We start from the raw sequence: 144179 nt of genomic DNA on the forward strand, positions 1-144179 counted from the left end.
ATAGTTAATTATTTACTATATATATTTAAAATAATCTATTTGGTGATAATTTATATTACATTTAATTTTTGGTGAAATTATAATTAAATTTGAAATTGATCGATTTGCTTTTTTCCTCTTATTTTTTCACTCCTTCCAGTACTATTAATTTAAATTGTGTATTGAGGCATCTTATTCCTATCATTGTCCTTGTCTTGGCGAAGAGATAAAGAACACCCTTGTTTCCAAAAGAATCTTCCAAAATTTGACAAAACCGATCGATTACTTTTGGATGACGATCTAATAGAGGTAAATGGAACTCCTTGAACTTCTGGTTAAAAACTTCAAAATCTTTAAAAAAAATAATCTGATGACACCATCAGTCCTCGTTTAGACAAATTATATAACCATGGTATCAGTTGATGATAGTTCAAATTAATGTCGCATGTCTTCTTCCCCAAATCCAGATTTAAAAGTTTCATCTTGTGGGCAATGAAACCCGATACATACATGCGCCCAAGAAAGTTGAGATCCCGTTTTTGGAACTGATCTAGTTGATGTGTAATTGCCAAATCCACATTAAGATATTGAGCACTTAGCCTCAGCTGCAGTAAATGTTTCATAAATAGTCCTTACAATTTTGAAGTGTTTCTTTTCCTTCACTTCAATTATCTCGAGTTTCTTTGTGAAAATGTTTACCTTTACATTTTTTTACATACCGGGTTCACGGAAAGTTCTCTTAAATTAACTTCATATAATATAATAATATGTAAGGTTGCGAGATATTATGTTTAAACTCTAGTTTCGTCAAAACTAGACAAGATAGCAGTTTTGTTAACAACAATGGAAGCCAAATAAGAGGCTATAATGAAGGAGTACATGAAGGAGAAATCTAGAACAGCCATCTTGAGGAACCTTAAGATCCTGGAGGTCAACCCCATTGAGAGGTACAAAGAGACTCAATTAATCAAGGGCAGACTAAGATCAGGCAGACCAAGGTCAAAAGGACACCCGGAGTAATCAAGGCAATGATTACAAGAAATCCCAGGAGGAAACTCACCAAGATGGCCGAGGATTTCAATATGCAACAAAAATTAGAGAACTTATCTGAGATGACCTTGGGATCCCTACAAAATCCCTACAAATTGAAGAAGCAGCAGCAACTATCAAGCAATGTGTTTTCCCTAAAAGACTTGAGAGAATCAATGTCATTCTTCAGAAGCTAAGGATTGGCGCGTCTCCCAAAATTGTGTTCAGTGATGAGAAGATTTTCACTGTGGAACAGGCTTCTGAACCCCAAAAGGATCAGATTCTGGCCAAAAAAGGTGAGCTGGGTGACCATGGAGTTAACAGGGTACAGAAGCCACAGTATGTGATGGTTTAGGCGGCCGTGGCTAATACAGGGAAGCTCCCTTGGTATCTGTGCCGGCTGGCGTGAATATCAACACCAAGGAGTACATCAGAACCATCCTGGAGGAAGGTCTTGTTCTCAAGGCCCAACAACGTTTCCTGAATGAGCCATATACCTTCCAACAGGATAGTGGCCCCTTCCACACATCCAGAGAGACGCAGCGGTAGTGCGAGGCCAATTTGAGTGGCTTCTTGGAAAATACAGATTGGCCCCCTCCAGTCCCGACCACAACACTATAGATCACTCAATGTGGTTCATTCTTGAGAGAAGAGCCTGTGTGACCCCAAGCAAGAATTTGGACCACTTGAAGACCAAACTGGTGGTTGCTTGGGACATGGTACGTGCAGCATGCATTTTTTTTTGCAAAAAGGTCAGAATAAAACATGGTCTTAGGAACATAACTCATAATTCTGATCAATTTTTATTTTACAACTAAAATGAAAGTGACTAAATAACTAAATAAAAGTTGTTCAGAATTATGAGTTAAGTACCTATTTCATACTGATCATACAAAAAATCCTGGTGTTTGGAGGGCTAATTACTTGATTTTTAGTATAAAACATGATCAATTCCGCCAGTCTCAATGTTTTTTAAGGTATGGGTTGTCGATTCGAAAATGAAGTAAAAAATTTAAAAAAAAAAACACAAATTATTGTTCTAATCGAGAAAGGGAGAAACGTATATTGAATTCGAATTAAAAAAAAAGAAGGGAAATCGGGAAGATGATTAGCGAGTTAGTAGGGTTTAAGGAAGAACATTTTTTAATTATAATGTCCAAAGGGATGGAAGAATTTCAAATGTTGTCTATCGACAAGTTTACTAAATTTTTGAGTTATTTCAAGAAATAATAAAATAATTAAAAATTAAATATATAATACGGGTACGTCATAGTAGATCTATAACAAAAACAAAATAATAAATAAAAATGTTCATTTTTTCCGAAGGTCCATCTTCATTTGATTGGCTTTACTTTACTTTTAATTGGATGTATTTCTATAACAGAATGATATCCTTCAAAACCATAACATTATAGGCAGCGACGTTTTAAAATAAACTTCATTAAATAGTACCATATTTCTCGCTCCCGCCCTTTCCTCGCACTCGCTGGTATGCCCTGTTAAGATTAGAGCTAGGTACTATTGATTAAAGTTATAAAATATCCCGTGATTCTGCTATTGAAATGAGAATCTTCTATATTTTAAGTAGCACTAGAACAGTTAATATAAAAAGTAGTCGGAATTGTCAAATTCAAGAATACATGATTTATATAGTGAAACTCATAAAAAAACTTTCATATTTATTTATTAATTATAGATATATTCACTTTGAGATCTCTTCAAGTCTCCAATATGATATGATATACAATGAGCCATCAAAAACTAATAACCAATACTTTAGCCGTAGCACTAGATTACTAGTAAATTGATAAGTTAAGGTATTCTAAAGTATATATTTGTGACTCTAAGTTAAAAAATTATTGGTAAAAAAAAATAAAATAACGATTAACTATTACAAAAATATTTATAAGAAATTTTAATAGAAGTTATACAGAGAAAATCAAACAAATTAATGATGACAAATGATACGATATAGAAGTTATAACTATTAAATATTACCAATGAATTCAACAAATTATTATTAGCGACAAATCTAAATTATATATATACAAAATATAATAAGACATTTTTGCTCATAAATAAATATACTTATTATTAATAGAAATAAAATCTGTCTTCATCATATCATACTTCAAATACACCCCAAAGACTTATCTTAAATAAATTGTACATCTACATGTTCGAATCCATGGAGTATACCCAAGTGTTTAATCGAAGTAACGGATGTTAGACAAATACCATACACACCATTTCAAGCTAAGATTCACTTTGAGAACATTCAGGCAGTTGTTCTTCGTTGTTCGTAAATCTAGATTCAACTTAACTTACAACTGTAAAAATCGGGGCTTGTATTTTGAATGAGACGAAAACACGAAAACTCTTCCGATATAATATCCATGAGATAGAATCAAAGCCAGATAGAGGAAATTGAAGAAAGATACTACTAACTTGATCATCCATGTCAAGAGAGCAGATTCGACACCTTCCTTGCAAAGGATATTGCAAGATTCCAACATTGAAGAATTAGTATTTTATTTATTTGAATTTGTACGAAGCTCGGTATTATATGGTGATATTCATTATTATTATATTAATAAGTATGAATGCCTTTTTCATCGTTAAATTGAAATAATTAGCATAATATATTAGAAGTATTACAACTGTAAGCAAAATTAGAATGTGTAAATTAAAAAAAAAAAAATACAACTAAAAAAACAATTATAAATTTTAATGGACGTAATAAGCAGAGAATAAGACAAATTTAAAATGACAAATGATACGATTTAAAAATTATTATTGTAAAATAAAACAAATGGATTCAACTAATTATTTGTGGGATTATACATATACAAACTGAAATGAGACATTTTTATATATAAATAAATATATTTATTAGCAGAATAGAATATACAAAGCGTTAGAATAAATAAACAAATCCTGAGCGCGCTCCCGCTCAGCTACTAATTTTGTGAGCGTGCTGCCGACCGTCTTTTAAAGTAATAAGTGCAAGCTCACTCACACTCAATGAAAAATAGTGGCGCTTATTTGAACTTGACAACAATTTAGTTATATTACAAAAAATTTCAAATTCAATTTTTTTTTCATTTTAAACCTATTTTATCTAATAGATAATGGTAAAAAATACATTTTGATACCAAAATGATGTATCTAACTTCAATATTAAGGAAGTTATGACCAATTTTTTTATTGAAATTTCACGGCATTTTTTATAGTGTTTATGCTATAATCTACACCAAAATCTGTGATCCAATAAAATATGATATTTCAATAAAACATTTCTTAAACATCATGAAAATTTCATTCAATTGTCATGAATTACAGAGTAGGGTATTGTGAAAGGATGATATTTTTAAATTGAATTGTATATCCCACGCTCTCCAAACAATTAATGGTAGTTATTGAAAAAAAAGGAGAGGTTAAAAATTAAATCAAAGTACTTTCATATTGCGCAGTAATAAAGACTGAAGTTGCTAATATAGTATTAAATTGATGTACAGCGCACAGACAATTTTTTAGAAACTTTACGAAATACTAGAATTACGAATTTTTTAATAGTCCATTATAACTTTTATTTGATCAATTACATCTTATCCCTTGATTTTGAAGGCTATCTTGAGATGACTTATTTTCTAGCTAATGTTCGGATGTTGATGGAAAATACGCCTAAAAACCATAAGAGAAAACACTTACATGAATTAGATTTGATTCTGATATCAGTTTTGTAAAATATTTTTTAACCTTAAAATGATAATACACAAATTGAATTATTATCTACTATTCAGACGAATGTATGTATAAATAAGAAAGGTAAATTCCTACTTGATTAGATGTAAGGGTAATTCTGCAAAATATTCAAATGACTATTAAGAACAAATATTGAATAAATAGAATGAACATTATCACAAGCAAAACATATAATATTAAGTGCTAATGGGACAATTATATATTGTAGAATATTCAAGAATGCCGTACGATTTATGACAACCATACATTATTTAGGCTATACCTTATAATAATTAATTAAAATAGGTGTGTCAAGAAATGTTTATTTGTCTTTTGGTGTGCATTGGGACAAAAAGTTTGGCAATTATTGTATTAGGGGACATGTAATTACGAGGTATCTTGCAATTTCCTCCAATTAAGCCTGATAATTAGTTTGAAATTTAACACAGGGTTCTCAAGTTTCTTTAAGATAGGCTTGTGTGAAAATTTGAGAACTTATTTCAATTTACAACATACAAATATTTGGGAATAGTATTTTAGTTGGGAAATTTCGTTTTACAAAAAGAAAGATTTATCTTACAATGTAATTTCAACACACGAAGAAGTTGGCGAAGGACACGAGCGGCACTCAAAAGAACGCCGTTAACTAATGCTTCCAGAATATGCATTAGTAATAGAGACAAGACTATCGAAATAAGAAAAGCACGTTATCTTTAAGAGTCTAAAATCATCTTTCACTTGTTTTCCAATGACATAAGAGGCATACAAATTATAAAGAAATCAAGGGCCCAGGTTATATAATTATCCATATAGATTATACATCGCAGACTCCACCTTATAAATGGAATTGGGAATGAGATAAGTTATTTATGCGTTATATACATCAAAGAAACTGAAGGATTCTTATCAATGAAAGAGTTTTCTTTGAGTAAAAAACGAAGCAGAGTTAACTTTAAAAAAAAAGAATTCATAATTTCAATGAAGGAGCAGTGGATGGAAGAGGATAAATCTTACGGGTCCTCACTTGGGCTTTCAGTCAATTATTGTCTTTTAATGGAACTCATTAGTTCTTATAGCTGTATACAATTATTCTGTAGAAGATCTGGAGGAATTTATGTATTTTTGAGCATAGAGGCAATGATTCACGAGCTCAGAAGTCACTATCACAGACTTTGATGGGAAGAATCATCTCCACAATGAACATCCTTCCATTAAAGAAGATGAGATCTACCAAGTGAGGCATACAGAGATGAGATCTCTTGATTGAACAGAATATGAAGAGAGGATCAGAAGGCGTGTGGCTAGGATATCCAAATGGAAAAATAAAACTCATAAGAAAAATGGATAGATACAGATCCAATTAATTGCAATCTAGGCGAAGGGAGAACTTTTAAGGGATTCGACGAATAAAATTAATTATATTATAATATTCAAAATTGGACTAAAGTAAGCGGTAAGCTATAGTCTTTATTAGAGGGAGATGTTCAACAACAATTATTAATAAATAATGAATAAAAAATAAGAAAGGGGACACACAACAATCGTCTTCCTTTTCTAATCTCAAAACGGCAAATTATTTGACCAAACACGCCTTAGTTACTATATATTTTTCTAATTTTTTCCCAACATTTCCATCTTTGTTCTTGACATTTCATTAGATTAACTTCTGCTACGAGAGGAAGGAAATAAACCAAATCCCTTTTCTTATCTTAGATAGGAATTAATCCAATGTCGATCCTTAATTCTACTCTAAACCCAATTTGGAATTACTATTGTACTTATTCTTCATCTTTCATGCACTTGTGATTATTTTATACCTGGATGCTTGCCCTTTAGCTTTGGAAAATAAAAAATCATCTCTAAAGGTTTGCAATTACAAAAAATCTCAGAATAGAAGAAAATAGAAAAAAAAGTATATGAATAAACAGTATAATTTATAAAACAATACATAAAGATCACGAATGAATAACAATGATAAAAACATATATTTTGATGATATGCAACAGGAAATTTATGAGCTCAATTCTTCTGGAAATGGAGAAAGAATGTTTTTAGTCAATACATTACTTATATCATTTCCTCTAAGTGCTAAATAGATATGTTTGGCATTAATTTCATTCCTTGGATTTTCATCATGTTCCAAGAACTCCTTGGCCTTATTAAGAACTTCATGCGTAAAATACTCTAAAACAGAGGAAAGATAGACAGATGACACAAAATGAACTTTAATTCCATTCCCATAAAATTTTTTAAGAGCATTGTGTATGGACTTGTATTGAAAATTTGGTATCAGAGTTAAATCATAAATTTTTTCTGTTGATTCGTCACCTAAATAATATAAAATTCCTATTTAATTAAAAAAATTGAGGCATTAAGAAAGAAACTCACATATATTTAGGACATTAATCTGATATGTAACTTTTTTTTTGGAAGGTTTGGTTAGGAACAAGATGGGATCCTTCTTCTCTCTGAGTTTGGGAGCTGCATTAAATATTATCTTCCAAATATTACCTTAAGTTTTAGAGAAAAGTGTTCTATCATATATAAATACATTTACTTATGAAAATTAAAAATTGAGCTATGTAGTGAGGAGATAAATCAAAATGAGTTTTTTAAGATGTTTGCTTTAAGGTAGTGCATAGAATTAAGTATATAATGTTGAATTTATAAAACTACAGACCCCACATTTTCAAGATTTCTGCTACCATTTTGAGAATGAAAACCTGAGGATAATATAATCTAGTCATTTTGATTTTAATCAAACTGTATTAATAATAACTATACTTACTAGAGGAATACTCTTTACTGAAGATCTAAATAGCTCCATTGTAATAGGACTCATGTAAGATCCTTTGAGGTATATTGAATGTTCGTTGAGTATTCAAAAATACTTCCAATTCAAACTCTTTACCTTCAATCAGAGTTGATTCTAATTGACTTTGTCAAAATGACTAACAAAAAGATTAAAATAGAATAAAGAAATTATTATTTTTTTCTTTAACTCTTAAGGTTCCTCACTAAAAACATAATCTCTCAACAGCTCCTGAGTATCCATAAAACTCTCATCACTCTTGCTCGTATTCATTGTTGAATCTTTCTTCACTCGATGTTTTTCTTCATCACAAATGGAAGATAAATAACTGTGTACATTTAAGGATTTACTTGAAATAAAATGACGGCCGGAATTTTTATGAGATATTTTTGTCGATATCCTGGGTCTCTTTAATGAGAGAATGTCTACTTTCCAAACCTTCGGATTTTATTTTCGGCAACTATTTACGAGAGTAGGAGAAGTCACGTTCCATGATGAATGGTTTAGGGATACTAGTCATAAATCAGCTAATAATTTAATGCCATTGAGTCATTAAATTTAACTACTTCTTCCTCACTTGCTTGCTCGTGTTGTTTCTTTAATCGGGATATTCGTGTAAGGGAATTTAAAAATATATTACAATAGTACGTATAACTAGGATGTACCCGTACTAAATATTTTATTTAGAATTATTTCATTAATGCTCTAAATCACTCCAGAATTTAGTAAGACTTGTCAATCGACAACATATCAATCTCCACCCCTTCCGTCATTATAATTAGAAATATGTTCCTCCTTCAACCATAATGAAGATCCATTCTAAAACTAACTCGCTAATCCTCTTCCTAAGTCCCTTTTTTAATTCGTATTCAATATACGTTCTCCCTTTTTATATTAGTACAATAATTCCTTTTTTGGATTTTTAATTTTTTTTTTATGCATTTTTGAATAAACAACCGATAGCTAAGTCTTGCGACTCGACTAAGGCTCCAAAGCTAGTATATTATGCAATCAAGAAAAGCCTTAGCACTATAGACACCATATTATAGTTATGGACTTGAAATGAGCTTGAATGAAATCTGAGGAGTCCATGAAAACATTCAAGGACTGAACATGACTTGAGATTCGACATGGACTTGTAGTTTAAGTACTTTTTCTCTACTCTAATTAATGGCATGTCGTATGCTGCAGGAGTAGAAACGACACTCTGAAATCTTTGGAAGCCATGGGTTAATCATATCAGTATAAATATTTAGAAACCTACTAGAGTTCAAGTGTGGCCTCATTACATTTTGAATAAGGACTGTGTCCAAATTCAAAAATTATTGTATTTTATATATAATCGTATTTATAATATTGTATCAAATGAATGCCAAGGTAACAAAATATTATTCCATACTATAAATTAAGATTAATTTATTTTTAGATGTGTGTAGTTTTAATGAAATTGTTTATGTTGATTATTTTAGGGATTGAGAATTTCAATTTAATTTGTAGAGTATGATTCGAATGAGGTTCTTGGGTTTGAATTCATAATATTTAGAGATCCTGGTTCCAAATCTGCAGGTATTTGAAAATTTGCGACTCCAAGTCATCTTATATAGACATAACTAAATCTTTGAATCTTCCTACTCCTCCTCTGCTGCTGTTGCGCAGTTTTTTCAGGTAGTAACATTTTTGTAGAGCACTCTACTATTAAAAATTAGAAGTGAGGGGAAGATTGCATTAAACAATTGATTCGTCTGGGATTGCTGCAAATCTTGTGAAAGTTGTTCGAGCAGATTCCAATCAACATCGATGGGAATTCAATCTGTACAATGAAGACATTGCAGAACTAATTTGATAAAGCGTATTAATACTTTGGTAATATTTGGAAATACCTATTGCCTATAAGCATTATACTGAAGCATTGGATTGAACACTTCAAGATATTACGCAGGATAGTATTTCCTTTGGAGGTAAATCAATTATATTTGGTGCTGACAAATACTTCCAGATGTACAAAGAGGCAAAGATTGAACAGGATTTAATTTACATAACATTAGTATCTAAATATATACAAATTATAATATATAATAAACTTTTAATTTTTTATTTAAAAAAAGTAATCATCAACGTAAAAATCACAAAAAAAAAAATTAATCATAAATTTGGTCTATCAATATATTGAGATTATTTTTAAAGAGAAATTCGTGGATTGTTTATTGTTATTGACAATTTGATTTACAAAACTTTATCAATTTGAATCTTGGCATTTCAATTTTAAAGTGGTTCACGTGTGAGTGTAAATTTGTTTTGGTCATCTTCAAATCAGGCGTATCTGTGGGAGTATCGCCGTACACTATACCAGTTCAGGAATAATTATGAGGAACTTAAACCCTTTTTTTTATCAAACATAAGAGGCCACAACATAAAACTTTAAAGTTGGGTTTGGCTTTTTTTCTGGGCTTTACTGATAAATATATTCGGATATGGTTGAATAAATTATTCTTCTGGAATAAATTAGGTACTTTTACATTAGGTTTAAATAAACTAGCATAATTTATGAATAATATTATTCATTTTAATTTTTAAATTATTTGACAGACAAAAAAAATGTATAGTCCATATATTCGGGTTGTTGGAATCGTTGTATAAGAGCAAATTTGATTGGTTAAAAGAGATTTTATAAAAAAAAGGAAAAGAAAAAAAAAAGACGTAGGTACCCTTGCGCCTTTTAAACAACTTCTCCTCAGTATTGTACTTAACTTCAACAATGTAACTTCCTCTTACTGCACCCTCATGTACATAATGCCGAAGAAAACATTCCTTTTTTCATGAGTCTCTAATTAGGGAGGTACTGATGTGTGGAATTATGATTTGGAGAATAAAAGTATGTTTTGCCATTTTTGAGGTTTCTCGTATCCTTCTCAATATTTATGGTAATTAATCTGCCACTATGAAACCTCCCATCACATCAAAAACTTAAAAGTCTGTAAGAAACACAAGATTTAAGAAAATGAAGGAGAATTAAAAGCCACATCATTCAATTTGGAAGTAAGTTTATAGAAGAATATACCGGAAAAAATACTCCAGGTCGATGGGTCGTTAACAACATCGTTAGGGAAGTATGTTAAGTAATTTTGAATAGAATAACGAAGAGGGCTGAAGAAAAGGATATTTTTGTTGTACTAGATGAGACAAGAGATCATCAAAGGAGGTCAATGACGGAAATTTTAATGGTCCCTTTGCATGGAGATTTCTGTGGGAGACCTTACCTCATTGACTTGATTGATATTTTCATCACTGATGCCTCCTAGTATTGTCTCAAAACAGGAGAAGATCTTGCAACACATTTTCCGCAATTGAACCACATTTCATAGGGTTGTAGATATGGTTCAACAAAAGTTTCCTCTAACTAACAAACTTATTTCCAAGTTAATAAGATGTTTCTGAATTCTGGAAGATTAGAGTGCGTATTTATTGCTTCATACGAAGTTATCTTCCCTCCGTAACCGATTATAACTGGATAGGGAACTTGGTTAAAAGCAGTGGAGTACTATTACCATCATTTGACAGCAACCAGAAGAGCACAAGAAGTAATTAATAATGATTATATACGAGAAGAAATCGTATTTATACTAGACATTTTTCGTGAAATACCTTTGGCAATAACTACGCTTGAGGAAAGATTACCTTTTCTTAGCAGCCTGACCATTGTAGAAAATCTGTCTCAAGATTTGAAGGAAGAGCCGTTCAAGACCAAGTTAAAAGAAGTGCTTCAAAAGAACCCTGGCTACACAAAACTAAAGGAACTGTCCAACAAGTGAAAACTTTGTATACAAAAACCCTCTAATTGTCAACTGTGATACTGAGAGAGTCTTTAGCATGATGAAAGGAAAAGGAGGTCCAAACTAAGTACTAAGAAATTGAGGGAATTATTGATCAGTAAATGGAATGAATGTTTTGCAAACATTTAATAGGGTATGTGCGTTGTTTACTTATATTCGTTTGTAAACACATCACCAGTGAGTAGCGCCACGTTTCGAAATAACAATAAACCTCTTTCTATAAGAATTATGATTATCTGGCCAAAGAATACTAGATACTAGGTAGAGAAAGAACTTGAGACGAATTTGAGTCTCCTATTGACCAAAGTCCTTTAATTTTATTATTTATTAGAAATAGATTATTACATGAGACTTTATGAAAGTGATTTTATTAAGTAATCATTAAATAAAAAGTATTCTTGATTCAATGTGGTTCTTCCAACAATGAGTTGGACAACCCAAGAAGTTACTTTCAATAATCTACTCTTTTCTACAAATAAAAACGTATGAAGTCCTTCTCAGTTCTCACTAGTAGTCCTTGAATTACAATTTGGATTTAAATCCATTACAATTAATCCATTTATTAGTCAATGTTACTGTTACATGGTTAAGCAACAAGAAAATGGTTGTTTTTTTCTTCGGAAAGAGTTTCTAGATGAGTATGAACTGCCTCTCCTCATTTCGATGCTAATATCAAATAAGTTCAATCCTCGGAATCCGTCTCTTTAGTAAGCAAGGACTGACTCAACAAGATAAGGAAGAGCAATCATTCTTTTGGATCAGGCTCTTTCAAGATAATACGAAGAATTCATGAATTACTCATTCTCAAGAAGTTGATGAAAGGGGACAACATTTCTTCTCATGAAAGTCAAGATAATTTTTGGGAATGATTGCTTTCTTGCTCATTTAAATAAAGACAACAACATTTAACAGAATTTATCTTTATATAATTTACATAAATATTTATCGAAGCCCTCTGATCTCTTATGCAATGGAAAGAAATAACTATGTTTTAATATTTTGTTGTAAATTTTCTAGCATTTTTTAATTGGATACTCAGGACAGATACTTATGACTTCGAGTTTTCTTAGACTTGAGGTAATAACTTATCTTGGACTCTATACTACAATAACTCTCCCTAAATTATGTGCTACGAGAACATATCTTTGACCTAGTACCATGAGGACTCCAATTGGACTTGATTTTATTATAACTCATCCTATACTCAGCTACATGATTATTCGTCCTAGTCGATGAAAGTTGCCTACCCCTGCTGTAGATTATATTTACTTACTCAAATAAATAAATAAATATTTTTGCTTCAGATTCGAAATACACTTTTTATTAGAGCAAATTATTTTTTATTGTGTTTAAACATTAACAAACAATACAAATTATTAGAAAGCATTGAAGATATTCTGATAAAAAGGCTTCCCGCTTACTCACTCTTAAGTTTTTTTTAAAGTCTTGATTTATTATATTGATATCCATTTCTTTTCTGTTCTCATGAATTTTATAATTTACCTCAGAGAAGTATTTTTTTAAATACAGCTGAAAGTTTTACATGCTATACTTAGAACATATTTTTTAAAAGTATGATTCTCTTCATAGTCTACTTCGGCAATGCCTGAAGCATAAGGATCATGTTAAGGAATACTTAATTTGATTAAATATTGCCTGGTTATTTCTAAATTTGAAAAAGTTTGACAAACATAACAGCAAGTTAGTAAGGGTAAGTCCATCAAAAATGGTTCATATCGATCTCATCCAGTAATTTTTGAGACATCATATACAGTTCAGTTGATGTTTGTTCAACTGCTAAAAACATATCATTGGTGAGACTTGTTAATTTGTCTCTGAGTCTTTCCCATTCATCAAGCCAACATGATTTCTTTCTCCATAATGTATAAATACAGCGATCTTTGACTAATGAAACAAACTAAGACCTTCTTTGCAGAGCTCTCTGTATAAAGCTGTTAAAATCTTTTCCACAATATAGACAAAGCATACATCCATATGGTTTACCTCCTCTGTGAATAATCTTTTTGAAGGAGGGATAATTGTGAAATGAGGACTGAGGTTTTGGAGACGCTTAATAACTAATTCTATTTCATTTTCAAAATTGGTTTCAGTTGAATTTTCAGAAACAAAATTGGAAGTAGACAAGGAATTCAAATAGTCCAATATGTTCAATAAAATGTCACACTCATTAATATGATTATCGTAAATGATGTTTTTCAGTAGTTGAAATGAATGTTCCTTGTTCCTGTACCTAAAAAATTGAAACATACATGATCATTAATGCATGTACATTTTAACAGACTAAAATACTAACCACATTCTAATTGATAAGTATAAATTAACTTTGGCACAAAATCCGATGTAAAATCCATGTGAATCCAAAAATTTAAGATTATGAAATATCAATGCCTGATCAATGGGGTCAAAGCGCTCATAAACTCCATTGGGTTCTGTCCAGTTTTAAATTTAGTTTTGATATCGAAGAAATAGTATCGGCTATTTCGAATACATGAATTTTGTTCATAATATTTTATTTTAAGATCCGAGTCGAAGAGAGAGATGCTATTCTCCTCACTATTTTGGCTGCCTTGAAAAAATAGGAGCGCATTTTTGGAAACTTGGTTGGTATAGCATCCTTATTTAATATTTGTATAGGGATATCCTAACTCCAATATTTCTTCATATCCTCATATTTAATTTTATAGTAGGAAGATAAAATATACAGGTCATATTGATATAGCATAATATTTTGAAGGCTCCTAATTGTTATAATATTTTTTATACTTTGTAGAAATATGGAAACGTCTTTTGGCGGGAGGAGGATCCTTCTTCTCAGACTTAGTTAGCCTGTAGCCACTAAGGCATCCAGGCACGGCACAAAGTTTCGCCATTACTTGGTGTTAGAGGACCTTCGACTGCTCTACTTCCCTTTTCTCGTTTGGGCGGAACGTTGATTAATTAATAATAAGTGGACTGTAATATTTTCTATCAGAGAACTATATTCTATTGTTATACACGGGAGTCTCAATACACACTGATAAATACTCGCTAATGCAATAGGAGTGAAGAGAATACCTTTCAATGTTCCTCCAATCACAATCCAGTGTTGTCTTACATATATATATATATACAAATAAACCTTACTCTACAAAACACTCACTCGTTTATGAGTGAACACTTGGATAAACTTATACTTAAACAGTGTAGTCAAATTTTCTCCGTGAAGTGATAATGAATCCTACTTGGTAGACTTGTTTTGAATGGTTGCGAGAGTCTTCCCTTTCTAATATAAGAATTCATTGGTATCAGTTCTAATAATAAATAATAACTTTATTTCAACTTACAAATACCGCAATATTCATATTACAATTTGTAAAGATGAAATATTATTAAAATAGCTAAAAAATACACTGTATTCAGACAACAGTTGACGTAATATTAAAAGATACTAGCGGCTTTTAGCAATCCAGTCTGATATTAGCCCAAGCGACAATGAGTTACACCCCTGGTGGATAATGTATATTTTTTAGTTTGCTCGTGCCCTATTGTCAACACGTAAATATTAACAATATGTTTTAAATAATTTGTTACTTTATTGCCTCATTTCTATTCTTTAGATTTCTTGCCAAAGTTGTCTATTCATCCTTTATGGTGACTAAGAAGTAATGAGTACCTGTAATGATAGGTTTGATGTTCTCTAATTAACTAACAATATGAAACAATCCCTCTTCCTTCATGTGTAAATAAATAAATTATTTAAGTTAAAGTTATATTCTAAACGATACTCCTGTAATTGGGTTGGAATCGATATTTACTTTGAACTCTTTATCTAGCGACAGATGCAATTGCACCACTGTCATATGTAGATATTATATTTTAGATGTAATTTCTATGGGCATTCATCGCACCGATGGGTAATTTATTCAGTACAAATTTTTGAATAGAGTAGATGATCGAAATAGAGTTTTCTTTTAGACACCTGCACAATTTTTCTTGGCTCTTGTCCCACAATCTCCTTCGGCTTTGAATTATTTTTCTTCCATATATATTGACTCCACTTGACTTTGCATTTGCGTTAGCACCCTTTGATACTAAATCATTTAGACAATTTAGATTATTCTTTGCCGTTTCTACTATTCTCCATTAATATAGGTATGCTTCACAAATTTTATTTGCAGCCTAAAACAATCTTAATTGTGCTTGTCTATACTTCCTTACCCCGATCAATTTCATTCCCATATTGGACGTTATCCTTGAATGTTCTTTCAAATAGGAGTTGTACATGTATGTCAGGTGTCAAACGATGATTAGATATGCTTTTTAAGCACTACCGACTGTGCGATGTAATGATGGGTTGATGTTCTCTAATTATATTTGGTCTTACGAGTACGAATTCGAACTTATAAATGGAATTGATATTTGTGATATTCTATTTTGTAGTGATTTGTTCGTTACAGGTATTGAAGACACAAAATGACTCTTATCAAGGTAAAAGTTTACTTAAAGTTGGAGTTGATTTTAGGATAATTGAACATAAGAGTGTCAATGAAAGATTTTTGTGTGGATAATATATTTTTCGTACAATATATCATCTTATATACTTTTACAGAAAATAATATATATTTATAAATAGTTATTTATACGGAAATGATATATTAATATATAAAATACGTCCCTTAGGATGATCTCTATTACAGGGGCTCATACACTACCATTGCGTCATTGTATCAACTTTTTTCCCATGAAGTATAAGTATTTCGACCAAATTTAAGACTATTTCTCCCTTAGACTTAGATTGTCGTGACAGATTTTTCTTTATCTAAATGGTTTTACATCCCCATGTAAGGAATGAACATCGCCAGCCTCATGCAAAAAATAATTTCTCACATGCAATTTACGATTTGTTATATCCACCATGTCAATTGATATTTATAACTTAATTTTTAGATTATGACAATTAATACTATTTGTATCATACAATAAATTATAACTAATATTAAGGCATTTTCTAGATAATAATTTTTTGATTGAATAGTACCAAGTTACAGCTATATTTTGGTAAAGGAAAGCTTCTATGTGTAGTAAATTTTAAGATAAGCTATAATGTTAAAAAATCATAATTGAGATATCTTACGAGCAGTGTTTGGCGTAACGCGTTACAAAAGGAATGCATTTCCGTAATATATTATATTTAGGCTGTAAAGAAGGTAATATAATGTGCTACTAACTATATTACAGTAATGTTATTATAGCTACTGAGTCCGGTAATGCTTTACAATCCGAGCTCTCTCACAGGTGGAGTTTTCGAAAAAACAACACAGGCGCAACAGCCGTAAATAAAGAGGAGAAGAAGCCGGTTTTAAATCAAGATTTCAAGATGTCAACAACGACGGATAATTCAACATTTTCTAAGTGGGTATACTCGCACTATTTCCAATTTATTCGAGAAATAGACTAGAACCTCACAGCAAGGAATACTTAAACTACTGGAAAGAAAAGAAAAATATCATACTCACACTAGGAAGGTGGCTTTATCTTTTCCTGTACAGACAAAAATGAGAAATGACTAAGGTTGTGCTCTGTTTTCAGCAGTAATATCGGTTCCGGTTTCGGTTCTTTCATTTCAACGGTATCGGTTCCGTTCTCGGTTCTTTTTTATCCTGGCTCAGTTTGGTAACAGGTACTTAAAACAAGAGGCGTCGCTAGAAAAATGAGGTATTAGATACAAACAGGGCCGCAGCTACCTCATACACAGCGTGCGTTGTGTCCCAAGTTCCAACAGGGGCCCCGAAAACTAAGGTTGCTTGGCCAGGGGTCGGCAACATTTTGGAGAGTTGGAGCCAAACAGCTATCGCTGCATCGAGTTATGTCGGAAAACCCTTTTATTTTATTTATAATAATTAATTTTCTGGGTTTTAAGAGAAAACAAGGATTCAATGGGAATGTAGGAAAAAAACTAATTATTTATTGAGACACTTGTTTCTACTTATTTTGGGATATTTTTTCTATATAAGGTGAAATAACAAACATTGAGTTTTTTATAACATTGTATGCAAAACAGGGATATTGCAGATGAAGAAAAATCAAGAGAAACTACGTGTTTTATGATTCCTTGGAGTAGATATTTTTTTAATAGAGCTCGGATGGGATTTATAGCAACGAGGGACGTATATTGTCTTCGTGGAGATGAGGCATTGGAAGGTTTATCAAAACACTTACAAAGTCGTAGATAACTTTCTCACTCTATCACACAATTTCGAAGACCATATTAAGAATGTCCGTAGAATCCTACAAAGATGTAGAGAAAACAAAATAACATTAACTCCATCTAAATTCGTATTTGCACTGCCTAAATTAAAATATTGTGGTTACATTTTATCCAAGAAGAGTTTTGAAGCGGATCCAAGTAAATAGAATGCTATTAAACAACGTAACAGGTTTGGCGTCTCTTTTTCGGATGGGAGGTTCGAGCAAGGAGAATGGTCTCCAGAAGAAATAAAATTACGCATCAATATGTCTAAGGCATAATTTTTGCTTAAATTATTCACAAATTTGGCAGTACCATCTTTGAAGAATACAATTGTATACCTACGGAAATGAAATCAAGAGAGATGAAGGGACCATTTCAGTATCGCTATTGCAAGGTGGGTAGTATCATTGCAGTTCATAATATCATTTATATTATTAAGACCTAAATTCCTTCGTATTGCCTTAGAAAAGTGAATTTTGACCTGCGTTTTTCCTTGAGGTGATCCACTCCCTCCCATTGTCTTCACATTCGTTACCAAATTTTCAAATGGAATTTGATAAGTTGTTTACAAGAAGATCTACTGGCTACATTTAAAGATTTTTTTCTAGAGAAAGTTGACTTTAAATGTGCTCTTATACCTGGAGTTTGCGATACATGTGACCGTATAATGTTATAATTTAAATTCGAATTACTAATAAATACATTAAATAGCCATGAACAAGATATCCAAGTTAATAAAGACTAAAGGAACACACCATTAATAGCAAACCACTTAAGAAATAAATTAAAATTGACAATTGTTGATATATTGTTACAATTATTTTATATTATCATTGGAGACTAATTAGTTTTACATCTTGTTTATAGTAGGTGGATTTTTCATGAGACGATACTCTTCGATAGCGATACATGTGTGAGCTGAGTATTTTTTCATAAATGAATCTAAAACTGAAATTCCTCACCAAAATAAGAATAACTAAACAATAGTTAATAGATATTTATTAATACTAGAGTAGAATATATATTTTACTTTCTACATTTGTAATTAGTATTGGATCGATCTAAAAAAAACTTCAAAGACTGCAGTCCTATTAATCTTGTCCTTATAAAATGTGTTCCTCTTAGGATCGAGTCTTATCGGTAGTTTATGGAAACTAAAACAGTTGAAATGACGTAGTTACTTGTAAATACGTCATTTGAGTCGCTGAAGTTACATCATAATGAATGTCTTTCAAAGAGACAAGATACCTAAAGTTTAAACTAGGAAGTGTGTGAATATCGGAGAAGTAATTCTTGTCTATATTCCTCCTTAAAACGGAGTAGAATTTCTGTTTACTTCCATTCCAAGTCTATCAGAGCTTCTCACAACTAATCTAAAGGAAACGACCTGACAGCTAAGCCCCTCTTCTCCCAAACAATCTTCAAATTGTCAAGTTTACGTTAATTTTCGGTTTCCTATTTTTTAACATACCGGCGGGACATATAATATTCATCAATGATTAATATTCACTAATTACTCAGTTTTTTTTATTAATAATAATAATTGCTAAATATTTCATCAAAATCTGGATTTTATAAAAAAAAAAGTTAATAAATATACCTTGAGTAAAATCAGACCAATTCAAGACGGGGGAGCATTTAGTTGGGCCTCAGATTTTGTATCACCAGAGTTTTGGAATTTTTAGAAATATCCGTATTTCCTTTGGTATTTTGTCGGATGCAATCGGAAAAAAGGAGGGAATGGAAAAAATAATTTTTTTTTTTGATTTTTGTAGGCTGTGAATGCTTAGTACACTAAGTACTCTCAATTAAAGGAATGCATAAATGCATTTGTTATGACTTATGTACTTCTTAAAAAGATTGAAACCCGAAATTTGCCTCCCTGGTAATATTACAATAGGTAAAAAATCTAAATTAACTTTTATTCATTACCAAGGCTTGTCAAGTTTGTCTTCCATAAAAATCGCATTTAGTTTAAAAACATACTTTTCTATTTTTTAAATGATCCTTTGATTGATGAGATGGAGATGCATATAAGTAAACATAATAATATTACAATTACTCCATCTGAACCAGGAATCTTCTTTGAAGTCCATATACATCAAGTATATGGACTTCTCTAGAACGGCCGAGGCACAAACCTACACACATTAAGTTCAACGGAATAATTTCTCCTGAGCTCGTTGTCCATTGAGATAAGTCGCTCCATTTTATTTTTACAGATTACCAAAAAGAATTTTTCACATCAACATCTCCTTCAATTAATCATAAATTGTAAAAGGATAATTCCAAGCGATATTAATAAAAAAAAGGACATTTTTCATAGCACTATCTACGATTTTTTTCAAATTTGGTACATATTTTAGTATTAGTTAAAAACTCATAAAGTCAGGAGGTCAATATTTTGACCTCCAAAGAGTAAAACATCTCCATTTTTAATTCCACAAATTTATATATGTTAATTTATAATATATCATAAACATATACCATAAGTTTTCTGAGATGCATTCGAATCTACTTAAATACTACATACTAAAAGCCAAAAAATATATATTGCAAAAACGTGACTATACTATTGAGTATAAATATTCAGAAATTTGCTCAACCGAAGCACACACTATCATCTGTAATATTTAAGTGGATTCAATTGTATCTTTAAAAACTTACTGTATATGTTTATGATATATTACAAATTAACGTATAAACATTTTAGGAAATTGAAAATGGACGTATTTAAATACGAGTACTAATAATTATTATATTTTCCTTGAAATTTAGTTCAGGCATGCACAAAATGAATGCATCTTAGTAAGTTTATCTAATTTTTTATTTTGAATCCATTAACTATATAAAAATATGTTTCCAAATCAAAAATATTTTTTCTAAACTCTGAATGCTACTGATACTGGCGACAGGTTAATGAATTATCAGTTCCTATCGTGGTCCCAGGTGTCTTTCTATAATTTTTTAAAATTTAATTTTGTTATTTCAGTGATAAATAGATAAACTATATCCCCGAATTGTTTCTAACTGTCCTAAATAATTATCCCTTGTAATGGGTTAAATAGACAAAGTTGAGCTCTTTCGTATTTTTATGCACTTTATTATTTAAAATTTAGTTCATATGGATTGACAGCTTACATATATGTACAATGTTCAGATAAAGAATGTTAATTGATGTCATGTATTGCATCATAATTGAAAGAGACGCCATCTCTCAAACTTGATATTTTTACATTATAAAATACAAAAAATTCCAATAAATCTTGATGAAACTTCATAAAATGAGTTTAATAATTTTTAAAAACCCTAACATTTGTATTGCATTCTGCTTTCTGCCACTGATGAACACTGGTATTTGAACTAAATCAAAGTATCATTTACAAAACCCTTAAAAATGACTAAGGTTTATAAAAGAAATGTCCTTTTTTATTTATTTCTCGCCATCCTCCCTTGTCAAAGCTGATTGTGGCTGACCCAATGAAGCGTCATGACAGCTAAGCTGCTCACCTCAACAGATTCATCAAATTTTCAGGGATACCATTTTGATTTTTGGTTTTTTTAAAATTTACATGCCCAAAATAAATATGATTTTCATCACTAATCATCTGCTAATTCGGAAACTATACAGGGAAAACTAAAATGAATATGGAACGATATCTTCTTTTGGTGCGTACTTATTTTGATGGAATTGCATTTAATATATTATTCAATAAGCTCATAAACAGTAAATAAACCCCTGCAATAAATATGAATTCATGGCAGTTGACAATTTTAAGTCAATCAGCAATGAAAAGGAAAAAATATCCTATTCTTTCACTGAGTGTCCACCATTGAGATTCAATACAGAGAGTGCTCCCGCTTAGCAAAGGCAAGATCAATTTTTTGAAGCTGAAAGTTAGTTTACCAAGGCAATGGAAAATTTAGTTATGTATTCTAAAATCACTCCAGATCTTGTAGGAAACCATATTATATCTAATTCTATAAAAACTGAAGAAAAATATTATGAAATGTAAAATCTGATGAGGATCGAACATAAAATATTGGTAGTGTCCTATGTGCTGTTGACATACCAAATTATTACAACTATGTATATTGTGAATGTATTAAGTCAAATATCACGGCGTCAACTTCTTTCACATCCTTACTGAATATGTTTTTTTATCTCTATGATCTCCACTCTTTTTCCTTAAGTCCTTTAGTTATGTCTAAGGGTGATAATTTTGGTAAGAATAGAAAAGCGTGCGAGGAGAAAAGAAGAATTACTTATGGCATCATTGATTAAATAATATATATCTTTTTCTATCAATCATGAACGTTATCATTCCCGCCTTTATTATTCAATATTAATATAATAATATTAGATGGGGATAGTCGATAGAGAACTGAATAAAATCCCCAAAATGACGTCGCCTTCTGTCTGGATTTATGAAAATGGAGGCCCAGGAATTTGGAAAATACTTACCGGATGAGAAACAGATGGTTTGTCGGATTTGTCGATATAAATGTGCCTTTAGTCCCCTGTCTAGAATTACACGCCACTCATTATCCTCATCTCATATCAAGAGTATGGATATTCATCTATAAAATCAATTTAACGATGAATACATCAAGTCAGACTTTAACTTTGATCTCACAACGATGCTTATTGCATGTAATATAACCTTATCCATTGCTAATCATCTACGTTCAAAAAATTTATGGAGAAATACAAGGGTAAACATATCCCTTCCCGAGGAACCATCATTAAATTAATGGAGGATGTTGGTACTGATGTCATTTATAGAAATACATATAAAAATGTTTAGAGTCATCCACACCAAATGACGATCAAGTTATCAGTAAAAAGTATTTACTAATATCGAAATGGAACTCTGAATTTTGTACTATCTCACAGTAAGTATTCAATTTTTTTTTAAATCTAACCATAAAATATGATTCTATTTTAGCTAAACATATCAAGTATTATGATACACAACTCAGTAAAGGGCAAAAACAATTGCTTAAATGGTCACAACAACGGGGGTAGTAGCTTTGGATGGTTTGCAACTAGTTTGTATGAGACTACTTACTTCGCTTTAAGACTTGTGTAGGATAATTAGGTTTTCCAATATTACATAGTCAATAAATATTACTTTTTTATCACATAAGGCTTAGCTATGGTTGATGGGCTCCAAGAAATGGTGTTCAGAAAACTCATAAAAGGCAAAAACAACTGTTTAAATGGTCACAACAACGAGGGTAGTTACATTGGGTGTTGCATTATAATTAACAATTGTGTATATCCTTCATGATAATAGTATGTAGATGCATATAAGTATACTTAAATAACGGGGGAAAATCTTTTTTTGATGCTCTTAATAGGGAGTAATATAGCCGGACATTACTACATAATTAGCTTTTGCTCTAAATCTTTACGATGAATTTATTTCTAACATTTTTTTATTAATATATTTATTGTCTAATTTTATGATTTTGACATTTACTTAATTATTAATAATTAGTTAGATCTCATCGGTAGAGATATATCTATCCTGTGCACAATTGTATATAGCAACTTCCACATGAAGAATAGGGGTGATTATCTTTTGATTAAACTCCACGTCTCACTGGTGTTTTGCAACCTAAAGTTAGTACATATTTAACTGAATTCCGATGTTAGAACAAGAAAAAATTATCCGGATCAATCTATTATTTCAATATTCTGTATTTATAATTTATTATTATTAATAGTTATATGATTTTAATTGTTTAATTTTGTATATTTAACTTAAATGTTTAATGGTTTATTTTTTAGTATGTAGATTATATTTAATTAAAGCCTTCTTTTTTAAACTTTGAGCTTCAAATATATTTCAAATACTCTACTTTGTCGTTTCATTAGCTATTATTCTGAGAATAAGGTTCATAATGAATTACAATTTCATGGAGTGTGACGTTTTCAAATCTACTGTAACGGATAAAAAACGTCGAAGTCAATTATACGTAGTATATATTCATTAAACATTTTGCTAATAAATACATTCGTTATACCTTCAAAAATCATAATAAAGCAGGCAGATGATAATCACATCAGTATTTTAAACAATGATACCATATGTCTTTTTTTCCCCCTTCTCCTTGCACGCGTTTTTCTCTACAATATTATCAACTATAGTTATGTCTAGAATTGAGGAGTTTGATAAAATTCGAAAAAATCAACAACGGTTGTTGCGTGTGCTCTTTTTTTATTATTATTATTCACTATTTCATCGGGCGTTGCGGTCTTAACTTTCCCTCTGCACTAAGCATTATTGCGATATAAAATCTTTAATAAAAAATTGTTTTTAATAGGCATAAAAAATATTTTTTCTATAAGAACAATCTGTTTCTTACTAATGTATTCTAAATATTGAAGGTTTCCTCTTTATAGGACTAATTCATTTTATCCACAAAAATTCATATAGCATACAGCTGATATTAACACGGATATTAATTCAGTAGTACTAAATGTTTCTCTCTTTTTTTTTTACAAAAATGTCAACTCTAACTATCCCAAGTACCCCCACTATCGTTACTTTTCTACACGCATCTATTTATTATCTTTTTGATGTGTGATTTGGTTTGATTCATCTCTCCTTAGAGTATGTTGATCATGAATTGTCTAAGCCCAATTTTTAATCCAATTAATAAATAAATTCCCATACAATTAATTTAATTCTTATGGGGATATAAACTTGTATTTATTACGTCTTATGGCTCACAATTTATATAATATGTCTTCATATCCATTTTTGAAACACATGAGTATACTTTGGCTTGTTACATAATATTGATAGGTATTGCAACATCCTTTTATAATTGAACATTCTCACATCATACTTTTTTGAAATATCTTAAAATATCTCAAAAGATGCATAAAAAGATATCAAAAATCTTGGGAAAAGATGAGATCAAAACAATTGACAATTATTTATTTATGTGGAACGGATGAGATAATACGAAACAATTTCAATATTACCATGGAACGACGCAGCTCAATATTTCTTGTGACTCGATGTGCGTAGGTTCGATACTCGGTCGTTTCTGAAAATATACAATATGTATATGGACATCAAAGATTACTCCTAGGTCAGACGGAGTAATTATAATGCTTTAACTTTTCCTTATACTTAATTAGTGCAACCCCATTTGACTAATTTAAGGGACATTAAAAAAAATATTGGCACATCAACAAAAGAAATGAAAATAATATCATTACACTATAATTGAAGAATTATCTAATTTTCATGTTGGCTACTGATTTTTTTTTTTTTTTTGTCTCAAAAGTGTCTCAAATCTATAAAAGGGTGTCAAATACTACAAAAATGCAAATCAAAAATTCAAGATTTGATACGGAAAAACTAAGTAAAGGTTCGAGATTATCGCGTCAAATACTTATAGAGTTAAATATGGAATTCAAAAATTATTTTTGTTGACTTGAGCTATCATGTGTTTGAATTATGCTAAACAATATGTATGTAAATTATAAATTATTTATCACAACTAGTGTTGTGTCAGGCCTTAGTTGGGATTGAAGACTGCAGTCTAGTTCAGTCCTAAAACTTATAGAGTTTGGTCCTTGATGACGTCACTCAAATTTGTTTCTCCTTTTTTTAATCGGTTCTAGTACTGACCGTCCAAAGGAGGACCGGTTCCATAGACTAATAGAACAGGTCCTAAAACTGGACTAGACCGAATAAATAAAGACTGACACGACTCAATGTATTATAAATATTTTTACACTCATATCAAGATGACAAAGAAACTAGGAATCAATAAATATATTTATGAATGTTAATAATTTATCAAACTCTCTTATTTTCTTAATTTTTATATTCTTCAACGAGTGAATAATAGATATAAGGATAGTGATAAGCCCTCACTGGGCTAGCTGGGACCATTGAGTGTAAAAAAGATCGGACCGATATAAAAAAAAAGACAGAAAGGGGAGGGGGAATACTGATCAGGCAATCAGTCAATATAGGAATAGAATCATAGCCAGGTAGTGTTGGGTCAGTCCTTATTTAGAATTGATGATTGCAGTCCCGTCCAGTTCAGTCTTAAAACTTATAAAGTTTGGTCCTTGATGACTAGACTGGGCTAGACCGAATAAATAAGGACTAACACAACCCTAATCACAATTACATAGATCGGGTGAAAACGATAGATCAATTGCGTTTATAATAGATTTATATAGCTTTTCTCATGAAAAACTAAAACAAACGACTATTATATCGTAGCTCTTGTGAAATGTATACATGATTTAAATGCCTTTAATTTCATAGAGCAGACAATATGGTAGAAGAAGAAGCTATTAAGGCAAATAAGTAACAACAAGAAATTACCATAAAACTTTCTTTTTAGTTAACCGACGTCTCCGTTACACCATGTTGTTTTCATAATGTGGTCATTGAATGGGAAGAGTAATACAGTTAATAAGGATGTACTACTTTATGTGAATTCTAATTACAATGCAGAATGATCCGAGAGAGATAAAATTAGCTAATAAGCAGTTTACTTATTTTGGGTTTGACTATTATTACTACGAAGAAGATACCTTTTTACCTGTTTTATTATTATTAAGTTAAAATAATAGAAGACGAAAGAGAGAGAAAGAGCGAGAAAAAAAAGAGAAATTTACATTTTCTTAAAGCCTTGAAAGTTGATATTCTTACTTTGTCATCTCAAGTACAAGGACAATGAGGTCATGCGATACGACTCACTCAAAATATGAAACTCCATGGATAAACATAGATCAAGCTTCCAACCACTTGAATCATACGGAAACTCGTGACTGGATTGGTCAGTCTTTTCTCCTTTAACATATTATTCCGTAGGAACGAAACACTGCTTCCTTCAAATAAAAACAAACGCAATTTTTTGTTTTCAATTTTTTTGGGCAATACAATTTATTATAATATTCTCTGAACTAATTTGATTTTTTGATTTTGTCATTCTTTGTCAAAGACTCAGTCTCTTTCTTCTTGAGCATATCCGGGCCTTGATGTGAATGGCAGAGGTAGGAAATGGAGAGGAGTGTGTTATAGTAGCAGTCATTTAATTGAACACCAAGTGCTGTCGTGTGGCGATAAACGTTTTTAGCTATGATCACAGATGTTAGGGAGTTAAAAGCAAATATCGTAAGATACTGAATGATGGGCACATCCTCGAGGAATGTGGTGCGTAATTTGATGAGCACTATCAATAATGTGAGAATATGAAGAGATCCACTGACTTGAAAGTAGAGAACGAGGGATATGGGCGATGGTAGCAGACAAAATGGGATGGGATATAGAAGGAGAAAGATGGATAGACCCTTCGGTGGAAGGGAAAACGTCCTAATCAGGGCAAGTCCGTCAATGTAACTTGTATGGAAGGAATGGAGAATAAATGAAATATAGTCATCCCAGAACTGTATTCGAGTATAGGATTGATCCTTTCGAGTTCCCAAGAAAATACTGTGGAGTGGAAGAATTAGAAAAAGTCCAAAATGTAGTTTGTATATTCCATTGGGAGTGGGACGCACACGACTCTGTCTAAAGGCCTTAAAAGCAGCTAAGAGACTGAATGGAGTTAGAATACATGCAAATAAGTATTCTAGATTAAGATTGCGAGAAAATGAAAATAGGAGATTCATTCCTGAGCGATTTAAATAACTAGATATACAAATATATGTACATACTTCCACCACAAAAAAACTTTGAATTTAAAATGAAAAAAAAAAGTTTTAATATTATTTTTTACTTCATGTTGCGTCTACCTACCTGGATTACATAGTTAGTTACTTATATATACTACAATATCATATGCGTATACCCATGTTAGTGCGGGCGAAAAAATTTCTTTCCTTGGATATTACATACTTGTACATATTTATCTTGATAAAATTATTTTCATTAAAAAAAGGATATTAAAATATCTTCAATTTTCGATATTTTGTAATTATCTCGACAATTATTATTGCATAGTGAATATTATCAATTGGAAAATACGTATATTTTGTGAAGAAGTAAACCTTCCTCAGATTAAAATGAAATTCCTGAACATATTTTCATATTATACATAATAATCCAATATAAAATAAGATATACCATCTGCAAAATTAATATCTATATTTAAAAAAAGATGCATAAATGCTTAAGCTCACTTTTTCTCTATTTATAGCCAAAAAACTACATAGAGGCAATACTATTTAACTTTTTTAACCTATAAAGTGTAGATATACTTACCTGGAGTCCCAATTTATTTAATATTACTACACAGGTCGGCTTTTTTTACTACTTAAACAGAAAAGTATTAGAACAGCCCCCCCCCCCCTCCCCAACAATACACATTTAATGTACCTATATATATAGATATATAGGAACCGTATCTACCCATTACCTGACATTGGTTATTTATGCATTTACAAAAAAAAAAAAGGATAAAAGATGTTGACCGTCTGGTTTTTAGAGCATTAAATTATTCAATTAACCACTGTTCTTCAAGACTACTCAGATTCTAAAGAAATATTTATTTAATAATATAAACTTTTAAAATTATGCAATACAATATGAATTTAAAAAATATTCATTGCTCGTAAGCGTTTGTCACTACCAATGGCGCCATAGGACTAATTAGTCTCCCCCACTTTACCTATAAAAACAAGTTAATTATTACAATTTTACCCGGGCTTATAAAAAATTTTAACTCTACAACTTTTCAAAAAAGTTTTTTTGTCAAATTTGCCATTTATAAAAATACAAAAACATTCTGTCAAAATTGTCAAAGAAGCCCAAAACTCCCCTCTCAATGAACAATCTTAGTCGCACCCCCGGCCCCCCCTCTAATCCATAAAAACGCCCTTGATGAAAACACCAATATATAATTTGCATCCACCCCACTTGCAAATACATTCCGGCCCCGCTGATCACTACGGTGTCGATTTTGGAAATTTTTCTCCAAAATCACATATATGAATTATTACTTCCACATTAATAAATAAGAAAATATGTACAATTATTGACACATATATGCTAACAGAAATCACTACTCGTGGGGAAAATAGTTTCCATGTTAGCGTGTAAATATGTATATGTTCAAATATGTGTGTAGATACCTTCTACTACACTTGATATGTTTTAATTTTTATATTTATGTACATAGTTTGAGGCAGTTATATTCACGGTTGTAAAATAGAAAAGAAATTACAGAGTTTGATAATATGTATGTATGTACGTGTATGTATATTTTTACCAATTCTGGATTCATGCAAACCAACATGAGTAAAATGTACTTTTTGTTGGTCAAATAACTGTGCCAGAGACCGGCGACCCCCAATGACACTGGAGGTGGTTTATATTGTTGTGCAAAGCCACACATATGCACCATACGTGCGTGCGTTAATGTTCTTGCAGACAGCAAGCCAAGAGGGCCCGCTCACTCGACCGATACACAAAGTGAGATCAGAGTTCGTAGGCGATCAGTGACTGACTGCTTCTTAACTGTTGAAACAGTGAAACACTCAGAGTCTCTCAGTTCACAGATGCTCAGAGACAAGTCCAGCAGCTTCTTGAACAGAGTAGAAGCTGCTGAAATTCCTGAATATATTTTGATATTATACATAATAATCCAATATAAAATATGATATACCATTTACATAACTAATACCTTTATTTTAAAAAAGATGCATAAATGTTTAAGCACCCTTTTTCTCTATTTATAGCAAATCTTACATAGAGGCAATAGTATTTAATTTTATAATATGTAGATATACTTACCTGGAGTCCCAATTTATTTAATGTTACTACACAGGTCGGTTTTATTACTACTTTGTACAGGGCTGTACCGAGTCCGACCTGCTCTCATGTTTAGTTTTAATATTTCGTCAACTTAAATATATCTTTTTATCATATTAGGCTGTAGCTATATAATATTATTCATTTCAAAAGAGAGTGCTTCTTATTTTATACATATATATTATACAGCTTTGCCCAAGATAGACGCACTTGAGGACGGGGATGCTTGTCTGCTCTCGACCTCCGCTAGTTTTCAAGTGCAGGTAGTATCTCCTTCTCCGCTAACCTGTCCTGTTCTTGTGGCCTCCTCGATCTGGTTGGTATTAACAGTAGTGACTGTCAATAACTTTGAGCGGTTTTCCAAAACAGGTTTGTTTGTCCATCTACCTTGTGACTTGTGCTGCTGTTAATTGAACTGTCGCTAACCTTTGTCGTAAGAAAAAAAAAATGGAAATGTTTTTTTTTGTGTTGAAAAAAAGGGAAAGAAAAAAAAGAAGAAAAAACTGATGGGAAATGTGTAAGCTATTTTATTTAGTGACTCTTATTTTGAAGAAGGGCGTTACTGGAAGGATTTGCTTTACTAAACTAATTTTATGTATCCTGTGTCTCTTTAGGCTGAGGCCTTATTCAATACAACAACTAAACGCTTGGCTACAATTGTGTTATAATTTTATTTGTTTTTTGGAATGCATTGAAATGCTGTGTTTTGCGATCCCCACTTATGGAACCCCTGACACATGGAATTAAAAATGGTCCAACAGATCATTCAGAAATTGTGAAATAAACGTTTAAAACAACCAAGCATGTTCCTATGATATTTTTTGGGGCCCCCGAGGTCATAAAGTGCCTATTTTTGACCAAAATAAAAGCTCATTTTTCTTCTCTCTTTCTATATCTCTCTACTTCTCTCTGTCTCTTCTCCCTTTTGTTCTCCCTCTGTATCTTTCTACTTACCCCTCTCTTTCTCTTTTCTTTTACCTTTATTCATTGTTTCTTTTCTCCTCTATTCTCCTTATTCTCTGCAACACGGGCAGCCTAAGGCTGTATATATATATATAAAATAAAAACGCCCCTGTATGCTTGTATAATTTAAAAAAATATATACCAACTAATCGCAATTATAATATTAAAATGACCTATTAGATTAAGGTAAATGAATTTAAAATCTAAGTTCCACTATAAATACCTACATATTTTGTAGGTGCAAGCCATAGAGAAAGGTTGAGTGACAAAATGAAGAAAAACATATTTCACGATTAGTTGTGGCTGTTTTATCCTTATGCTATGTTGAATAAGAATTTGAATATATAACACATTGTTCGTGATACCCGATGCATTCCTACATCCATAGTCTGGTATGTCTCTCTCTATTAAAATGATATAATATTGGATTACCTCTCTTGAGGAGGATACTTCTCCAGAAGAGGATTTTGTACAAGTTTCAACCCATAAATGAAACAAAGAACAAAGAGTCTAATAAATAGTAAGTTGTCAAATTTATTAATAAAAGTACCTATTTGTAAAGAAATGGTACACATGATATATTATAGTAGTTGGGTTAATTTTGTAGTCAAAACTGGATTAGCCTCCTTTCTCCTATTGGGACTATTTGCTATACTAGGGTGTGATTTATCCTATCAATTTTCAAAAACTCACAGGCCCTCAAATTGTAAACACTAAGAGGAAGAAGTTGGTATTTCTCTTTTAAAACTCAATTTACTTCGTCGCTGGCGAATAAATATTGGAAATATATGCTTCAATAAAATCAAAAGACCAATGACATAAAATATCCCATGTTTATTATTGCGTACAAATCCATTTCTATTAAAATTTATATAATAGTAAACAGTGTTAAAAATTATTGAATACTAAGGGGTGTCAATAGATTTTTGCCATAACTTGATAAAGGTATATTCAACAAAAGAAAACGCTTCCTTCTCATTGTAAACAACCATCTTTTCAATATTTATGAAGTTTTATTAGATTTCTTTAAACCATGACTATGGTCACATCTTTATTACACAGAAATCCAATTATCTATGCTAGTTTATACTACAAAAACTCCATTCCTTTATGTCTACTGCCCAAGGGTTTCGCAAACCAAATTCTTGTTCAATTTGATGCAGTAATTTACTTCATTCTAATTCTTCCAGCATTACTGAAGTTACCAACCTTTCAATACAGCTAAATAAATTTTAGAAATATTAAATTAAATTGATATAACTATTTGGCTAATCTGTTTCATTAATTGCATTATCACTTTCCTTTTCTCCTTTTAGAACAGAAATACTTTTTTTTAGAGCATTTGCAATAATGACAATAAGATTATCCACTTTTTTCATAATGGAGCTTTCTAGGTAGTTAAATGTTCAAAAAAAAAAAATCTTTTAATAGCTCACATGTATCTTCAAGGAAACTATTTTGTAGCAAGCATCATTTTCTCGTGATATATATATTGCCTTGAAGTTGGATTTTTCACATTTCATTATGTTTTGGGTCATAATTATCGTTTCAATTCTTGTTTTTGTCGCGATATCAGCCCCTTACATAAACTGACAAGACGTGCTGGGCGTTAAACAGACCATATAGGGGTTATGTGTAGAGTTTGATTTTAAAAATAATTTCTTGATGTAGGATAAACAAAAAAAGGTGAATGGCTAAGCTAAGGCAGGTATTTTCAACCTTTTTTTTTTTAGTGATGTACCACTTGTACAATGTTTATTTAACAGAAAAACCCTCTTATCAGCACAAAGAAAGAATGAATGGTTTTTGGAGTTTATTTTGAAAAGAAATCCGAAAATCAAAAATTAAAGTTTCGGACAAAAATTTCAAAATCCACGGATATTTACAAAAAAAAAAATGAAAAATCCGAAGCTATTTAGAAAAAATTAATTTTTTTGAATTTTTTTTTTTTTTTTAAATCCTTAGATATTCACAAAAAAATTTTTTTTTTTTTGGAAAACAATTTTAAAAACATTTATTCTCAAAAAAATAAGTTTTTTTTTAGAAAAAAAATCAACATTCTCAGCTTTTACAAAAAATTTCAAAAATCCTTAGCTATTTACAAGAAATTATTTTTTTGGAAAAAAAAATTCAAAAATACTAATTTATTCTCAAAAAATTAAGTTTGTTTTGGAAAAAAATCAAAATGATCAGTACGCACAAAAAATTTAATTTTTGGAAAAAGTTTCAATTATAAAAAATTTCAAAGTCCAAATCTTTTTACAAAAATTTTAATTAAATTATATATGTTAATTTTTGAAAAAAAAAAATCATATAATAAATTTTCTTGTAAAAAATAATCATCCTTAATTTTTTTTGGTCTGGAGGGGCCGGCTACAGGCCCTGAGTTATGTTCCACTTTCAAAATCTTAAGTACCCCTTGGAGTGCCTCCAAGTACCCCAAGGGGTATGCGTACCCCCATCTAAAGTGTATATAGGAGGGAATTGGAATGATTGAAGTACAACCTCATCAACATAAGTAATTTTGCTGAAACTTTCTCCTTTTCAAAAAATAAATAAATCAAGAAGTCTCATGATTTATGACCCCTTAATTCATATTATTACCCTCGAAGTGTTTATCAATTTGATCTCTCGGTACATATATATTTACTGCACATAGATTCAATATTGTCCAAAAATTGTATAAAGATAAGTAGACTTGACTTTGTAATTATCTTACATGAAGAATGGAAAAAAATAATATAATAATGATTATGGCGTAACCGTCAATTCCAGAATAAAGAAGAAAAAAATCATATTATATTGAAGAAGGCATTTCCTTTAAATATTTCAACTCACATATTAAGAAATAAAGGTAAAAATATTGATTTTTATTAAACTTTGTTATTTTTTATTCGCCTCTGAACCACTCTCAGAAAATTATCCTACTCCTGAACACCCGTTTCATTGAATCAGTTGGATTGATGTTAATCCAACTATCATCACCAAAGCTGTTAAGGATTAGAAATTAAATGCAAAAGTGACGATATTTGGTATTATGGATCTTCGTTATCTTTGTTTAGATCCTTAAAAGGGCCCACAGCCTCTTTAAAACTACGCAGAATACATTCCTGTAATAATTTACATCGTAAAGGTGCTGTTTTTTTCTTTTTTTTTTACACGGGAGCTAGTGGTGCAATTGGTGAGTTATCTTCAAGTTTGTTATCCAACAGCGTCACGTTCAGCCAAGTGCACTGACTTCAAAGGTAGAACTTGGCTTGTAGCTCACTTTATTTAGAAGGTTATCAAATAATTAGTTTATATAAATCAAAAACACTCAAAGTTTAGATAATGTACTCTTGACATCATTAGAAACTTTCAACTTTTTAAAGGAAGGTAATTTTGCGTTCTTACTTGTGATTAAATTATTATGAAGAAAAAAAAGGTATCAAAATCGCAGTAATTGACACAAATACAGATCTTTAATGTGTGTTTTTGTAAAATAATCATATGGTTTGGTAAATTTTGGTTATTTTATGCTTTTATATTATTTTTTTCTAAAAAGAGAAAATTTTATTTTTTGTGTAAGCTAAAAACCGATTTCAAACACACCCAAGTAGTTTTTATACAGAGTGAATCGATTAGAAATATAAAACCATATTTGAGTATTACTCAAACTAAACAAAAACTCTACTTCGGGTAATTCTACGACAAAACGTCTACAAAGTTAACACCGTGTCTCAGAAAAGCTTTAATTTGTTTGTTTTTTAAGTTTCATTTTTTTGAATAAATTTGTATTAGTTAATTTATGTACTTTCATACGAATTTTGAAGATTATTAGATAAAAATGGAACAAGTTATTGATGATGAACTCTCAGCGTAGTTAAAATTCGGTATCATTTTTTGAGGAAAATTGATTTGATTTTGTTACTCTGGACTCTCATATTTCTGGAACTACTAATGAACCAATTTATTTCAAACTTTTAGTATTTTCATATCTTAATAGAAAATTGTTTCTATATCCTGTAAAAAGATTCTGCAACATGTGCTAAATATTTTTTTTAAATTCGAAAGTTACATCAACTCGTCTGATATCGAATTTTTGTGAAAAATTCGAATTTACTTGAATTTGAAATTTCATAACTCAAAACGTTTGAATTATAATAAGTCAAATTTTTAATATCACTCATAAGGATAGTAAAAAATAACAGCAGCTCCTTTCTAAATAAAAAGAGTTAACAAAAGGCCACCCTGCCTTGCTCCTCGTGTCAAGGGGAGAGTAGGAAATAAGATTGACAATGGTCAAAATAATTCAAATAAAATAGGAAAATTATTCAGAAAATAGTTTCATTTACTAATAAATGTAATATGAAGGTTTCGTTATTGTCGAGAAATATGTGTGTCTTTTTCAAATAGTTTGTTAGGAAATTACAAAAAAAGGCCAGAAATAGTCCAATAAATGATTCAAAACGTGTTTTTATTTTTGCAAAAGCAAAAATAAAAAGAAATTCTCGAATTAATGTGGCAAAAATCCTTTACACCCCTCAGAAAATCTTTCACAGAGTCAGTTCTACTCAGTATTCTCAAATGCAACTTTTTGGATCTAATGCAGTGGACATTTCTTTACAAAATACTAAATTTTAGGCAAAATCTATTATTTTGTTAAATATAGTAAACTTTCCTCATTGAGCGACGTATCAATCTCATTTATTTATATATTAAGGGGGAAATATCCTTGAGGTAAAATTGATTTAAGGGCAGAATTACCTGGGGCCGTAGAGTTACTCTCCTCCCAAACACTATTTTAAAAGTCAATGTCACCATGTCAGTTTTGTGTTGTTGTTGTTTTTTGCATACCTGCAATGCTTAAAACATAAAGCACAACTAATAACCAAACCTTCGAGCACCATTAAATATTGCAAGAGAAAAAAATACGTTAGAAGTAATTGCACTAAATTACATATTTTTAAATTTACATTTGTATATAATTATAATGTGGTTCCTATCAAAATTGTTCATTACATAAACTGTTAATGTTGATATGAAATTATTGAATACTTATTTCTTAATTCAATCCTTAAATTACACCAGATTTTTTAAGTGGTGCTATTAATTATTTATTATCTGTGTGTCCCTAAAGCATTTATTACTTATATATTGTATATATATATTCCTTTCTGACAAGAAGGTAAACGTTTTACTCGATGGAAATGGAAGGATCGTTTTCCATTTTTAAATGAAATATATATTTTTATAGATACAAATATGTACATACATATCGATTAAATTAGTCAATTATTTGTAGGTATTGGACAAGAAGGAAATAATGATTCACCCCCTCAAAGAAATTACAAAATACACTATACACTTTTTTTCCTCTTTTTTTATTTATAGCTTTCACTATTTTTACTCTTTCCTTCTTTAAATATTAATTGATTTAATAATAATACTTAATGATAATGGTGGGGAATGATATACTCTATTCAACCACAATATGGCTACCAACATTTTGACATACACAGTCCTTCAGACGATTATAAAAAATAAAATACAAGTTAATTAGTACGAAACGAATGCACATTTAGACCATTTCTATTAAACTGTTTCTTCCCAATGACCTTCTTTCTTTTAATAACTTTCCATTTACCATTCATGCCACTGTACCGTAGATAAAATACTTTTCAAAGGGTATACCTTGATTATGTACAATTCGTTCTTATTTCAATGTTATTCAATATTCCTTCTTCAAAAATCCGAATTAATTATTATGCCTCAAACACTTTTTGTATAGAATTGAACACTTTTATATAATAGTTTTGGGCACATTGAATGGCAATTGATGAATTGATCTTCTGAAAGTAGTCAAAAGATCTTCTTTTAAACTTCGTACAAGAAAATAATGTATATTCTAGTATCAACAAAAGCATGGAGGCACATGTTGCATCGAAAGTGTTAAAAATAACTGATGAAAATGATTTATTGAATATTAAATTTAAATGAAAACAAAAACAGTCATGAAGGCTACTCTTTGTTGTCTTTATATGTATGTATATATGGACACAAAACGAAAGGTTTGAAGAGAGCGGAGGGAAAGCCAGTTGGTAAACCTTTTCTTTTACCAACGAGTGAATTAATATAAAAATATCATTAGTTCTCTACAGTTTAGGTTAAGGAACAACATTAGATCCATGCTCTAAAAATGGAATGGAGTGTAGCATAAAGTTTGAATGAGAGATTGTGAGTCATTTTATATAATGAAGAATTTGGAAATACTGGGATTACTTATTGCTGTTTTCATAAGGATCATGGGATCTGTGAGTCCATTACAAATCACTAAGCACTAAAAAGGGATATTTATTAACATAAATATCTTATTAATTATAATTTTATAATTACCCCAATTATTGATTTTTAACCATCACTAAATTTCTGTGTTTCATTTGGTATGAAACTTTAATCTCACTCAATAATTAATTTATTGATCAGTAGAATGGCTACATGTATATACCGTCTATTCTCAGAGTATGAATAAGTAATTAAACTATTTCTATAGACAAATTCTTTAAATCAGTTATTTAATTGTAAGTACATAACATTATGTTTGCTTATGTTTGTAACAATACACATATTTATTGCTTATAAACAACTTTTATTATGAATAAACTGCAAAACAAGTTATTTGGGTTCGTATCAAGGCCAGTATTTGACAAATAATGACCTGAATAAATCAAGAGCACATGATCCAGACGCGTATGTAGGTAATAGTTCAATCGAAGGATATATGAAAGGCTAATATCACAATACTTTTTCAATTCAAGTGAAAATTTTGGAAAGATTAGCCAAAGGATCATTAGGTTGTTATAGATACAATATTTATCACGTAGTTACGTTGTTAGTATTTTGGAACCTTTTTTCTATCAAGAAAAGAACCAAGGTCATAAATCAGTTTGTGGTTAGCCAATTCTTCCAAACGATGAAACTTCATATTATTCAATAATTTTTGATAATTTTTTACAGCTTATCAAGGGATAATTCCATTCCGCCAATCAAGGTTCAGAATACTGATAATGGGAAATAATCAAAAAAATTGACCGTTGTTGGTAAAATATATTGTAACTTTTTATATAGGTAAGAGAGATAACGTCGAGTTATATTAATAAAACACGGCTACTTATAATGTACTTTTTTACTAAACAAACAAACGCCTACATCACGTCATTGGAATGTAGAATTAAGTATTGTCTGACATGTTGATTAAGCATTAATACCTTAGCTATCTAGATTACGACTGTTGGTATGATATTTCCTCCATAATACCTACGCTACAAAATGACACAAATCAAGAGTGCATTTAATATCACTAAGAAACAAAAGTATGTGAGTGTAATGATGAAGGTATGTTTCAAAGTTTTCTTTCTCTTTTCTTGTTGAGTAAATAATATAAATAACTTTTCCTAAATTTTATTTCGAATAACAAAATAAAAAGTTGGAAAAGTATGTTTAGAAAAAAATAAAAGCTAATAAGCTTTTTTTTTGTAATTGAGATCGGATTTTCCTAAGAATGAGGAAAAGAGAAGAAATTCTTTGAATATTTCCTATAAAGTATTGTCATAAAAAATGTGAAAGCCTGTTTTATTCAATCACTATCGCAACCTCACAATCACAAACAAGCATTACCTTATGTGCAGTTGAATTGAATTCATGTAAATCCTTATTTGCATTCGAGTATTGTAGATTTAGTCAGTAATAGACTCCATTTTCTAGTATATACTTTCTTTTTTCTTTAAAAATGATATCAAACATATTCAACGATATATTTTAGAACGTAATAATTTTTATAATCACATGAATTTATGTACATTTTTTAAACGAAAATATAAAATGTAATCTAGGTCAATTTGTGGGAGAAAGGCATAGAGAGAGTTTACTTACAATATTCCTGAATATTTAAACTATGATTCAATAAGGAAGGTGTAAAGGGAGGGAAAAAACCACTTTTCAATGCACAGTAAATATTATATAAAACTTTGTTAACATGGGCACAGTGAATGGAAGCCTTATTTCATTTTTATTTATGCATGATTGTATTTATTACCTATTAGCTCCAGAACTGGGGTCAATGTCCCCCCCCCCTCCCCTTTCAACTAAATACTTCATATTTAATTATAAATTAAACATATTGACAAATTCTAAATGGTCCCTCTCTCCCAACCTCTAATAAAGTTCCAGCCAGATATGTCTATCTTTGGCATTTCGGTCTGGAAATCCTAAGCTGGTCTATGATTCATAAAATAAATTTTAAACCATATTATACGTGATTTTGTCAATTCAAATTACTATTAAAATCAATAGAAATTCAAATTATTTATTAAACTCATCCGAAATTATGCAGTGGCGTATAAAACATCAGCTACCCTTATGTATATATGTATGTATATTTAATAGAATTTGTTTCTGTGTGTCCTTTATGGGTGTTCACACCGTTGGACCTATGAGGCTGAAATTTTGCATGGGGGCCTCTTTTGAACCTGGTAAGGCTAAGTCGAGGATCCCAATTTTCGGGGGAGGGGCTTTTTCTTTACCCAAAACACATTTTTTTTTTTTTGAGTTCAAGGAGAATAGATAAGAGATTAAAATTGAAATCAAAAAGTTACTGGCATCTCAAAAACAAACTATCGAACTAAAGACATTTTCTCAATTTATTCAAAATCAAAAAGTTAAAGGGCAACAACAGAAATTGAGGAAAATTCAATAGTTTTTTTTTTCAGGTGCAAAAAAAAACAAAAAAGAACGAACTTTGAATATAAATTTATATTTGTAGATCAAATAAATTTTGTATAAATTTGTCTAAAGATTTGTTTGCATATAAATTTGAACCATAAAAATTATTTTTTACATAAATATCTATCATTTTTTGAACATTTTTTTTTTTTCATTTAGTTTCATCTAACATCAATTTTGGACATAAAGTTACAAACTCAAACATTACTCAAACATTTATTACATAATTTATGCAATATTTGCAAAAATGAACCAGTGATCGAGAGTTATTTTTTCGACTACATTATTCACCATCACTTTTATTTTTATTTTGTGATTTAAAAAAAAATCTTGGTAATTTATGTTCCTCTTTAGAATTCCACCAACTGCTATTAACTACTTTTTAAGCAAAATTAGAGCAAAATAGTTTTTGCAATTTGTTTTGTGAATTTCGATAAAATAATTTTTTGACAAAAATAAAAGATGGACTTCTCATCTAGACAGATTTTTTCATGTAGGTATGTTATTTGAAGCTAACAACATATTGATTTTTCAATTCGTAATAATAGATTTAATATAATACATGTACATGCGCTATTTTATAATGCTTGCTCGCACCGAAGGGGTCAAACATTAAGAAGAAATAACTTTGGATATGTGATTTTTCGCTCCCCCCTTAGTCCGAGCAACACGGGGTAACCCTTTCTTAGTATTATATAGATATCAGGCCCTTTTCATAACAATAAATAATAATAATGGACATATAAAAAAAGTTATGTTAAAGAAAAAGTAAATCCAGTTTTATATTCAGTCAGTTTAAGCCTCAATATTTTCAAAATAAACTTTAAAGATCACGAGCTATTCTTATCCACGTTACATCTGAAACACAGGCAAATACGAAAAAAAAAGTAACTTGTAGTACCTTTGAAGATTATAACTTTTTATTCTTATTACCAAGTGGTTTGAACTACCTACTTGAAAATGCAATGTACAATTTAAATAATAAAATTCTTATCATTGGTTTGTCTTCTATTTTTTAAAGGCACGCTCAGGCCTATTCATAGGCACAATCATTGTCAATGCAGCACACTCAAATAAAACACATTACTGATATTTCTGGTATCAACAACAAAAAGAAACAAGATATTTTGGCTAAGTGAATATTTAATTGATACTTAATCGAGAGGTTTGTGTCATCCATTTCGCTACTGAACTTCCTCGTTGTCCTTTTGTATTTTTCTGTCAATATTGTACTTCAAATATTTAGAATGTGTAGAGTGAATCCCTCGGGATTTTCTGTATAAATATATATTGATTTCCCAAAGAGAGGACAATATTTTTAACTTCTTCAATGGTAAAATAAATTTTCAATTTTTTAGTTTTGTTAATCACAATAAAAATAAGAAACTTTTTTTTTTCTTTATGAACAGCATCTAATACCCCAATAGTAAAAAATAATGCCTGGGGTTAAGAATACCCTGGACTTAATTTTAAAGATTATAACTTATATTTGAAAGCAATTTGAATTATCATGGTTGAAATATATGATATATGGAACATATTTTGCTCTTCTACACATTTAATTATGGTATATTATGTAGTATAAACGAGAGATTAAAACAAAATTCCTTTCCCAATTCTTAAAAGAGATATGAAAAAGAGCCCTTCGCGTTGAGGGTCGATCACTCCATAAATCATGTTAAAAATATACATAAAATAATTTATCTTAGTTAAGCAAAGTTTTTCTATATGTGTGAATTTTTTAAAGCATTTAGGACTCCGTAGATACTTGGTCTAAGAAAAAATGCAAGCGAGTGTTCACGTTACATTAGAAAAGAAAAGAAAAGAAAAGAAAAGGTATGTTTATACAGTTAACGCTATGTAAAAATGAATGGAATGTTGCTGGTATGGCTGTACTGCTCTATAAAATATGAGTTTATGACTTTTTTTAACTACCAGTGTGTGTAGCTAAAGTTCATACTAAAAAAAGAAAAGGGAAGTGCATCATATAAAATAATGAATGGGACTTTAGACGAGGTTTAGCATCGAGTGTGTGTATACGAGTGATTTATATAATAACTGGATACACAACCTATTGAATAAAAAGGAGAAAGAGAGCTACTCGTTTTTCAGGTGTTGACTATTTTTGAAATATTAATATTACTTACATTTTTTACTACATAGATATGACATAAAATATTAGCTGAAGGTCGAGTCTCCTTTTATTCTCCTATTGATTATCCAGCTATTAATTATAAAGGTCAGTGGTGTAAACTAGTCACCTAATATGACACTATGCAACAAAATGAAGGTCTTGGAACGCCTGCAGACTAAAACCCACTTTTATTAATGTTATTTAAACCGTAGAATACGAATGTAACCATTAAAACTTTCAATACATGAAGGTTTGGCCTTTAAAGCCTTTTTTTAAATAAAGTTTTTAGGGTATAACTAAGATTCAATGCCATATTTCGACATGGAAAAACGATATATATGAAAATCAAAGTAAATAATAAATTGATAAACACATTTCAGTATTTAAAAAATGAATTATTTATTACGCATTCTTGATTATATTTAACAAAAGTGTATATAACAACCAAAAAATCGAGTAAAATGAAGGACCTTACTTAGATGCTAATATCTTTTTTATTTTTTCTTCAAATGCTTTATATCATAGTTGAACTTATAGAATAGACTTAAAATTTCAATTTTTTTTAAATTCCTTTAAAAAAGGTCGATTTTGATTCATTTATGGTCAATTAAGTTTATCATATTTATTACAAAATTTAAATATAATAAGCTGGTAAGGTTGCGTGAATATATATTACAATACATTCCCAACGAAAAATTTAATTACATACGAGTCTATATAATTACATAATTTATATGTATGGGAATTAAAACAAGTTAATAGATGCATCATATTCAGATTAATTGATTAGTATTTACTTACTATGAATAATCAATTATAAGTGAAGCCCCTTACATATAAATTATGTAATTATATAGACTCATCATCGACGCCTAATAACTCCGGGCAATGCCAAGAACTTCCACTAGTATACATATATTAATATAATATAGTTTATATTTAAAAAAAAAAATGATTGGTCCCACAAGCAAAGATTGATATCAAATCTATTGATATTTGTATGATGCATTATGAATCATTATGCACTTGATTTACTTAAGTAAAGAAATAATGCCACACTTGCACAAATAAATTAACTAAATCTGGCCAACAATTTCAGACGAACTTTGTGTTGTGGAATTTCTACTTTTTTAGCGGAAGTAACAAATTTACTTATAACTTTCACATTGAAGGGAAAACAAATATTGGAAAGTGCATAAAATATTCACTCTACAATTATCTTTACAATATATCTACCATTCTAACCTTGAGTTCCATAAAATGATGAAACATCTTCTAAAAATGCCTAAAAAGGAATAGGTACTTTTCTTTAAATTCTTATAATTTATAATTTTTCTCGATGGAGATTGTATCTGTTTGAATATCTCTATTTTTTTAAAAGTTGATAAATGTATTTATTCAATGCATATAAATAAATATCTGTTTACTTTACAGAGTGAAGAAATCAATAATAGTAATAATAATGATAATAATCCAAGACTACAAGAAGGTAAGTAAGCTTATTTGATTTATAAATAAATGATTTGGAAGCTTAATTCCTTTAAACATGAAATTTCTCATTTATGATCTTTTGTATTTGCTTGACAGAAGCATTTAGTTCCTTCATTTGAGATTGAAGATTCTTAAGTGTTTCAAGAGTCAGTTTCTGATCCCCCTTTTCCATTTCCTTCTCCTTGACGTCCATATCCTTCAGCAATTGTCTCAGTTTTATTCCAATATTGGTTGGAACAGATATTCCAGCTGACTCAGATGTATTCTTATCTTCACCCTCCTCTCCCGAGGATATTGTTCTCAATAGTTGTAGAGTATAGCAAGGAACAACGGACTCATCTGTTATGTGCTGATCTAATTGATAAATAGAACGTCCATTGAATAGCTCGCAGTCAATGAGTCGAAAGGGCCGACGTAATGGATGTGCTCGTAGAAGGGATTCGAGATATCCTCCAAGAAGTACTTCCTTTACAAGGCGTAGTGCATCTCCCTTCTGACGTAGATCCTGTATATTACTAATTGCTAGTCCAATTAGAACATTCATGAGAGTCAAGCACATCTCAAATACAAAAATCTGTGAAACAAACAAAAATCATTGGATTCGAGCAAATACTTAATAAACAAAGTGAAATGCACATACTGTATACATGATTGTAATCCATAAATGGAATTTGAAATTTTCTTTGAAGGTGGTCGAGGATTTAAAAGCTGCTTCGAATCCAATTTCACCTGTGAACATGGCAAGGACTTTTGCAGTCGCGGATCCTAGATCATTAAAGGAAGAAAAAATATTGTCCCCGAGAGAAATATGAAAAGCCAAAATCCATCCAATATAGAGCCAAACATAGCTGATAAATATCCGACAAAGACCTAACTGTATTTTTTTGACCATTTCTACAAATATGGCAATATCTGGATCCCGAGCAATCACTTGAACCATCATTTTAGATACAATCAAAACTAAAAAATAAGTAAAGAGATCAGTTTTCTTGAGGTGTATTTATAGAAAAGAAATACTTTATTCTTGATCAAAATAGTCTTAAATTGTACTCGTATACTTTTGTGACCTTCCTAATGTCTTTATACATAATTACCTGATATAGTACTCAAAACTTTCCTTGTCTCCATATGTAACATCATGGATTCTGGCAATTGTTCCAAACAAGCAATCACAAACACAATGATATGAGACCAAAGCTCAGGCTGAGTCCAATAAATTTTGTTGTAAAAAAAGGATATTCCACCTCGATCCGCCACTAACTTAGCAAATTCAACCAAGGATATACAAGTGGAAAGGATAATGAGTGGAATGCAGAACCAACGGGCTATGCAGGGGAGTCCGCCAGATTTGTCGCTCACAATATTTGTGGTATTGATGAATGCATCTATATAAATTCAGATTGAGAGGTAATGAATGCCCCCCACCTTTATTGAACATATACATATGTATAAGATAACTCACAGTCAGGGCTTTCCTCTGTGTTCAATAAACTCTTCTCGTAATTATTATCTTTTGTTTCACCACATTTATCATCAATGTACTGGGCCACTTGTCCATAACTGAGTAGCGTATATGAGAATGTCACAATAGTAAATGTAAAGTAAAGAAGTATGACTAGCCCATAGATGAATCGAGCTCTCAACCAATTTAAATGAAGGAACAATTCACAGACGGGATGTGTAAGGAGTTCGAATCGCTTATAGTGAATAATGATTTTGAGTATACTCAGTTCAGATCCACCCTCTGGATTATAGAATGGGAAAAAATCCACGTAGATTTTGTTCCTAAAAAATAATACACATTGAATAAAATAAACTTATTTTTGCAAAATCTCTTCCTCTCTCGAATTAATGATATGAAGGTTGTATCAAATTTAAGAGTTTCCTACATTATACATACATAATATTTTGTAACCTCTCATGCAAACAAGTCATTAATTACAAAAGGAGGTCAAAAATGAAATAAAGCAAATACTTAAGCACTGCCTTGAGGTTAGGGCTATGCATTTCTATTTTTATGGAAATTCTTGACATTTGTCCGATTTTTGGAATAAGAAAACTGACTCTTCATTTGAGTCGATTCAATGATTTTTTGAGTTGACAACACAACCAATAAAAGGCGGCTCTATCTTACTAATGGGACATCGTCATTGATGTTTACATCCTTTTTGCTGCTTTACAAGTAAATTTTAATTTATCCTCTTACTTTCTCATTTTTATCTATAAATAGAAATCCGAAACGAGTGTCGGAACTTTTTTTCAAATTTTCCGATTTTCCCATTTAAAATATCAAATAAAATAAAATAAAATATGAAGGACTTTTCATGTGAAAACAGTGTCTATAGATATTTTGACGGATAAAAAAATTAACGCATGTTTTTTGTCATTATTAATGCATGCAAATTAATGATTAAATCTAAGCCTACAACTATTTTTGTGCAATCATAGTCATGCATACAAACTTCCAGCTCTCGCAGAGCTCAAATCTTTTGGGATAAGTTGGAATATAAAAGATGTAACGAGGGATCATAAACAACTTAGTCCATTCATCCATCAAATATTTCAAAACAAATAAAATAATCTTGGGAAACTATCATTAGCATAATTTGTTTCAAAAGACACCATTAACTTTTTTTAAATGTTTGGGTATAACGAAAATTTCCTTCAATTTGACCCTGAAACTTGGAATTCAAGAGATGCCCACAAGGTGGCTTGTTCAATCATTAACAACTTAACGTGTGTTAATGATTCGGCTGAAAGAGAGGGTATTCTTATAAAATAATTCAACTCATCAATTACTAACGAAGAAGAGCAGAAACAGTATTATACAAGTAGTCCAGGAGAAAGACATTTCCTAATTTTATAAAATTAAAGGACATTAAATAGAGAAGACTGCTAGAAATTGTTTCAATATTAACAACACTCCTTTTCATTTTAATAATATTTAATTTTGTCCATTTTTTGTTTCATTTTTCAAAAAAAGATTATTTAAGAGAATAGATTTTTGAATGTTTTAAAGAAAATCGATGACTTACTGTAATAAAGAAACTAATAAAAGAACCTTTAATGAAAGATCCAAATCCCTCTGATAATATTGTGTATTTTTTACCATAAAGATTTGGCAATATTGCTGTTTGATTAAAAAAAATTTCATACCCTCCTATTCCGCTTAAAATCAAAGAATAAAGTAAAAATAATACTTTTTAAAGATAATTTACTTATATAAAAATACATTTAATCATATCTGCTTGTGGTTGGAAGATATCAAAAGAAGAAGACAAATTATTCGAAAAAAAAGTAATTTTCAAAACTTTAAGGGTCTTGGGTTCCCTTTAAAACTTTTTCAAAAGGTTTTAAAGTTTGTCAGTCATCGTTTTTTACTCAAATGCATATTTACAGCCTATGAGAGCTCGACATTTCAACAAAAAAAAAAGAAGAAGTTAGAAATAGACCTGTCTAATAATGTATGTATAATATTAATGAAAACGATGCCTTATAGAGAAAGTATTAATATTTGGTACGTTTTTCAAGTACCGATAAGTGAAAACAACAAGGGGATTGATTCTAAGTCTAAACTAAGAACCAATACAATTCCAATACATTCTCTATAAATGATTACATTGATTAATTATATACATGTAAGTAAATATACATTTATTAAATTAGCAGATGCTTAGTATAAACAGAGCACATATGCTGCATTTTACTCAGTCATCGACCCTCTGAATCCTTTTTACAAAAAAAAATTAACATTACGGTATATTCTTACAAATGATTGCGTGAAGATTGGTTTGGTTAATTCGAATAATAATATTTTGAAAAAATAACTGTACCTGTATGTAAAGAGACATCCATCGAGTAAATGACGAAAGGACGTGGGGGTATTGAAGAGGATTTTAGCATACGTGGAATTTTCATTATTCTCAATAGACTTGGCTAAATCATTTCCCAACTCAAAAAAAACAACTTGCTTGATGTCTGACACGGACAAAAACTCTGGAAATGAAAGCTGACTAATTATTGTGCAGATACATATTCATACATGGGAATTAAAAATGGTATAGATCAATCAATCACCCTTTTATAACCACATACATACATCGGTACTTAGAAAATAAAACTTTCAAAAAAAAAAAAAAAAAGGAGAGAACACTTTTATTGTTATCTCTTGCACTTTCTTTAAACGTTAGTCAATTTAAAAATACAATATTAATCGTCATACATATTATGTACAATGTTATGATAACATTAAATTTGATATGAATTAAAGTCACGCCTCAAACGATTATGATGTGTAACTAATTGCAATGTTTTGCGATAAAGGAATACTAAAAGTATGACAAAGAAACTTGAAACAAAATTGAATTGCAAAAACAATTATGAAATAAAAAATTCTCCTCTTTTTCTGATTTTTTCCAAGAGATTTTATCTCTACAAAAATTATTACATTTAAATAATATTTCATAGGAAAAGAGTCTTTTACTTAATTTAAAATAAGGTATATAGCCTACACTTTACCGTATGATCCTATATATTTATAGCCTAGACTTCTACATTGTTCTCAAGGCCATTGAAAGTAAGGTTGGTATTTTTTAAATTCATGCCAATTCTCTAAAATTTTAATTTCCTTTAATCCTTGATCATCAAATTTATTTTATTGTATATAAATTTTCCTAAAATAATTTTTGTAATACATTTTGTGGGGAGGGGAAAGGGTTACGACATGGACTGTCCAATATTTGTATGATGTCATGACGCTACCGGTTCCAATACCTATTTAATATAGTTATGTTATAAATGCATTAGGTTCCCAGTACCACTATAGTACAGATATACCAAACAACAGTACTATAAATTCTATATAAAATAAAAACTACTGGAATTACTTAGCTCATAAATTAAAATTGAGATAGGTGTTTCAAATTTCGACGTTAGGAAATCATTCTTATAGAATGTGTATGCATGAATATTATTTTTTTTTTTACCTCTGACTCTTGCTTATGGTCGAAGCTCATTGGTTTATGCATACATACTTCCATGTTTCGCAATATTGCACAACATTAGTAGTAATAGACTATCCAAGTAACAAATTGGAAGGTAATGAATTTAAAACCAGTTTGATTACACTTTGAGTGACATTAAGCATTGTTTTTCTAAATATCATATATTTGGTTCTTCTTATCTGTCATGTGCCAATTAAACAGCTACAAGGACAATATCCTTGCTGCTATTAGTAAAAGCATATAAAAATATATAATTACTTAAATTAAACTGGTCTTATTAATTCATAATTAATTTATCTAATGGTCAATGATTAGAACATTTACTTTGGTAATTTATTTCTATGACGATGAAATTTAAATAAAAGTAGGTATATTTCACAAATATGTTACTGCATTTTTTGAGCGTTGTTTGATATTCTTATTATTTCAATACCATCAAAGACAAAATAATATAAAAAGGCGATACTCCCCATAAAACAAGTGAAAAACGAAAGCTGTACTGTTATAAGAGTAAGAAAATAATCAATATAAACTCAAACTTGACAACATTTATATATGAATTATATAAGAAATTATTAAAATGAAAATATAATGATTTAATAGTTTAACTTAATGAATATATTTTAAAGCCCTTTAAACTTTTTATTAGCTCCAAAACTAGAAATTTCATGATTAGTACGAACTTTTAATGTGTTTTCTCATTTGTATGTCTAGATATATTTTTGAACATATTGTAATTTTTTTTTACATTGGTAGTTTTTAAGCTATTTAACCGAACGTTACGCAGTATCAAAAATAAATCATGTTTTAACTATGTAAGTATGTAAATTTTTATAATATTATTTGGCTGAATCCTTTCTAGGTTTTTAATGTCTTGATTTATAATGCTAAATTTAGCCAAATGATTATTTTCTGTAATTTTAATCCTTAATGGATGTGTCCTTCTAAATGTCACAATGCTTGAATCGGGAAAAGGAAACTAAGTTTCGAAATATTTTTTTTATAATTGGAAAAAATTGAAATTATATGGCATTTTGTATGATAAAAAGTAACTTAGGTAGGTAAGTATCACTTGGCTAAAAATATAAGCAGGACTAAGGGTTGAAATATGCCAATAGTCAAATTAAATATTTTTCTTTTGTCTCAAAAAGACACTATAAAACCGCGAAATTTATTATCAAGCAATACAAAAAACAGCGTAGCAAGGTTATGAAGTAATCATTTTTCTTGGGGGATTGTGGTAACTTTTTTGAATGACTGCATTAAGACTTTTAAATGGAAATTTTGTTTCTGGGGCAACATCCTTTTCTTTTATGAAATTTCTATATGTTAACTTTTAAATCATTTTGACGATACTTTTGTTTAGTCCTCCTGTTTTCGTTTTCTATATAATTATAATTATATATACAGCATATCTTCGATTTTATTTGTTGTCTCAACTATATACTAACTTTTAATCTGATAATATTTTATCACCTGGATTTTCGTTGTGATCTATGTTGTGGTTTTTTTGTTGTTATTAAGTCATATCGCTGATGAGCTGTTTATATTAGAGGTCTGAAAAATAAAAGTAACTGTAAGCTATAATGCTTGCTTATGTTGTATATCAATGCAAATTTCTTTTTTGTTTTATTTACTTATTTGTGTACGTATGTATACGTTTAATGTAGATTAATAAAGACATTGAAAATATATATATATATATAAGTGATCATACAATGAAAGGAATCGATTAGAAAACATCCTTAATTCTATGGATGTTGAGAAGGAATTTATGAAGATGATGTTATAGAAGACGAATTATATAAGCCGAAGAACAGTATAGTATATCCCCTCATTTGTATTCAAATGAAGTGATGGGTAATTTTGCAGATTTAATTATTTCATCATAGCATCATATTTTTTAAAGCATTTATCAAGTAATTAACATTAATTTTCAATATATGATGCATAAACACATGCAACATTTTGACAAAATGCAGGGTTAAAATGTTTCTCTTGACTGAAGGTCAAGAGAAACATTTGGGTAAATAAAAAGTTATTCACATTGTCTCTCTTTTATCAATTATATCCCCAAGATGACTCAAGGTCACCCTTGTGTCATTTAATATTCTCTAGTTTCTTGCCACTATTACACAGCTGACTCAATTTTCACTAATTTAGTATATCCGAAAATATATATATATATATTCGGGAGTAGCCCCTCCATCCTACCCGTGTATACGCCCCTTTAACGGCGAAGAAAGATTGGCGTGATCGACCTGTCTTACCTTAATTTTGGTAGAATTCGATCTATATATGATATATTACTTTATCTCTGAGTTTAATATTTCGTTAGTTTACTTTGTCATGTCCTTATAGCGTATGAGTATGACTTATGATTAACTAATTATTGGGTATAATATTAAAATATAAATACGAGATGAACTATTTTATAAGTTGAGTAGTGAAGCAAAATATACTTAAAACAAAGCTATATGTATCTCAATCCATTTGATTTGACCTAAATTTAAAACACAAAAAGTGAACTTACTCCTTCTTTATATTTTTAAATGATTTTCAAAAAAACTATAATAATTAAGTTACTATTACAAATATTATATACTTTTTTTAATGATTTTGTGGGAGGAAACTTTTATTAGGCTTGTCAGAGATCCACTATTTTGGCGTTCCGTTCAAAAAAAAAAATTGTTCGGTGTTCAACGTTCAGCCATTATTTTTGTTCCGTTCTACGTTCCAATCATATGGTAGTACCATGTGCTCTGTACGACTGCAAATTGCAACTGCCACTTTGATAGTGTCAGGGAGGGCTCAAGATTTCTAGGTTGTTTTTTGTGAATATTAGCGTTCAAATGAGCTACAATTGATGAAAATCGGTTCATTCTAGTTGAGATGGAGGCCAAAAGGCAAAGTATAGCCGATTTGATTTGCACACATTTCAGCAACAAGACACAAAAAAACTGGACCGTGGACTAGTCGATAAATTACAAGAACGACCGCTACCTCGCATTCGCGGTCGATGAGGTTCTGCCGGTCAACCAGACTAAGTTCCCACCCTCTGTGATGATCCTGGGAATCGTGGGATCAGTAGGGAAGAGGATGCCCCCGTATTGGTTCCCAAAAGGCCTGTGAATATGGGCCAAGGAGTATCAGGACGTCCTCAAGGAGGTGGTCTTACCCTGAGTGAGGTCCAACTACCCAGAAAAAACTATGTCTTCCAGCATGACTTCACCCCTGGGCACAAACCCAGGACCACGCAGCAATGGCTCGAGGATATTTTTTTCTGATATCTGCAAACACGATTTGTGGCCTCCCTTCTCATCCTACATGAATCCTCTCGACTATCTGGAACCATGTCGAAAGTAGGGCCTGTGTCTTCCCCCATCAAAGGGTCGATGTGCTAAAAAACTCCACTAGGAGGCTGTGGGCGGCCATGCCCGAGGGCCAAGTCAAGGTGCTCGCAGCCTTCAGGCCCAAGCTCGAGGCTGTAGTGGTATCAGTGGACCATGTTCGATAAGAGCATTCAAAAAGTACCCCCTCAGCCCCCACCTGTACCACTGGCGCAAAATACATCTCCTAGGCGTTCGTCTTTGCTTTATCACCCCTTTAAATCATATTTAAAAAAGTAAGAAAAATATTTTTTTTTTACTTCTTAAATTTTTTGTAAGTACTATTGGAACGGAACGCTAAATCTCATTGTTAGTGTTCAACGTTCAGCGTTCGGGGGAAAAAAATCGTTCCGTTCACATGCCTGACTTTTAACAACCCTTGACAGTAGGATATTTAATAATTTTATGAAGAAACGGTTTAAAAATTTGTTTCATACTCCAGGAGGCCTGAAATATATTGAGTAATTCTACTGACAGAAAAATGTTACTCCTTATTATTAGTTTCAAACACAATACCTTTTATATTGAGGGATTCAACGGAGCTGGTGCAAGAAATTTGTGTATTCAGTGTAGGTTTCATATTAACTCGTCGAGCATTGAAAATTTCATCAATTAAATAATTGACACATTCTTCGTTTTTTGACTCACAAGCCTTTTCAAGAACGTTTCCAGTGCCTAGAAATAATATGCACAAATATTGTATTAATTATTATATTATCTGATATAAATGAAGTATTTTACTCATTTATATATATATATTATAGTGAACACTTTGGACTATTACAAATTCTTATTTCCTGGTTTATTTCTTTGAATGATTTTTTTTTAAGAATTTTTTTTGGTTGCGTAATAAATGACAAATTTTTTGAAGTAAATATATCATTTGCATTTAATTAAGATTCTAGTTTCTGTCATTAAACAAGGTGAAAATATGAATTTCATAGTCGGAGATATAAGAAAAACTATTTTTTATAATTATTTTTAATGTTGATTATATGTTTTCGTGAGTTTTATGTTATATATGAGTGAGTAAGATGACTGATGACTAAGGCTAGCACCAACATTTCATGACCAAACGTCATGTATACAGTATACCTTATACTGTATACATGACTTTATACTATATTCAATATAACTACTAAGTATATCGTAGAGGTAATAATATTTTCTACATAAATCTGGATCTTATTTAAATGGGTAACACCCCTTCCGTCTCCCTCTTATGGCACCGGCCGTGGTTATGATGTCCGTAGTGTCTGCAATGTACATATTCCTCAAAAACCAGGACTTAAGGAGATGAGTTAAAAAAAATTGCAATCTATCTTATGATTAAAATTATTGAAAATCCTGAGATTTCCGTCAAACGATTGAATGTTCTGCATTCATTATAACTTTGAACTTACATTGACGACCAACATAATCCTTCCCTGGTTCATAAGAGAGTCGATTCAAAAGACCATAACTAAAACCTTGTTCAGAGCATTTTGAAATTAATCTCTTGAGAGTCTTCAAATTCCCTTTCTTGGCTGCTAGAAGTACTAAAAATAAATAAAAAATAATAGAAATGCTTAGAAGTCTTAATTTTCGCTAGGTCATAATTGATATAACTAAATAATTAAGCTAAGCATTTACCAGGTGTTTCTCCATCAAAGTTTTTTATTCCAGGATTTGCTTTTCCCTTCTCCAAGAGTATTTCAGTCATTTCTTCCGAATTATACTCTGCTTGAGCTGCCAAATGAAGAGCTGTATTTCCATTCTTATCGCTAGCATTTACACATCCCATTTGTAAGCATTTCTTGTCCTTAACAAAGAAAAAAATTAGACATTTTGAGTAAAGTATGATAGTTTGAAGCTTTTACCTTATTTCGCTGATGTGTACATGGAACAACTGTTTCATTAATTGTATCCAAATCCTTACATTCGGATATAAGACGGAACAACTTAATTTCCGAAGGGGTCATAGCTTTTCTCTTTTCCTAACTCAACTTATCAAAACTCTAAAATTATCTAGGCATTTATGAAGAACCAACAATACATGATAAGTGATGACTCACAATCTAAAGTAAAGTCTTTTGTTTACCTACTTTCCTGAAATACTTTTCCTTAGTTTACACGAATCCTCAACATTTAGTTCTAAATCTATGGCTTATGAAATCATCCTTGAATTTATGGTTGATTTTGTGGCCCAAAAATATGATACAAAAGTAACCTATGGCTATGAGTTACCATCAAATCATGTATTTTGTAGAGAAAGCACAAAATGATTAAGATAAATATGACTTATCATAAAAATTGACTTATCAATATGTTATGTTAGTACGAGGATTATAAGCTTTTTAATGCATTATGACTCATAATGCATTAAAAAGCATATGATTTATGAGTTAGACCCTTCCCTATATTAATTTGAGAGTGAGAGAGAGATAACACATTTTCAATATGTGATTAGCCAAGTAATATACTAATTACTTATCATTTTGAAAAATGAAAATATGTTTTCTTTTTTCCAGATACTTTTACTAAAACATTTGCACGGATCCCTGGTGGATCTATGCATTTGTACCCTCGATTTAAACGATCGATACAAGAAACTGAGACTAAAGAGCTGAATCTAATATTCAAATCTCCTTTTCTGAATCGTCACCAACATTTGAAATTAGATATAATCCCTCGTGCTCAAACATCCCTCATTTCTCCTCATTTTAAATTCATTGTCAGAGATGGTAGCAAAAGCTACGCGAAAGAGAACGGAAGCTTGCATCACCCAGAATTGTGTTTGTACAGAGGAAGTGTCAGAGAATTCCCTGAGTCTTCCGTATCTTTGTCCAGCTGTGATGAAGGGAAATTGGTAAGCATTAACAAGAGTTCTAACAAGGAAAATTTAACCAAATAAGTCAATTTTCCAGAACGGAATTATTCATTTAGATGACAAGGACTTTTTGTTTGAATCTGTTGACCCTTCAAGGCTCAAGCGTGAAGCTCTACAGCACAAGATTTCATCACCTGACGATGAAATCATACAAATTCATGAGAGATCAAATAGCTTTGGAAAGTGTGGTTTAAATAAAAGAAATAAAAAACGTTTTTTTGCCCTCAACATGGACGCCTGGACCGACAATGAAAGTCCATATTCCTTTCAGTCACGAGTCAAAAGACAGGCTTCTAAAAGAAAAGCTATAGAACTAGCTGTTTTTGTAGATGATGTACTTTATAGCAACGTTCAAAATAATTTAGATAGTAATAAAGACAATCATGATGAATTTTTTTTGACCAAAATTCAAAACATTGTTTTTACATACCTCAACTCTGTGAGTGGAATATTGATGGTCTTCTCTATACATATTAACATTTCCATTTAGGTTCAATTACTCTATGAATCGTCACGCTTGAGCACAAAATTTGAATTAATCTTAGTTAGACTTGAAGTGGCAAGAACACCAATAAGAGGACTCATCAAGCATCGAAATATAGAAAGATATCTAGAGTCTTTTTGTGGTTGGCAAAAGTCAATTAATCCTGGAGGAATATTTATGGGTGATCTTGACACACCTGACCATTGGGATCATGGTCTAATGCTTACAGGGTTAAATCTTTATGATACTCATCCAAAATATGATAATGTGATAGGTAATATACAAATTAATTATTATTATTATACAAATAAGGATGAATAATACATTGATTCATAATTCAGGTCTAGCATGGGTATCAGGAATGTGCCATCCAGCATTCAGCTGCACTATTAATGAAGGAAACAATTTTGAATCAGTCTATGTCATAGCTCATGAAATGGGACATAGGTATGTTCCTTTTATATCTATCTACTTTTTGGTTCAAATTCTCAGTAAAATCTATTAAAAAATATTTATGGATCAATTTTATGTGAATTCATATCGAGAATTCGAGTATTTCTTAGTCGTATAATTAAACTTTTTAATCATGTTTCGTGATATAAAACTCTATTTTATAGTTTAGGTATGAATCATGACGGTGAACTTGATGAGGGTAACACTTGTAATCCAAATAAGTATCTCATGTCTCCTATTTTGGGACCTGGAAAAGTAACTTGGTCATCGTGTTCGAATGAAGAAATTGAGCAATTTTTAAATGAAAGGTAAAAAAAACCATTACATTTATGTCGATTTTATCACAATTATCTTGAACAAGAATCATCTCTTGTTTCGCCAGATATGAAAATTATACATTACATATGATAATTGAAATATCTTTAAAGAGTTTGTATTAAAATCTGCAACAAATTAATACATCATGAAAATGAAAGTATCCTTGCATCAAAAAGAATAATATTTTAAGTGTGCGTATGTCATCTTTTAGGCGATTTGTTATTAATGTTGGTTCTGGAAGACGAAGGAAAACAATTGGGTTTGTTTTGACGTATTTAATTAATTTATTCCTTGTATATATCTATGAAAAATTTTAATTGTATCATGGCCTTCAAAGCACTAATCTATTAAATTATATTGGCCCATGAATCTATTTTTACAATATTCATTTCTTTAATTTAATATTATGATAGGTTTTCCTAATAACAAATTATGAAATTAATTTGGGATATAGGAGACTGCATGTTTTACAGTTTGAGTGGGTTTTGAATTACAGTAAATTTACCACACACAAGAAATACAACGATTATAAAGTTGCGAGCTCAATGTAATTGGATAGTGTTCTAAATTAGGACAAAAGATCACTTAACTTAAACGCTATTCGAATTAAAAAAGTATAATAATTAATAGCAAAAACACAACACAATTTTTTGACTTCATGTAAAAAAGGAAATTTTATGTTTTCTATCCCGATTTAATCCTTTATTTAGACAAGCAAGCTGTTTAAATGACATACCTCCAACACAAGAGGATTACAACTATGCCAAAGCCCAAAGATACAAATATCCGGGAGAGCTTTATTCTGCACATGAACAATGTATCCAAGCTTTTGGAAAGACATTCAAGCCACATTTAAAAGAATCTAATCCCTTTGAGGTTTGAATGCTAAAATACATAATAAATATGCAAACCCCCAACTAAAATAATTAATTGTAACTTTCTCATTTAGGACATATGTCGAGAACTGTGGTGTTCGAATAGAACCCATGCATTGAGAGCCCATCCAGCTCTAGAAGGCACAAATTGTCATCTCAAACCCTTTCCGTTTGGTTCGGTAAAATCATTATATTATTTAAAAATAGTAAAATGACGTTATTGGATATCTCAGGTTTGCAAAGATGGACTCTGTCAGCCCTTTGATCCAAGTGGGCGCAAGAATAGATTTGAGAAAACCGGTAGTATTCTAAATGATGTTGATGAAAGTCTAATTGATGGCCGACCATCATGGTTTGACCCCATATTCACAGACATTTTTCATGAACTCAAGACAAGGCATTGACTCTTTTTTTGTTTGTTTATCAGTCTTAATAATTATATAGTTCCCTTTATTGTAGGTACTCCAAAATACATAAATCGAAAGAGGGAGAAGACAGTCAATAGTACAACTACGATATAACGTTGTGATATATGTACATGACAATATTAATTACATATACCTACATATTTTGAATATAATATTCTATTTTTTTAATATATATTTAAATAGATACATAATATGAATAATAATTAATACTTATTATCAAGGACACGACATTATCTTAAAGCGGGAAATAAAATGTTTGGATAGTTATTTATTTTTATCAATCATCTCTATTCATAAACATTCAGGATGTTTAGCAATATTAAACTGTTGTTTAGTGGCGCTGTTAGTAGATATTTTGAAGTAGCAACAATTTAGATATGTAAAAGTACATTTTTATTCGTTTATTTACAAAAATAACATTTTCTTATAATTGAAGCTAAAAAAAAAAAAAAAAAAAACGAGGGGGGCGAATCATTTCTTATATTATATTCATTCAAAAACATATCATCAATATAACGATCAATGATCATAGTACAAGAGAGAGAGAGAGAGAAAAAAAAAAGAGAGGGATGTGAAATATAAGAATTCAGGTAAAATATTGTTTTCCTATTAGGGAATGAAATGGTCAAGGTCTATGAATATAGAGACAAAAAACGAATACTAAAGAATACAAGACTCCAAATTGAATTAGGCAGTGATGTAAAAATAAAATTTTGTCTAAAAATTAGTTCCTACAATGTACAATCTCACAAAAAAAATGTATATATTGAATGCTTAACATGAGGAAATCCTACAGAGCCAATATTAGCTGAAAAAGAAAAACAAATTAATATTATGTACCAATACATGTATTTAAAATAAAATGTTGAAATTAAAGAGAGAGAGAAACAAAGGCCCAGTCTTATTACAAAGTAATCATAAATGGTCATACCCTATTATGTCAATATGAGTATCAGAAACTCAGACGATGACTCAAATCATATTCTCAAAAAATCAAATATTTTTCTATACAAATGCCAATTGTACAAAGAGCTTGTATTTGCTTTACAAAGAGTACGTCTTCATGACTTACTGAAGAATCAGAACATGTATTAATTATCCAAAGAACTACGCTCTTAGTCCAAACTAATTTGTAAGTAAGAGGAGATGGAGGTAATTTATAATTTTTGAAATCTTTATTAAAGAATATAGAATGACCAAATATGGCAAGGTATGTAAGGGTCTTTATATAATAATGTAAAATAATATAGAAGTACCATATTGTTTACTATCAGTGTGATTTACCCTTTGTACAAATTGGGGACCGGGTGACAAATAAGTCTGGATGATAATAACACACACACACACACATAAAAACACAAAACATCACGGATACTACTCCTAAAAAATGAAAGTAACATAAAAAGATCACAGCACTTGAATTTGCTTCTCCTCATGAAGAGTTCAGTTCATCAAATTATTAATTTTTAAATATTAAGAACTAATTTTGCGCAGAATATTATTCTATCAATTTTCTCAACCATATTGTAAAATGGGGAATCTAACAAACAGTATAATTTATGAGCTTCTAGAGTCTGAAGCATCAGCATTATTATTTCTCATAGTTTCTTCATGTCCATTTACCTCATTGGTAGATGGTGATCCATCCGCTAGGACAGTAGTTCCGTTTGCAGATTTTTTCCCTGGTGCCTCAGTCTTTTTATGGGGTTTCTTCAATTTCTCTTTTTTTATCTTGGGCTTAAACTCTGTGATCACAACTGTAAAGTCATTAACAGTAACACTATGATATGTGGCAGAACTTCTATCCACATTTCTTAGTTTGGCAGGGTTAATATTATATTTTTTCTTGGCAGGAGGAGGAGGAGGTCCTGAAGAGGAGGAAGAGGGTACAGGCTCCAACTTTTTCTTTCTGTCCTTTTTGGACTGTCCTTTACTTGTGCTGGGCTCATCTTCCGAAGGCAGCTCAATGGATGGTAGTTCTTTAGGAGAAGAGTCCTCAGTATCCTCTGTTGTCCTCAAAGGCAGGGATTGAAGGCTATCTTCATCCTCACTAGGATCAGGAGTGGACGATTTAGAGACGGATGCTGTGCTTGAGGAAGAGGGTGGGGGAGTGAGAGCCTGAGCCTGCTGAACTTGGGCTGCAACTAAATCCGCGTTGATTCGAGGCTTTCTTGTTGAGGTTCCTTTGCGTACGTCACACATGGAACACTTGAAGGCTTCTGCATTGTTTCGAAAGGTGCACACTGAGCAATCCCAGTAGTTTTCATCCCCTTTGCTGGTCCGCTTACGTCTGAAATCAAGTATTGGGAAATGAGGCATCATTGTATATATCATTGAGTTACATACCCCTTAGGAGATTTTTTATCCATTCTCCAGGATTTAAAAGCGTCTTGTATTTCTTCTTTGTGTTTTTCTCACCGTCTCCTCTAGTTTTTTATCTTTCTTCTCCTCATTCACTCACTACTAGTACTACTAGTCAATACTCACTACTCCCTTCCCTTTAAAAATGTGAAAAAAGCCGTTTCCTTAGCTCTTAGTTTTTATTATTCTCACTATATTTCGTATAGAATATTACTAATACCAGCTCACAACTCTCTCTCCTTTTTTTCTGCTATGGCCAGAAAACCGTTTAGGCTAAAAAATATATATATTATGTAGTGTATATTATGTTAAAGCAATTTGACGACCTTCATTCTTCAGTAACCCATCTATCACAAATTTGATAGTATATATTAATATAGTATACTTATATTCATTCATACCACTTCTCTTCACAAATACAGGTTGAATGAACTCATTGATTCCTATAGAGCTTAGATGCATTGTTAAAAAACCGTTGACACTCTACTAATATATATATATATATATACATGAATATAAGTAGTCAAGAAAAAATCTACAAGGAGCGAAGAATCTTCCATCAGTCAATCCATTCCAGTAGTTCTCTGCAACAATCCTTATTATATCATAATAAATACATGCAAATTTATCTTCATTTCGTATATCAATGTATTTATAAAGAAAAAGATTGACTCATATACTAAAAGAATTGTATATTTTGTCAAAAATGATTAACAAGGTATTATATGTTAAAAGAATGTATTTAAATATAAATATATTATGTACATAGATAAAGAAATGCAGGCAAATGAATTGGTAGACAGTTCATCAATAATCAATATGGAGTGCATTCTTTATATTTAAAAAATACTAATCAACTAAAAATAGAGACAAATTGTAAAAAATTTTGTTTAAAAAAAAAAAGAAAAAAGAAAAAAAGAGGAATTTTAAAAATAAGTTTTCATATTATAATAAAATTAAAATATGACCAATAATGAAGACTTTCTGTATATTTTTGGCTATATAAAATATATAAAAATAATTTTGTATAAAATTGTTGTATGTGAAAAAAAAGGTGAAAAATAATACTGAGGGAGTTTTTTCACAAGGACATATTAAGTCAAAAATAAATTATACAAAGTAAAATGATTAGTTAAAATGTGATTAGCATGAGATGTCGAACAAATGCATCGACATGAAGGTCAGTATTATTATTATTAAATATATTATCATAAAATTAAACGTTGGACTAAGATATAAGAAGCTGCAATTTATAATTGAAATAAAGATTTTTTTTAAATTATGATGAATGAGGTGAAAGAGAAGGGAGGGAGGAAGAAACTGAGCAAATATTATACATGTAACATATGTATGTAGGTATATTATTATAATCATCGTTTCTTAGACTTTTCTTCCTGATTTTTCTTAATTTGAATAGCCTGTCGTCTTTCCCGCGATGTGGGCTCATAGGGTTTCCATTTGAGTGCAGATGCATAAATTTTGCGACTTGGAGTACGGATCCTTGTCTTTCTCAAGAAATCCTCAATGAGATCCTCTTTCTTCAAAATAATATGCTTCCCTTTCCAATACTTGATCATGCCTAAGTATTGTAGAGTACTTACAATATCACTGGAGTTTATTCCCATTTCCTCAGAGAAATTTTTGATACTAATTTCCTTATCTGGATGATTACAAATATATTCTAAGAGAACGTCTTTCCAATAAGCTCTGTATGTAATTAATCCTAAGTCTGATAAGGGTTTCTCAGGAGAGCCAACCTTATTTTCAGATCGAGATAGCAAATAAGAAAATTCAATAAGGAGTCGTCCATAGCCCTGTCGTTGAAATGCAGGTAGCGTGAGGATGCAACTAACATTGTAATTCAAGTAAGTTGTCTTTTCCTTAGAAAAGTAACCCACAATATGACATCCTTCAGAATCAGCAATGGTCATCACATAAAATAAAAAAGGCTCCACATCTATGTAAAGGGTCTTATGATCTAGAAAAAATTTAGCAAGAAGACAAAGGCTCTGACAATATTGTTTATATCTTCTTCCACAAATTTCAAATACGCTCAGTTTGTCCTTCCGATAAATCTCATCTCCCGGAGGATGCTTCCAAACACATTTTGTCACATGGCGACGCAAAACAGTCTCACTCTTTAGATATTTCAGGCAAAACTCACAAATATACATTTTCGGGAGACATGCGAATTCCTCTGGGTAGGGACTTTGATACCAAACCTGAGAAAAACCCATGAACACTTATTTATTAAAATCTCGATAAAAACACATTACCTCCATTTCGAAACGTCCTAGTTGGATGTATTTGGTCATTTTAGAATCAGGAAGGCCTTTCAATGAATTTTCAATATCTTCAGCAGCAGCAGCTTGAGCTTCGTTGAAAAGCTTATAGTCCCAATCGGATGTAAGTCCTTTTAAATTGGCCTCACGGTCCTCTAATATTTCATAGTATGGATCCTTCAAGTCTTTAACGTTAATGTTCCCCCTGGTTTCTTTTAACTGAAACATGAATATTTATTTCAATGCACATTTTATCTGGAAAATTATTTACCTGTTGAGCATATTTTCTTTGTTCAGAATTGGGGGATTGGAGGGGCGATTTATTTGCTAATGATGAAAGGGCTTTTTTTCTCATAGATTGACGCTTACTGACGTCTGACTTAAATTCTCTACATTCTTTGGCAGTCATATTATGGTACACTGGACATGATTCAAGAAGAAAATGGCGCTCTAATCTCCCACCTATCATAATAATAAAGAAAAATCAATGCTATTATTATACAAAAATATATAAGTTTCTAACCTAAATGTCCAGAAGAGTCACAACCAGGAACAGGACAGTTTCGTGTCTCGATGGATGGTAAATTGTCGATATTTCGACGAACCGGAGGTAATATTGGAGCACCGCTAGAAGTAGTAGTTGGAGTACTATTTTTTGGAGGACGTCCCACTTTCCTTTTTCGAGGAGACCTACTCCCAGTGCGCTCGGAATCACTTTCTGATCCTGACTCTGGTTTTCCAGTAATATGTCTACTTCTTCTTGGTGCTTGACCCCTTGTTGTTCTTCTGGTAGTGGGTAGTATTTGTTGTAAGGGTTGAGAATCTTCATCAGAGGACGTGCGTTCCTTATTTCTTTTGTTGCTCTTTGAAGAATTCTTCTTAGCAGCCGCATTCTTTGCTTTTTCCTTTTCAGCGGTGATGATGGAAGTTTTGATGGCTGCCTGCAATTCAGAATCACTCTCTGAGCTACTACGAGAAGAACTAGATGAACTTGAGGGCGAAGAAGACTCCTCTGCACTCGAACTTTTAACAGGTTTTCTTTTTTTATAATTGCCACTTTTGGGTTTTGTGGGTGAGGAGGGCTTAGGAGGGTTAGGTTGTTTTTTGGAGGAGGATTTGGAGGTATGCTTGGGAGGAGGGGAGGCTTGCTTCTTACTCATCTTCTTTGATGATTTTGTAGGTTTAGCAGTTATCTCAGGACCACTTGAATCAGATTCACTAAAAATACTTTTTAATTTAGTTGTATTTGAAGGCGGGTTAGATGAAGGAGAGGGAGAGGGAGTGGCCTTGGATTTGGAAAAGCCTTGTTTGACTCTAGCAGCCAGATTGGGGAGGGAGAAGTCGCCAAAATCGGAGTCATTATTGTCTTCGGATATAACTGAAAAGATAAGAGAATCCAACGTGGAAATTATCTCAAGGGGGTGGCCCAGAGTACACATACTTTGTTTTTTGTGATGATTGGAAGTGGATACAGAACTTCCGGACTTAGTCTTGGCTGTCGCTGATTTCTTGGGGGCTGTTTTGGGGGTTGGAGGCCCTTTCTTGGATGTGCTCTTACTTGAGACACTCTTAATGGAACGAGGACCTTCCTCCTCTTTCTTGGGAGGGGGACTCGAGACTCCTCTTCACCCTCAGAGGACTGCTTGTTGGAAGAGGAGTCTCCTTCCTCATCGTCAGAGTCGGAGGAGTCCTCGTCGTCTTCATCATCCGAAGAGGAAGAACTTGAACTTCCTTCCGAGGAAGACGAACTCCCTGATGAAGAGGAACTTCCGGAAGAGTTTGTGGAGGAAGATCCTGCTTTGGATGTGGATCGCTGCTTCGGAGGCATTCCTATAAGACTACTCAGACTTGGGCAATCACAATGCGAAGGCGGAACGTCAATCCACAATTCTGTCAATTGACAATCGTCAATCCCCCAATACAAACAGGTAGCAGCATTCTCATTTCTCAGCCACAGAGGCAATTCGAACTAATGACGTCATCCCCATTCACTCATTCACTCACACACTCATTCAAACGGAAAACGAATACGCGGAATGAGGGCGCGTATCGCAAACTTCATGTTTTAGTCTCCATTCCATTCTCATAACTCTCAAGTACTTTTAGTGATACTCATAATTGGGAAACATTGAATGTAAAGTTCAACCCAAGCAATGAATAATTAATTAATTATTAAATCGAAGAACTAGTGTTAGAGAAGGACTAGAGACAAAGCTAATACATACGTTTTTAAGTTTCGGAAAATAATTAATTTGAAGCCCCCAAAAAAATCAAAAAAAAGAAGAAAAAATCCAGCAGACGCCCTTGCAATGTCATTGTCCATTGACTATTCACAAGTCTAATAAATGAACTAACACGGCTAGTGTCTATGCTCCACCCAACATAATAATTTAGACTTTAGAATCGTTTGGGAATTGTGATTGTTTGGACTTTAAAGCACGTTGGAAATTTTTGAGGTATATTCATAAAGTAGTTAACTTAATAAGTTTCATAACTTATGTAATAATACTTAATACCTATAACTTATAACCATTTTGAAAATAACTATACGAATACTCAATATAAGACTTAGATTATAAATAAATTTCGTTTGATAAATTATAATAATTTTTAGAGCCGAATTCATAGTCAGTACACATTTTCTGACTCCAGCAAAAATGTAAATCCATGCAAATGACCATTTGTGAAATGTCTTTCAACGCAGTTTCAACTCCTCTTCTCTCACATCCCTCCTTCTGTTGAGTATTGGAATTCAATGTCATACGGTATGACATTGACTCATACCTACTAGGGTACATAGTTATTGTGAATCAAAAATAAGTTGCATATATAGTCCCAGGTAAAGGTCCTTTGAGTCCTTCAATCCCAGGTATATCAGAGCATGAATTATATAGTATAGAAATTAATTATCAGAGGCTCTATTTTTGAAAACATAAGGAATTATCACTATTTCTTTTGGTCAAATTGTACCTTATGGTTACGGTTATTGATTTAATTAATAATTATTCAACCAAATGACGTTATATTTGGGACTATATAATGTATTTACGGGAAACGTTTGTTTCCTGAGATGAATCTAACTATTTGTTTTATTGCCTGTGTTTTTCTGTTTCTTTAAAAAGAGTTCCTAGATGAGGTTTGACCGTCAAAGAGTAGTTAAACCCTCAGAATTTGTCTCTTTAGTGACCAAGGACTGACTCACGAAGATGAGGAAGAGTTCAACTGATTTGGATCTTTCACCTAAATATGAATAAAGCCCATTCATAAATTACTTCCTATCCGTAGTGATGGACAAAGAACTTAAGGAGAGTTTGAAGAATTAATAACTGCACAATTATTGACTTCCTTTATTTATGTTGCTCTTGAACGTGAATAAAATCAACTTGAAATCTTTTTAGTCTATGGGAGGTCTCGGATCTCTTTTGGAAATATAGATGTTTTAACAATTTGTTCTAAATTTTCAAGTATTTGTTAATTAAATACTCTTGACTCATATTTCTTATCAATCTGGCTTTTTTTTTCTTTTAATATGAATCTTATATGTACAAAAAGAAACTTATCTATATGCTTCCACCTACGTCCTCCTCCGTTTTTTTTGCTGCCTCTCAAAAGTTTTTTTTTTTTTCTTCTTGGATGAACACTTATGAGAATTCAATTTTTTCAATAATAATAATTTTTTCTTCTTCTTAGATGAACACTTATGAGAATTCAATCTGTACAATAATAATCAAGGGAGATTGCATTAACCAGCTAATTCGTCTTGGATTGCTACAATTCAAAGGAACACTTATTGCTACAATTCAAATGAACACTTATGAGAATTTAATCTGTTCAATAAAGCCAAATAGTGGCAGTCTATAAGTTATATCTAATTTGACGTATTACTTTAGTAATCTTTTGAAGTACCTATGGCCCATAAGCATTCTATTGAAGCATTGGATATTACGCAAGATACTAATTTATTTGGAGGTAAAGTAATTTTAAGGTTGTTTTGTAGTTGGTCCATGTATTAAGCGATCTTCACTTTAGGCAAGTTAGGAGTAGGTTATTTAATTGGCATGGGGTTCAACAGGTTTTAATTTACAAAGACTATTATAATAAACTTTTTATTTGTGATTCAAAAAAATATTTATTATAAATTTTGTTTAACTGCATACTGAGAGGATTGTACGTAGAAATATGTTCATTGTTTACTGCTACTGATTATTTGGTATCCTTGCAATTTGTTGGGTTTTCCTTAAGTTATGCGTAGCTGTGAGAGTATCGTCGTGCACAAAATCGGTTTAGGAGTAATTCTGACGAACATAACCCTTTTTTTATCAAACCCAGGAGGTACCCAAAAAAAAAAAAAATGCATTCTTGTGTTTTTTAATAATTAATCTGGGATAAATTAGGTACTTTTTCATTCGATTCAAATAGACAAACATAAGTTATGAATAACATTATTCATTTGAATTTTTAAATTATTTGACCACCCTCCAATGTGTCCGTGGAACGGACAGGCTCATACTTGTCTTATAAATATAAAAATAAACTTGAATCTTCCTCCTCCTCCCCCGTTTTTTTTTCTGCCTTGCAACAGTTTTTATTCTTTATTCTACTATTAAAAATTAGAATGGAAGGGGAGATTGCATTATCCAGTTAATTCGTCTTGGATGAAAACTTATGAGAATTTAATCTGTTCAATAATTTTTCAGGTAGTAACATGAAGGGTAGATTACATTATTTCTTGGATTGCTGTAATTCAAATAAACACTGATTTCAGCAATTCAAATTGACACTTATAAGAATTTAATAAAGTCAAATAGTGATATTGTATATGTTGTGTCTTGACGAGGTTGAAAGACACAAACTATTCAATACCTGGAATCCAGGACGACCGAGAGAACCAAGAAGAATGCGTGGAGGAATGAGACTAGAAGGAGTTATATATAAACAATTGTATTATACACATAATTGTTACTGCACACTACTCTGATAAACACAGGAGAGTGTGCTATTAAGATAGAAGCTATAACAGTACTTTATATATACACTTATTAAATAAGAATAAGAGGAGGGGAAGAAGGAAGGAATGAAGAACCTTTGTAGTTTCTAAATACACTACTGTATAACTAATTTGACATATTACTTTGGTAATATTTTGAAGCACCTATGTCCCATAAACATTGGATATTACGCAGGATACTAAATTATTTGGAGGTATAGTAATATAAATAGTTGTTTTGTAGTTTGTGGATGTATTAACCGATCTTTCCTTTAGGCAATTTAAGAGTAGATTAGTCTATTGACATCACATCACACTCCTGATTTTCTTCCCCTGTGTGTCCGTGGAACGGGCAGATCATACTAGTCTTATATTTACAAAAATAAACTTTTTGAATCTTCCTCCTCCTCTGTTTTTTTTTCTCTGCCTAGCAACAGTTTTTATTACGCTAAAACCGACTCTGGTTTTAAACAAGAAACAAAATTGTGTTACTTGCAAGTACTTCCACTTTCACTGATTAAACATATTTAAAGTATCCTATATAGATTTTAATATATACATCTATTTAAACAAGAAACAAAATTGTGTTACTTGCAAGTACTTCCACTTTCACTGATTAAACATATTTAAACATATTTAATCTATTTGTCCAAAACGACAGAATAGATTGAGCTGATTTTTGCTATATGACGTCATTAGAACACTGCATGTACATTGGTAACTTTTTTCTGCTCCAGGTGCCTGGGGACCTTTGGGGTGTCATTAAATATATATATATATCCAGGGTGTTGAGTCCAAATTGAGTAGGAAGTTTTTGAACCACACACTCCTATATGGTTTTGGGCTAGTGATCTCAATCGAGCGGCCTCAAAAATTATTAGTAAACTACCATGTTTATTATCTAGACCACAATATGACGATGATGAATGTTTATCCCACGAGGAGTCTTGCTCGTGCTACACCAAACAAGTTGTTTTATGGACAATGTTAGTCGAGGGGAGAGAAGAAAATAGAGTGAGAGGAAGATAATCATACATGTAAATCCGGTGTGTTTTTTAGCTAGCCCGTTAATTTTTAATTGGTAGTATAAAGAACGAATTTTAATTTCCCTAGCAGTTTTCATTACTATTTAATTCCTGAGTAGTGAACATTCTTTCCTAAATGGATTCAAAAAATTTCAAACCCTTATTCAACATTCGTCTGTGCTCATAAAAGACGGAGCTTAACCCTAAAGATATGTTGCGGAGTTATAATTGTAAGTCCTTGTTGGACTCAGAGTAGAATTAGAGATCGACATTGGAGTAATACTAGCAAATGTCATTGTTTATATCCTTTTTCCATTCCTCTCTTGTCACAGCTGATTGTAACTGATAAATGAAACGTGATGAATATTATTCTTTCTCTCCTTTAAAACATTCTTCAAATTGTTAGGTTACCATATTGATTTTCGTTGTTTTTTAAACATACCCATTCCACTCTGTCCGGTTAGTCTCCCTCTCCAAAGTGCCCCACACAGCAAAGTCCGACGGGTTCAAATCCTGCAAAGATTATGGCCCCATGTCCTTGGGCCAAAAATCAGCCATGTTGTGGACGTAGAATTTTGGTATTTGGCCGATGATGTGTGAGGGTGCACCATCTTGTGCCCACACATAGTTGTCCTCTGGGTAGGTGGCCTTGAGCCATGGCAGTATAATGAATGTCATCACCTCTTAGTAGGCCTCATGTTTGATTTTCTCCCCAGCCTTAAACAAGAAGGGAGGCATCTTCTTGTCGTCGGACGCCACGACCCCCAGGGTCATTGTTTTGTATGGAACACCCCCTTGACCTCTTCTGGGGGTTTTTCAAGCCAAGGGTCGTTCCGACGATTGTAGACCTGGCCCATGGTGAAAATCTCTCGTCAGAGAACATTTTTACTCTGGATATATTTGCCTTGATCCACGCACGAACTTTTTCCCAATCAACAGTTTAACGTCGATATATTGTTGTATTAACGTAAGCCTTAAGTTGTCGGAACGTCGTGTAAACGTTAATTTTAGTTAATCTATGCTTAATACATGGTTGTGCAGGAAAGTTTTCTAACCGTTGTATTAACGTTATCTAATGGTTAAACCAACTTTCAAATGAGGTTGATCGAATGTTATCTAATAGTTGTTTGGTGGTTAAAAACAACTTTCAAATTACGTTGATCTAACGTTACCACTTAGTTGTTTTATGGTTGAGCTCAACTCTTTAATAACCCTATTGTAATGAAAACGCATTCTAATGCATAGAATATTAGGTACCACAATATTATATTTTATTAAGTTAAAAATATTAACATAATATACAAGTACATACATATAACACCAAGACTGAAATGATTATAACTTCTGTATTCATAAAAGAATAACACATATATATATATTAATATAATATAAATAAGAAATAACAAGAAGATAATCAAGTGCCGAGTGTTTAATATGGTGTTCCAAAGCCCAGTCTTGTAATAAGTTCTTGAGTGAGTTTTGCACTTCACTATCCTCAACGGTAGAGTCATTAGAGAACTCAATAGTATTTATATCTTCAATAATCTCAGGAAAAACACTTTTACTTAATGGTATTCCAATTGTCATCCTATTCTCAGGCTCAGTAACTGCCAATAACAATAAGGAATCCACATGGTTAGAGTCCGAATTCTGATGGATTCTTGTTGTTTCGGTTCAAGCTGCTCAACGTTGGGTACCATGTTTTCTTGTATCATTTACCTTCTCATTCCATTTCACACATATTCCATCTGTTGACAAACCCTCTTGCACTTCTTGCTGAGGGCTTGTCTGGCTAACCCCTGACTCATTGCTGGAAAATTCGTAAAAAATTTACTTAAAATAATAATTTAGCTTATTAATATAGTTGTAGAAAAGAAATATTTTTTGAATAAGAGTGACACTAATCATTCAAACAATAACGCGCCAAATACTGAAGGAAATAGTGTCATTCCAGATCAAATCGATCACTCGTCAGACAGCACCATCTCCGATTTTTTTGAAATTTTGCATATAGTTTAATATTGAATAGATGCTCTAAAATCTAAGATTTTAGTCTTCTTTGATCTCCATATCAGGAGTTAAAGGCTTCTATAGTTCAAGCCTCGAGGGTAGAACCCATGATAATCACCCCTCTTCTTCATGTTTTTAAACAGCTATATTTCTTGTGTTTTTAATGGTATCGATCTAATTTAAACGTGATTAGGTAGATATTTACAGATTGATTATTCTATATTTTATACTTTTGCCGAATAAAATGTTCCTTTGACCTTGAAGTGACGAGGTCAAATCTTAACTTTAAAAATTTCAAACATGATAGACTTCAATGTTTCTCAAATTTTCATGCAATGGCTGTCAACATATATTAATTAATGCTTTTTTTTTTTTTGGGCCTGCTTCAAATTTGTGTTAACGCTATAAGCGAATAATAAAGAATGGGATGTACAAAACTTGGGTACAATATTAGAAAATATAATTAATTTAGAATTGTGGAGAGACAAATTTACACTCATTTATATATTTTATTATATGTTATATAGATTTAGTCAAATACAAGATCTTAATTATCACCCTTAGCTATATGTAAGGGTGATCATTTTGGTAAGAATAGAAAAGCGTGCGAGCAGAAGAGAAGAAATGGAATCATTGATTAAATAATATACATCTTGAAATATGATTAAATAATATCAATCAAGAACGTCATCATTCCCGCCTTTATTATTCAATATTAATATAATATTAGATGGTGATAGTCGATAGAGAACTGAATAAAATGCCTAAAATAACGTCGCCTTCTGTCTGGATTTATGAAAATGGAGGTCCAGGAATTTGGGAATTACTTACCAGATGAGAAACAGATGGTTTGTCGGATTTGTCGAAATAAATGTGCCTTTGGTCTCCTATCTAGAATTACACGCCACTCATTATTCTCATATCATATCAAGAGAATTGATATTCATCTAAAAAATCAAGTTAATGATGAATACATCAAGTCAGACTTTAACTCTGATCTCACAAAGATGCTTATTGCATTTAATATAACCTTATCAATTGCTAATCATCTATGTTCAAAAAATTTATGGAGAAATACACGAGTAAACCTATCCCTTCCCGAGGAGCCATCATTAAATTAATGGAGGATGTTGGTACTGATGTCATTATAGAAATACATATAAAAATGTTTTGAGTCGTCCACACCAAATGACGATCAAGTTATCAGTAAAAAGTATAAAATATTTACTAATTTCTAAATGAAACTCTGAATTTTGTACTATCTAACAGTAAGTATTCAATTTTTTTTAAATCTAACCCTAAAATATGATTCTATTTTAGCCAAAATTATCAAGAATTATGACACACAACTCATTCAATGGCAAAAAAAAGTGCTTAAATGGCCACAACAACGGGAGTAGTAGCTTTGGATGGTTCGCAACTAGTTTGTCTGAGACTAGTTTCTTCACTTAAAGACTTGTGTATGATAATTAGGTTTTCCAATATTACATAGTCAATAAATATTACTTTTTTTATCACTTAAGGGTTTGCTATGGTTGATAGCCTCCAAGAAATGGTGTTCAGAAAACTCATAAAAGGCAAAAACAACTACTTAAATGGTCACAACAACGGGGGTAGTTACATTGGGTGTATGCATTATAATTAACAATTGTGTAATATCCTTCATGATAATAGTATGTTGTTATATAAGCATAAATAACGGGGAAAATATCTTTTTGATGCTCTTAATAGGGAGTAATATCGCCGGACATTACTACATAAATAGCTTTTGCTCTAAATCTTTAAGATGGATTTATTTCCAACATTTTTTTATTAGTATATTTATTGCGTAATTTTATGATTTTGATATTTACTTTATTATTAATAATTAGTTAGATCTCATCGGTAGAGATATATCTATCCTGTGCACAATTGTATATAGCAACTTCCACATGAAGAAGAGGGGTGATTATCTTTTTGATTAAACTCCACGTCTCGCTTGTGTTTTGCAACCTAAAGTTATAACATATTTAACTGGATTATGGTGTCATTTTAATAAATTGTTTTGGATGGAAAATTCAGAATATAATAATGTTAGAATTCAATTACTTGATGATTTCCTCATTATTTTCCAATGTAATCCTCGCTCTATAGAATGCTGTCTCTGTCAATGTGGAATGTGGGATGACGAAATTAAAATAAAAAATATATTGTCATAGATTTTGGAGGAAAATATGATTGATGAAATAACTTATAGAAGATGGACACATACAGATAGGTCACAACTGGAAACATTAGTGAAATCTAGTCAAGATTTTGTCAAAGATTTTACGAAAGGTCTTTCAAAAATATCAACCGCATGCTTTTGTAACCAAATCCTCCAGGTTTAAAAGAGCGAAGAAAGAGTTAGAAGATGGAGAAATGATAGTGCTTTGTGACTTTTCTGAGAATTTTTCTTTTGTTGTTCAGAACAAGGTGCAAAGTTTTCATTCGAGCAATTATATGGTAGCACTTCACCCTTTCGTTGGATATTTCAAGCAAAACACCACCTTAAAACAAGTTAACTTTCTAGGGATATCTGAGTTTAACACTCACTGTGAGCGTCCATTTATATATTCAAAATGTATCCAATTTGTTCAAGAAACCTTGCCATACATTAATTACATAAAATACTTTTCGGACGGATGTACAGGACAATATAAGAATAGAAAAAACTTCTTAACCCTTTGCATACCACAAAGAAGATTTCGGTATAACATCAGAATGTTTGGTGTTTTTTTTTGCAACAAGTCATGGAAAAGTACCATGTGATGATTGGGGAGGCACAGTTAAATATTAAGAATATCAATTTGCATATTCCAAATGTAGTGAATATAATCAAGAATTAGTACTCTTAAGCGATAGACAAAAAAGGGCCACCAATATACATGGAACTCAGAGGTTTCACTCATTTATCCTTTACCTACAGGTGAAACATTTTACTGCTTCTGAGGTATCGATAGTTAAACCACCTATAGGGTCATTCCACGCCAAATCGATCAAAAAAGGGATTTTTTAGGGCACCAATTTTGCATATAGTTTAATATTGAATAGATACTCAAAAATCTAAAATTTTAGTCTTCTTTGACCTCCATATCAGGTGTTAGAGGCTCTTAAAGTTCCAGCCTTGAGGCCAGAACCCATGTTTTTAAAGAGCTATACCTCTTGTTTTTTTAATGATATCGATTTATTTCGAACGTGATTGGATAGATATTTACGTATTAATTATTCTATATTTTATACTTTTACCCAATAAAGCCGAACAACCCTAGGTAATCTTTTGTTGAAAAAAACCCTGCTCCATTTTACATTCATTTCCAGATATCTCTAGTATTTTTTGAATTATGAATGATGCAGCTAAAGAATAGCTTCAAAGCGACAAATAAATAGTAAGACCGTTATGTGGTACGAGCACCCTTAGAATGTGTGTGTTCCAAATACATTTGTTCGTCTATTTGTCTGTGTGTTTTAATCAAAGAAAATAATATATTTAGCCAACAGCATGTCTGCCTGGAAAGAGGATTAACCCGTTGAAGTTATCATGCACACACACAAACATATATATATTTATAAACTAACAACCCTGGGTGGGGGTGGGTGCAGAAGTTTATTAATTACGATGATTGGAATTTATTTGGATAATTATTCGAATTAAGTATTATTTACTATGATGAAAATCTGCTAAAGAATTAACTTTGATAATTATCAAAGACGAATGAATCCTACACTATGAGTGTTTCATAAACATTTTCATTTTCGACATTTTTTGTTCTTTTCTTGGATTATTCTTGATCTCAATCAACGGAATGATTAAAAACTGATATTCCCCCCTGAATTAGTGTAGAAAAATGTCATTTTAATCATTTTTCCCCCATCTTTCACCCAAGCAGATACTCATATGATAATAGGGCAAAATTTTAAATTTGAATAGGTACGATTTATCTTTGAATTGGCTGCTCAAATCGAAAAATGGATGCACAAAAAAAGAGTACATTCCCATAGTTTTTAGTAAATGCGCAATTGAGCAGTATATACTTGTGTAATCGTTCGGTAAATCATGTCATCGATTTTGGGATTGATACTTATAATAACTTAGTTTTTTTGTTATTTTGATAACCGTGAAACAACGTTATAATAACTTAAGTATGATCGGTCAATGTTATTATTAAGTTGTCTCGTGTTAACGAATCTATTCGTCATATTTATAACCATAACTCAACGTAAATATAATGTTAGTCTCTGGTGAAGTTCTAACCAATCTTAATTTAACCATATTATTTCGTTAATATTACGTTATTTGTAGGCTGGGTTGCACCTCTGTAGACTCCTTTCCTTCAGAGTATCCGTCAACAGGTGGCGTGGGATCTTCCTTGATCTTCTTCAGGCCGCCAGAAAAACAGAATCCCTTTTCAAGTTGTGTCCCCCACTTCCTCTTTCCTTGAGAGGTATTTTCCCTCCTTTTTCATCTTGGCAACCTTGAAAATGAGGCTCCTGGAGCACTTCACAATGTCCATAATCTCTACCACCTCAATTTTGTTAATCAGAAGGTCGCAGATCCTCTGCCTTTTTGCTTCTTGCTCACTCATGATGAAAGATTTGAGAAATGTTTATTATTGTTTACTGTTGCAAAAAGGACAGGAGATTTGGAATATGCAGGAAAGCATCACAACACCTTGTTATTTTAATTACATAATTTTTATTTATTAACAGTCCATGCTTTGCTTCCGAACCCTGTATAGAGGAAACAAAATTAATAACAAAGAATTCAAACACCTATGTAAAAAAAAGAACCCTTTGTAAAGTTTCTTCCACTTCAAATACTCTTTTGTTCTTAAAATCTTAAAAATAAACTCCTCCATTCAACCATATTGTTCTTAAGGCAATTTTAAATAAATTGGAGGATATATCACCTTTCATGAATGATGAAAAGCTTCAATTTCAGACATCCTTTTTAAAGGAACCGATATCATAATTTGTGAATAAATAAAAGGCGAATGTGAACTTTTAACAGAAATATTATGCAATTCCAATCTTTTTTAGATGCTTTTGATTTTAAAAGCAAAATTTTTGTATTTTTTGTTTGTGGATATGTTTCATACTCTATTTCAAAGAAAAAAAAAGGGTTCTAGTTGTCTAGAAATGTCAATTTTAAAAGAAGAAAGACGAATAGTTTACATAGAATCACTAATTCCATGAATGTTTGAGAATAAAGAAGACAATTTCAATTTGTTTTCAAGAGGAGTGCTTACAAGTTCTAACAAGCTCATTTATACACTAGGATGGATTATTTTATGTATAGTGCCTTCACTTTAATTGTGGATAATAATATTTTTAAGAAATTCTTAGTGCATTCGAGAAATCCGCGAGTTTTATTTTATTTTAAAGTTCATTCTCAGAAAGATTAAGGAGACCAATATCTTAGAAAATCTGTCGTATATAAAATGTTTAAATTGTATTTTTTTATTAAATAAATATGTACGACAATACAAATTTTCTAATTGTTTCATGAAATTTTTTTCTTCCGATCATAACAGTTACTTACAAAAAAAATTAAAGAGGCATTACTCACGATAATCCATCTACGAGAAAAACTTTTAAATTTTCTTCTTCATCAAAAGGAACGAAATATTTTAATGGCCTCCATAAAATTAACTCATTGTATAATTATATTGTTTTTAGATAATATTAAATATCAATAGGCATACATAAATACGTCGTATAGGTACATATTTGTTTGTACTAATAATTATTCTCCTCTCTTGTTGTACTTTAGTTTCCCTCAAGGTATATAGAATAAATTCAGATTTCTCTCAAAACAATCCTTCTCAAAATATCTGGAACAAACTCTTATTAGTTTGAGGATTCAATGTATCTTCCCTATGACGAGCTTGAATCCATTTCTTGCTGCTATCTTCGATTTTCGAAAATCTATGATAAGAAAATCCTTCATCAGAGTTCCCGTTAGGAGAAAAGCAAATTGCCACAGCACAAGGCAAGGTATTTTTTTGGGAGTATTCATTGATCGATGATTCATTTAATGCTATTTTCTTTCAATGCATTTTCAATGTATGTATTATTCATACTGATCCATATTCAATACTCATAGATTACTTAACAGGTTAAGCAATCCATCGTTTATATAAATTCCAAAAAAATCCAATGACGTCACATCAAAAGAATGATTTTTAATAACAAATCTGAAATAGTTCAGAAGATACCATACTACTCTTCTATATAGCTTGTGCACACATGGAAAAAATGCATGCTGTCCTTTTCTTTAGTTGTCCTTGAATATTACATTTTCTTTCCCTCTTTTTGACATACTAAAGAAAGAAAATTGAGGAAAAGGGAACCATTATTTCATGTTTGTTTTTTAATTACATGATTAGTTACTATTAATTTCTTAAAATTTTTTTGAGGAACTACATATTTTAGATAAATTATTTCTTTTTCTGTTTGAGTGAATTTTACAATTGGAATCAGATGCAAAGTTTTTGGGAAACACATTGAAAAATATGCTACATATAAATATAAAATTTGAACTCAAGGAATGGTATTGCCCACATGAATCACATCACTGAACAAAGTCAAATCAGAAGAAAGAAATAGTTCTGTATCAGCCCTCTCAAAAACTGATCTCAGATGAGATATACCAATTATGGAACTAAATATTGCTTCATTATTAAAGCTGTTATCAAGTAATTGATAAATATGAGCACAAAATTAAAACATAATATCACTTGGCTTTATAAGGCCACCTCTATCAATTTTATTTTAAAAGTCATCTTCTGCATTTGAATCAAATTTTTCAAACTCGATGTTTCCCGTCGAAGATAGAAATTTCTCAGAGCCAAGAGATTTTTGCTACGATATGGCACGAGTTGAATATCCACTGAGGTAATAAACGATACCATTACCTGAGGAGATGCAATGGTCGATGGTACAGCATTTTAATATTTTCTCGCTTTTTAGTGACATGATCCGACTCCGTTTCATGACCATGAGTGATTCGTTCGTTTATACTGTAAGTATCCCATATATAGAATATATCAGTCAGCCTCGATCAAATACTGACAAATCCACTCTGACTTTTTGTTAAGTTATTATGAAATATGAATATATTCAAGCTTAGAAGCATTTCATTAGCTTGATACTTTAAGGTAACTCTAATTGACGGTCACGAACCACTGGAAGGTCACAAACTCACCAATTGAACTGCTTTAACAAAGGAACTGATTCATTAAAAAAAGTAAGATCTGATTCACCAAAATAACTGAATCTTGAAAAGAACAAATTATCAATAGAACTGATTAACTAAAATAAACTTAATCGTCAAAAGAAATGAATCCTGCACAGACTCTTCGTATTTTGTACATTTAGGTAGCAGTTCACTTGAGTTTACTCAAACTATTTATTTAAAAAAAATCATACCACAGCCGCTTCCATTGACACAAGAGGTCACCAACATTTTTTTGTCTGAGAGTTACTTTTACAAAATAAAAAATATGTTACAGTACACATCTCACATTCTGTACTAAAACATCACAAAAATAATATTATTATTATGTCAAATACATCTATATTTTTACTTATTCCCTTATCAATGTTATTTATGTCCATATCACTGCTCACGCGTCACAAAACTATTTACAGGCACCATGACATCTGAAAATTAAATCATAGATCACTTACAATTACAATCTTTATTTCAAGAATAAAAAAACTTTACAAGACATAACCTTTTTGTTATATATTCGTGACTTCTTTCCTACTTTATCACCTTATTGTTCCTGTCATGATTATTACTTAATCTATCCTTTGTAGATGTGTAAGTACCGGAAGATATGAATATTATTTGTCCTCAAAAGTAGGAGCGGGTTTTTGCAGTTGGTAATGCTTATAATACTAGAAGCTGTCATCATTATTTTTTCATTCTTGAGGAGAAAACATATGAAAATTCATGATCTTTAATCATATATATAAATAACTAACCTGTAACTACGAACTACGAAGTTTTAGAAACGTGTAAAATTGCTTCGTGATGAAGTTTGAGATAAAGTATTGACTTGAGATTTTGTTTTTTTAAGTACAATAATTCATTAGGTTTCTTGTGTTGTGTTGGTTGTTCCTTTAGAGGGTTATTTTTTTGGGTCGTCCTTATCTCATTAATTTGGAAAATGTTCCAAAGCCTATTACAAGTGCTGCCACAAAAAGTATCTGAACGTTCTTGGCTGAGATTTCAGAGGCGAAAGACTGAAGGTTGTTATTACCGACGGAGCTTCATATTGTATTTAAGCAGCCAAAAACCTTAAACAACATTTTCCAATTATGTTGCATGTCACTTGTCTAGCTCATGGTCTGAACAGAATAGTTACGCTCTGTCCTGATTATTTCGAAAATACAAACACTCTCATCTCTGAGGTGAACAAAGTATTTTTTAATTCAGGTTGTGGAAAATGTCAATTTGCTGCTTTATGCCAAGTTCCCCTCCCACAAGCACCTAACCTCAGGCGTTAGGGATCTTTGCTTAAAGCAGTGGAATACTATGCCAAGCACTTCAATTCAGTCAAACACTATATTAATGGTATGGATGAAAATAATGATGCAATAAAAAAAGTAAAAGATGTTTTGAAGAATGAGTCCCTTTTGTCAGAAATAGTGTTTATTCAAAACAATTTGAATCCTATACAAGTAGCCATTAAAGCATTGGAAAGAGATTGCCGCTACTTACAAGTGTAACTACAATGAAAAGTACCTTTGATAATATGTTTTTTATTTTAACATGTGTAAAGGAAGATTACAAACTATAAAATTAACATAAGGTTTATTTTTAAGTACTACAGTAAATAGTTTCATTTATGTTTCTATGAAACTCGAGTAAATATATGACATGAATAAAAATTTCAATAACTTTTTTATAATTTTGTTTGTCTCAAAGATGAGAATGGAAATTATTTATAGTGCACTTCATAATATTGAATCCGATTTTTGCAATAACAATTTTGCAATTAAGAAGAATTAAATTATTAATGCTATCAATGCAAATGATGTAACAAAAACATGTCGATGACTTAGGATTCGATAGATAAACTGTAAACAGTTTTCTTGTGCAGAAGATCAACTCTCTCCATACCTTTGTGGACGTGGAGCTTAATCAAAAAGATAATCACTCCTTTTTCTTCTTGTGGAAGTTTCTATATACAATTGTGCACATGATATATATCTCTACCGATGAGATCTAAATAATTATTAATAGTAAAGTAAATGTCAAAATCATAAAATTAGACAATAAATATATTAACAAAAAAATGTTAGAAATAAATTCGTCGTAAAGATTTAGAGCAAAAGCTAATTATGTAGTAATGTCCGGCAATATTACTCCCTATTAAGAGCATCAAAAAATATTTTCCCCCGTTATTTAAGTATACTTATATAACAACATACTATTATCATGAAGGATACGCACAATTGCTAATTATAATGCTACACCCAATGTATCTACCCCCGTTGTTGTGACCATTTAAGCAGTTGTTTTTGCCTTTTATGAGTTTTCTGAACACCATTTCTTGGGGCTTATCAACCAAAGCTAAGCCTTAAGTGATAAAAAAGTAATACTTATTGACTATGTAATATTGGAAAATCTAATTATCATACCCAAGTTTTTAAGTGAAGAAAATAGTGTCAGATAAACTAATTGTGAACCATCCAAAGCTACTACTCCCGCTGTTGTGACCAATTAAGCACTTGTTTTTGCCATTTAATGAGTCGTGTATCATAATTCTTGATAATTTTGGCTAAAATAGAATCATATTTTATGATTAGATTAAAAAAAAAAATGAATACTTACTGTTAGATGGTAAAAAATTCAGAGTTCCATTTTGTAATTTGGTGTGGATGACTCTAAACATGCTGAAAATTATCTTAACTTCGCAATTGACAATGGGGGTATTTCTATAAATGACATCATTACCAACACCTTCCATTAATTAATGATGGTTCTTCGGGAAGGGAAGAATTTACCCATGTATTTCTCCATAAATTTTTTGAACGTAGGATGATTAGCAATGGATAAGGGCATATACATGCAATAAGTGTCTTTGTGACATCAGAGTTAAAGTCTGACTTGATGTATTATCGTTAACTTGATTTTATAGATGAATATCCATACTCTTGATATGAGATGAGGATAATAAGTGGCGGTTAATTCTTGACATCGGACTAAAGAATCATTTATATCGATAAATCCGACAAGCCATCTGTTTCTCATACGGTAAGTATTTTCCAAATTCCTAGGCCTCCATTTTCAGAGATCCAGACAAAAGGCGACGTTATTTTAGGGATTTTATTCAGTTCTCTAACGACGATCAGTATCTAATATTATATTAATATGGAATAATAAAGGCGGGGATGATAACGTTCTTGATAGAAGAATATGTATATAATTTAATCAATGATGCCATAAGTATTTCTTCTCTTCACCTCGCAAGCTTCTGTATTCTTACCAAAATTATCAACCTTACTTATAGTTAAGGGTGATAATTTTGGTAAGAATAGAAAAGCGTGCGAGAAGAAATAAATAAACACTAATGGCATCATTTATTAAATTATATACATCTTCTTCTATCAATCAAGAACGTTATCATTACCGCCTTTATTATTCAATATTAATATAATTAAATTATATCGTTACCTCATTTCTCCACGTCTCTTCTCATCTCATTTCTCTCGGTCGTCCTGGATTTCTTTATTTAATAGTTTGTGTCTCTCCGACATCGTCAAGACACAACACCTTTTTATTATCAATATATCAGTATATTCTAAATGGCAAAATCCACATAAAGAAAATAATGGAATTTTCAATAAATATCAGCTCAGTTCAGTTATATAAAGGTGCGTGTGAGTGAGTGCGTGTCTTTGTGTTTGATTTAAGCTTTTTAGATAGTAAGATGACTGACACTGCAAGGAGTCAACAAGAGAGGTGTATGCAGGAGTGTATCTACTTAAGTTTTTATTCTTATGTAGTAATTTGAATGTTCATCTATCAGTGTCGTTCTGCGTATTGATTTAAGGATATTCATGTTAGAAAAAGCTGAATCACAGTAGTATGTAGACCTAAACAAAGCATACCTTTGTAGGCCTGTTTGGTGAAGATTATCATAGTTGTCTGGCTTTACCAAGCTCCAGAAAAGCTGTGAATGCTGTAGAGACTTCAACTGCAAATTATTTTGATTGTTTATAATCTCCATTTCCACAGGATGAACATTCATCTATTTGTCCTGAAATCTCACTTAAGTCCACATCCATGAAAAGGTTCGTCATAAATGTTACACAGGGCTCAAGTATCTTAAAGTTACTGAATCTGTCAGCAAAATCCTGTCCAAGGCTTGATAAGAGGTCACAATACATGGACACATTTAAAATGCTGGCTGCATCTGTGTAATTGTTCAGCATCGTTGAGACCGAGGGGAAGTGTTGAAATCTTTTGTTTTTCACTTGCTGAATGTACCATGACAGTTTTGCACTGAATGTTCAAATATTTTTCACATTTGCCTCGTATCTTTAGTCTCACATGGTCAGGAAAGCCAGATCAAGTAGCCACTCTGCATCAGATAATAAGCTGGTGTCCTCGTCCCTCGTTTTCATGAGCACCTTTATATAATCCAGCTAGGAAAGAAAGTGCTGTTGTATTTCCCCCCGATTTAGCCATCTCACCTTGATGTGGAGGGGGAGATCCCCATACTCTGCAGAGCGTTCCTCCAGAAACAGCTTGAAGCTCCGGTGTTGCTTTGTCTTTGCTATAATGGAATTGGAGATTCTGATAAGAGGCGTCATGACATGGTCAAATCCCATAACTTTTGTACATATAGCTGTTGATAAATGACATGATAATAGTTAAGAATTTTTGGAAAGTCTGTGTCCGCCTTGCAGTGCACAGTACATGTGGAGTGACGACCTGTCATTGGAGGTGCTCTTTCAGCTTTTACAGACACCAGCTTTTAAAAAGGTAACTGGTTTTTCACAAAGTAATCCTAAACTGCGTTATAAATTTTGACTCCCGTGGTTGTAGTTTTCAGTGACAGTAAGGTCAAAAACTTCTCTTTGCTGGAAAAGTCGTCAAATACAATCCAAATAAAAACAGCCTGCTGGGCTGGAGTCCACAGACTCATTGCACTGAAAAGAGAACCATTTGTACCTATTCACATGTGAGTCCAGCTGTTTTACAACAAACGAAATGCACCTCAAACTAAATGGTTGATCCTCAGAACCTTACCATCCTTGTTGAAACAGACCAAAGTCAGATTCTTCTAAGTCTCCTGTGTTAAGTGAAAAACTTAACTCACCAAATAAAACTGATAGCCGTAAAAACTAAGCATATGTAAATAGGGAATGCCTACTTGTCCTATAGATTCCTGCATCCCGAGTTTCAACCGGATTAAAATTCATTCAGCTGTAATCAAGATCAAAAGAGTAGAATAAATATTTTTGATTTTTTGAAAGCATTTTTCCTCTTAATTTCTCAAAAAAGTTTCAAATGAGTTATTTCTATGCTCAAACAACCTTATTCATCTTGAAAGAGCTATATTTCTTGTTCAAAAGACGAATTTTTAAATTAATTTTTTTTTTTTTTTGTTATTAGTGCAAATTTTACGCCCTTCTTTACTTTCAAACAAAACTACAAACTCGTTATTTCTTATTTCAAACAGCTTTATAAATTCTCAAAGTGCTATATCTTATAATTATATGACGAATATACAACTAAAATCAAGGATTTTGTATTTTTGAAAATAAATATTTGTATTTAAACAAGTATTTGGAAGAATTTCCAACAAAAAATATGGATTATGTATTTTTGCAAACAATGTGCACATTGTATGTCCTCAAAGTTCTATATTTATTGTATAAAATACGAATATCCACTATAAACATGGATTTTAAATTTTTTAAGCTTTAAATATGCACATTTTAAGCCTTCTTCGGTTGAATTCCTCGAAAAAGGCTTCAGACGGCTTATTTCTTTGGTTAACACATTAGTACGTTCTCAAAGTGCTATATTTCATTATTAAAAGTAGAATTTCCAACTATAAACATTTTGATTTCTTAGAAAAAATATGCTCATTTTAATGCCTTTTTTTGTCTAATTTCTCAAAAAAAGTTTCAAATTTGTTATTTCTTTATTTTAACACCTTAGTACGTCCTTGGGGTGCTATATTTCATTATTAAAAGACGAATCTCCAACTTAAAATATGTATATAAAAAACAGTCATTTAAAAAATATCTTGAGCATTTGCAGGAAATACGTGAAGATTCACCCTTTTTGGAAAAGATTGGTTTCTAGAATTGAAAAAAGAAGAAAAAACTACTTTAACACACCACCTATAAAAATTAATATTGATGATGCCGAAAAAGTTTATAGGAATATTTTATCAGGAAAATCTCGAGAAAAGCTGCAAATTTCTTATTTGTTTGTTCAAAATATTAATGCGTCCTCAAAGTGCTAGATTTCATGGTTAAAAGACGATTTTTATGCTTTAAAAAAAAAAGAATTTTGGTTTTTTTTTAAACAAATATGTGTATTTAGAGTCATTCTTCAGTTTAATTCATCATAAAAGTTTCGAATGAGTTATTTCTTTGCTCAAACAACCCTATATCAGTTTTCAAATTGCTATATTTCATGATTCAAAGAAGAATCTTCAACGTAAAATACGGATTTTGGATTTTTTTGAAAATTTTTTTTAAACCTTTTTCAGTTTTTTCTCTCTAAAAAAGCTTCAAATACGTTATTTTTCAGCATAAAATACTTTATACGTCTTCATGCTTAAAATACGAATTTGTAAGTAATAATACGGATTTTAGATGGATTTTCTGAAAGCAAAAATGAACATTTTAAGCTGTTTTCGTTCGAATTCCTCAAAAAGAGCTTCAAATTTGTTATTTCTTTGTTTAAACACCTTAATAGTCCTCAAAGTGCTTTATTTTATGTTAAAAAGAACAATCTACAACTAAAAACACGGATCTTGGGATTTTTCGATAAAAAAAAAGATAAAAAAAGATTTTGTAGCTAAGGACTATCAGGGTTCAAGAAATAAGAAAAATGGTTCTTTCTTTAGTTAAAGATTTTCCCCAAAATTGAATCGGAACCCTAAACTACATTTGTATTCTACAAGGAATTATTATTTTCCACTTTTATCCATAAATTATTCCGGATTAATTGTACTTAAAGTAGCAAAAAATTAATTTTTGAAAATGTTTTGGCGAAGAACAGCTTATCTGTCGTTTTATTAAATGAGCTTTAAGCAGCAGTTCCATAATGGAAATAAACCACGCCTTATATTGAAAGGACTTATAGGATGAATAATTTTGATGTCGATCCTCAATTCTACTCTGGGTCCAACAAGAAATTATACTTATAGATTCCGAGCAAACCTGCATTGTCTGTGAGGATAATCGGTAGCAATTTGGGCATGCTAAAAAAGCAAAAAATCAACATTGTAATCCAGACAGTTTGAAGGAGAGAAGCTTAGCTTTAATGACGTTTCATTAGATCAGCTATATGCGGATGTGATGGTGAGGTTGAGAAGGAAATCGGCAAGAAATACTCATGCTTTGATCCTAATTATAACTTCCCCACAAATCCTTCAGTTTAACCTCCGTCTTTATTGAGCACACACAATTGTTTAATCCAATTTTGTATGTCATTTTATGTACTAGAAAGTGAAGTTAACTCGTTAGGTATTAAATAATAATTATAGGATTCTTCAGGTTGCTATAGTTATTATTTTATACTTAAATGTTTTAGCGTCATATTATCATAATAATAATGATAACAATATTGAATAATAAATCAAATCACCAACTACAAAAAGCCGCTCCCACTGTCTAGGACATATTTTGTAGACTTCTGAATATTTAACAATTTGTATAACTATATGATAAAATGAATTAAATAGTCGTTTCTGACTTACTAAATTTTGTTCAAGATTGTTTCATTATTAATGTTAACTCACTACATTTGTGCATGATTATGATATATTTATTTTCCAAAAATGTATACTTTGTCCTTTGAAAAAAGTTATGAGCTAACTGCTTGAAAGTTTGCAATGCAATAATAATTTTTTTTTTGTTAATATGTTTACGACATACTTAAATGCAAAAGTATACAATGAAAAAATATTGGCTGGAGCGGAGTATCTATATCTCAAAATAAAGAGACAATATTTTGTGGATTTTTAATAAACTTTTGTTTCTACTTGAAATTATTTATAAGGATAGAAGAATTTAAAAAACAATTTGTATTCAAAATAGAATAGAATAGGTATTATAAATAAAACTTTTGTTTAAATAATAAAATAAAATAATTTCCAATTTATGGCTAGTTCTTTTATGATATTTATTTATTTTAAAATAGTGAGTATCAAATAGGATTATGGTAATTAAGGCAGATTGAATATAGAAAAGTAAATTTTAATTAAAAAAGTGAATATAGAGCATAAATATTCATTCAGTCATAATAATAAAGACTTTTCATCATTGGCGTCAGTCAACAGGAAGACCTGAACAATTTAGTTTTATATTAGTAAAAAATATATTTTATTAAGATTAAGGAAAATCGTGAAATAATGCCTTGTTTATCGATGTACAAATTAAATGGACTTAAATGTTTACTCAATATCAAAAATTTATCTCTCTGACGCAGATGTTCTTAAACTTTATACAGGCTGCGCCCACTTAAAATACTACAAAAACTTTCCGGCTCACTGTATAAAAAATAGGACTTATAAATATAGATAATGATAGAAATCTTGTGTAGAATAGGCATGTTAAAAAAAAGAAACCAAAATCAACATGGTAACCCTTACAATTTAAGGAGGAGATCAGCTAACATTACCTGTGACAAAGAGGGGAAAAAACAACTGAAATGAATGTGATCACCCAAACTATTTGAAGTATTTTTGGGAAGAAAGCAGCTTAGCTGTCATTACCTTTTATTAGATCAGCTGCAAGAAGCATTGAGAGAAAAGAAATAAATATCAATTCCACTCCTTTAATAGCAAGATAGTGGATAATATAGGTGTGTCGAGTAGCGTCTGGATTCTGATTGACTCAGTTGATTGACGTCACATATGTTTTATTCGCACAAAAATTAAAAAAATATTAATATAAGCACGTGAATTGAGAATTTATCTAGATGGTGGATGATAATGACTCTCTTCAATGTAATGATCTGTTCAAGGGATCTCGACTCTTAAGGACAAGTGTTTCACTTGGTGGGAATCCTTCTCTAAACAGCCAAATTGCTTGTCACCCTATTGGAATATTACTCTTGCAAAGATCTAGGATCCCAACACGAATAAATAAATTATTAAATGTTTTCCATACTAGATAATTATAAGTTCTTTACTGAAAATAATAGTTAAAATGTAATAATATAATTGTTTTAGTATTGATTGAAAAAAATATTAAAAGTGTCAATGGTATTCTTCAAAACAACCATTCCATATTTATGTGTTCTTCATTATTTATTTTTTTATCTTATTGATTAATTCGGTTTTATATTGTGATTGTTGTCCGTAAAAATTTCAAAATCCTTCTTATTATTAGTTGTAGAACTATTATTGGTCTGTATTACAAACTATTGCAAGCTATATAAAAGTGGAAAATCTTTAGAAATTTTTTTTTCCCCGAGTGTTATTCAAATTTTTGCTATAATTAAATATATATCTCTTTTTGGGGAGATAGGTAAAAATCACAAGGCAACAAAGGCTTATTCAATTAATCATCTTTAGTTCTGTTAGCAAGATGAACTCTGCATCAATCTAAATAACAAATTAAGATCTAGTTGTAAGTTTATTTTTTTCACATGAGTGTTTCATGTTAAGAAAAAATAATATCGACTTATTTTGGATATATAATTGATTTCTTCGATATAATGACTGTTTTTTTACTATAAAACTATACATTATATTAAGATAATAGTGTATATCCCATATCCAAAGAAAATTGAAACCTACTTTTTATTTTTCATTCTTTCAATTTACAGTATGAAAATAAATTGTAATTCCCCCAAATATAGTGCCAGGCCTAGTTTACAAGTAGAAAATCATACATTAGATTCCTTGTAATCTTAGAGCGAAATACATGTACGGACTACCGTTTTCCACACATATGTCACGTCATTAGAATGTAAGGCTGATAATTCTGGTAAGGATACAAAAGCGTGTTAGAAGAAGGGAAGAAATACTTATTGACATTGACTAAAATAATAAACAATCGAATAATAGAATCTTATTCTATGAAGAACGTTATCAACTCCTGCCTTTATTATTCAATATTAATATAATATTATATTCTGATAGTCGATAGATAACTGAATATAATACCTAAAATAACGTCGCCTTCTGTCTGGATTTCTTTAAAATGGAGGCCCAGGAATTTGGAAATACATACCCGACTAAAAAAAGAGGGTTTGTCGGATTTGTCGATATAAATGGGTCTTTAGTCCCATGTCAAGAATTAAACGCCACTTATTATCCTCATCTCATATCAAAAGCATGAATATTCATATAAAAAATCAAGTTAATGATGAATACATCAAGTCAGATTTTAAGTATGATCTCACAAAGATGCTTATTGCATGTATATACCCTTATCCATTACTAATCATCCAAAGTTCAAAAAATTTATCGAGAAATAAATGGGTAAATTCTTCCCTTCCCAAAGAACCATCATTAATTAATGGAAGATGTTGGTAATGATGTCATTTATAGAAATATCCCCATTATAAAGTGTGAAGTTGAGATAATTTTTAGCATGTTTAGAGTCATCCACACTAAATTACGATAAAGGTTATCAGTAAAAAGTATAAAATATTTACTAATTTCGAAATGGAACTCTGAATTTTGTACCACCTAACAGTAAGTATTCATTTTTTTAAATGTAATAATAAAATATGATTTTTTAAAAAATGTAATAATAAAATATGATTACATTCTAGCTAAAAATATCAAGAATTATGATACCCAGAAAACTCATAAAAGGCAAAAACATTAAATGGTAAAAACAACTGCATTATAATTAAATCAATAGTTAGTATGTTTTACGATAAATTTATTTCTAGCATTTTTTTATTAGTATATTTATTGTCTGATTTTATTATTTTGACATTTACTTTATTATTAATAATTATTTAGATCTTATCGTTAGAGATACATCTGCCCTGTGCACAATTGTATATAGCAACTTCCACATGAGGAAAAAAGTGGGATTGTCTTTTTGATTAAACTCCACGTCTGGCTTGTGTTTTGCAATCTAAAGTTATGACATATTTAATTTAATTCATGTAAGAACAAGAAAATATTATTTCAATATTCTGTATTTATAATTTATTGTTATTATTAGCTATATGATTAAAATTGTTTAATTTTGTATATTTAATATGCGTAATGTATGATGGATTATTTTTTAGTATGTGGATTATATTTAATTTAAGCCTTCTTTTTTAAACTTGGAGCTTCAAATATATTTCGAAATACTCTACTTTCATTAGTTATTATTCTTAGAATATGGTTCATAATAATTTCAGTGAAGTTTTCAAATCTACTGTAACGGATAAAAAACGTATTAGTCAATTATGCGTAGTGTATCTTTATTAAATATTTTGCTAATAAATACTTTCGTTATACCCTCAAAAATCATAATAAAACAGTCAGCTGATAATCACATGCCTATTTTAAACAATGATACCATAAGTCCTTCTCCCCCCGCCCCTTCTCCTTGTACGCGTTTTTCTTTAAAGGAATATAAACTTTATTAAAATGGGGTACTTACTTCCCTCAAATTATATTAGTCGTTAGCGACACACCTTTATAATACAGTACCTTGGTAAATAGCAAGGACATATAGGATGGAATTACTCCGATGTCATCCATAATTCCACTCTAATTCTAGTCCAACAAGGACTTATACTTTCATATCACACCCGAACTAACCATTATTCATACTCTCCGTCTTTCATGAGAACAGGCAATAGTTTTTACTTAATACTTAGAAGTTCTTTTTTCAAGGACTGAGTAATAATGATAAATTTTTTGGAAAGTAGCCAACTAGAAAAATTTGCTCTCGCTTTCTAGAACATACCTTGTACACTTATGTATATAGAAGATATATATTCAATTTGTTGCTGACAAATAGTACAATCACAGACTGCGAGAGAGATTCAAGAGCTTCATCTTCCAGACCCTCACAGAAACACCTAAGTAACTAGATAAAGTTCCTTGTCGATGGCTGGGAGGATGATAGTTTGGCTTGTATGTTGAAACAGAAAATATTCTTTTCTAATTTAGGAGATACATGCTACAGCAACAAAGCTGTCAATGGATGAGTCGTTTGAAGTGTAGACGCTAGGATGTGCAGCGATCATAAAGAAGTTGAAATTCGTATGTTATACCATCTTGCAAACATATCGTCTCCAAGCCCTTCATTGAAGATATGGATTCAATTAATTAATAAACGAGCTTTCTTTTCTTTTTTGTATTTGATGCGATCATTTTTAAATTTAGTGCCACTAAGTAATTATAATTATAAGACCAGTCCTAAGACTGAACTGATGTAGACCGAATAAATAAGGTATGCCACGACACTAAGTCCAAATTAAAAGTAAACTTAATGAATTGGATTAACATTTATTGAGCTTTATGTGTACACTTTATTCCTCTACTATTTACACCATGTAAAGTGTAAATCTAATTTAAAAGACACTTTTCTAAATGTTTGAAAAAATTGCCATCCAAAATTTATCTCAATAATAATTATTCAATTGTCACTTTTCTACATTTACCATTAAAAAAAAAAAAAAAAAAGTGTTTTCTAATATCCATAATGCATTTGTGAGAGTACAAACAAATGCAAAAATTTGTTAGGAACTAAACATATCCCAGTCAATTTTACATCATATAAAACGACGTCTGATTGTGAGGAGAGGACTTGGTGATTGATAATGTAAAAATAGACGACCTCGGATAAGCGATATCGTATTTTCGATCTTTTATCTTTGCCACTTACAATTAAGATTAGGTGGAAAAAAATTCAGGAGATATATTTTGATACCCAGATGATAAAAAAATCAACTGCCCAGATTAAAAATCTATTAGTGAAGTTTTTACTAAATTTCTTAGCTGGAGTGTTACTTGGAGAATCTGAATATATGTGTATAAATATGTCTTGCTTCCTTTTACCAAAAAAGAGTTCACCCACACAAGTCTTAAGGTGGTAGATGATTACATAGATTTATATATTTACATCTCTCGTAATCTTAGACTTAAGAGACATATACAAAATATTATAAGGAACGTCAATCGGAACTTGATAATCATTGAAAGAAGTTTCAAAATACACAACCCTTCGTTCATGATTAAACTTTATATCCTCCCAATTATTAAAATTCTTGGCCTGATATGAAAAATCTATCATTTACTGCATCTTTAAAGTCAAATACAGATCCAAACTAATTTTCAAAACTTAAATCTCTTTTCATATTAATCATTCTTTAAAAATTTCAATTACCAAGAATATAAAAAAACAAATTTCATAGTTAAAGATAATTTGGTGCTAAAAAAATTAAACCAAAACTAAGGGTCCCTTATTTGTTGCATTCTCACATTTTAAATCACAATAAATTGATGCAAAATTTGTTTGAAATATATATTGAGTCAGTTTATTTTTTAATTTGTTCCGTCTTTTTTTAAAACTTATATAATACTCTAAAATATTTTAATTTTTAGATTAAATAAAATAAATTTGTTTTCTATTTATATATATCTCCTTTGCAATCAAAACAGAACTTACATGACGGTCAAACTTGACGACTTCCATGATTTTATATACATTTACCACAATTGCTCTTCCAGAGTGATGTGCAGATTTGACGGGAAAATTACCGGAACAGAATCCGGTAAACCAAAATTGAGCGTGTTTGGTGGCTACAGTATCAGGACTATAATCACTATCCTCATTTTCAGCTGCCTGGCTTTCGTATTCCACTTTATCGAATAAAACTATAAAGTATAGCGTGTTTTCTCTAGGCTACAGTCCATTTTTGACATGCAGAAATACATTAAAATAAAACCAACTATTGGAAAGATAATTTATATCTGTTTACTACACCTATGATAATGTCTATTTCAAAATATTTGTAACTGTCAGGTAAATATTATAATATGTTGTGAGAAAAACATGTATACATAATATTTGTATACTAAAATCCAATATTACACTATTTTGTATGTCGTGTGTTATATAGAGCATTTTCACTCAAATTACATAAATTACATCATATTAGAAGAAGCTGCCAAATTTCCAAAAAATCTTGATGACACTCCATCAAATGGCTTAAAGAAAAAAAAAAAAAAAGGCTTTCAATCTGCATGGAATACTACACGGGGTTATCTAGTGGTACAATTTTTTTTAGATTTTTCAAGAGTAAAACTTAAATATGTGGATTGCAAGGATATTGATAAATAAAAATCATCTGAAAATAGTGATCAACACAACTTTAATTCAATATGTGAGCTCTCAGCTCTAATAATTGTCCCAAAGACGAGGTCCCAAAAAGTACGGAAAGTTGTCTGTCAACCAGGCCTGGTTCTTAGCAGTGCAATGACACAGAGTTCCGTCTTCAGTGAAAAAAAAAGTTATGCTCGAACTTTTATCTGGCCCAAGGTAGCACTTTCTTACCCTGAAAGTTCGATGTAAGCATCTGCATTGAGCCGCAGCTTCCTCTTGGGAGGGTACACTCCACAACATCCACAACCATAGTTCCGGCTGGATTTTTTCTCTGAAGCATGCCTCACATAAGCTGAGACATTGTCTGGAAGTTTAGTTGTGATGTAACAGCTGTTCTACTTATTCACAGTTGCATCAACCCTGACAAAAAATCTCAAAATATTATTCCAAACTATAAATTAAGAATTATTGAGAATAATTGATTCATAAATGTACATATGTAGTTTTAATATAAAAAAAATTATGTTGATTTATTATTTAATTTTATTATTTTAGGGATTGAAAATTTAAATTTAATTTCTAGAGTATGATTCAAATAGGTTCTTGAGGTTAGATTGGTAATATTTAGAAATTCCAGCTCCGTATCTGCAGCTGATCTTTAAAAATTTGAAAGATCAATATAAAAATACTATTTCATATTAATTAATTTTTTGAATGAAACCTACTATTTAATGATCTTGTAAAAACACAAACTGAAGTTTATACTTTTTTTTTACGACAAATTCATCAGTTTAAATTATTTATGTAATAATTTTTGAAAATTTACCTTAGAAACCCCTTTAACAAAAAATCGACTTTGATTTTGAGTTATATATTTCAAGTCAATCCATCATTTTTTCGGAGTTCAAATATTGCTCCGAAATGGAAGAGTTTCGTAATATAGCACATGATGTTAATATAAGTTACAACTAGAACAAATATTAAAGCTTTAAAAATGTACAAAACTCATATGAGTTTAGAAATTAATTTTTTTTTTTTAAATACTAATGTTTTTTACTAGCACAGGTTGCGTGATTGAAGCTTGTCTCCTCCAGATAGTATTAGAACTCATTGATCAAACATTTGAAAAAAATACTTTATATTTGCCAAAATCAGTATTTTTATTATATGTGACATTTTCAAGAGTTTCAAAAGGGGTGGAGATTTGATTATATTTACATCAGATGAACAGAAATAATAAAAAATGTTGTATACAATGAGGTTTTACAATATAAATTGACCTACTAAGCAATTATAATTTATAGTAAATCGTTTTAGATTATAATTTTAAGATAAAAAAGCTAAATATAAATATAACTTTTTTAATTTTTTATTGGCTATCTTTAAGATAGCGTGTTTGTGCTAGTTATATGTTAAATATATTTATTCAAGCATTTTCTATAAATGTACGATGAATGAATATTTATTTCCTTCATTTAAATTATAACTTCAACAATATTGGCACATAATCTGTTTTGCGCATTTTGACAATTGGAAAGCAAGAAAAAATTAATGGACTCAAGAATTACATCATTGGCATTTCCACAATAATTCATAAATATATTTTAGATACAAAATTACAATTGCGGAGATAGACTTAATAACTACATATGATCCTATTTTTATGCGACTATACAGTAAAATTTGAGAATAGACAAGCCTTGTTTAATTACAAGATATCTTCTCTATCGCAAAAAATAATATATTCTACAAATTAAAAAAATATTTAATCAAATTACATCTATTTTATGAGTTCTTGTGTTTTAATTTTTATTTATTTGATCTTAAACAAAGTTTTTTTACTGAAATGAAATGGAATAAATATTACAAATAATCTTAAATTACAATACCAATTAGAACTGTATTGACCGAGAAAACTGGACTAAACTTATTTTTGGATTTTGATCACTATTTTTAATAAAATGAAAATTTAGAATTATATTTTGAAAATATTTTATAATTACTCGACTATATGCGGATTGCGTCAAAAAATTGGTGCAGATAACTTTGATTGTATTTTTGATAAAGTGTATCCAAAAATTATTGTTAATATATATATTCATTTTTTTTTTTGCAGGAATATTAAGTATGGAAATTTTGCATCCATATTACTTTGTCAAACAATTGTTTTTATTGCAGTTTTAAAGCAAATCAAATTTATAAATATTAATTGATCCATTTTCGATTGTATGGATATCTAACCTTATATACCTACTTTTAAAATTGTAACCTAAAATAGCATAATAATGTCTCAAATAAACAAATAAGATATTGATAATTTTTTTGTTTGTAATATTCTAAAATTTAACTCTAAAAATGAGCTTGAAATTACTTATTTTTATTAGATACTAAATTTGTTGGTATTGGAATAACATGAAATCTAGATAGGAATCATGTCCTTAGTGTTAACTGCGTCAATTTACATCATTATCACAGATGAGGTTATAAAGATGTACATCAATGGATTTGAAATATGAAATAAATAAAGAAAATTTATTATTTTGGTAATTTAGCGAAAAGACAAAAATATGTGATATATATAAACAGTTTTTTAACGAAAAATAATATACTTAAAGTTCTCTAAGGTTAACAATAGAACCCAATTTTGATACAAATTTGATATTATAGTTTTAGTAAATGAACAATGTCATTAGATTATGACTGGTTCTCAACCCAAATTAACTTATCCTTAACAAAATAAGACAAATAACTTCTTTTACTCTAGTTCTATTAATTTTGCCAATTAAGGGATGTAAAAATTGTCCAAATCATCGTGAGGCATACGTTTTCTTAAGTATGTGTTGGCAATCTGTAGGATACCATTGCTATTATTAATTATTTCTCCCTGTTAAAAAAATCACTATACATGGTGCGTGGACAAAATCTGCCACATTTTAAAGACGACATTACTCCATCAGCTGATGTCTGATCCGTCTGTTTTCGGTGTTAAAATTTTTTCCGGGTCATAGGCTTTAGTTATTGTTTACCACTAGTAGCGATAGCATCATTTTAAGTGCCCAAGAAAAGTAATTATGTTCAATGAGAGAGATCGTAGGTGCGCTGCTATTTATATTATGCGTTGTGATCACATGAAATTAAGCAATGCCTTCTGTCAATGCTAGTTAGAACGGTGATAAGTCTCAGGAAGCAGCTGGAGGAGTCATCGGATCCGATGGACGTTGTTGACAGGAAGAAGAAGGAGGAGAAGAGCACCAGGATTGTCCAGGACGTCACCTTCATCAACCGAACACGGGCATCTACCTACAGGTCCTGGAGGACATTGTGTGGCCGTGGATCAAGTCTGTTGTCAGCGAAAGGCCATGGATGTGGCAGCAGGACTCGACTCCGGCCCACAAAGCTAAGCGGACGCAAGAATGGCTGAAAAGAAATGCTTTTGCGTTCGTACCCTTCTCCTCTTGGCCTCCCTCATCACCGGATTAGAACCCGTTGGACTACTTTGTCTGGTCCTACGTGGAGAAAATGACCAATCGCTCCTCCCATAACACCAAGCAGTCTCTCACAACCTGCATCAAGGAGAAATTCAGTGAGATAGAAGCAGTGCAGATCCAAAATGCCTGTTCTCGGTTTCGTAGCCGCATTGAGCGAGTTTTGGCGGCAAACGGCGGCTTCATTAAATAGATAGCTGCTCTATGACCCGGTAAAAATTTTAACACCAAAAACAGACGGATCAGACATCAGCTGATAGAGTAATGTCGTCTTTAAAATGTGGCAGATTTTGTCCACGCACCATGTAGTTTATATATTGATTATTGTGAGGAGATAGGTCGATTATCAAACGGACCAACAAATGCTTTTCTTTTTGATTTTCACTCACAAAGATTTAGACCATTTTCACATCTCTCCTATTGTACAATGGACAATTATTAGATAATCTAATAATATCTTAACAACAAGTTGTTTACAATCCTATAATATTATGTTGTATATTTCAAAATTAAGTAACGTAAGTATATGTGTATCACTGACGCCCAACCTCTCTCTAAAAATATGATAATCATTCTACTTTTTTCTATGAGGTATACATAATTATTAATTAATAGTAGGGTTTCTCTTCTAGAATCACGTTTTCCTGGAATCTCTCGAGGTTTTACACCTGCAAAAAATCAATTGTACATGATGTATTCAATTATTTCATAATATAAGCTTCATTTAATTATATATAATTAATTTAATTAAACGTAAAATACATATCGAAGAATCATTCAGTTTAATGTTTTTACCATGTCTGCCTTGCAAATGATGCAAAATCCATAAAAAAATATGTTTGTGAAGCACTGAAATGTTTTGAACCATGGTCTTTTAATATAACAATAATCTTATACGCTTCAAGGCCTTATTATCTTCTTATACAGTAACTTACATACATCTAAGGAAGAAAAGTTTTTCTGTGTGTATACTTTCTGTAAAGTCATTTTTGACTGTATCTTAGGACCAGGGTTACCAGCTTTCTGAAAAAAAAAATATATGGGACACCTGATTAGCAGAGTCAGACCACCCGATTCCTTTCATCTTTCCATATACAGTGATTTCCCCCCCATTTTTTGACTATTTGACCCTAAATTTAATTAAATGCATACTTTTGTGTAGCATGAACACATCGAAAACAAATTATTATCCAGCAATGCACTTTAATAATGAACAAAATGCATTGAATAAAATGAGAATCTTTTTTTGATGAGAAACCTGCTTGCTTACATAAAACTGTATACATTAAAATATATATAAAAATAGATAGAAAGTAGAACATCCATCCTGAAATAGGGCATATTTATACTGCAATAACAAAAGTGCAAAGATATCGTCTAAAGAAACATATTTGTGCCTCAAAAACCTGTCTTGCTTTACATAAAACATCCATCCTGAAATAGTGCATCTGTAGAATAATTGTAAGCATATTTGCCGCTCAGCTCATAGATCCCAGAGCAGGACATGACCTGAAAATTGTGATTCATTTTACATTGCCATTTTACTGACCATTTTTTTAAACTCATAATATTATAGGACAAATTGTGTCCCGTTTCAGCTCAATAAATCACCGGTACTATTTTTTCTGAATACGGGACGATTTTTTTAAGGGACGGCTGGCAACCCTACTTTAGACTGCGAATATACTTTGATTGAGGAATCACTTCTAAGAACGAGTGTATGTAGCTAAACTATAAAGCTCATAATATAAAATAAAAATATGTTATCTTAAATAAAAGATAACGAATGTAACTTTAGATGAGTCTTAGGAACGAGTGTGTTTATTTAAAACTCAACTAAAGAGCTCTCTAGAGACTAAAGACTCCCTGGCACATCACGTCGTATTAAAAAAGAATATGTGAGTGTGCTCATGAGAACGGAGAGTAAAATCAAGGAGCTGTTGGATAGTTATATTCTATATTATTTTTGCAAAGTTTGTCTGTCCGCCGACATCTAATATCTCCAGGAAATAACAGGTATTACATATACTTTGATAAATGGAAAAAGGTAACAAGAACTTGGAATAAACTCAAAAAATTTGCATATTCTTTAGAGTCAGGTATATGATTTGTAAACTGTTCCACATGAAGACAAACATTATAGTATATATTTAATATCGGTGAGCCTGGTCCTGGACATTGCAGATGATGCCCAGGTCATTGACGGTACTATTTACCGTCCTTGTACTCACAAAGAGTTCCTTGTCCAGGTTTGACATGGGGCTAATTGGGTTCACCTCAATTGACCTCTTCAAATCCGTCAGGAATGTTTGGATCCCTTTCTTGTCACTTGGGGGCTTTAAAGCCCTTTTGAGGATGTCGTTTAAAGCATTCAGGTACTTTAGAACATCGTATATGGTCCTCCCGAGTACACAGTGCAGTTAATGATAGCTATGGCGCCATTTCCTACTGGAATCCATTCAGAAATAGTCTTTCTTCCCGTCGCTTCAATAGTTTTTGAATAGTTTTCAACTTTGTTGACAAATCGGGACCAAATGGTTGCTAGGACTCTTAACCTCTCATATATGGCCATCAAACTTTGTACAAATTTATCTGTTAGATCCTGTAATATGTGTTTCTGAAGCATTATGAGATGTAGCATTTCAGATATTACATTTTTTTATGTTCCTGTAATAAATAAGACGGAGTTGCCCTGAATAAGTTTAAGTAAATATTATTGTATTTTTTAAAGAGTCACGTGGATACTTATGATCCATGAAATGACTTTTAGTCTGTGGTTCGGGTTATGTATTTCAGAATTATACCACTCCCAGCTCTACCCCAAATTAGCTAGTTTATCCTTTACTATTTCAGTTCTTTTTGTGGTTTTGAGGAGGTTACGTAATTAAAAAAAGCAGGATCCAAGCTCCATTAATGATAAGGATAATAAGGAAAGTATGATGAAATTCAAAAAATGTCATGGTATTTATTATTTACGTATAACATGTCCAAAATGTTCGAAAAAAAATTATGGGAGAGCCAACAGATACCTCAATATCCTTAACAACTTTTCTGATCGTAATTTCCTTCACTGCTTCAACGTTTTCATCTATTGTTGACGTGATTGAGAGTCTAGAGCAAGGCTTGTCATTGGCATCATCCCAGCTATCTTGGAAGAGTTTGTACCACTTGTAAACCTTCTTTTTTCACCGTATACAACTCTCAAGATTTCAAGGTATATTTTGCAAAATAAAATGGAGTCTCTTGTAACAATTTCTTATCAGACTATAGTTTGATTGTCTGAATGCAATATAAATTTCAATAAAAATCTACAAGATCAGGGATGTCTAGCCTTATTGCCACTTGCGATATTTTAATGGGTCGCAGAACCTATTAAGTTAAATTCTTAAAAAATGCTTCATATAAAACAAAGCTATTAGATACAAATTTATTTCAATTTTAGACCAAATATAAATAAAGGTCAAATTTAATTTTTCAAGGCCAAACTACTTAAAAAAGCTAAAATAGCAACCCCGTTAGAGTCTCAAATATTTGTCAATGTTTATGGGCGTTCTACGCATTTGGATGATAATGCAACAATTTTGCTAAAAAAATACTACTTGAAGTGAGAATGAGTAGTGAGCTACAAGTGAACATTCGGCGGGCTGCAATGTTGCCCACGATCCACAGGTTGAACAACTCTACACTAGATTATCAAAATGCTTGCAATGAATGGTTGAACTATGAAATTACCCACAATAATTTACCTGACAATGTAAATGAAGTTTAAATGATCATTGACCACTCTATTGGAAATTTGATAGTTTGCCCCTGAATTTTGTACATTGTTACACTTTGTCTTTTATATGTACACGGACTAGTTATTACTTTATACTTAGATGTTGTCTACTCAAGAATTTAATAACAATGAGAACAGCTTTAGATAATAAGAAAAATCTGTTCAGACTACCCGCTAGAAAAACCTGCATTCTCTTTCTTGTATATGTTTTAATCACCTCTACCCTTCCAACTTGTGTATACATATCCCTTATGTTCAATTTAGTTTATAAAATACCTTTTTTAACTCCACTAACGAAGTTAAAAGGAAGTTATACTTTTGCTTCTGTTTATTTGTTTGTTTCTTAGTCACCAAGATTAAGGCAATAGTTACTAATCGTTTTTAATCAAACTTAGTGCAAAGATAATAATTGGCCACAATAACAGGGATTTGAATTTTTGAGAAGTTAAGGTCAATGTAACACAAAACTTATACATGCATAATCGCCCATAACTTTGGATCAAATTAAGATTGAATTTATACGGTAGAGTCTGAATTGAGCACAATGCGCTTTCCATTGCTAAATGGAACAAAATGAACGTAATTGTAATCAATAGGGGTCTATCATACGGCTTGGGAGTAGAACCAGAGATTTATGCCTTTCTGCATTATTGTAAAATACTACTTAATTTCTCTAACATTTGTGAGCATGTCCTTGGAATAGAATAAAATTTAAAACACGTTAAAATATGCTTGACTCCCCTGCTGCAATCGAATAATTATTGCAATATAAACTATTCCTATTTAATGCATTTTTAAAGTGGCAAGAAAAGATGTTTCACATATTAACTTTTAAGATTTAAAAAAAGTATAAAAAGCAATTTATTTGTTAATAGTAAAATCTATTGTAATATCATTTATAGGATAGAAATTTTACTTTTATTTAATTCATAAAATTAACTAACTTTTCTGTTAGACAGTTACTAGCTATTGTTATTTTATTTATTTTTATATCTTCTATTTTTCTATACTTTCCTAACGTTAGTGGTCCATCATTTTTTCTTCAAATTTTCTATTATATTTAAGTATGATTCTTATAAAATGAAGGGAAAAATCTTATTTCTTATTAAACTTTTATTACTCAAACAAATTGCGGCATCAATAGCTCCAATTTATTTAGCACTTCCGGTTTCTAATATTTCTCCTTCAGTTATTATTTTTTATTTTTAAAATTTACAAAATCAGATAGCTTCATTAAACATTCAGCGAAGATGTTACCTCAGAGTAGAAAAACGAACAAAATAGGGGCCATTGCCCCCATATTTGTAGAATTTTTATAGTTATTGCAATAAAAAAATCATTTAGTCTAAAAAAAACTAAATATTCAAACTTTAGGGGAAAATTTTGTTAGACGTTCAAACTTTATCCCTACCAAAAAAAATTTTTTTTTTTCTTTTTAAAGATTTTTGTCTCTTCTAAAAAAAGTTATTTGTCAAATTTGGAATTTATAACCCCCCCCCCCACTAAAAAAAGTTAAATGTTGCCAAATTGTTTGTAGTTAGTCTGAATTTTTGTCGAAAATAACAGCAATTAATGACATTTCCAATCATTTTTCTTAAAGGTTAAATAGGACTGGAGGTGAATGTCGAAGGCTAATTAATTATACAGGGAGTAAATATCTTGTAACAAATGCAAGAGTAGATTTTCCCCTAAAGTTTGGACATTTAGTTTTTTTTTAGACTAAATGATTTTTAATAATTAAAAATAATAATATCATATTATAATATAATTTGATGCCTCACTCCAATTGCAAATACATCCCGGCACCGATGCCTAAGTGGAATTGTCCCTCCGTGCAGTAGTTAGTATTCGTCTATAAGATGTTTAGGTCCATAATTTCCAGGACGCCTGTTTATTTTACAATTATTTTTTAATTTTTGTCTCTCCTATTTTTATATCGTTTTAGATTTTAGGAAATCATTCAAAACTAGAAGAGGTCCTTGCAGGACAGTCGAATGATTGAGAACAGTTCGAAACTGTAGGGAAAGTGACCAATAGAGCTATAAAGAAGGGTCAGGATCCAATATTATTTTACTGAGGAATTATGAAGATTCTTTATTCGTTTTTATATTAGGTTGGGGAAAATGTAATTCCGTATTTCCCCGCCATTTTTAAACTAAGTATATCTTTTTCATTATTGGTCACATTGAATCATACGATAAAGCGTTGTAAAGATGTGAATGTATACTTAAAATAATTTTTGATTGCAAAGCAATTCACAGGCTAATCCATATAGTTTTGTATCATTTTTACTTATTTAAGAGATAATGCATTGTCTTGATGAAAAGCATTTTCATATTTTCAAGCAGGTAAATTTTTTTGTGATTTCATGCTTCAAACGATCTAACAATGCTATGTAATAACTGCTGTTCATGGTTTGGCCCTTTCAATGGAATCAATTAATATAAAAACACGGTCATCCCAGAATACTGATGATACAAAGTTACGAGCTATTTATTGCACCTTTGCACGCTTTGGATTCGGTTCATCACATCCAGTCCACTCGGCTAACAGTAAATCTGACTCCGTAATGTTGTGATTGAGCTATGTCAAATCCATAGCCACATAAATTCATTCAAAATTATTTTATATACTTTTTTATGTTTTTTTCTGAAACTACCTCTTTTAGACGTCCACTGCGTGCAAATCTTTGACGCTCATTTCTCCTCGTTTAAATTGAGCAAACTATGTTTCAATGGTTGATTTCACTGGCACAAAGTCCGAATTATGTTTGTCAAGCCAAGTTTTGGTAATAATAGTACATATTTACTTGAAAAAATGATTTAATTCTAGTGACGCCATCTATAAGTTATGGAAATAATCTAATTTATATCTTAACTTCAGATGCAATACCTTCTTTGCATCTGTTACAAGACATCTACTACCTGTATAATTAATTACCCTTCAACATTCTCCTCCAGTCATATTTAACCTTTAAGAAAAATGATTGGATATGTCATTCGTTGTTGTTATTTTCAACAAAAATTCAGACTAAATGCTAACTATTTGGCAACATTGTTCTGATATTGGGAAAATGAGAGAATGTTCTATTGCTTAGATTTTTATAAAAAAATGTATAAGATGTGTATTTTACTAAAACCTAAATTGGATTGGAATGGGTGTAATTAATTAATTATTAACAACCAACGTTTACCATTTCTTAATTTTCTAAATTGAATATTCAAAATGCTTTAATATTTATATCTTCAGTAAGTGTTTGAGTAACTGATTACGTTTAATAATTAATCATTTTGGTGTGTGAGAGATAAATATATGTAATACTAGCAAAGGATTACCCGGCGTTGCTCAGGCTAAGGAGAGAGAGGGAAATCACATTGAAAATGTTTAAGAAAAATTATTCAGAAAATACTTTTATATACTACATATAATAATAATTACAATATGAATATTTCGTTGTTGTCGAAAAAGATCCTGAAAATGATAATTCTCTTGGACTCTTAAAACTATATCAAGGTAATCCGAAAATTTATAATTTTTTAAAAATATTGGGTTATAAACTTGAAATAACATACCAACATATATACAACAAAAAATATTTCTTGATGAAATTTCAAATTTTTATTTTCTTCAAAAAATTCACAAATCGAAATTCGGTAAGAAATATTTTTTTTTAAAACAAATGCAAAAAAGTTACGAAGAATAATGTTGTCGAAAAATATCCTGAAATTAAACATACTTTTGGAATTTAAAATTTTATGTTAAAAATATATCGTTTTTTGGCATATTTTTAGAAAAAATAAAAATTGGCGTTTTATTAAAAAATGAGAAAAAAAAATTTAAAAATTAAAAAAAAAATTCCGAAAAAAACAGATATTTAGGTTAAACATCAATTTTTATGATTCAAAAAAAAAAATTCTACAAACTTTATTTTATTTACTCTTCCAATATTTCATTTGAAGAAGATTTTATTGCATTTGAATAAAACAAAATTGCAATTTTTAAGGAATTTTTTTTTTTGCCCATAACTTTTTGGATTTGGAATAAATTTAGAAAACTTAGTAATTTGTAAAGTTGTTATTTTGAAATGCAAATCACTTAGCCTAACCAGGTTAAAAATAGGGACCAATGCAAAATTACAACCTCCTAGGTCCAACAGTGTGGGCACACATAAAGGACATACACCCAAGTGTTGATATTCGGTCCAGCACCTAATGTTTTTGTTCGGTTCAGACCGACCGATTTTTATTCCGTCTCACTTTATGGACCGATATAGAAACCATTTTTTTTTCTTGATAAACTGTCATTCATTTTTTGTTTTTTTTAATCTCAAAAGTATACGATAAGTTCTAGATAAAATACTGTATACATATGAGGAATGGCAGGATCAAAATTAATCAGAGCTCCCTCTTTATTTAAACTTCGTTTAATGTAATTGTACTTGAAAAAACATATGATAATATGCTATAAACAAATAGTCTTTAAAATCGTTCTAGACCGAATTTTTCCTTTGGACGGATCTAGACCAAATTTTTAATTGAGACCGCTCCAGACCGAGCTTTTTTGTCGTACCGAACTAATTCTGTACAACAAAAAACATAATGGTCTAAGAAGAGAATTTGCAGTGTTGGATTTCGGTCTGGAAAACCCAACACTGCACATTCTCTTCTTTATAAATACAGAAGATTATGTTGAAATTCAAGTATTTATCTGAGTGATTTATTAATATACTGAGTTGGAGAAAAAGTAATTTGGCATTTCCCACACTTTTTTAACTAAGTATATCTTGTTCATTATTGGTCACATTGGATCATACGATAAGACGTTTTAAATGTGTGAGTGTATACTACAATTATTTTTTTTGGACAGCATTGCACTGGGTTGTGAATTATCGTGCATCGAGTATGGAGGCTCAGAGGAAGAAATTCGCATTTTAAATTTTTACTACCTCAAATGGATAAACGTGGTGAAAGCGATCAAGAAAATTTATGTGGTATATGGGGCTGATACTCTTTCGGTTTGTGTTGCAAAATTTCGTTATGGTATATTGGAGGTGAATGATGCCCCATGAACTTTGTCAAAAATATCAATAAAATCATTGAAAATATTGAAATAGACCTTCATGTTAAGAGTCGTAGTATTGCTTAGGAGCTGAACATCGATCATTTAGACGTTTTGAACGATTTGCAGAAGGTATGATAAGACAAAGGGAAACAAAATCGATTCATTTCTTAAGCGGATTGGGGTAAGCGATGAGAAATGGATCTCTTACGTCAATGTAAAGCGACAGAGATCTTGGTCAAAAGCCAACGAAGCTACCCAGACCGTAGCCAAACCAGTATTGACTGTCAGGAAGGTGATGCTGTGTGTTTGATGGGATTGAACTAGAATCATCTACTATGAGCTTCTCCCCTATGGTCAAACGCTTAATTCTGCATACAGAAGCGACAAGCATTTGTGAATAGGATAGGAATCGTGTTTCATCATGACCACGCCAGGCCGTACACATCTTTGATAAAGCCCCAGAAGCTTATGGAGCCCCAATGGAAAGATATATTGCATCCATTCTGCAGTCCCGACCGGGCAACAAGTGACTACCACCTGTTTCTATATATGACCAACACGCTTGGGGAAAATTTTGGTCTCAATAGAGGCCAACGAAAATTTATTGTCGATTTTTTTTGCCATTAGGGATAAGGGAATTATGAAACCAGAAAGACATTATGAAGTTGAATTCTTGTTGTTAACAAATTATCAAATAGAACAAAGAATACTTGGCTTAAATCGGATGATTGTAACACTTCTTTAAAAAAATTGAAATAAAGAGAAAATTACGAAAATACTTTTTCCCTTCATCTATTATATACGCTGTGTGAATAATTTTTTATTGTAATTACGTTACAGATTCAAAATTATTTGTAGTGGTATAAAAATCATTTTCATATACTGGGGGAGAGAGTAAAAGATATTTAAAGACTCTTTTTATTTTTTAAGGGGCCATGTAGTTCCTAAGTCTCAATTACTATTTAAATAAATAGTTCATTTACATACTTTAACTAGAAAGAACAACTTATGAGGGGATATGTATTCTAATACTGTTTGTACCTTCTTTTTTCAAAAGTTTAATTTCCTCTAAAACTAGAAGAATTGGGGACTCGGATTCGTAATTAAGACTTCAAACACAACAAGGACTTATGGATAAAAGAAAATTTTAAATAACGGTTAGTAGTGCCTAACCCATTATTGGACTCATATCATTTTAAATAATCAAAAACTATTGCTTTTAATTGAATGAAGCAAATTGTTTATTTGAGGAATTAATGCTTAACAGTTTCAGAGTCTTAATTAGAGAGTTTGTTATAGTATTAAGGACTTTAATCACACATAAAAGTCTTAATAATTCTCGAAATCCCTTAGAAAATAATAGTATCCACCCTTTTAGTAACAATAAATTTAGTCCTAATTAATTTTTACAAATAATATTTAGGTCATATAATATAAATTCATTTCTTTTAAATATAATTTTAATAATACTGTTAGTGAACAGGGAATTACAAACACAATGGGACTTTGAACAAACAGCCCAATCATTGAAACTGAGGAGTATAGATGCATTGCAAATATATACAATTTATAAATTAGAAAAAAAAGAAATTTTTTTTTTTGAAGAATATATCAAAAAGTTGACTAAATTAGATCAATATTATTTTACATCATATGAAATGTAATTGACTCAATATAAAAGTTAAAATAATTAACGGAAATCTTTTACTTATCATTCTCAATTACTACATCTTAAAATCCTAGAATTAAAAACTGTTGCTAGGATGATCTATTTTTCAATAATTTTATAAAAAATTTGCCCAAAGAATGTACTATACTCGATATTATGTAGATCCAACATTGAGCTGCTAAGGTTGAGTATAAAGAGTGAGTCAATGTAAGGAATCCTTCGTTTATAAATGATTAAAATATACAACGAAATATTTATTATCGACATTTAATTCAACTGCTCAATAGATTATTGTTATGATTTACGTTATATTCAGAAAATTTATATTAACTGTAGGCAGGGAATGTCTAGACGCTGTATATCTAATTTATATTAATCAAGGTTGTGCCCTTAGTGGTCTTGCGTTTCTAGCAGTTCAAACAGTTCCAGTTCTTGAACCGGAACCGACAAAGTCGAACCGAGACCGCAATATATTGCTTATCAGTCTCGGTTTTAGTGCTTTTGTTTCAATATGGAATATATAAAGAAAAGAAAATATATATTATAAAAAATAAATTAGCTTTAATCAATAAGTTAATTTTCTGAGTTTTTTTTAATGCAATTGCATGCAGTTTTCCAATGATTTTTTTGCATTGGCAGGGTGATAGAGTTGTATCTGAGTTCCAAATAGCTAAGGGCTTCTTATGGATCTGGCAATGGGGTTTTAGGCACTAGAAAATGTAAATACAAGAGGAAAGGGGTGGGGTAGATTATGGATCCAGGTCCGCTACTATGCAAGTCAGGCCCCTATAATATGATAACTATAATATTTCTTAATCCAGGGGTTCCAAAACTTCCCTATGCAAAGCTCCCCCCTACACTAATATATTTTGAAGTGAGGCCCCTTTATACAGTTTTCAGGGTCCTGTTGGAACTTGGGGTACTATGCACTCTGCGTATAAGGTCGCTCCGGCCCTGTTTGCCTATATTTTCATTTCCTGGGCCCAATTTTTCTACTAACTTAAAAAGAACCAAAGACCGGAACCGAGAACGATGAAGCTAACCGAGACTGAAACCTTTTACATGAAAGAACCGAGACCGGGACCGATAGAACCGCTGAACCTAAACCGAGTACAACCTAGATAATAACGAATAAGGAAAGTATCTTAAATAATCTTTATAATTATTCTATATAAAAATTGTATTTTGTCTTTTTCTAGAGCTCTATTAGTCATTTTTTTCAGATCTTTGAGCTGTTCCTAGTCATTTGACTGTCATGCAAGGACATCATCTCGCTTTTATTCATTTCCTAAAGGCTAAAACGATATAAAAACAGGAGAGACAGAGTAATTCTAAAGCAAACACACATCCTGGAATCCTGGATATTATGACTCCACATATTTTATGGACAAATCCCAACTACTCCAGGGAAGGACAATTCCTCTGAGGCATCGCTCCCGGAATGTATTTTTCCTTGTTGAGGAAAATGTGATGACTCTCCATTCTTCCATGTGGAATAGAATGATTCAATGTTTATATTATTTGAACTCATGCTTCCAAGTTGTTAGTTCAATGTACCCATCTGATGACAGGATTTTTATTAGAATTTATTCGAATCAACTCTTCACTTACTACTGGAACAATAACAGAGACGCAAAAAAGAAAAAGTGAAGGAGCAACTCTCAATTCTAAAGTATTCTTCATTTTTTTCTATTCTTTTCCATTAATATGGTGTTAATAAGTTTTTCTTCATTTCCCCTGTAAAAGGCAATAAAATAGTTTCTCTTCAAATTATAAAAGTATTAATGTTCGTGCAGAAGATTTCCAACAGCTTTGTACAAAGGTCTAAGTGTGGAGACAAAATTGAACTTTTGAGAACATTCAGTCCTTTCTTTACGAGGAGGTTAATTTTCCTTCGATCTAAATGGCTGATGAAAGGAGTCAATGTTGGTATCTGATTGTTTTTCCTCAGTGCAAAAGCAGCCGTAGAGGTTAGTTGAAAAAAAGAAGGCACTACAGGTCTCGGAACCTGTACAAACTTCCAGAAAATTACTCAGAACCGTTTAAAAGCCATTTTTTTAACTAGGCTACTTGAGCCATAAGTTTCGCCAGCAAAATCGACACCAATGGTAAATTGATAACGTTAGACAACGTTAGTTGAAAGTTGTTTTTAACCATTAGATAAGGTTAATACAACACTTAGACAACTTTCTTGCACAACCATGTATTAACACTGGAGCAACCAAAATTAACATTTAGACGACGTTTAGACAACTTAAGGCTTACGTTAATACAACGTTAAATTTTTGCTTGGGGTCAATCTAAGCATTTGAGCTGCCAAAAACTCTTTTTGAAGTCCACCCGGCCATGGTTATGGCTGAATTCCCAAAAAAAAGAAGTCCTTTGACCGGTCTACGGTATCAAAGATGGTCGAAGATGCTAGGGGAAAGTAAAAGAGTTATGAAGAAGAACCATTTGTGATACAAAAAAAACCTCAAGTATCACCCCAGATCCCTGATCTCAAACCACTGGACGGAGATTAACCAATAGAATTTGTTGCAGAGCTTTAATTTCTTTGTCTTTTTTGGACATTGAGTAGAATTAGTAATCTGAAGAATGAATATTATTTTCTTTAGCTTTTGTCATTATTATTTAACTCCTGAGTAGTAGTGAACTTCCTTTTCAACTACATTCAATAATATTCCAAGCCTGATTGAACATTCTTGTTTGCTAATAATATACAGAGAGTAGTAACCTTGAGGATTTGTTGCAGATTTTGTCTTTTTTGGACATTGAGTAGAATTGAGGATAACCATCGAGGTAATTCTTCCAGATGTTCATATTTATTTCCCTCTCCGTCGTCACAGCTTATTTTAGTTGATCTAATGAAACGTTATGATACATAAGCTGCTCTCCTCCAAAACATTTTTTTAAACTTCTAAGGTTACCATGTTGACTTTTGGTTTCTTTTTTTTAACATCCCTGAAATACACACGATTTTATCAATTTCCTTCTCCAGGAACATCTGAGTATCGAACATTGAGTACAAGGTAATAATTCCTTCCGATCACGCTGTCCATTGAGCTACTTTGTTCCATTCTATGGTGTGTGTTTTTTCCTAACCAAAATATAATCCTGGACTTTCCTTTTCAAGACATATTTAAAAGCTGTGTGAAAGGTACAAAAGAATACGATCATTTGACCAGCTTTCGAATTTTACCTAAATGAATCTTAGCTTATTTAGCCACACATCAAATCACTGGTGTTCTAAATTTGTACAATGTATGTAGATTGTAGATATTACCTTTTTCCTCCTTTTAAAAAAAAACACAGATGTCCTCTTCTATCCAGGGTCCTACAGAAATTCAAAAGTATATTCATGAAAGATAGAGTTATAAATTTTCACATTGCACTTTTGTATCCATTCTTGCACCTTGTTGACAATTTGAAGAGTAGTTGATAATTTTATTTTACAACACGTTTATGGGTAATATTTAATTATTTTATAAAAATTAAAGATGAAATACTAGACGAACATTTAACAATCAATTGAATCATATTTTTTTTCAACATGGATATATGTTTAATATAATATAAAAAATGTAAAAACCTTAGTATTTAAAAGTATATATCAATGCATGATTAATTATCATTCCGTTCATTAATATTTGGTATTGTTATATATACTACTCTTAAATTAAAAGTAAAGAAAATATAATAAGATTTCACAGAATTAATTATAAAATTCAAGACAATATAAAAAAACAATATTTGGAATATATATCTAGATTTGCCATCATATTAAATTGATCATGGATGAAATCAATTTCCCTTATTTTGTTATTATTTGTTAAAATTAAATTAAATATCTTCTGAAAAAAAAACTCTAAATTATAATTTGGCATTTATAAAAATAAAAAAATCAGTCAAAATTTTCACAAAAGTCCAACGGCGCCCTCACCCCTTGAAAATACATTCCGGAGCCGGTTCCCAAGTTTGTTATATTAAGGGGTCTAGGATATTTTGTTGAATGCTACATTGCCGAACAAAAATAATATATATGGTATATTTCATACTAATATTTTCAAGGACGACCTTGGAATAGAGAAATATCGATCAGGACTTGACCAGGTGCATACGATCTCCAGTACAATCGATCGAAACGATTGATTCATTCGGATTGTCTCTTGAGTCTTAATCATTGATTGATTTTTGGACTCCCTCTCTTCTTGAAACATTTTTATATCTTTTTAATTTAATTAAAGGACGGTTGCTAAAATTTTTGTTCTAATAGCGGCTCCAACCAACTGTAGAAGCATTCTCATAAAGAAATGAATCAATTATTGTTCAATCATGCTTAATAATTCCAAAACGTGTAAAGCAGTTGAAAGATTCATCTTTTATAGTTTGTGTAAGTTACACAAATTTTAATAGATAAAACGAAGCATGAATGAGAATCATAATTACTTATCTTTGTAGCATGAATCATCATCAATAATTATATTTACTATTTTTTCGGCAATGCAACCATTCAGAAAGTGGCCCTTGGGCAAAGTACCCGTACATGTATTAAGTTATACCATATGTATAATAACGTGAATTATTATAAAATTCTGGCGCGTGAGTCATAAAAAAGTAGCAAAAATTTAGGTATTAGTAAAAAACAATAAAAAAATAACTTCACTTCTTTCATAAATTTAATGAAAAAACATGTAAGGGAAAGTTAGTTCTCGAATTAAGATATATATTCGAGTATGTATTTTTTTATATGGGATTTATGGGTTATGCAGTTTTGACGATAATTATTACCCTTTACTCCAATAGTTTAATAGTTCCATCTTCACTCCAATCCCAATCAAAATTATTATTAACGGTATTAGAGCCAATTTTGCATGTTGTTCTATCATCGATGAAGAGTTCCGGAGTATTCGATATCGTAAACTCCCGTATGTTCTGTAATACTTTACTATAGTAAATATGCCTAAACACAAAAACTGTAGACCTTGAATTGAAATAGTCAAAAAGTTCATTTATATCTTGAATTTGCACCCAATTTTCTATTGGTCCGGCTTGATAAAGAAATGGAAAGTGCTTCTCTAGCCATAGAATGAGTAAAGAAAGGGAGTCATCAAACGGACTCGTACCAAACATTCCCAAATATTTCACATTTTTAAACACGCTGTCCTTGAACTTGAATTCAATCTCGGATTCCTGAAATTACACTCATTTTAAAAGTTGTGATATAGAAGCAACAATCAGAGAGGTTACCCAAAACTTGCAGTACCATGGCTAAGTTACAAAAAACATGTGGTTGTTATGGAATCAAGAAAGCAACTCAACACCTATTTGTGATATGTTTAAATACTATATATAGCTATTTTTTTAAAAATTCAATATGTCTCCTTCACAAGCAATAACATCCCTTACACGTCGCCGAACAATTTGCAGTACTTGAGGATGGAGGCAGTATCTATGGCGTACCATCCTGTCATCATGACAGCCCAAACTGTAAAGTCAAAGAGGTTAAGGCAAGGGCTGGAGGTGGGCCAAATGGAGGCAGACCAGAAGTCAGCCTTATTGTAGCTGCAGAAGTTTTGGTTCTTCTTAGCTATATAGGACTGTAATTCAGTCCAGATGGAGATGCTAACAGTCTCTGCAGCCTTCTTGGCACTGAAACCCGTGCGGTGGAGCGTCGTATTTTAATTGTCGCTATGACATTCATAAACTCCGAACAAAACTTATTTATTGTTGTTCCAGCTGTCGTTTGGTTGCGTAATGATATTTCGTATTTAAAATTATAATGGAAAAATCGTAATTAAATGCTACAGCAAGTTTTGTGTCCCCACTCTGTAAAGTTGTATATGGGTTGTGTATAAAAAAAATTACCATGTCTTTCTCCATAATATTTAAATCCAATTCAAGTGATTCTAAAGATGGCAAATCTAATTTTGTAAAAGCGTCAAACGAATGTCTTTCAATGAGCTTCAAATGCAATCTTTTCAAATATTTGTGCGAATTTTCAAGACATTTTTCCGGATATATGGATACTGTGCCGTAGAAATCGCTTAAAAATATCAAATTGGATAATATATTCATTAGATTGATGGGTTCTCCAATATTGTCAGTAATGTGAAGTCTTCGTATGGATTTCCCTATCAAAAGTATAAGTATCTTAATTTATGTATATCATTTTGAGAAAAAGGATGTGTGACTAACATGTATGATTACTATCTTTAAAACTAAAAAAGCAACTTCTAAGATGTACTTCTCGAATATTGGGAAATAGTTGAAGCATGTCATTCATATCTTCTTCTTGAGCAAAATCCAATCTAATGATATTGACATATTCGGGAACTAAAATATCTTTATATTCCTTTATATCACTTCCTTTAAAAGAATTAGAGCCCCACCATAATTCTTTGATGAGGAAATAAAGATTTATTAAACCTATTAAATGCATTTACATGTTTCGTTATACCTTTTATACGTACGTTTTTTATATTTAACTTCTGCCGAAGAATCTTTAAAGCACACCCAAGGGCGTCACTAATAATATGACCTCCATTAGACAGTCTTGGGCAAAATTGTAAAAGCATTATCACACTAGTATCTGTTACATTCGTTCCATCAATTCCAAAAAACTAAAAGAATATTAAATATTAATAGTCAGTGATTGTATAAAGTATAGAGCTGTTCATAAGTTGTAAAAAAATGGTTTTACCGGATATTTAATGTGACAAAATTATATTTGAGAAACAGTAAAAATAAAAACTCGAGACAATATTTCTGGGTTTATTTTGTATAGACTACTTATTCAATATATCTGCCTTTGCTATACAATACATTCTACAAACGAGAGTGACAAGATTTTCATGCTCTAAGGGTGTATTTTTATGAAATTTCCACCGATGCTTCTACGATGGGATTGCAGAGAGATACCTAATAGTGATAAGAATGATCCTTAACCTTTGAATCTAGATTATTCTATATAAAAAATCAAAGGAGTTGAGCTCTGGAGTCAAAGGAGACCATATCTATTGTTCTCAAAATGGAATTCTTTCTCTCACATATTTCTGAGATTTTTGACCAGTATGAATTGTAGCTACATCTTGTTGGAAAACGATTTTCTTGTTATTTGAATAATGTTCATTAAGCCAAGGGAGGACAAGGGGTTAATTCTTTTATCCATACTCCATTTTTTCTCCTCACTAAAGACAATGCTAAGCTTCCGCCTACAAATTTTCAACAAATTATCGGACTTCTCCATTTCTTTTTTTGTGTGTCGTATAGCCTCTATTAGTTTCTGACCCTAACATGGCTTGAAGAAGTTTCATCTTCAAATAATGTCAAAACCAATTATGCATCAATGGCTTCAAAAATGCTTATTTCTGTCGCATTTTGGACATCAATCTCTGGCAGTTCCGATACATTTTTAATTGAACCTTTTCCGTGTTTCTCTGAGTCCTTGCTGACATTGAAGTGTCACTTCCTGCCTTGTCATCACAGCTATCAGTCTTACGAAGCTTCTATATCGTATATTCAATGGTATTATGGATTATAGAGTGCCGCTGAATTTGCAACGGCGTCTTTCCTTCATTGTAAAGAGCTTCAACCACCTTTCTGAATGAATTCCTGATGATTAAATGTTTGATTTTTTGTGTTCGCCCTGTTTTATATCTTTTTCGAGATTGATCTAGGATCAAGTTTAAGCCAATCAAATTGCACATTGATAAATTAAGCGCCGAAAAAAAATTGTGCTTATAACTGAACCTTTAAAACTTATAAATTAATTCACTTGATTATGTACATATGTACAGTAACAATAAAAAAATTATGCATTGTATGCACATTTACCTTAGCGATATGATAATAAATAAATATATCTACCTGAATAAATTTAGTAGCAAGATTTGTCCTCACGCGCTTATTAGAGAGATTTACTTGACCAGTGTTACAAATAAACTCAGGGAAAATAAAGTTCTGTACACCAAGATCGGAAACGTTTATTGAGCCAAAGACATCGACATATTGAATTTTGTGACAAGATGTTCCAATTGCACCCAGGAGTAAGTCGTCACACACTCCTCTCAAACTAACACTTCTTAAATGTACCATATTCTGAATATGATTTATAATAATTTTATTCATATTCATAATTGAAAAGTTATAATCATCATCTTTGCAATGATGTTCCTTCATCCTCGTTTTTTCTATCTAGAAATAATACAATTTTTTTTTTAAAATCTACTTATGATTTCATTAGTTTCCAATTGAATGATTTAGCATTGCCAGACTAAGTTTAAATGGTACAGAAATAGTCTCAACAATGCAAATTGAAATAATATTGAGCCCGTGCGAAAACATACAATCTACACAAAAACTTGAACTTAGATATTCAACTTTCAATATTTGGGTGACTATATCTTCGACAATATTGAAGCTAGGAGATTCAAACTTTGCTGTCATTATTAGAATAATAAATTATACTTGTTATAAATACCAAATTTATAACGTGCATCTACCAGATAATTCATGTTTGGAAGCAAAAACCCCTTAAATTCAGTGCCAAACTATATTATAGGATTGTATAATAAAGTTTATATTTTAAGGATATATAACTATTTTATTAAACTAAGAGAGGATACAGTTCACTAAATATGTTACTGTATACTAGTAAGTACATGAAGCTATTGAAGTAAAATATTGTTGTTATAAATATATTTGTTAAAAGCTAGTAATAGGGATTGCACACCACTGCAGCTAATAGTCCAAAAAAAATATATACCAAGGATTGACGAGAATGAATACTTCAGAGGCAGAAGTTAACTCCCCGACGACCATTAAATAATGAACAAAAACAAAGAAAGAGTATGAGCAACGGCTGTTTATTCTTTTTCTTAGTTTTTTCATTACAAAAATGACATCCTTGATCATAGCACATTATTGTTTCTGATTGCTTTTTGACAAAAAAAAAATAGTCAAAATCTCGATTCATGCTTACCCCCAAACGGCTATTCATCTCATTATTTTTAATATTTTGCCACTTAGCATGTTTCGCAGTGGGTCAACGATATGTTGATCAATTATGTTTAATGCATATACTTAAATTATGTATAATGACATATCTCATTGGTTCAACAATATGAAATAAAAGGAATTGAAAATTTCTCAATACTTCTTTCCAGGAAATCAAAATTAAATACACTTAGAAACAATTAATTTTTGTGTTATTACGTTTTTGTTCATAATTACCTTTTGGATGTTTTTAGAATAGGAAACTTGAAAACATTGTAACTCTTGAGTTGAATACTTTGTCAAACATTCGTAAATCAATTTCAGGTCCTCCTTTGAGTTTATTAGAGATTCAGGTACCACAAGCTCTGTAGCAGATAAATTAAGAAGGATCCGTATAATATCCTGGATTTCATTTATTGAAAAGCCAAGGGCTAATACTTTTCTCATAAGTATATTCATGTGTTTTGAAGATGTAAAGGTGCAAAGGTAGTTTTGAAGAACAATCTAAGGGATGGAAAATATTAATAATAAAGCTAGTTGCGGATTTCTGTGAGTGGTCCTTACAAGTTTGGAATTAGATGAGAGACATTTTCTTGTTTTGTGAAGCACATAATATAATAGTCCCAAGACATTACGGGAAGTGATTTCTTCAAGGGATAATATCATTACAAGAAATTACTTTAGTATGTCACTAATGTAAGAAAAGCTGAATTAGTTATTTATAATGTTTATTTCTATGTGCCTTCTATGCTTACATATGTCTTCACGGTCAAGTCAATGAGCTTTCTACAATTTCATATTTGATGAATATCTATAGTATTAATAATTTAAGTAACATTTATGTACATTACTATACGTAATCACCATGACTTTCTCCTCCCAAAAGTGCTTTGCTTTTTTTTCACAAAATTTTAGATCAATACATTCTTAGAAAAACGTCAAGTACAGTGGAAGTAATGACTCAATTTCGAATATATCTCTAATTTCTTTATATTTAGAACCTAAAAACACTTATCCATTCCTGCATTCTATTTAAATTTCTTCATATCACGAATTTACCTTATGCTGGAATAGGACATTAGGTATAGTAAAAATAAATCTATTATTTCTAATGGAATATTTTTTCATTCATTTCAAACTCTCCTTGCCAATCAAAAAGTGCTTAAATGACTGTTGGATTGCAGAATTTTTATTAATTTATTCACATTTTCGCCAATTGCCCTTCCAAGCATGGTGCATCTTTGACTTCAAAATCACCGGACCGTAACTGACGAATCCAAAATATTGCGTGATTGGCTGTTAGAGTATAAGGACCATAAATACTAATTACAGTTTCAGCAGTCTGGCTTGCGTTTCACCCTTATTTGAGGAAAAACTGAAAAATATAACGTATTTTTTATTTGCCCTTATCCATTTTTGACACGGTATCAAATAATAATCCGTCAAGCAATCTCAAAACTGTTTAAAAAGTTTTTTAGTACAAAATCTTACTTTCTAATAGATATCTATCTATCTATAATAGATGGCTTTTGTAATGTGTATCTCACTTATATAACGTGAGATACACATTACGAAAGCTATCTATTAGAAAAATAATGGATTTCCTTTTATAATCCTTTATATAAAAAGTGAATTTTATCATTCTTTCTTTATTCAAGCCAATCACAATTATATTGAATTTAGTAAAGTTATTTTATAGGAGAGAGAGAAAAATATTTTGATTAGAGAGAATATCAAAGATATGACAAAATAAGTCTAAAATGACACTTGAATTAAAATTGAAAAATAAAAAAAAACCTTTATGTATTTTATAATGGTAGATTTAGGTATCTCATCATCACTACCCAACACATTTTTGTTTCATTATTATACCCTTTATGTTATTGTACAAGTTGAAAAAAGTATTGAAATGATGCTATCAAGCAAGTTAATGTTTTTTTTGCAACTACTAGAAAATAATTAAAAGAGTTTTATTATTTTTCATATGTCAAACAAAATTGACTTTTCTTGTCAAGTTTGAGTTCTCCAACTTCTTCTGTTTATATTTCTTAATAAAAATATCACTTGAATAATTTATGCAGATCAATATTTGTTAACTATTATATTATAAATAAAAACGATCTATGCATTTATGATGGCAAATCGATAAAAAGGGATCTTTGCTTATTTTATACTGTCAAACATTCTATGTCTTTTAATCCTTTCGCATCGACGAGAAACTCATTGGTCCTTGCATTATTTTTCATTATATTTAATATATTTGTAAATTATTAGAAAGAATAATAGTACATCTCTAAAATTTATCAAAAAATAATTTAATAGGATTTATATTCGTCCTATATAAGTCTTCAAACTATGTCATTTTTTGGAATTTCATAAATAACATTCTACCTACCACATGCTTTTCATGTATGGATAATTTAAATTTCTTATTGATTGTTTAATATTTGTATAGGATAAGGAGTAATTGTTAAAAATTTTGCTATGTTTTGAGGAAAAATGAAAGTGTTATGTCATTTTAAAACTGTTGAGACACTGGGTTTGGAAGGTAATTTTCTTTTTCTTTTGATTAGATTTTAAAATTTGTCCAGGAGGAGGCATGTATCTTTTGTTTTTGTCCTTTCAGAGTATTCATATGAAAGTACTTTTTATTAGTAGACAGATTAGCAAGTAATACTTGCATGTACAAATATTTTTATAAATACTTTATTATTGAAAGTAGAGTTGTTCATAAATGAAAAAAAAAACAAAGAAAATATACTTTTACTTTTTTAGCAGTACTAATAGTAACCAAATTTATAGCATAATGCATAAGATGCTTCATTGACTCATGAAGTCAACGTTCACGTCGTTATTATGATACTTTGATGAAAATCTCAAAGATGATTAGAGTGATAAAAGATATATCTTAAGACCACTGATAATCTTTCTCAACGGAAGGCTCACAAAATTGTTGACCTACAATTGTTAAGCTCTACAACAAAGGTATGGGGGAGTCAATCTTGTAGATCAAAGAACTGCTTCATACCACTAAGATTAAGTCATCAACACAATTTTATCTAAGAATCTTTTTGAATCTTATAGATATAGTATGTTATATCGTTATAACATTAAATGTCCAAATAAATTATCGCTTCTTCTCTTCAAAGTTGTAATTGGCAAGAGTCTGATTAAATATTATGAAGGGGATAAGAGGTCAACCCAATTGTATAGATCAACGAAGAGAAAAAATGTATCTATTATAATAGACAATCATAGTGGACATTTACCGGAGTTTGATCAAAAAAGAAAAAAATATTTACTTACTATTCAAGCCAAAATATAGAAAAGTGAACTTTGGTTATTTGCATGGCTTGTAATCTTGCTTTATATTTGGCAAAAGATAGAAATTGCTTTGTTATATTTCATATGTAGAGCAGTTATTAAATTAATTTTAATCAATTTTTAACAGTGGAATTATTACTTAATTGAATTATAAATAAAAATTATATCAAAATAATACAAAAAACGTTAAGAATTCAACTATATAGCCTAACTTTAGCATTTTGTTCATGCATAATAAAAAATTACCGTTCACACCCAGAGGGACACCAGTGTCCCATCAAATTCTGGTGAACCTATTGAAGTTATTAAAGAAATTCTAATATAATCAAAGAGATAAATAAAATTGAATATAATTTTCTTTCAATTTCTTTTCAATTCCTTGTGGGTCTAAAAGGGGAGAATACAATTTCTTGTTGATCTCTCTTCGTATATATAACACATGGGCTTAAGAGTTCCAGGCTTCACACATAGAAGCCTTAACCACCATTGGCATGGTATTTTTCTTACAAAAAATCTTGCAACTAAGTGAAAAAAAATCAGCCAGATATTCTCAAATTGGGCTAATCTAGTCCAACATTGGTTGGTTTTGGGAATAATGATGGGAGAAACAACAGAAATAGTGCAACCAAAACCAAACCTGAGCAAACATGTTCAATACTGGCACATACGTTGTTTTGAGTAACTTAGGGAACTGTAATATCTAATTTCATAGCATGAATGTATATAACTGTTTTAATATGTTTTTCACCGTCTATTATATACTATACACAAAATAAATTAACGACAACTTTTCATTGGTGTCTTGACTCCTTTTGGGTTTAAGAACCACTGGTTTATAACTTTCATATGATTTGAAAGACTAATATTACCTCCAATATGGTCTTTCAAGTAAAACTTATTATCTGTATATATATATAAAAGAGAGATTGTGTGTGTGTGTAGATGTCCTTTATACGTTCCTAAACAGTTGAACCTAGGAGGCTTAAATTTTGCATGTATCCCTCTTTTGAGCTTGGATTTTTTTTTTTTTGTAGGTTTGTGTTTCTTTTACAATTCCAATAAATGCTATTAGCTATTTTTTTGCAATGTTAGTGCAAAAAAGTTTTTTGTAATTTTCTTTGTGAATATCGATTTGGGAATTTTTTGAAGTAAATAAAAAATGGACTTCTCATCTAGACAATTTTTTAAATGCATTTATGTTGGTATATTATTTGAAGTTTATAACATTTTTTTTTTTAAACTAAGGTTACAAGAGGCCTCTTGGGAGGGGGTGGAGGAGTTGCGATTGGGATACTTTGTAGGTTACCTTACTTAACCAGATTGATATAGTGTGAAGAATCCTAGAGAATTAGAATTATCAGGATCTTTTTCGACAACAACGAAACATTCATATTATAATTATTAGTATATTGAAGTATTTTCTGAATGTATTTTCCAATTCATTTGACGATTTTCAATGAGATTTCCCTCTCCCTCCTTAGCCCAAGCAACGCCGGGTAATCCTCCGCTAGTTCTTTTATTATAATGATCCATTTAGACTACTTTAATTGTATTTTACAGCACCTCTAAAGGCTTAATAAGAACAATTTATTAAATAAAATTGACGATAATTAGTAGAAAAAACATAAAAGTGTAATCCACTTCAATTTAGAGAAAAATCATTCTACCTTGATTTTGTGTTGACGAGGAACATATGTATTTATCAAATGCTTCATTTCCAGAAATATTGGATTAATATATTATTAAATAACTATTGGCAAAGATAAGCACTTTTAATATTTTTTTATATATTCTGCGTAAATAAAATAAAAAAGTATCATCTCCATTTATTTTTGACAATCTATGGACCAAATTTAAAGACAACTCCTTAAAAAATAACTGCTTCCTTAATGTTTCTTTATTTAAAAAAATATCCTGCAGGGAAATACTTTTTTTACTTATTAATTATTCAAAATCTATATTATTATTGTTTAAAGTATATGTTTAAACCGAAAAATTCTTTTCAGGTCCATATCTAATTCCTGTAGTACCTAACCTCACGAAATCGAAATTAATTTTTGAGTACCAAATCATATATGTATATGATAATTTTCTCTATTTTTTTTTTTTTTTTTTGGAAATTAATTAATTTTTATCCACAAATATATATATCAGCATTTAATTTTTCATTAATTTTTATCTACAAATATATATATCAGCATTTAATTTTTCATTCATTTTTTAAAGTCATATTGAAGAAAACTATTTTTTGGGAATTCTAATTGCCAAACTTTTAGATGCAAGTTGGCTATTATATTTGCCTTCATTTTTGATTCTTGCTGTTTTTTAATGTTTTTGTAAATATCACAGCTAAACACGCCTTACAATGAGAATCATACTTTTCAATTTTAAAAATAATATAACCCAATAAATTGTGTAATATATTAATTTCATCTTTTGATAATTGGGGTGAATTATAAAAGTTTGATATAAATTGTTGAATAAAAATCAATTTCCCAGGAGGTTTTGTCTTGATTTGCGTAAGCTTTTTTTAGATCAAGAATCTCCGCTATAAAGGAAAAATTGTCAAAGTGATAATTACTCGCCTTTACATCTTTCATAAATTGACTTAAATATATTAATCTAAGTTTATATTAGAATTCTTTAGCTGAAGAGGTGGGATTGGTGGCTCTTAACATACTAAATACATGATCAATGCAATCGGAAGAGAAGTAAGAAGTTATGACAAAATTCAGTCCCGCATGAAGCAGTTTCTTTTGAATATAAATGAAAACGTTTTAGTTAGTTTCCATTAAATTTGGAATCAAATATAGATGAAAGTACATGATTATCTAACAAACATTCTCATGGGCGATACATCTGTCACCGGGGTATAAGACAATATAAATTTATTCTAATGGTTGTCATCAGGTGGTAGGAAAGCTTGAATCCTCTTAATTGCTTCAGATTTTAAAATATCTTTGTTCATCTACGATGGATTTGAGAGAAAAAATTTCTTTAATTCTTTAACGACCAGAGAAGTATTTTCTTGTTTTGCAATGAAACAAGAAATGCTACTGACCATCTCTTCTGGAGATGTAGGCTTTAAAATATATACCTACAGTATATCCAAAAATTGATGGTAGTATTGAAAATATCCGTTTTATATCAAAAAAAATTATTTTTGGTCTGAATAAAATGAAATTTGGCTGATACAATCATTAGGAAATATTGAATTTTTCTGATGCAATACTTTTCAATGATTGCATCATACATCAGTATAAAAGGGCTCAGAAAACAGCACAGGATTTTAGTTAAAATTCAATATCCGAAAATGTTGTCTGACATATCAAGAACCATTTTCCAGCAGGATGGTGCCCCCGCTCACCACTCCAAAAAAGCACAAAAGTGGTGTTCGGACAACTTGGATTCTTTCTGGGGCAAAGGCACATGTCCCACACACAGTCCTGACTTGTCTCCCATTGTGAGCCTTGGTCCAGAGGGAACTCAATGAAAATACACCAGCAACTTCAAGGGATGAATTAAAAAAAAAGCTGACAAAAGCTTGGGAAATAGTTTCTCCAGGTACTTTGAATAATCTGTATGAAGGGATGCCAAAACGCATAAAAAATGTATTTTGCTTAAAGGCTGTCATATTGGGAAGTAAATAAAGTTTTTCGCCAAAAAAATCAGATGTTTAAGTTATTTCATGATTTATTTTTTTTAAATTTTGGACATACTGTATATATATAATTCAACTCTCTTAAAGTAAAGATTTGACGATTTAAGACAATACTTTTTAACGATTTTTGATAATTTTTGAGAAAGTATAAAATCCACCTGCATCTTTCAACTCGTTTCTGTTGTTGTAAGGTAATCAAAATTTGGATTCGGCACTTCCCAAGGCTAGTAAAGCCCAAGAATTTCTTTACCAAGTCCTTCATAGTCTTTTCGAGGATTTTATTGTCTCTTAGAAGCTTCCTCATGCTAGTTGAAGGATTATATTTAATAATACAGTTTATCTCCTTGATCTTGGCCTTGGTACAGTCTTTGCTGGGTCTTCCATTGCTCCTCGCTGTTTTAAAGGTTCCAGAAGCTTAAAAAAAATAGTTTGGTGAAAGTTTTTACATGAACTCCAAAGATCTGGGCTATATCAAAAAATCTGTCTCCATCACAAAATTGCACATATATTCTTTAACATAGCTTGGAAATCCTTCAAAACACAAAAAGAGGGCAATTATTATTGATTTATAAATAATACTTAACATACTTAAGATACATATCACGAAATCTTGAAGAAAATAAATATTTGGTTTTTAACAATGTGGTGTTCGATAAAATTGTAAGAAATTCAATCAAAGTTAATTAAGACCATAATATCAAGAAAGCAGCTAATATAAAAGATTGGTAAAATTGACAGATTGGACGTGGATGTTTAGAGGTTGTGTATATTTGGAAAAGTTATGTGGAATAGTAGATATATTATTATAAGGAAGTAGTGTAATGTATATGATCATAATTCATTTGTAGTAATGTAATTAATGTGTATTTTTTAGCTAGCCCTTTCTGTGGAATTGGAAATCGAAAGATTTCTTCTTTTTTGTTTTCTTTAACAGTTGTCATTATTATTTAATTTCCTGAGTAGTGAACTCTCTCTCTCTCTCTCATAAAAAGATTAAATGATATTCAAAACCTGATTGAGCATACGTGTGTGTCCTTGAAGGACGGAGAGTAACCTTCAGGATTTGTTGCAGAGTTATAATTGTAATGGCTATTTTCCTTCTCCCTCTCTCCTCCCTTGTCACAGCTGATTGTTGCGAATCTCCTCCAAAATATTATTCTAATTGTCACCCTGACAATGTTGACTTTTGGTTTCTTTTTTTAACACGCCACTATACAACTGTTTTTCATCATTATTCATGTGTATTTTCAGTATATGCTTAGATTTAAATTAATTGAATAGGCTGGTATGTTACAATGAATTTTGTTTCTTTCTATTAGTGAGCGCTCTAAGGAGTAAAGTACTCATCAGTCCTCCCAACATATTATTTTTTTCTCAACCTCTAATCATTCTTTAGGACAGAATACGTCATATTTTCAAGTATCAAGTATTGAATAGTTACGCGTGAGTGTGCTCTTGAAAAATGGAAAGTAACACTAAAGATGTCTTCGTGAGTTATTTTCTATATTATTAAAGCAATTTTTTTTTTTTTTTTGCTACAACTAATTACTAGAGGCTATGTTGGGTACTACTGCTAGTAAGATTAATAATTGCAAATTAATACGTAGGAGTACATTACAAGGTTATTAACGAGTTTAAGAATTTATGAATTGGACGCAAAAGCTTTTGCATGGAATAATTTTTGCAATACTCTATATATTTATAATCCCTTTTCTTTTTGTTTATTACATATATATGTAGATCAGTGAAAATGATGCCTTGTAAAAGAGCTCTTTAAAATTTGAGACATTTTTTAAGAATCAAGGAAACAGCAGGGATATTTTTAAGACTCTTATTAGTGTTGACACGATACTAATATTTAATAACAAATTTTGTGTCGGTACTTCAATATTTTTTCGACTTATTAAAAAAAAAAAAGAAAAAAGTTGTTTAAAGGGGCGCCCACAAGATTTTTTTTTCTGAAGAGGGGGAGGGGATGTTGGGTAGGAGAGATAGCACAGAAATTTGATGATTTTTTTTTAATAAAAGAAAACTTTATTAGAACAGAGAGGCATTACTTTATCGGCAAAACAATATCTTTATGACACAATGGCGATGCAAGTATCAGTTTCAATACCATTTATGTATAGTATCATTTTAAATGTCACAGTACTACCATTGTACCGGTATACCAAACAAAACTATCCCATATTAAAGACTACTTCTCACTAAAATTTTCTGTTTACATAGATTAACTTATTATACCTCACCTTTCCTATATTGAATTATCATCAAAGAAAAAAATATATATTTTTTCAGAATCTTATATTAATATTTTGTAAAAGTCTAGAGAGCATAATTGGCCCAACCTTCGAACTCAAAAAGTTAAAATTAATATTTCATCATAAAAATCAAGGTTTAAAAAAAAAGTCTATATTTAGTATGAAATCAAATCATTCAAATTGCTATTTATAGACTTATTAATTAGACCAATATTTTAAAGGTAATTCATTTGCAGATTGATTGAATGCAATACAGCTACATATGTTCAAGTTTGAAGTTCCAAATAGTTGACAACTTACAATAAACTAGGGCATTCTTTATGGATGGATTATGTTCTTTTATTGATCAACTTGATAATTAACTAAGTATTTTGTTATGATTTATCCTCCTAAAAAAAGGGTATGAAAACTAGAAGAAAAGAGGAGATACAGATGAAATTGAAAATATTTTATCTAGAGTTATGTTGATCCTTATTTAGAACTAATGACACTGTATTTCCGTCCAGTTCTGTCTACAAAGTGGTCCAGTTTTAGGACCTGGATATCAGTTCTAAAACTGATAATTGAATCATCGTAACTCAAGGACAACGCATTCGGCATAAATTATACTCTTGAACTCAATGAACGCAGGTTCGCGCCCTTGTGGTTCCTCGAGAAAGAAATATAAAATATGTAAATCACAAGATTCATAGGTAGGTTAGAGTATTTGTAATCTAACAATGTTTACTTATCTTAATCAATGCATCTAACCAATTAAACAAACATCAGGGGAAAAAAACTGATAAACTTTTGTCCCTAAAAATATATCTCTCTATAAAAAAAGTTATGCATCGATACCATCTAGTCAAATCCTACTGATGGAAATAGTATCATAATGGAAGAACTTTTTGTTGTTCTATCCTGAATAATTGTTTTGTTACTTTCCATTGCTATAAAAATCATTATTGTTTTATATATGAAGAGAACGTATTAGTAAAAAGTATTGTTGTGGCAGTACTTATTTAGGACTGAAGACTGCAGTTTTAACGGGTTTAACGGTTGAATGTTCCAATCAGTGTTATTGAGTCACAAGTTCGATCAATGTCGTCATAAGGCAATCGAATACAACTACATCATATGATAAATATAGAACAGAAAAAAAGCATAACTGAATACTCTTATTATATTATGGACATTGGTAGTAGTTATCAAGACCGGTTGAGATCCCTTTTATAAGTTATATGACAACTTTGTTGAAATAAATTAAGTTTAACTTAGTAATTCTGCATTTTGTGTTCCTTCATTGGCGACCCCAATTTTAACTGCTAAATGCCTTCTACCTGTTAAAAGGACCTTTTTGCCTTGCGATTTCTGAGTGCAGTCCTCCCACCAGCAAAATGCGCACTGTACGATGCTCTGTTGTAGTACTTCCAAGGTTACACGAGGAGGATCCAGAGACCTGGTTCTTGAGGAGAGAGTTCATTTTCAAATCCCATAAGGTAAAGGAGGGTTCTTGACAAGCTAAACATTGTCGTATCTGTGCTGCCTTTGCATATCCTAAGAGATTTAACTCCTGTGGATTTGACTTTTTCGTATGAATTTTTAAAATTGAAAGTCCTAAAATATTATGGGGTATCTCACCTCAAGAACGTACGAGTAGACCCATTGATCTTCTTTCAGACGAATCGATATCGTCCAAGAAAGTTTTTACGACCTCTAATCGCCTATTGGACGCATCGTTCGTTTCGTTAAGGACTCTGGACAAGGAGATTCTCGATAGATCTATTGCAACCTCCCACCGGGCTATTGGTCGTACGGTATTAGCTGGATCTGGAAGATTTGACCCATTATTGCAACGGTAATAAGGATAAATCAAATTCAAATTCCAGGACAGTTTGACAAACCCTACTACGCATCCTCCATCCTCCGATTTAAATCATGAAGAAGAAACAGAGGTCTCAACTGTTTTTAATAAGAAAAATAGAGGACTAAATAGAGAAAAAAGAATTTCTAGACAGCATATGAAGTATGGAGTCAAGGCAAGAATGTGTGCCGGATCCCATTGCCCTTTTCACTCTTTGCTTTCAAGAAATTAGGAAATCCTCAGCTATTTGGAACTGAGGTATTCAAATCAAACATCGATTTACTTATTATAAAGGACCACCACAAGAACATTAAATAATTGAATCAGGGGCACAAGTGTCTTTTATACCAATTAAGTTAACCGCTCATAAGCCAAAAAAATCAAATCTACTTTCTCTCGTTGCGTTCGGAGGACAGAAAATCGGAACGTTTAAAATTTAAAAATCATCCAACCTTTCATCTCTCTTTAAAAAAGGTTTATTATGAGTTTTCCTTTGCTGTCGTCAGTGCACATGTACCTCCAAAACACTCTGTAACACACAATATCATCCCCTCAAGACCCCTGTGTTTCCATAGAAGACTCATCGGGCTAAGTTCTACTTTCCTAAGAGGGAGATAGCTGGATTGTTCAAGCCTTGAGTAATTCGTCCTTCCTCGTCATCGTTCTCCTCGGCTGTACATGAAGTGGAAACCCTAACAGAAGACTCTGGTTGTGTGGAGACTACCGCTGTCTTAACCGAATGTCTGAACTCGATAGATACCTGCTCCCTAACATGAGGGATTTGTCACAAAGGTTGGGAGGCTCGCGTGTATTGCTGGACCTTTCTGAGGCATACTATCAAATCACTGAGGATCCTAAGGACACGCACAAGACTACTATTGTAACTCGAGTGAGACTCTCCGAGTAGGCTCGGATTGAAAAACCTAGGCCAGTCCTTTCAACGCTTATGGACTCGCTCTTCCGTGACATTCCGGGTGCTTTTGTCTACATCGATGACATTCTGGTGGCTTCCAAGTGACTGGAGGAATATCGACAGCTACTGTTCAATGTTCTGTCAAAAGTGCAGGAGCCTGTACTTCGCCTCTCCGGGGGAAAGTGGGAACGAGGAAAACCCGCAATGAATTGCCTTGGACATAGAGTGGCAGTAAAGGGAATTTCCCCTCTAAATAATTCTGCTGAAGCAATAAGCGATCTTCTTCCTTCTAAGTGTCGAAAGGAACTCCAGGCTTTCCTCGGTATGGCATAATATTATTCCAGATTTATAGCAAATCTCGCATAATTCACAGGCAAACTGCATCCGTTGTTGCGCAAGCACACAAAATTATATTGAGAGGCAGAGCTTGATGACGCCTTTCAGGAAATAAAGATTGCTCTGTTGGAGCGGACTTTGTTGGCTTTTCCTTTCTAAAGTGTGCCCCTAGCACTTACAACCCACACCTCGTTGAAAGGTATGGATGCCTCACTTTGAGCAGTTGGTTGAATGTAAGTGGCTCTGTTAGCCTTTTGGTCAACATCCCTCACCTCAGCACAACATAATTATTCTGTGTTCGACAGGGAACTCCCGGGTGTGAAGGATTGGTTATCCCACTTCCGTTGGTCCTTAGAAGGGGTTAAATTTACAATATTGACTGATCACAAGCCGTTGGTACCGGCTCAGGAGTCTTGTAATTCCTCCTAGACTTCGATACAGTTCAGATAATTTGCATTGATGGAAGAATTTCACTATAAGATCCTTCACAAGTCCGACAAATTTAGTGGCAGACTCATTATCACGGCTCTTAGCACCGGTAACAGCAGAGAAATTTCCCTTCCTCGGGAACTTTTACGTGACTAGGTATTGTCTGATCCTCTACAATTTGGATTTCAAATCCAAGCAATTTACGACCAGAGATTTTGGGAACAAAAAACTCCTGGGTTTTGGTCCACAATAATAATTTAAAGCTATAGTGCCGTCAGTAGAACCAAGGAAAATAATTTTTGAACACGTACATGCTCTTTCACATCTTGGGTTTAAGTTGACTCTACGTGAAATGGCAATGTCATTCGCATGGCCATGTCTGAGGACTGATGTCAAGTCTTGGACTTGTGAGTGTTTGTTCTGTCAAAGAAACAAGCCCTCAGTGAATACAAAACCTTATGGAACAACACCATTAAATCAGAATCCTAGTAGGCCAAGTACCATTCACGTTGACCTCGTTGCGCCACTGCCTCTATCAAAGGGATATCGATTCCATCTAATGGTTTTGGGAAGGCTACGGGATGGACACAAGCACTTCCTTTACAAAACACTGAAGCAGAAAATATAGTGAGTGTCTTTTTCGCAGGATGGCTATCGAGATTTGAAATCCCTCAGACCATACACTCAGAAGGGGGAGCTCAATTTACTGGTCCCTTATGGAAATTCGAGGGGAAAATCATTGATTCGAGTAGCCTATTCACCACCTCGTGTCCCCCTAAGTCCGACGGCATTATTCAGAGATTTCACAGGACTTCGAAGACTTCTCTCGCTTCAAGAATAAACCAGAAAGGTGAATTTTGAATAGACACTCTTCCATTCGTGATAATGAACTTTTGTTATGCCTTCCCAGCTATTCCGGGAGTAACATTTTCTCCGATGCACTACGTCTTAGGTTCAGCTCCTAATCTACCGTTATTGTTGACCAAACGCACAGGTGCTCCCAACGATAAGAGCTTGTTTCAGAGCTTCAATGAGATGAAGTATGCTCCCCAAAGAGTTATCCCCGAGCTTCCACCGAGAGTGAGGGCCACCGTTGGAAGCTCTTAAGTAGCCGGGCCATGTTTTGGTTAGAAATAAGCTGATTAAACCAACCCTGACTCCTACATATTTTGGCCCTTTTAAAGTCCTCTCTAGGTGGGACAGATCCTTTAGTCTGAACATGGGACATCGAACCAACTTTGTATCAATCGACAACTTGAAACCGGCTTTTGGAACTAGGGATATTCTTCCTACATACAAGGACACCTCTCAGTGATAAGAATTTCCATCTAAAATTATATACTTTTATTTAATACATATACCGTTTTACCTTATTAGTTTATTTGGATGTAACTCATTTAATTATTTTACACAAAAATTAACAGATCGTAATTGATCCAGACTCTTGGCGGAGTATTATAGGACTCTAAGAGAAGACAAGTTGAGATCCCTTGTAATGTTATATAAGAACTTTTTTTAAATACATTCAGATTAAGCTATTAATTCTACGTGGGATGTGCCTTCATGCATATGAAGTGTGTCAGGTAAACTGGTGGACTTAACTTTCAATCAATCTGGATTACTTAAGTGTGAATACCATAAATACAAAATTGCGTTATTAAAAGTAGGGTTATTCCGGTAAATGATGATAATAATAAATTAAAAAATCAAAAGTTTTCTGCATGGGGGCGAAAAGGCAAAGGGTGTCTGATTTTTTCCACACCAAAATGAGTTTCGATGATAGTATGAAAGTTGTAGTGTGCTCTTGCAGTCTTGATTACAAGATTAAAAGCACAGTGGATTCAGGCCATAGCCTTGAAAGATACCTCGTAGCAATAGACACTGGCAATTCGGGATCGTAGAGGACGTAGACACCAAGATCACCAGAAGTCCGGCCAAGTCAATGAGGTAGCATGCCAAATTTCTCAATGTCAGTGACTGGACTGTGAGGAGTTATGTGAAGGATTTGGGGAAGGCCTTTTATGTACGACGACATGGATAAAACATAATGGGTCAACATTTTGCATCTCCTCCCCAGAATGTTGCCCCTCGACTATGCCATTTAAGGCGTGGTCGAGGAAAATGTTTGTGCTACCCCTCATCGAAACTTGGAAGACATCAAGGTCTCCGTTGAGCAGCAGTGTGCAATTATGCTCAAGGCCTTCATCATGAAGTGCTGTGGTTCCTTTAGTCCCAGGTTGGAGGTCATCAATCCAAATTATCCAAAGTAGACCATTTTGAAAAATATAAAGTTATGTCAATAAAGAAGTCTATGATTAAGCCTGAATGTTATAATCCTTTTCATGTTTGCAAAAATTTATTTCCTTATAAATATATTCATGATTACTTCACACACTGTACTATATTTGCACGCAACAGTTCTATTTTTACATTGGAATTGTTTATTCATGCCTATACATATGCATGCAAAAATTTATTTAATAAATATTTTTAACATTTACTACATTCCATTTAATAATAATTAAAGAACCTAATTTAGAAAAAAGTTGACAAATTTCAGAATGCAGAAAGGAATTTTATGCATGTTTTCAGATGAATGATTAGGCTTGAACATTTAAACAAATGTTCAGGCCTAAAGACTTTCTCTATCTCGAAGTTGTTGTAACAATAAATACATTCATAAAGACCTTTGTGCTATTGTTATCAAATGTACATATGTACTGCGTTTTATATATATGAAGCAAGGCGTTATCCCACTAAAAACAAAACTCATCATACAATGTATTTTGTCAGCTGTTGATTTTCTACTTCACTTTCTCTTATTAGTGTTCTGAACATCGATTGATTTAACTCAAATTAGCAAAAATCCACCATTCCCTACTAATAAATGAAGAAAAATTCCATATTACGGAAAAATTGGATAGGTATCCATTGATTTTGGGCATTTTTTTGTAGGAAAGGTTGCGATATACAATCAAATATAAACATAGAAAAAGAAAATATAAAAAAATATCATATTGTTTCTTCATATCGCTCGCTTGATAAGAATTATTAACACGGCAGTATATGTTTGTTGAACAAAGTACAACATATCTCAAAATAGTTTTATTTCAATTTGAAATCAACAGAAATAGAAAACTATTTTGTTGGACTCAGAGTAGAATTGAGGATCGACATCGGTGTCATTTTTCGCAATGTTCTTGTTCATTTTCTTCCCTCCTCCCTCGTGACAGCTAATTGTGGATAATCTGATAAAACCTCATGACAACTGAGCTACTCCCCTCCAGAATATTCTTCAAATTGTCAGGGTTATTATGTGGTTTTTAGGTTTATTTTGTATAACATCGCCAAAATAAACAAGATTTTTGTCACTACTCATTATACTAAGGACACCAACCACATTATTTTCCTATTCTGTCAAGGGACTTAACATAAACTCATTAAATATTTGATTTCTTGTGGTTAAGCACATTTGAAAATCGACTTGCATTAAATTAAGTCAATTTAAAAATAAAGAAGTCCCAAATCCAAAATTAAATAAATAAAATTCTAAATTTATGGATATTTGACTTTTAAATTTTACTAACTTCAAAACATTAACTCCCATATTTTTACTCGAAAAAGCATAAAAAATTACAGAAATACCATTGCTTATATTAGGTGCGGAACCGGTACAAAAGTGTTAGTATCGTGACAATATTAATTCTACACAACTCAGAGTGTTATAATTTATATGTAATTTTTTGAGTGATGTAATAAAAAACATTAAAAGTTACACGTTTCAAATATAGAAGGCACCACAATAGAACTATTGAACTTATTGTTAGAAGTATTTCTTGTTTTTTCTAAGAAAAAGGCATAGATCCATTTCTTTTATCTCTAATTACTTTGCAAATTTTAATTATTTTTCTTTCTTTTTTACTAACTGTTATTCAAGAACTAAGTTAAAACTATTTGATGATTTGAATTTCCCTCCTTACAAAAATGAAAGGTTGCATTAGACTAAAATAAGTAAATAAAAAAGGATCCAGGAAAGCTCGCCTTCGAAAAATTTGTCTTTGATAAAGCTCGCCGGGCAGAAGACTTGCCTTCCTTTATTTGATGTAAATAATCATCTCACGTCTTATATAACAACTAATGAGTTCGAACCAGAGAGCAAATAAGTAATATTAATAAATATGAAATTAAAGACAAATAAAAAAACATAACAGCAATTCGAATGGAAAAAGTGTTACTCACTTAATTATCCGTAATCAATTATCATTAAACTGTAGACATGATGGATTATTCATATTTAAATAGACTAAATAAATTAGATCAAATCTAATTCAAATGTGTCTTCAATTACATGTTTTAATTGAATATGTATTTATACATGGATATTACTATATCATGTGCCATTATACTCAAATATTTAGAAATAAATTTTTGAATATTATCAATACTAATGGGAATTATAAGCCGCTTGATAGTCATAAAATATATTTTTTCATTTATTAAAATAAATTAGTTAATGGAATTAAATATTGACAGAGGAATGAACATTAATATATTAGTTATTCAAATGAATGAAGTGGGAGCCGGATTCTCATTCTGAATTGGAATGAAGGAATATAAAAAGTTGTATCATTATTAATATTCTTTGATAAATAGTATTGAAGACTATGACTACAAATGAAGCTTCATCATCAAATGTCTTTGTATCCACATATTATGAAAATACAGTCAAAAATTCGTGGAAGGAGTCTATAAGTCATATGGTAAGGTTCTCATAACTTGGTCCATTGGAGAGATGAATTCCCAGTTCTAGACATATAACTTCAATGATTCAAGTCCCTTGAGTGACAACGTAATGCAGCCTGCCAGAAAGAAGGTTCAGGAAGAGAAGAACCTGGTACTCATCTCTTTACTCCAATTCTAGGTTACTCTAAATGTACTGAGTTGTACTGTTTTCCTCGCTTACATCCCTGATTTCCTCGTGTTCTCCTACAATCCGACATTTGAGTGCCTCCTCGAATCCTCTCAGCTATTTGCCTCATCACATCCATCTGCCTCTTTACGGATACATCCAGGCTCATACTTAAGAAGAAATCACTGCTCTTGCCTAATATGATATTATGCTTGTTCGTCCATCCATGAGTGTTTCTAATATGAATAATCCACCGTGTCTACAATCTAATGGCAATTGATAATGGATAATTAAGTGGTTTACATTTCTTCCATTGGAATTGCTGTCGTTTTTGTTTATTTTTCTTTAATCTTATATATGTTAATATTACTTATTTTGTCTCTGGTTCGAACTCATTATTCGTTACATAAGTGAGATTATTATTTACATTAAATAAAGGAAGGAGAATCTTCCGCCCATCGAGCCTGATCCAATACAAATTTCCCCAGAGCGAGTAATCCAGGGCAAGTTTTATGTAGGCGGGAATTCCTGACACCCATAAATATTTAACTAATGTTATAATGCCGAGGAAGCTTATGAATATTTCAATGTTATTCATTCATGTAGGCATAAAAAATGTAGAGTCATTATGATTATATTCTATGATTCATTCTTCCTATTTAATAACAAATCCTATGGAATAAATACTTCAAAATCCAGTTTCAAAAAGATGCACCTATTTATATATAATATATGATGCAATGTATTTCCTTAATTCTACTCCGACTCCAACAAGGACTTTCATTTATAACTCCGCATCGAATCTTCCGTATTACTTTTCGTTTCTCCCAAACTAGTGATTACTTTATACTTATAAAAGTATTTTCAAAAATAAAAGAATAATGATAATAGTAATGGAAAATTAAAAAACATATATTCAGGTAGCAACTACAAATCTACAAAAGGCTTTTCTATTATTATATTATTTTCATAAGAATTTGATAAAAGATGATCTTAGTTGTCATGCTATTTGTCTATTAGATCATGAGAAAAAGGAATCCTTAGAGTTACTACTCTTCGTCTTTTCATGCACTAATGATTATACACGTGTTGTGTTAGTCCTTATTTATTCGTCCCAGCCAAGTCATCTTAGGGGTCCTGCTATCCTTGGGACCGGTCCTTCGCACTCTCAGTACTAGAACTGATTCAAAAAAGAAGTAGAGTTAAATGACGTCAACTAGGAACAAAAAGTGTACAAGTCTTAGGACTGATATGCAGGACTGAACTAAACTCGACGAGACTAGAGTCTTGAGTCCTAAATAAGGACTCACGCAATATTACTTTATAGTAATACGTTCTTTCTTCATGAATAATTCATAAGTAAAAGATATATTTGGGGTATATATTGGGGTAGCAACTACAAAAAGCTCTTCTATGATCATATTATTATCATTTATGGTTTGTTAACGTATGACATCATCCACGACAACAAGTATGTATTTATGTGTGTTATATAGACGTTAGACGTATAAACGTTACTGACTTTATTAATATTTTTCATCCTTTATATTACTCAAAGGAATAAAATATGATATAGAAATATATAAAATTACAATCTTTCATTATTCAAGGTAGGCTTTTATCTAGGTAAAAAAATCAAAAATAAGTTAATCAAGGGCTGTAAATATGTTTTTTCCGTGTAAATTGAGTCTGGAATTTTGTTGGATAAGTCCTGAATTAGTCTACTTTTTCTTAGACAAAACTTTATAAAATTATCGCACATCCTCACAGTATGAAGTCACACGTTTAATAAAAAGTTATTTTGTTTTTTTGTTTGAAGAAAGCTCACCTTTGGAAAACTTGTCTTATGTACGTTTCGTGGTGGGATTACTACTCACCCTGAGAAAATTTGCCTTGGAAAAAGCTTGCCAGACGGAATAATCTCTTCCTTTATTTACTGTAAAGAATAATCTCACTTATGTAATAACTAATGAGTTTGAACCAGAGACAAACTATTTAATATCATTATTAATAATAAATATAAGACAAAAGAAAAGTGGTGGAATCGACGTGGCTCATAGACAACGCGCTCAGGTTAAATTATTAACTTTAACTCAATGTGTGTAGGTATGTGTAACACGAACAAACAAGACGGCTTATTTTTTATTTGAAAGGTACAATTAATGACATTCCATTATTAATTCTGAGATCTGCCTCTCTGAATGACCATGGTCACACGACGTGGGAAGCTTTATCAGGCCCCGACGACCACGTACAGATCGAGCATTACCACTGAACGCGTAATGGACTTATTCAGAGCCAGAGCCTCCACAGCTGAATGATACTTTTCACAGGCATCATGCTCGACCCCCCCCCAAGATAAAAATTACATGGGTGAATGTCTGTGCTGTTTGTAAGGTAAAAATATGGCTCTAAAAGTGGGGATATTTTGTGGCCAAGACATCTTTCACTTTTTGTACACCTCCTCAAGCACCTTCAGTTAAATATCCATCTTCACTCTTTCAGCCTTCTTGAAGAAGGGGGGGGGGTATGACGTTACCTTACTGGAAATGATACATAGGATCATGGTTCGAGCTGGCTTTTTCGTCTTCATGATGGCAAGGACTTTACAAGGGTGGGAACAGATCTAACTGTCGTTCCTGCCGTTGAATGAACGGTCAACCATGAAAATTTTGTCGTCTGAAATAGTGTCAAGAATCATCCAGTTGACTTCATCGAGTTAATGGTTCTGTTACCTCTGATCACATTGGTGGACTTGTTTTCCTTAGTTATGAGATATTTGACAGCCCTAACCCTTGAGAGATATCTCAAGTCGACACTGATGGTTCTATTGATGGTCGGTTTGCTCACATTTCTCCCCTTTGCGATATTGTCTATGGGGGATGTCGGACATAAATCGATTGACTTTTTGAGCCCTCCACGAACCTGGGGGATCGTTTTTTGTCAGCTCTAACCTTTTAATGTTTCTTGTGTTATTTTCTTTTAACTTATATATATGATTAATATTACCAATTTTGTAACTGGTTACAACTCTTTAGTCATAACTGTTATGTATTGTCTTTTATTTAGTTTTAAATCATGACGTAGGGATTTGTTTTAAATAGATAGGTAGGTACCTTGTGTTTTACGAGTTTGTATATTTTAATACTCAAATGTATGTACGTCCTTTTAAATGTAATCCCTTACAGAATATATGTTTTAGTGTATGATAGTACCCCCAATCCAAAGGTGTTCTTATTGACTTTACTCCGGTCCGTTGCTTCCGTCTGTAAGTGGTGTTCGCGGAACATTACAATAACATAAGTAACATTTACTATTTACATGAAATAAAAGAAGGCGAATTTTTCGTTCGGTGAGCTTTATCCAAGGCCTATTTTCCCAGGGCGAGTAATCTTTCGACAAACTTTCTGAAGTCAAATTTTTCAAAGTCGAGCTTTCGTAGATTTCGGGTACACGCAGCTATGACTAGGAAGAAGAATTAAAAACCTTTGATATTAACTTGGATGAAGTTTTGGCATGCTAAAGTACCTTCAAACATGCAAAGATGTATTACACCATAAATATGTATAATTAGGGATTTAAGCATATTTTTAAAACAACGTCAAGTCGTAATTGTTATTCCTTCATTCTTGAGAAGAGAATACCTATGTCAGTATTAAGTAATTACGTATGCATGTCATGAAAAACGGATATTAATATTGGAGTCTATATTCTATATTATTAAACCAATGTTTGTCTGTTCCATACTTTAAAACATTTTTGAAGAATTATAATTATATTAATTTGTGTAATTGATATTAATACAGTGTTTGACAAAAAAAAACCTGTAGAAGTAGAAGTGAGGTGGACGTGGTTTCATTCTAGAGGAGGGATCCTTAGTTTTTGGGAAATACAGTCAGTCGCTATCATGTATTGGTGCATTGAGGAACGTGTGTTCGCAGTGCCAAACAATTGTTTGAGGAATATTTTATACAATTAAATTAATTGCAATTTACTTCCCAAGTTTTTATTAGTGCGATTTATGAAAATCTATGAAATGCTTTAATTTTTTAATATGCAAATACGATTTTTTCAATTCGATTTCAATTATTCAAAATTTACACGATTATTTCAACGTATGTTATTTCATATTTAATGGTTCTAGAGAGCTAAAATTATTGTTATCGGACAAAAAATAACGCATATTTTACGTCCGATTTGAATGCAAAATTCTCCACGGATGGTTCCAGGTGCAGAGTCCTTGGGATTTGTCTCTCCTAACATTTGGATTTATAAAAACTGTTTTATTAACTTTTGGAAAAAGAAGTTATGTTGCAGCACCCTGTATATAATTTAACCTTCTGCACAATAATTTTAAAATAAAGTACATATATTAGCTTTAGTTTGCATTTCTAAGAGATATGCAAATATATTTTACAATGCATGTACAATGTACAGAAACAGAAAATTCGTTCTTCACGTTTCCAACTAAAAATAAAGAAAATGGGTGAGTTATACTAAACCGATTAGCATAACTAATTATGACACTTTATAACGATGATATTTTTTGCCCACTTCAAACCTTGACTTTCAGAAACAAATAAAAAAAATGTCAAGAACTTATACATGCCAAAGCTCCAAAACAAAACAAAATATATTTTTATGAAATATCCTCATAATGAGTTTACTCACGCAGACAAGTATTACAAAAAAACATCAACATCATTTCATTTTAAATTAATTGGTTAAATCCCAAACTCTGGGCGAGTTCAACTTGTAAATGTGTGAATAAAACACTTAGAATCCATTAATTAACAATTAATTTTTGTATTTGTTGTGTATTCAACCTTTTACATTCTTAGTACTTTATGTGTTTTACTATCTAATTCTCCTTTTGTCATTTAGTGTTGATCGTACATCCTGTTCCGGAGCATCAAATAAATAATTTTAAACTATCACTCTTGAGTCATTTGGGGGATCATCGACGAGAATGGGATTCTAACATCATATTACTTATCTCCACAAGGTATATACATAAGACGATTACTGCTGTTAAGATTTTCTTAAAATAAATAAACTATAATAAATATTTAATTTATTATAATCAAATAAATTAGATTGTTTAAATTAAAAAAAAAAAAAAAATCAACATTTATATTTGAAAATTAAGTAGTTATAATAGTAATAGCTATTATAAAAAGTCAGCAGCAGTGGGAAGTAACTCAAACATCAATAATTGATGTGACACTGCAACATTATTATAAACCATATATTTTTCTAAATGCTCAAAGGCCTGCTATTTTCACTCATCTGATTTTTTCCAGTATTTATAAATCTGACAATATTATTCCTTTGATTTATGACTATTTCGACAAGTAGCTTTTAACTAAATAGTTATGAGCTACTAAACCTTGATTATACAAAGTCGCTTTACATAAGCTATTGAAAATATTAGAGCAACAAAATTATGCTCCCGACAAATCACTGGAAATAAATTGTCATCTCTTGTATATTAATATCCTCAATATTATAAAAGAATGACATAATCATCCACTTATAAGGACTACACCAATGAGATTTTTTTAGAACTGAGATAATGTTTGTAAATGATAATTAGAACCGTACTTGGAAGAAATGAAAAAAAAATTACTTACATTTTATTTATATTTTTTTACTATTGAGATTTTTTACATTATTAAATATTTTATTGTTTGATGAGTACTCATATTATGAAAAAGGCCTCAATAACAGAATTTAAAAAAAAAGAACTTGACAATGAAAAAAGTTACTAAAATATTAAACATCATTTTTCAAAATATTTCTTTCTTGCTTATAATAGAGATAATTTATGAGAGTTTATAGAAACATTTAATCAAAAGCAAAATACATTGGAATAACTCGACCTTGAGTAACACGATGTTTAGTTTATATTCAACATATATATATATTTATCTTATATTTATTTTTTGATGGAAGAATATAATCTTCTAATTTGCAATAGTTATAGCAATTTTAAAAGTACATAATATTTTCTCGTTTCTTTTTTAGGTTTCTCATTTTCCAGGAAGAACTTTGAATCCCAATATTTTGGGTAAGTATAGAGACCCTGTAATTATATAGTGATAGAGCAAAGTTTGTATTTATGAATGTCAGAATATATGAACACGAGTCATCAAGTTTTTTTGATGGTATCAAATTTTGGGGTCATTCAAGGATTCGAAATAGGTTTAGTTTACTCACATCGAGTTAAACGGACCAAGATTTATTTCGAAGAAAAAACAATTATTACCAAAAAAATATAATAAGTTTTCAATTAATTACTACATCTTTTTTTATGAAATAACTATACTTCTAAAATCTCTAAATGAAAAATTATTTAAAAAGAAACAAAAATAATATAATTCACCAGACATTAAAATACCAAAGTTCGGTGTATGGACAATCGGAGACGTCACCTTTCTTAAATGAGTTTTAAACTATATAATTATAATAATATCATTATTAGACAAAAATAAAACTTTTCTAATTTATAAAGACTGTTTTATTTAGGAAAAGGAAGTTAGGTTACCCAACCCTGTGCATCAATTTGTATTTAGAAACGCGTGGAGCAGCATCATCACTGGAGTGTCCAGGGGGCCCTTCCCAATAAGGAAACTGAACTACATTATTAAATCTACTCGATGCGTCAATGACTCATAACATTTTTATATTATATTAAAGATGAAAACTCAACCTTTAAATGCTAAATGAGTTTTTTACATGAAAATAATTTTACCTAGTGAAACACGTTTCATAGAAGTAATACAAAATAAAGAAAACACGATTTTTTCGATTTTTTTTCTAATTAAAAAATTACCTACATCTCTTATAGAAAATACAGGCACGTCCACAGGGTATAGAATGAAGGGGCTGTGGCCCTCACAAAATTAAGGAATTTTTACTTGCTATAATATTTTTTTTTTTTTGAAATATTTAAATTTTGAAAGTTAATTCTTAAATTTTTTTGCAAGAAAATTAATTTTTTGTGAATAAATGTGAATTTTTGAAAAAAGTTAATATTTGCAAGTTCACTTTTGAATTTTTTTGCAAAAAATTTAGTTTTTTTTGAGTAGGTGTGTATTTTTGAATTTTTAAAAATTTAATTTTTGAAATTTTTTTCTCAATAATTTTTTTTCCCCCTAAAATTTTAAAAAACAAGCCCCCTAAAAAAACCAACACAAAAATATATTCCTGCTAACGCCTATGAAATTATATTTATATCTACTCCCAATTACCAATAGGGTTGTTTCAGATGTAAAAAAAAGTTGCAATTTGACACATTTTTATTGAATATAATTTAAAAATGAGTTTTTTGTACGTTGCATACATGCAACAAAAAGCATATAAGGGTTAACACTCAGAAATCGGCAGGTGTCAGTCCTAAATTTTAAAGTCTTATCCGGTACCGTCCAACATCTTCAAAACGCGTTCGAATCGGACGTAAAAGACATCCCATGCAACAACTTTTTTCTGAACAACATCATCGACCATCTTGAAGTTAGTAAGCCCCAATGTTTACACCTAACAGTTATAAATACTTAATTAATCTTTGGTTAACAATACAGGCAAAATATTATCATTCATGTAAGAAACTTAGATTTTATTTAACTAATTCAATTCATAGAGTGCCTTTTAAAATATAGGACGCTTTTCAAGACAAATAACAGGTACGTGGAATAGGCCCGATTTTAAGTCCAATATTATGAACCAATACAGCCTTATTTTCTAGTCTTGATCATACAAATCACAAAATTACCATTTAATTGTTGATATACATTTTTTTTTAAATACATATGTGGTCTGTCAACGAGGCAAAGGCAAGATAGAATGATTTACTCAAAATTAAGCGCATTTGTATTCTTCAATGAACAAATTATTCTTAGTAATCTTTTGAAGGGACCTCAAATAATACTTAAAGTAACATCAATTGACCATCATAATAAAAGAATGAGAAGATGATAGATCAGAGCCAAATTAAGTCCCTTAAATGAAATAAAGATTCTAAATTATAACTAAAATTATTAGTTATCTTAAATCCTCTCACAAGGTCTATAATTGACTCAAAGATATAAATGAACTATTGGACAGTACATACAGTATGCAGCAGTTATTTAACAATGAACGAACTTTGAGTGCATACATAGAAGGACGTTGTTTGTTGCTTCAGCGAATAGCCAGAAGTGTTTGGCGTCAATTAAGAAAAATGACATCGATCAACGAAGTATAATTCCACAACCGTGGAAAAGGCAGAGTGTTCCTTTTTGTGATCTGCGACAGACGAGATAATGTTGATATTGTAAACTTGTCCTCGAAGATCAAGTCAAGCTCTGGATTGAGGAAATTGCAATTGGGAGGCCATTAGTCTGGCAGCAAGACTCTGCTCCATGCCACTGCACAGGAAACATTGAACTGCTTGTGAGATTTTTTAGTTTGTTAGACCCTGTTTTAGGGCTCCAAGCTCATCGGACCTCAACTCCATGAGCTTCTTTGTATGAGGTGCAGTTGAGCAACACACAAACTCTAGCAATGCAAAATCCGAGGTGAAGTCCAGGATCTGGGAGGAATTCTGGAATCTGTCAAAGGACTCTGTCATCACGACCTTCTCCCATTTTAGAGGTCGACTCAAGGTGGTCATTGACGCCAGCGGTGAATATATTGAATAACTAGGGGTATTAAGAGGTATGGTCTTGAATTATTTGGCGTCGACAGACATACAAATTTTGCTTTAATAAAAGTGTTATGTATTGTCTTTTATTTACTTTTAAATCATGACGTAGGGATTTGTTTTAAATAGATAGATAGGTACCTTGTGTTTTACGAGTTTGTATATTTTAATAGTCAAATGTATGTACGTCCTTTTAAATGTAATCCCTTACAGAATATATGTTTTAGTGTATGATTGTACCCCCAATCCAAAGGTATTCTTATTGACTTTGCTCCGGTCCCTTCCGTCTGTAGGTGGTGTTCGTGGAACATTACAAAAAGGAAAGTTAATACCCCTACAAACCCTTGGTATTAACTGGCCTTTTTCATAAGCACTCTCACACTAAGCTCCTACTCAGTACTTTTACATTCTCTCCTCAAGAATAAAAAAATAATAGTAACAGATGGAGAAAAAAAATTAAGATGCTTTGATGAGTCAGAGAGTACTTTAGCTTGTTGCTAAATGACAAGTATAATCTAAAGTCATATTTTTTTATTTTAAAATTTTATATTAAGTACTTTTTACTTTTTTTTTCTTTTTAATATGAGTGAAATTACACGCCCGTGAGATTTCATTCATGTATACAGATTATTCATTTTATTCATTGTAATGCCTTTTTTTTCTGTATACTGTATTGGTTTATGAATGAGGGAAAACTATATACAGTGTTTTCATATTCATATATATTCATAAATTTTATTTTACTCCCTAGATTACTTTTAATTTGAATCAATGTTACTTTTTCATAATAATTAGCAAGATTTTTTATATAAAAAAAAAACATTTTACTCAATTCAGTAAAATGGTATTAACTCACTCAATACTAAAATTGTACCCCACGGTTACATATGAAACCCCCTGATTCCCTTGTACTGGAACATCCTTTTAAATAAAAGACAGAAGAGTTGATTTTATTATGAATACCCTGAAGTACTTTTGATTGTTATTAAATATAATACATTTTTATTATTGGGCCTTCATTTAGTATTTGTTTTAATTAAAATCGGATGATTAGTTTAGGAAAAGCTCTGTTTATACAAAAAATATTGTGCAGGATATTAAATATAGTTTGCACCCTGTAAACTTTTATTTGGAATTTTCTCTATGTACATAGAAGTAATATATATATCTAGAAACTTGCATTTAAGAAATGTATCTTTGTTAAAAACTTCATATTAAATAAGCAGATTTTTTAAAATGTTTGAATCAGTTCTCTGTACAATGGAAATCAATTTTATTTTGCCTCTCAATTTACTGAGGTGTAGTGTGTGCCAAAAAGTTAAAGGCTAACTTAATTCTTTCTTCCTTTATTAAGTTGAAATTAGTATGAAAATATTTGCTCTTATTTTTCTTTATATAGACAAAGTAAATAAAACTTGTCGAATAATCAAGTAAAATTTAATTAAGAATATTTTAAATTAATTTCCATTTTGATTATAAAAATTATGATTCTTCAAAAAAGATTTTTTTCTAATACAAAATAATAAAATAAAAAGTCAAGATTGTCAGATTAAATTTTAAAAAAAACATGAAAATCAAGACCTAGTCTATAATGGTCAGTTCTTTCTAACATCAATTTACTTACAAAAGCAATAAATCTCGTTTTTTTTCTCGGGTACCTATTACTTATAAGAAAATATTAGATAGAAATCAGCAACATTAAAAATATTACGTACGATGTCATTTTAACTTTTCAAACTATGTATGTATTTACAAATAAGATGACCAACAAAATCATAATGTTTGCAGTCAAAATTATCCTTTAAAATCCTATTGAGTTTTTCCTCGATACTAGCACTATGCATCTGTGGGACATTAAATAGTTCCTGTGGTACATTTCAGTACTGAATTTTAGCATATACATAACTAAAGTATGTAGAGTTTTTTAAAGGTTGATAATTGATATCTACTTGTAAAAACTACTTACTATTTGTTAATAATTGAATAACGAACATTGAAAAAAAATAAGAATCCAGCTATGGGTGAATGACGTTGATTAATAACTGTAGAATATAGGCAGCATTGCCATAGTTTTAAATGATATTATTGACTCAATGAACATTAAGAACACCGATTAGGAAAAAAGAAACATCTAGACCTGACAACAAAATACACTGTATATTTTTATGTTAGGGAGGTAACGACGTGATGGGTCATCTAAATTTTAACTATAAATATATATTTCAAATCTATGTTGTCATTGTCATGGATGGCTTGTATTTAGTGTTGAATGAGTCTCTACCGTTGATGAGTTTATATTTTTTGGTGCAAATGAAATATTTACTATTGAACTCATTCGGTACCTTTAAGAAGTTCAGTCTGGACCACTGTAAAAAAAAATCGCTCAAGAAAAATTTGTTCTTGATGTGTCTTAGAAAATAGGTCTGATTTAAATTCCAGCCGGCGATGGAAGGCCTGGCACCAACTGCGTATGCAGTCCTCTGTCATGGCGTCCCAACGCTGGCCTCAGTGTTAGGATGGCGTACACTGCAGGCCTTCCTCTCGACATGCACCCAAAAGGTGTAATAGAGGGGGTTGGCTGTAGGGAGGAAAAAGTGTCAAAAAAGAGTTTTGTAACGGAAGAAATGGGGTTATTCTATTGCTGATGTCAAAAGGGGCCTCTCCATCCTCACAAGGCTCTAGACAGCCTGGTGTGAAACCCCGAGATATCTGGCATGGACCCTCTAGGACTTGAGGAAATTGGTCAGGGCTGTTATATTTTAACTCCACTGGGCCCAGTTTAGCCTTTTTGTCATAGTCCTTCTTCCTCTCAAACGTTTTTGACTTGCTGACAGCGTAGACGGTAGGTCTGGAGACGCCCAGCTGCTTGGAGTTCGGCGAATGGAATTTCGTCGATCCCGTTCAAGTGTGATTTTATCCACATGTACCTAAGCTAAAGAGCTCAATCGTATTTTGTTTTGTACCTAATTGTGTATGCTTTAATAAATCGAAATATTAATTAATTTCAATCCCTCTACCTTTATTAATTTTTGAATTAGTAAGTGTTCAGATTTAATGGACCACCCGGTATTTGTACAACTCAATAATCAGGAGTGGTGTGAAAATACGTCCATAAATTGAGCCCAAAAAAAATTAGTGTATTTGTTGAGATTCAAAAAATCGATCCACTTTTTAAAAACAATAAAAAATCGATTTATGGTATAAGATCGAAGTTTGGACTAATGTATCGGTCCAAATTTGTTCTAGAAAAAAAAATCCTTGAGACCTGGCTGAAATAAATTGGACCAAGTCTAAACACTAGTACGAATGTTCAATTTTAAATATAAAATTCATTTCATAAACGTACTCTCAATTAAAATCTCTCCATTGCCTCTTTTTTCAAAATATGTAAATTCTTCCCATTTTTTACGCTAGACCACTTTATACTAAAGAAAGTATATATTGATAATATTATGTAATCAGAAATATTTTTGGGATTTTAGCCATGATTCTAGGATTACGTCTGATTCGAAATATGTTATGTCATTTTTTTAAAGGAAAATATTCAATTTCTCACAACACATGTATATGTAGTCACATTAATCATCATTTAAAATGACATAATTTAAGCAATAAATAAGTGAAAATTTTATATTTGGCCTCCTAAGCAGGTTGATAATAGCATACATCAAGTAAAAGTATGTTTAAATGTCACGAAGTGAAATTATCGCAATAAAATTCATAGTGGCCAAGCCTTAGATGAGAATTCCCCTAAAATCACCCTATTGACTCGAAGCATTAAATAAATTGTTTTTACGAGAGTATTCCCATATTCAAATGGACATCAATTATTAACTACTAAATTTTCTTGTTAAAAGAAGGGAAAATATGAACTCTTTTATATTTGTGAATATTTAAGATGTACGTAGTTCAAAAATTAAAGGCTGCAAATATAGTAACTACAGCTACTGAATGAGTGAATGTTGTTTTCTCCTTCAAGATAGGATGTATACATATGTAACACGTTGCTACCTTCATTATACCCTGCAACCTTTCATACAAAA

The 144179-nt window shown here is 31.2% G+C and overlaps 5 protein-coding genes and 6 long non-coding RNA genes across 15 annotated transcripts; 3 read left to right on the forward strand and 8 right to left on the reverse strand.

Annotated features, from left to right (window-relative positions):
- Positions 1 to 6665: 6665 nt before the first annotated feature.
- On the reverse strand, positions 6666 to 7697 carry LOC121128199 (uncharacterized). Of its 2 annotated transcripts, XR_011783226.1 has the most exons (4): positions 7541 to 7697; positions 7433 to 7475; positions 7141 to 7263; positions 6666 to 7080 (listed from the first exon to the last, which is right to left on the reverse strand). It is a non-coding gene; the product is annotated as an uncharacterized lncRNA (long non-coding RNA). The 2 variants fall into 2 exon arrangements; XR_011783225.1 differs by having other exon boundaries at positions 7141 to 7475.
- Positions 7698 to 12711: 5014 nt separating this feature from the next.
- On the reverse strand, positions 12712 to 15420 carry LOC139907072 (uncharacterized). The gene is made up of 2 exons (XR_011783388.1): positions 13709 to 15420; positions 12712 to 13645 (listed from the first exon to the last, which is right to left on the reverse strand). It is a non-coding gene; the product is annotated as an uncharacterized lncRNA (long non-coding RNA).
- Positions 15421 to 21848: 6428 nt separating this feature from the next.
- LOC139906952 (uncharacterized) lies at positions 21849 to 22939 on the forward strand. Its single transcript, XR_011783217.1, has 3 exons — positions 21849 to 22540; positions 22594 to 22733; positions 22796 to 22939. It is a non-coding gene; the product is annotated as an uncharacterized lncRNA (long non-coding RNA).
- A 1397-nt stretch (positions 22940 to 24336) lies between these two features.
- Positions 24337 to 27484, reverse strand: LOC121128305 (uncharacterized). The gene is made up of 2 exons (XR_005868132.2): positions 26011 to 27484; positions 24337 to 24709 (listed from the first exon to the last, which is right to left on the reverse strand). It is a non-coding gene; the product is annotated as an uncharacterized lncRNA (long non-coding RNA).
- A 9057-nt stretch (positions 27485 to 36541) lies between these two features.
- Positions 36542 to 56876, forward strand: LOC121128346 (A disintegrin and metalloproteinase with thrombospondin motifs adt-1). 3 transcript variants are annotated; one of them, XM_071892705.1, is made up of 12 exons: positions 36542 to 36698; positions 42734 to 42788; positions 53693 to 54030; positions 54089 to 54490; positions 54542 to 54809; positions 54877 to 54982; positions 55153 to 55296; positions 55518 to 55565; positions 56017 to 56182; positions 56256 to 56360; positions 56415 to 56578; positions 56641 to 56876. In XM_071892705.1, exons 1-12 carry the CDS (start codon positions 36612 to 36614, stop codon positions 56684 to 56686), a joined length of 1929 nt encoding a protein of 642 aa, XP_071748806.1. In that variant the 5' UTR covers positions 36542 to 36611; the 3' UTR covers positions 56687 to 56876. The 3 variants fall into 3 exon arrangements, with proteins under 3 accessions (XP_071748806.1, XP_071748807.1, XP_071748808.1); XM_071892706.1 differs by lacking the exon at positions 55518 to 55565; XM_071892707.1 differs by lacking the exon at positions 56641 to 56876 and having other exon boundaries at positions 56256 to 56355; positions 56415 to 56572.
- Positions 42669 to 53193, reverse strand: LOC121127694 (transient receptor potential cation channel subfamily A member 1 homolog). The gene is made up of 9 exons (XM_040723124.2): positions 53042 to 53193; positions 52815 to 52983; positions 52586 to 52720; positions 51699 to 51857; positions 46624 to 46786; positions 44253 to 44575; positions 43885 to 44175; positions 43431 to 43750; positions 42669 to 43364 (listed from the first exon to the last, which is right to left on the reverse strand). Exons 1-9 carry the CDS (start codon positions 53141 to 53143, stop codon positions 42840 to 42842), a joined length of 2187 nt encoding a protein of 728 aa, XP_040579058.1. The 5' UTR covers positions 53144 to 53193; the 3' UTR covers positions 42669 to 42839.
- RYBP (ring and YY1 binding protein) lies at positions 56858 to 59116 on the reverse strand. 2 transcript variants are annotated; one of them, XM_040723127.2, is made up of 3 exons: positions 58956 to 59116; positions 58233 to 58899; positions 56858 to 57417 (listed from the first exon to the last, which is right to left on the reverse strand). In XM_040723127.2, exons 1-3 carry the CDS (start codon positions 58976 to 58978, stop codon positions 57400 to 57402), a joined length of 708 nt encoding a protein of 235 aa, XP_040579061.1. In that variant the 5' UTR covers positions 58979 to 59116; the 3' UTR covers positions 56858 to 57399. The 2 variants fall into 2 exon arrangements, with proteins under 2 accessions (XP_040579061.1, XP_040579059.1); XM_040723125.2 differs by having other exon boundaries at positions 56980 to 58899.
- Positions 59117 to 59691: 575 nt separating this feature from the next.
- LOC121128345 (lysine acetyltransferase chameau) lies at positions 59692 to 63216 on the reverse strand. The gene is given in 6 exon segments (XM_071892684.1): positions 59692 to 61192; positions 61247 to 61471; positions 61524 to 61714; positions 61776 to 62486; positions 62489 to 62630; positions 62694 to 63216. Coding segments are annotated over 6 exon segments (2508 nt in total). The 5' UTR covers positions 63081 to 63216; the 3' UTR covers positions 59692 to 60340.
- Positions 63217 to 78048: 14832 nt separating this feature from the next.
- Positions 78049 to 79807, reverse strand: LOC139906960 (uncharacterized). The gene is made up of 3 exons (XR_011783232.1): positions 79140 to 79807; positions 78947 to 79086; positions 78049 to 78884 (listed from the first exon to the last, which is right to left on the reverse strand). It is a non-coding gene; the product is annotated as an uncharacterized lncRNA (long non-coding RNA).
- A 28405-nt stretch (positions 79808 to 108212) lies between these two features.
- On the reverse strand, positions 108213 to 114443 carry LOC121128343 (uncharacterized). The gene is made up of 7 exons (XM_040723925.2): positions 114342 to 114443; positions 114015 to 114281; positions 112650 to 112880; positions 111241 to 111403; positions 110979 to 111179; positions 110649 to 110914; positions 108213 to 109973 (listed from the first exon to the last, which is right to left on the reverse strand). The coding sequence occupies exons 1-7, from the start codon at positions 114441 to 114443 to the stop codon at positions 109575 to 109577; spliced, it is 1629 nt and encodes a 542-aa protein (XP_040579859.2). The 3' UTR covers positions 108213 to 109574.
- A 10921-nt stretch (positions 114444 to 125364) lies between these two features.
- On the forward strand, positions 125365 to 128084 carry LOC139907049 (uncharacterized). Its single transcript, XR_011783362.1, has 2 exons — positions 125365 to 126101; positions 126153 to 128084. It is a non-coding gene; the product is annotated as an uncharacterized lncRNA (long non-coding RNA).
- Positions 128085 to 144179: the final 16095 nt, after the last annotated feature.

The sequence above is a fragment of the Lepeophtheirus salmonis genome, chromosome 13 (genome assembly GCF_016086655.4).
Source record: "Lepeophtheirus salmonis chromosome 13, UVic_Lsal_1.4, whole genome shotgun sequence".
In the NCBI taxonomy this organism is placed as follows: Eukaryota; Metazoa; Arthropoda; class Copepoda; order Siphonostomatoida; family Caligidae; genus Lepeophtheirus; species Lepeophtheirus salmonis.

What these genes read in the sequence shown, in the direction of transcription:
- LOC121127694 (XM_040723124.2), bottom strand. Translation starts at nt 53,143, where the DNA reads ATGACCCCTTCGGAAATTAAGTTGTTCCGTCTTATATCCGAATGTAAG. An exon ending in GTACACATCAGCGAAATAAG is followed by an intron (nt 52,984 to 53,041) that starts GTAAAAGCTTCA and finishes TTCTTTGTTAAG; the next exon opens with GACAAGAAATGCTTACAAAT. An exon ending in GGATTATGTTGGTCGTCAAT is followed by an intron (nt 51,858 to 52,585) that starts GTAAGTTCAAAG and finishes TATTATTTCTAG; the next exon opens with GCACTGGAAACGTTCTTGAA.
- LOC121128343 (XM_040723925.2), bottom strand. Translation starts at nt 114,443, where the DNA reads ATGATATTATCCCTTGAAGAAATCACTTCCCGTAATGTCTTGGGACTA. An exon ending in AAAAAACGTACGTATAAAAG is followed by an intron (nt 111,180 to 111,240) that starts GTATAACGAAAC and finishes TCCTCATCAAAG; the next exon opens with AATTATGGTGGGGCTCTAAT. An exon ending in ATATTATGGAGAAAGACATG is followed by an intron (nt 109,974 to 110,648) that starts GTAATTTTTTTT and finishes GTGTAATTTCAG; the next exon opens with GAATCCGAGATTGAATTCAA.
- RYBP (XM_040723125.2), bottom strand. Translation starts at nt 58,978, where the DNA reads ATGGATAAAAAATCTCCTAAGGG. An exon ending in GATAAAAAATCTCCTAAGGG is followed by an intron (nt 58,900 to 58,955) that starts GTATGTAACTCA and finishes ACTTGATTTCAG; the next exon opens with ACGTAAGCGGACCAGCAAAG.
- LOC121128346 (XM_071892705.1), top strand. Translation starts at nt 36,612, where the DNA reads ATGAGAGATTGTGAGTCATTTTATATAATGAAGAATTTGGAAATACTG. An exon ending in TTTTTACATACCTCAACTCT is followed by an intron (nt 54,491 to 54,541) that starts GTGAGTGGAATA and finishes ATTTCCATTTAG; the next exon opens with GTTCAATTACTCTATGAATC. An exon ending in AAGAATCTAATCCCTTTGAG is followed by an intron (nt 56,183 to 56,255) that starts GTTTGAATGCTA and finishes TTTCTCATTTAG; the next exon opens with GACATATGTCGAGAACTGTG.